At 36.3% G+C, this 132,411-nt stretch overlaps 6 protein-coding genes across 6 annotated transcripts; 3 read left to right on the top strand and 3 right to left on the bottom strand.

Annotated features, from left to right (window-relative positions):
- Positions 1-26,348: 26,348 nt before the first annotated feature.
- On the top strand, positions 26,349-48,581 carry LOC133317581 (protein ACCELERATED CELL DEATH 6-like). Its single transcript, XM_061519441.1, has 7 exons — positions 26,349-26,394; positions 28,330-29,207; positions 29,955-30,128; positions 30,357-30,892; positions 31,747-32,341; positions 46,941-47,046; positions 48,341-48,581. The coding sequence occupies exons 2-6, from the start codon at positions 28,358-28,360 to the stop codon at positions 46,991-46,993; spliced, it is 2,208 nt and encodes a 735-aa protein (XP_061375425.1). The 5' UTR covers positions 26,349-26,394; positions 28,330-28,357; the 3' UTR covers positions 46,994-47,046; positions 48,341-48,581.
- Positions 48,582-51,898: 3,317 nt separating this feature from the next.
- On the top strand, positions 51,899-63,265 carry LOC133317541 (protein ACCELERATED CELL DEATH 6-like). The gene is made up of 6 exons (XM_061519409.1): positions 51,899-51,904; positions 52,882-53,775; positions 54,736-54,909; positions 59,879-60,414; positions 60,754-61,381; positions 63,015-63,265. Exons 2-6 carry the CDS (start codon positions 52,929-52,931, stop codon positions 63,065-63,067), a joined length of 2,238 nt encoding a protein of 745 aa, XP_061375393.1. The 5' UTR covers positions 51,899-51,904; positions 52,882-52,928; the 3' UTR covers positions 63,068-63,265.
- Positions 63,266-67,804: 4,539 nt separating this feature from the next.
- Positions 67,805-69,349, bottom strand: LOC133317562 (MLP-like protein 43). Its single transcript, XM_061519427.1, has 3 exons — positions 69,248-69,349; positions 68,231-68,414; positions 67,805-68,079 (listed from the first exon to the last, which is right to left on the bottom strand). Exons 1-3 carry the CDS (start codon positions 69,347-69,349, stop codon positions 67,805-67,807), a joined length of 561 nt encoding a protein of 186 aa, XP_061375411.1.
- An 8,790-nt stretch (positions 69,350-78,139) lies between these two features.
- Positions 78,140-78,905, bottom strand: LOC133317600 (MLP-like protein 43). The gene is made up of 2 exons (XM_061519459.1): positions 78,719-78,905; positions 78,140-78,414 (listed from the first exon to the last, which is right to left on the bottom strand). Exons 1-2 carry the CDS (start codon positions 78,903-78,905, stop codon positions 78,140-78,142), a joined length of 462 nt encoding a protein of 153 aa, XP_061375443.1.
- Positions 78,906-87,296: 8,391 nt separating this feature from the next.
- On the bottom strand, positions 87,297-87,863 carry LOC133317549 (uncharacterized). The gene has a single exon (XM_061519415.1). It carries the CDS (start codon positions 87,861-87,863, stop codon positions 87,297-87,299), a length of 567 nt encoding a protein of 188 aa, XP_061375399.1.
- An 18,852-nt stretch (positions 87,864-106,715) lies between these two features.
- LOC133317571 (uncharacterized) lies at positions 106,716-108,159 on the top strand. The gene has a single exon (XM_061519434.1). The coding sequence runs from the start codon at positions 106,913-106,915 to the stop codon at positions 108,029-108,031; it is 1,119 nt and encodes a 372-aa protein (XP_061375418.1). The 5' UTR covers positions 106,716-106,912; the 3' UTR covers positions 108,032-108,159.
- The last annotated feature ends 24,252 nt before the right edge of the window (positions 108,160-132,411 follow it).

Genomic DNA, 132,411 nt, shown 5'->3' with positions numbered 1-132,411 from the left:
GGTACTGTTACTTGTTTATTTTACTTGGTTAGGTTGGTCTTGCTCCAATAAGCCCACAACCCATCTAATGACAACACAGAGCACTAGGAATGCTTATCTTGTGGGTCCGTTCAGTGCGAAGCTATACCCTTATAGGTCCACCCACGACTTTAGCTAAGACATCTCCATATCTGTAGTACATGAGGTCCATCCGGTATTCTTGAATCCTCATGATTGTGATCTCATCACAGATACTCAAGAGATACCTATTTTATTCCACGGGGTTTATCAAGTTATTCATAATATATTAACATTAATATCGAGACAGAATTATGAGACAAGATAAATAGTGCTTTTATTTATTTGCAACAATATTAAAAAGGTCTACATCTCTGTCCTTATTTAATCATAAGATTGTCTCTAGGACACCCAAATACTAACAAGCTCCCACTTGGCCTAGAGCCAATCAGACCTAAGTCGTATACCCAAAGCCTCATAATGACTATCATGTTTTCTCTGAGAAACAGCCTTTGTCAGAGAATCGGCCAGGTTATCATCTGTGGGAACATAATCCATCTTTACATCCATTCTATCAATGATTTCTCTAATCAGGTGATATCTGCGGAGCACGTGCTTAGATCTTTGATGAGACCTAGGTTCCTTTGACTGCGCAATGGCTCCAGTGTTGTCGCACAGCAACTGTATGGGCTCATCCACGCTTGGAACCACCCTAAGTTCAGATATGAACTTCTTGATCCACACGGCCTCCTTAGCCGCTTCTGAAGCAGCTATGTATTCAGCTTCTGTCGTTGAATCTGCTGTTGTCTCCTGCTTGGAACTCTTCCAAGATACTGCCCCACCATTTAAGGTGAATACGAACCCTGACTGTGACTTGCAGTCATCTTTGTCACTCTGAAAGCTGGCATCAGTGAACCCTTTCACTGTAAGCTCATTAACCCCACCATAGACCAAAAACGCATCCTTAGTTCTTCTCAAGTATTTAAGGATGGTCTTGACTGCCGTCCAGTGACCCTCTCCAGGGTCAGACTGGTATCTGCTCGTAATGCTTAAAGCATATGAGACATCTGGTCTCGTACATATCATGGCATACATGATGGACCCAATAGCCGAAGCGTATGGAATTCCACTCATGCGATCCTTCTCAGGCTGTGACTTAGGACACATAGCCTTTGAAAGATGTATCCCATGACTGACAGGTAGAAAACCCCTTTTCGACCCTTCCATGCTAAACCTTTTTAGCATCTTGTCAATATACGTGGATTGAGATAAACCCAGCAGCCTGTTTGATCTATCTCTATAGATCTTTATACCAAGTATAAAGGCCGCCTCTCCCAAATCCTTCATGGTGAAGCTTTCTGAAAGCCATTCTTTCGTTGTTTGTAATGTGGGGATGTCATTTCCTATAAGCAATATGTCATCTACATAAAGCACTAGGAAGACAACATTACTCCCACTAACCTTCCTATAAACACAAGGTTCATCCTCGTTCTTGATGAAACCGTTACTCCTAACGACCTCATCAAAACGAATATTCCAACTCCTTGATGCTTGCTTTAGCCCATATATCGACCTTTGAAGTTTGCATACCATATGCTCCTGATCTTTGATTACAAAGCCTTCAGGTTGTGTCATGTACACTTCCTCCTTCAAGAACCCATTCAAGAAGGCGGTCTTGACATCATTTGCCAAATTTCATAGTCGTGATATGTCGCTATTGCAAGCATGATCCTAATAGATTTGATCATGGCAACAGGTGAGAAAGTCTCATCATAGTCAACTCCTTGTCTTTGACGATACCCTTTCGCAACCAACCTAGCTTTGTAGGTCTGAACGTTGCCATTTGCATCGGTCTTTCTTTAAAGACCTATTTGTTACCAATAGGAACTATTCCTTGCGGTTTTGGAACCAAGGTCCATACCTTGTTTTGATACATCGAATCCATTTCAGATTCCATGGCTTCAAGCCATCTAGAAGAGTCAACATCATTGACTTCCTCTTCGTAGTTACTTGGTTCATCATCCTCGACGGTTTGCTGATTCTCAATCACAAATCCATACCTCTCAGGTGGATGGATGACCCTCGTAGACCTACGAAGTTGTGTGTTTACTTCTCCATTGGAGAACGTCGCCTGCTGAGCAGACTTGGGTTCCTCAATCTGTTCACGTGGTTCTTGAACTTCTTCAAGATCAATCTTACTCCCACTGGCTCCTTGAAAGATCAAATCCTTCTCAAGGAACTCAGCATTCTTGGATACAAACACTTTGTGTTCATCCATAGAGTAAAAGTAGTATCCTTTAGTACCTTTAGGATACCCCACAAAAAGACATTTAGTACTCTTAGCACTAAGCTTGTCTGATGCCAATGTCTTGACATAAGCAGGCGATCCCCAAACCCTGAGATAACTCAGGTTGGGTCTCTTACCATTCCATATCTCATATGGTGTGGTCTGAACAGATTTAGACGGTACCCTATTTGGAAGTTGAGTCTCACTCATCATAGACCTTACCATGTCTAACAAGGTCCTGTTTCTCCTTTCGGAGACACCATTTTGGTGTGGTGTGTAAGGAGCAGTAAACTGCGAGAGAATTCCATTCTCTCTCAGATAATCCTGAAATTCATGGCTCAAATATTCACCACCACGATCTGATCGTAATGTCTTAATTATCTTTCCATGCTGTTTCTCTACTTCACTCCTAAATTCTTTGAACTTTTCAAAAGCTTCGGATTTATATCTCATCAGGTACACATACCTAAATCTTGATTTGTCATCCGTAAAGGTAATGAAATAGGAGTATCCTCCTCTAGCCTCAATAGACATTGGGCCACATACATCAGAGTGAATGAGTTCTAATAACTCACTAGCCCTATGACTCTCAAGCCCTTTGGGCGTGTGACGAGTCATTTTTCCAGCTAGACAAGATTCACATTGTCTATAGGTTTCCAAATCCAAGGAATCTAGGTATCCATTTGCATGCATCCTAGACAATCTTGTTTCATTTATGTGCCCTAGTCTACAGTGCCAAAGGTATGATTGATTATCTATCCTAGGTCGTTTCACATCTATTTTGAGCACTTCAGTTCCCATTTCCAGAACATACAATCCATTTATTAAGGTAGCAATACCATAAATAATATCATTCATAATGATAGAAAATGTATCATTCTTAATACTGAAAATAAAACCATCTTGTTCCAAACAAGAAATTGAAATAATGTTTCTGGAAATACTTGGAACATAAAGACATTTATTCAAATGCAAAATAAGGCTCGTAGGCAAAATGAGGTCGGCTTCCCCAATAGAATGAGCAGCAACGCTTGCTCCATTTCCAACGCGGAGGTCCACCTCGTTCCTCTCCAATCTCCTGGGGCTCCTAAGTGCCTGCAACATATTGCAGACGTGAGAACCACAACCGGTATCCAATACCCATGAAGTAGGATTAGCACATGAATAATTTATCTCAATCATGAAAATACCTGAGGTAGAAGCATCACCATGCTTCTTGTCCTTTACACTCTTCAGGTAGTCTGGACAGTTCCTCTTCCAATGGTCTTTCTTGCTACAATGGAAGCACTCAGCATCGCCTTTGTCCTTGGATGCTTTCTTACCCTTCTTGTTGCCCTTCTTCTTCTTGGATTTTCCTTTGGGATTAAGGGAGTCACCTTTAGCAGGCCCCTTACCCTTACCCTTGGCCTTGCTAGGCCCACCAATCAGAAGAGCTTGTGTCTTATCCTTCTTGATAGACACTTCAGCAGTTGTTAACATACTTAACAACTCAGGCAAGCTCACTTGCATCCCATGCATGTGGTAATTCATGATGAATTGACTAAAGGATGGTGGAAGTGAGGTGAGGACTAAGTCATTACTTAGTTCGACATCCATGATAAAGCCTAGATTTCCTAGCTTCTCAATCAGATCGATCATCTTAAGAACATGACTGCCAACAGGCATGCTCTCAGACATCCTGCAAGAGAACAATTCTCTTGAGGCCTCATACCTCTTATGCCTGCCTTTAATGTCATACAACTCCTTGAGATGTAAGACAATAGAGGGAGCATCCATATGCTCATGCTGCTTTTGCAGTTCAGGCGACATGGATGCCAACATGATGCAGACAGCCAACACATTGTCATCCATGTGCTGTTTGTGGGCCTCGAAATCAAATTCCGCGAAACCATCTTCCCCTTCCCTAGGAGCTACGGGTAATTCAGCATCTAGGACGTAAGCAATCTTTTCGGCCCTTAGAACAATTCTTAGGTTCCGATACCAGTCCATAAAATTTGGACCGGTCAGCTTGTTCGTATCAAGTATAGAGCGCAGTGACAATGTATTAGTCATACTAATTAACTGAAAAATGTAAAGATAAAATTAATTAATATTTGGTCATGTAGTAAAAACAAATTATTAAAGACTTTAAATAATTTTTCACCTCCCACTATTTTATCTAAGTCAATGACTCTTCCTTTTGACTTAGGGTTATTCTACTTTTAGAATTTACCTTAGTGGGATTAAGAATGCGATTATTTATTTTAACCCTCGTCTGAGACCGCAAGATTAATTTAAATAATGGATTGATCTTTATTAATGGTATCTTATACCCTTTCTTAACATTAGGTTGACAACTCCTTGTCACTTAGTGGTGCATCTCATACAACCAACCTAGCATTATTACCCTAAGCACATAAGCCCGGCTGAGCCTGCAGCTCATGTCTCAGTTAAGCACTAACCAGAACCCCAAGTGTCTTACACTTATAATACTACTCTTACTCAACGAAACAGTGGGTCCCAACTGGGTTGTAGAGCACCACTATTTAGAGGAGGTTCGAGTAATATTGGTGGTGGGAGGTAATCATGCACTCAATAATTTTATTCCTTTTAAGGGTTCATTTTATTAAGGGTTTATTAAGTCTCATCAAACGCATTAATATATTATCATGTTAGTCGTAACCTATGTCATACATCTAACAGTTTAAACTAGTTGCAATTGGACTTGCATAATAATCATACAAACGCGATTTAGTCCAACTCATGTATACTAGACGTCATAAGCCATAAAGCATACATATCGCGATACTCTATCTCATGCATACTAGTCGTATATTAACATACATGCAAATAAAACAATTTTATTTTGAGATAGTCATGGTGCTCGCTCTTTTGTCCATCTTGCTTCTCAAGCCTCGGCTTCTTGTCGTCTATACACCACTAGCCTAATTTCTCTAATTACAATTAAAGAAACTCCAAAACATCTTAGAGGGACAAAATTTAAATTACAAAATTTAAATTACAAAAAATTTGAAATTTAAATTACATCTCTTGTAAAAGAGCCCAAAATTACAAATTAATTTAAAACTTCAAATTTCAAATTCCAGGCACCATGACCATCCCCTTCCTCTTTTGCACCTGAAATGTTAGACAACTCACAAGTACAAAATATTCTCACATAATATATATTTTTCACGTATGTCTTGATATTTAACAATTAATTATCAAAACATATTTAAAATTTAAAACTTTTCTTAATTTTTCAATTGGCCGAATTATATAACAATTAATATAATTCTAATTTTGTTGACTCTTTCTCAAAGAACACAAAATTAAATCATGCATATAGCCATCAACACTTAATGGCCGAACCATATACTCATGTATATGAGATTAATTTTCGAAAATTTTTATTGCATGCTCATGAAACAATTCATGGAGAAAAAATTAAGAAAACAATCAACGTGTTCAAAACACCTTTCATGGTCGAACTCCACCCTTCAAAAAGCTGCTTCCTTTTAAAACTTTTATAAAGAAAAAGACAACCATGAATATGAATGGATGCATGAACATGGCATTCGAAATAACATGTTCATAAAAACGAAAACTTTAACCGTTTAAAGTATTGTAAATTAGAATCCATTCATAAAAAATTGAATCTTTAACCTTTAAAGAGATTTTAACCGTGAAAATATGATCACAAACAAGGTACCATCACCCGTCGATGGTAAAGCAACCGGGCTCTGATACCACTTGAAAGTTCGAAATGGCCTTGAAGGCCGATGCATGCAAGAGGGAAAAACAAAATTTTTCTTTGCGGAATATACATGCACATCAAGATCATGCTTTAGGAAAGCATGATGTTACCTTGTTCGTGAAATCACCAGATGATCAAGGCAGGTCTGAAGTTCAAACCCTCTAATGTTGATCCACACCACCCACTCGTCTAGGTGCAAGAACTCCTTCTTGTGAAGCCACCGGATGATCACCACAAAGAGGCTTGCTAGGCGCTCTATGTGTGAAGATGGAGGCTAGGTGAAAGTGTTTGAAAGAGTGAAGCTCTCAATGTAAAAGCTTCACAAGTGGCGCAGGAGAAAAGAGAGAATAGGCTAGGCTTTTCAGAAAAACCCTTGGAGGAACAACTAACCACATAGGCGCATAAGAGGAGAGTATTTAAAATAAAATACCAATCAGATTTTTCTCCCAAAAATCTGATCATTAGGCGCCAGATTGGAGAGAGAGAAGTGGAGCTGTTTAATTTCAAAAATTGCTAACAGGCTCCTGGAATATTCTCTTGAGAATTGGTTCAAAACCTATTCAAAATTCTGATCAGAAATCTTCATAAGATCAGCTACATGGTGCGCCCCATATAGCCCAAAAAGGTGACCAGATACATCTGAGTAGTTGCATTCAAATTTGAATCAACTCACTCAGATTTTCTCCCAAATGACTGAATCTTCTGGAGCTGATTTTGATGAGCAAATCTTGCTCACCAACAGCCCAAATCAACGTCATATATAGCCTTGGATTATGTCCAAAAGATTCTCTCATGATACTAGTGATTTTTTCCAACAAGATCTCATCTTATCCTTTTGTTATGAAACAACCTTTCATAGGCAATTCAAATTCGAATTCAAATATTTGAATTCAAACATTCAAATATTCAAATTCAAATGTTCAAACATTCAAATTCAAATTTCAAATTTCAAATTTCAAAATTCCAATTTCAAAATTCGAATTCAAAATTCAAATTTCAAATTTCAAATTTCAAATTTCAAATTCAAAATTCGAATTTCGAAATTCAAATTCAAAATTTAAAATTTCAAAATTAAAATTTCGAATTCCAAAATTCAAAATTTAAATGTTTGATAATTAATTTAACTAATTAAATTAATTAGTAATGTCTTGGACTATCCAAGCCCATTACAATGATCCATGCGCCATCCACCCCTTTAGGTGGAGTTCCAAACAACTTCTTGGGCTAATAACTATTATTAGGCCCAATATCTTTAATGCTAGAGCATCTAGACAATTAGGTGTTTGTGTGTGACCCATTAGGTCCAACTTAGCCACTGACATAAATGGGCTTGGGCCCAATTAGCCCACAACCCATCTAATGACAACACAAAGCACTAGCAATGCTTTGTTGCCCAAGAACTAGTTAGATTAATTATTTGATCATCCTATTAAACATATTTGGTTGCCGTATGTTTGTCCCTTCGTCTCGGTTACCTTCCCATAAAACCTAGGGTAAGGAAACACATCAACCCTTGCGGTTTAGGGTTAGCTTTATATGAAATAAGGAGTCTTCAATTTACTGACTCTAAAGGCGGATCATCTTATGATCTCTTTTACTATGCATAGATTCCCGAGTCACTGTAAATGTCATCCTGATTTCTCCGGTTTAAGGATAACCTAATCTCTCACAGAGATTTGACGAATTCCTTCAGCTTATTACCCTAGCCCTGTGCCCTATCAGGACAAGCCTAAGAGCATACCTAGGAGTCTCCATGTTTCAGGAAGACGAGGTATACAGTCAAAGCATGCCTTCTAGAACACAGTCTAAGGAAAGACATACCCAAATATGAAGAGACTACTCTAATGATACTATCTGTGAGATTTCCTCATAGAGTCTCTTTGTGGGTCCGTTCAGTGCGAGCTATACCCTTATAGGTCCACCCACGACTTTAGCTAAGACATCTCCATATCTGTAGTACATGAGGTCTATACCTTGTATCCATATACAAGTAGATAAGTCGTGCTAGTCTTACCCGAGATTACTGATCCCATTCTCAGTATCTCTAGACTAGGAACATAAAATTAGGAATAAACATCCGGTATTCTTGAATCCTCATGATTGTGATCTCATCACAGATACTCAAGAGATACCTATTTTATTCCACGGGGTTTATCAAGTTATTCATAATATATTAACATTAATATCGAGACAGAATTATGAGACAAGATAAAGAGTGCTTTTATTTATTTGCAACAATATTAAAAAGGTTTACATCTCTGTCCTTATTTAATCATAAGATTGTCTCTAGGACACCCAAATACTAACAAGCTCCCACTTGGCCTAGAGCCAATCAGACCTAAGTCGTATACCCAAAGCCTCATAATGACTATCATGTTTTCTCTGAGAAACAGCCTTTGTCAGAGAATCGGCCAAGTTATCATATGTGGGAACATAATCCATCATTACATCCATTCTATCAATGATTTCTCTAATCAGGTGATATCTGCGAAGCACGTTCTTATATCTTTGATGAGACCTAGGTTCCTTTGACTGCGCAATGGCTCCAGTGTTGTCGCACAACAACTGTATGGGCTCATCCACGCTTGGAACCACCCTAAGTTCAGATATGAACTTGATCCACACGGCCTCCTTAGCCGCTTCTGAAGCAGCTATGTATTCAGCTTCTGTCGTTGAATCTGCTGTTGTCTCCTGCTTGGAACTCTTCCAAGATACTGCCCCACCATTTAAGGTGAATACGAACCCTGACTGTGACTTGCCGTCATCTTTGTCACTCTGAAAGCTGGCATCAGTGAACCCTTTCACTGTAAGCTCATTAACCCCACCATAGACCAAAAACGCATCCTTAGTTCTTTTCAAGTATTTAAGGATGGTCTTGACTGCCGTTCAGTGACCCTCTCCAGGGTCAGACTGGTATCTGCTCGTAATGCTTAAAGTATATGAGACATCTGGTCTCGTACATATCATGGCATACATGATGGACCCAATAGCCGAAGCGTATGGAATTCCACTCATGCGATCCTTCTCAGGCTGTGACTTAGGACACATAGCCTTTGAAAGATGTATCCCATGACTGACAGGTAGAAAACCCCTTTTCGACCCTTCCATGCTAAACCTTTTTAGCATCTTGTCAATATACGTGGATTGAGATAAACTCAGCAGCCTGTTTGATCTATCTCTATAGATCTTTATACCAAGTATAAAGGTCGCCCCTCCCAAATCCTTCATGGTGAAGCTTTCTGAAAGCCATTCTTTCGTTGTTTGTAATGTGGGGATGTCATTTTCTATAAGCAATATGTCATCTACATAAAGCACTAGGAAGACAACATTACTCCCACTAACCTTCCTATAAACACATGGTTCATCCTCATTCTTGATGAAACTGTTACTCCTAACGACCTCATCAAAACGAATATTCCAACTCCTTGATGCTTGCTTTAGCCCATATATCGACCTTTGAAGTTTGCATACCATATGCTCCTGATCTTTGATTACAAATCCTTCAGGTTGTGTCATGTACACTTCCTCCTTCAAGAACCCATTCAAGAAGGCGGTCTTGACATTCATTTGCCAAATTTCATAGTCGTGATATGTCGCTATTGCAAGCATGATCCTAATAGATTTGATCATGGCAACAGGTGAGAAAGTCTCATCATAGTCAACTCCTTGTCTTTGACGATACCCTTTCGCAACCAACCTAGCTTTGTAGGTCTGAACGTTGCCATCTGCATCGGTCTTTCTTTTAAAGACCTATTTGTTACCAATAGGAACTATTCCTTGCGGTTTTGGAACCAAGGTCCATACCTTGTTTTGATACATCGAATCCATTTCAGATTCCATGGCTTCAAGCCATCTAGAAGAGTCAACATCCTTGACTTCCTCTTCATAGTTACTTGATACATGAGGGCATAAATTGGCACCACATGGGAAGAAAAGCTTTAGCCAGAAAAGCACTAAGGGCAGGATACTACTCACCCACCATGGAAGCAGATGTGAAGGACCACGTCAAAAGGTGCGAACAATGTCAGAAGCACGCGCTGATCCTTCGCGCACCCCCGAAGAGCTGCAAACTATCACGGCACCATGGATATTTTTCAAATGGGGAATAGACCTACTAGGGCCTTTTACTGCGGCTGAAGGACAACTCAAGTGGTTGATAGTGGTCGTTGACTACTTCACTAAGTGGATCGAGGCTGAACCCCTCACCACTATTACCTCGGCAAGGATACGAAGATTCTTTGAAAGAAACCTAATTAGCCGATTTGGACTTCCTGCTGAGATCATCACGGATAACGAAACACAGTTTACTGATAAAAAGTTCCAAGAATTAATGACCGACTTAAAAATCACACATCGGTTTGCATCAGTTGAACACCCTTAGACTAACGGACAAGCCGAGTCTGCCAACAAGGTGATCATCAACGGGCTAAAGAAAAGGCTCTTTGAGGCTAAAGGAAATTGGGTGCAACAACTACACTTCGTCTTGTGGGGTTACAGGACGAGCGCCAAATCTGCCACAGAAGAAACCCCCTTCAAACTGATATATGGGTGCGAGGCCATGATCCCGGTTGAGATCGGCGAACCATTCTGGAGGAGGGTACAAAGATTACAAGGAACTGAAGCTCAAAACAAGGAGGCACTCCTTGTGGAACTCGACCTGCTGGATGAATGCAGGGAGAATGCCGGATACAAGAATATGATGGCGAAGCGTCTAGTAACTGCCAGATTCAATAAGAAGGTCAGACCTCGGTCATTCTAGGTCGGCGACTTACTCTTAAGGAGAGCAGACATCGGTAACAGGAATGCCAGAGATGGGAAGCTCGCCGTAAACTGGGAACGCCCCTATAAGATCAAGGATAATCTGGGAAAGGGAGCCTACACCTTGGAAACTATCTCCAAGAAACCAGTAAAGAGGACTTGGAACGCGGACCAGCTGAAGGTCTACTATAGTTAGGCTTCTAGTCCGAAGTTCGAGACAAAAAAGATGAGCTATTAAGCTCGGTTAATAGTTAGATTTACTTCTACGCAAATAAGACAAGCTATTAAGCCCAGTCAGTAGGTAGATTTATTTCAAAGCAAATAAAACGAGCTTCTAAGCTCGACCTTGTAAAGAGATTTCGTTTGAAATGCAAATAAAATGACCAGTCATTTAATTTCTGTCATCCGTGCATACCGATTTCCATTCAAGTAATTGAAGCCCCAAAGAGCTTCACGATCAATTAAAGGAATACAATTTTTGTTGACGAACAAAAGATAATCCTAGATCGGCAAGCAAAAACCTCGGCGAATCGCAAGTCGAATAAAATGAGATCGAAAGCGAATCTCGGACATCAAAAGTAAGCGAGAAATAAAGCAACAATCTCAAAGAAATGAAAGCATTAAAAGCATAAGTTGTAAAGCCGAACCAAGGCGGCAATTAAGTTTCGACAAAATAAAAAAGGGGCTCAAAGGCCCCGTAATCAAAATTACATCATAAGGTCAGCTCGAGGAGAAGTGACTGGAATATCGGCACTAGTCTCCTCTCCATCGGCACTGCCAGAATCAGGAGATCCGGGATCAATAATGCCGTCCTTTACGCTGTATACCACATCCATCCCATCAGTGATAAGACCGGGATTCAGAACCCGAGCTTGAGCTACAGCATTGTCGAAGGCTTTTGTTGCGGCATTTATGACCACGACCCTAGCCTCTTCAAAATTAGCTCGAAGTGTCTCAATCTGGGCATCCTTGTCAGCTATGGACTTTGAGAAGGACTCCTTTTCAGCACTCAAACCATCCGCCTTAGCGGTAGCCGATTCCAGATCTTTCTTGGCCTTCTCTAGCTCAGACGACAGCTCCTGAACCTTGACCTCCAGGTCGGACTTCAACTTGCTTAGCTCTTCCACCTTATTGGAAAGGGACGAATTGGAAGCAAGAGACATGTAAAGACTCTGGTTGAGATCCTGGAAGGTTTGAATCAACGAGGTGGTCTTTAGAGACTCCTCCTCCATTCGTGCCAGCATGCCCCTCACAGTAGAGGTCAAGCCCGAGTTGCCAATAAGTCCCAGAGGAGGCTTCAAGGCGGCCCTGAGTCGGTCAGTAACCCCGACCCTCCACAATTCTCCAGGCTCTAGAGTAATTAGGGTCCCTGGACGAGCGGTGGAGGGAGGAGGAAGAGGTGATCACAAAGGAGAATAGACATCAGTCATGATCACCTCGTCACCCACTGAACTGTCGCTGATCACGGCGTCAAACCGTTGTTTTTTGGATACCTCGGGAGACGAGGCTTCCTTGGCTTTTCCCTTGCCGAACTTCTTGGGCAGAAACTTCATATACTCGGCGCTTGTCATGCTAACTGCAAAAAGAGGTTCAAATATTAGAACTCAAATTATAGGACACGTCGGAAAGAAGCTATAAAAGAAAACGACATACCGAGCTCGCAGAGGAGATCCTCTCCAAATTTATTCACAATCCGGCTAAGATCGATAATGCCGAATTTCTTGGCATATCCAAGAAGAACGGACGTCGCCAATATTTCCGACTCGGAAAGAGCTACTCCCGGGGTAGCATAATCTTTGGGATGCCGTTGATAATGACTCTGCATCCAGTAAAGCTCAAACCGACTCGCCAGGTCTCCATCGTTTCCCCAAGACGAGGCAAACCACGGTAAGCAGTCCGAACGAGCTACTACTCTGAAGTAGGCGTCCTTAAAACCCTTGAAAGATTGGGAATAAGGGATAAAAATACCCCGTTTTGGAGCGCCTCGGAGAGTCACCCAACCCTTTCTCTCCTTAGCCTCAGCCCCAGTCCTGGCTGTATACACATTAAAAAAGTGTAAAAAAAGGTAAACTGTACAAGGAAGACAGAGGTAGGTGCAAACTTGTTCAAAACTCCAGATAAAAGCCCAGGAGTTGGGAAGGCGCAACCCGAAGTCTACGAATTACTGCCATCTGGAACTCGGTGAAGGGAAACCGAATCCCCAACTTGGTGATCAGATCTTTATAAAGAAAAAAGAAGTGGGGTTCGTCTAAAATAGGCCCTGCACACACCAGATAGTCACCTGCTGGGAGCATATCCACCCCACTGGGGTTTCCAACCAGAAGTTGGGCCACATCAGCAGGAGACATCGTTGACCGCAGGAGTAGGACCTCGTGAGTGACCCATTTCTGGACATCGGACTCCTCCATTGTTGTGGTCCTGGAACACGAAGGGTGAGGATCAGTACAAAAATCATCCAAATACGATCTAGGACTTCCGAGATCGGATGGCAATGAGCATGGACTCCACGAAAATGGAATGGAGCTTTCAGAACTACTGGCGAGGTCAACAAACGGTACCCGACTTGCAGCAGAGTCAGCAAAGCAAGAAGGGACGATTGATTCAGGAAAGCCTAGCTCGGTCGAAGAAAGACTGGAGGAGCTATCACTCAAACCAAGGGGAGGAATCCGATTCAGAACGGGCCTCAGACCCAGAACAACATGGGAGGACGACAATATGTAAGACAAAGGGGCAGGCTCAGGAGAGGAACTCAACCTAGGAATGGAAGGACTTGCTAAAGGAGGGCTGTTGATTCCAAAATTAAGTTGACCCTGACGACCCTCTCCTTTCCGACCTCTTTCTCTCCTACCAGGGCCACCCCGGGATCTCCGCCGACCTCCCCTATGACCACGAAGAAGCTGTTGAAGCTTCTCCTCCTCGGTGTATTCCCTACCAAAAAGCTAGTATTGAACTGATCGAGGTAATCGCCCCACTATTCCTTTACTCACTTCGTCCCCTCGGCCGGAAGATAGGCCAGAAGAGGAGCCAGGGGCACTCATTAGAAACCCCAAGAAAAAGTGTAATCGATGACAGAGAACCCCCAAACAAAACAAACAGCAAAACATGCACCAGACAAAAACTCGAAGTTTTAGAAGTAAACAAAGGAAGAAAGGTACCTGATCAAAGGGAAACGAAGAGGAAACAAATGATCTTAGAACCAGGAAACCTTCGGCAGTTCAGGCCAAAAACGACAGTAAGAAACCAGAAGTGCACCAAAAGAAAATGCGAAAGAAAAGCTTGAAACGGAGCAAAAGACTCTGGACACTCACCACACACGAAGCTGCGAGGAGTGAAAACTCTCTGGAGAAACCGAAGTTGCAAACTTAAAGGCAACCCAAAATAAACGTGAGGCGCGAAGTTGGAGAGGTTTCTAGACGGTTGAGTAGTGGGGGGCAAAGAGGGAATTTCACCCAAAGTGCATTAAAAGCACTCAATCATGACCTCTGCAATGCGCAATACGGCGCGCCCTGCACGAAGCACGAACCCCCAATAAGGGGAAGGCACATGGAAACTTACAACCGTCACAGCAGGCGTGAAACGAAAGGTCAGGGGAATACGATAAGACCAAAACCCCGACCTTCGAGCCCAAACGTCGTCTCAAATATGGCAAGTCAGGCATGAGCTTGATCATAAGGTCGTAAATGAAAACGGTAACCCGGCCAAGACCTTCAGCTCGATCGCAGACATGATGAAGTCGAAGATCGGATCAAATAATGCTTGAAGGTAGGAAACGAGCTCAGGAAAAATCCGATACGCTAAAGCTCGATTTCACATGCAGAAACCAAGGAAGATCAAGAAGCGTTACGCGAATGGTCTCGGCAAAGGTAATTCCGAGCTAAAACGCAGAATGGTCTTGTGCGCAGTGATTGGGACCTCGGCTATAAGCCTAGTATACAGTTGATATACATTATCTCTGAGCGCATACCATCCGGTATAGCAATACGGTCTATCCAGGACCTAACAGGTTCAAACGTACTTTTTATTGTCCTCTCTGCGGATATATTATCACTACCCATGCAGGTTGCTGCCAAAGAAAAATAATATGTAGGATAATCATCAAATATAAAAAATCAATCGCTCATTTCCACAGAATTTATATTTAACGAAAATATCCAAAACAATGAATATACAGTCATTTTAGAGAGAAAATATATTGTCAACGTTTTTATTTTTTATTTTTTATGGCGGTTTAAATTACTGCAGCTATATAGCCATAAAATGGCCTTTTGACCCCACTAGAGTACTTTGTAGAAACTATCACCGGAATAGTTTCACACTGAAATGAAATACCAGATCAATGCATAACGAGGCATGCAGTGAATCACGTTGAGAAATGATAGCAGGGCAGCCGCGTCCTTTAAATTTTTTAGAGCCAGTGACGGGTGACTGATGGAATGGAACGCGGCACACAGGGTGTCATATTAAGAGGAGATACCATAAATAAACAGTAGAAAGCAATCTATTATTGATGCTCCGTTTTATTCTTTGAAGCTTCCTATGTTGCATACTCAACCGCTTAATCTTTTAGAACAATTAATTACATGATATGCTATCATAGTATATCAACAAGTATTCTACCGTTCGATTCTTACTTTTCCATTCTTCTAATAAAATAAAAAATTAAGCAGAAAATAACCATAAAAAAAACCTGTGCATTATCTATACTTCAAAGTTCAAAAAAAAATTCACATAAGAGTTGTTATTAATAAATGGGAATACATTTCTCATATTATATGAGACAATTGTTTCATGCACAAATAAAAAAAATAACTGAGACTTATTTTATTTTTTTCTATTTTTTTTTCTCAGTGAATTTCACCTACTTTTTTGCGTGTGCATGGAATAATTTTGTCTCATATAATGAAATGTATTCCCCTTAATAAATATAATAAAATTATTTATGTGTTACATGAACCACCTTGACATGACTTGCATTATCAGCAAGGCAAAAGGTGAAAATATAAGTTCAAATAATATTGTAGCCTCAGCTTTTATAGAAAGATAATACGTTTACAGCCTAACTGTTGGTCCGTGTGTCCTTAACCCGAGTTGCTTTCTCTCAAGTGAAGGTTAGAATATCAGTTTTGTGATGTTCTCAAGGTCCGTGTGCCGCATTCCATTCCATCAGTCACCCGTCACTGGCTCTAAAAGATTTAAAGGACGCGGCTGCCCTGCTATCATTTCTCAACGTGATTGACTCTAAAAAATTTAAAGGACGCGGCTGCCCTGTTATCATTTCTCAACGTGATTCACTGCATGCCGCGTCGTTATGCATTGATCTGGTATTTCATTTCAGTGTGAAACTATTCTGGTGATAGTTTCTACAAATCACTCTACTGGGGTCAAAAGGCCCCATAAAATGCACAATCACGTTCAGTCAATTATGGATCAAAATATCGTGGTTTTTTTATCCATCTAATGCAAAACCAGGGATATATTACCCGTATAATTTTTTTGGAAAACTATTTACCAATCTAATGCAAGTGAAATGTGCATAGAGAGGATGAGTTCAAGTCATACAATACCCACAAACGCGACTTGTGAAAAAGCCTAAATTGTCAGCCATGTGTCGCGCTTTGCAAAACACGCATGGGGGACATGCGTGACTTGAACGCACATTATTAGAATGTGCATCTTGCATTGCGCTAACTTTTACATAAGTTGAGTATGAAGATGATACACGACTTAAACGTGCACATTTCTCATACGTGTTTCGATCGCATTAAATTGACAAATAGTATATTTAAAAAAATTACACTAATTAATTATTTATTTTTTGCATTTTATTGGTCAAAAGGCCTAATATCGTGAATTTCTTATTTTCAGTATTGTCTTGTTATATTTCTTGGTTTACAAGAAGGGACAATGATTTTGACAATTGAGAGGTTAAGATTTAATTAGTGATTTTGATCAAGTGTCATCAAGGGTTATATGAGAAAGATTACCTATTTACATCATCCTCTTTGGCGAATGTAACTGGGGAAAGAAAACCTCTATACTATTTTCACCCTAGAACCTATTTTTCCTTTGCAAATTATTTAAGTTTACACAACCCAATTTAAGAATTTAACTGAATGTATATATAATTTAAAATATGCAAATGTCCAATATATGTCGTTGGGACGAGGTCAGCGTGGAAGTGGTCAAGGTTCGTGAAGTCTAGCACTACAGCTCGGCACTTGGAGCCTGCCAAATTGCAGAAAACAAAAAAATGCATAAATAAGAGATGGAAAGAAAAACACAGCAAAATTTTAACGTGAAAAATCTCCCCTATTGCAGAGGAGTAAAAATCAATAGACCTAGTCCAAAAAATATTTCACTATGAAATAGTAGGATTACAAGAGTCAAGCTTCCTTAGTATTACTAGAGGTTTACAATCAAGCTTCACCAATAATAGAAGTTATAGGTTCTTATCTAAAGAGGTCTCAATCAAATTTCTCCTTAGAAGATTCTTACAAAAGTCCAAACTTGGATAACCCTTTCAAAGGGTTTTACATTTCTTTATCTAGAAAAGATGAAACCATTCACCTCCTTCTAGAATCTCCATCATAATGTGGTGTGTAGCATTCATTGAGGTGGTGATTCAGAAATTGAGCCATGAACCCATAAATATGGTGCATGCTTAGCTACCAAGCATTAGTGAAGTAACAGACCCCAACAATCTCTCCCTTTCGACTTTAATGTGTCTGGTACAATGCCCTGGCACCCATGCAATAGTCTCCAAATTTCCTTGCTGGTACTAGCTTGGTCATCATGTCAGATTAATTTAAGTCGGTGTGCACCTTGATGAGTTCGAACTATCTATCCTTTAGCACATCCTGGATCCAGTGATATCTCACATCAATGTGCTTACTGCAAGAATGATAGGTTGAGTTCTTCGCCAAATGAATTACACTTTGATTGTCACACTTTAGCTCGTACTTAACTTGCTTATGGTCGAGTTCAAGGAGGAATTTCTTCATCCGCATCATCTTCTTGCATGCTTTAGTTACGGCTATGTACTCGGCCTTGGTTGTTGAAATTGTAACACATTTTTTAGTTTCGATTTCCTAGAGACAACACCTACTACGAAAGTCATCAAATAGACCATCATTGACTTCTTTGAGTCAACATCTCTCCTTAAATCAGCTTAAGTAAAGTCATCTAGCTCAACCTTACCTTATCCAAAGCAGACTTGAAGTTTATTTAACATACTTGATGAACCATTTAACTACTTCCCCCCAATCCAATAGTTTATGCCAAGTCAGAACTCGTACACACCATTGCATACATCAAACTTTTGATAGCGGACTGATACGAGATCTTTAGCATATCATCATTTTCATCATCAGACATTGCCTCTGGCACAACTTTATATGTCTAGGTAAGGAGGTTCTTACTATTATGGCTTTGCCCACGTTGAATTTCTTCAAAATTTTCTTAATGTATTTTTCTTGACTTAGCAACTTTCTTTGACGGTCTCTTATTATCTTAATTTCAAGAATATGCTTTGCAAGGATGAGGTCCTTCATTTGCGAAGGACGAACTCAAAGCCTTCTTTAGGGGCATATCGTCAGCATATAAAAGCAAAATTAGAAAGTCTCTAGCCTCATACCTCTAAACGAATGTCTTCGTGAATTTGTACTAGGCCATGAAGGATTCAAACTTCTTATACCACTGTCGAGGCTCTTGTTTTAAGTCGTAGCTCTTCTTCAAATGGTAGACTAGTTCTTCTTTACCAGGAGCTCAGAACCCTTTAGGCTGCTCTATATATATCTCCTCTTCAAGGTCGCCATGAAAGAATGCAGTCTTAATATCCATTTTCTCAACTTCTAGGTCCATTGAGGCAGCCATGGCTAAAATAGTTCGGAAGAAGTCATTTTCACAATAGGATATTAAATTTCTTCAAAATCTACTCCCTTCTTTTGGTTACATCCTTTCGCCATAATTCTAGCCTTTGGTCATTTTCTTCTTTCTTAATCATATAAACCCACTTTTTCATAGCTTGTCTTCCTTTTGGAAGCTTGATCAACTCATAAGTCTGATTTTCATGCAAGGACTCCATCTCGTCCTACATTGCTTTCTCCCATTCTAAACTTATAACTAAGTTCTTTAATCTATAATAACAATACAAAAAAGCTTCTATAATTATGATCATCCATTTATACTTTTTAAAAAGTGAAAAGTATATAAATGTAGACAAAAAATCAAGTTAGAAAAAAGTAATTAAAAATTTCAACACCACTTGATTTATAGTAACAAAAAAATTGAAATGGTTATACAAAGTTTTGTTTTACTAATTTTTACTAAAAAAATAACCTATGAGGAGTAAAACAGATGGATAAATGAGAGATGGAGAGATATGCACATAGTGATTTTAACGTAGAAAACCTCCTCTGATGCAGAGGAGTAAATATCACAAGACCTAGTCCAGAAAATCATTCACTATGAATAGTAGGATTACAAATATTCAACCTTCTTTAGTCACACTAGAGAATACTCAAACTTCACCAATAATGATAGTTACAGGGTTCTTCTTTAAAGAGGTCTCACACTCAAGCTTCTCTTCAGAGGATTCTCACTTAAAAAACTATTTGAGCTTACACAAAGGGTTATCATATCTTTATATAGGTGAGGTGAAACCTTCTACCTTCTTCTAGAATCTTCATCATAATGAGGTAGATAACATTTATTGAGTTGGTTGTTCAGACATTGAGTCATGCACCAATAAATGTGGTGTATGCTTAACCACCAAGCATTTAATAGAGGAATGCACCCCAATAATTCTTCACCCATTTCTACTTTAATGTGATGGGTTCAGCAGCCTGGCACCAAGACAACAATCTTCATACTTCCTTCTTTGCACCTACTTTTTTGACATGTTGGATCAACTCAAGTCGGTGTGCTCCTTAATGAGTTCGAGCTATTTATCTTCTAACATATCCTGGATCCAATGATACCTCACGTCTATATGTTTTATACAGGAGTGATAGATCAAGCTCTTCGCCAAGTGAGTTGCACTGGGGTTGTCACATTTCAACTCATATTTGTCTTGTTCAAGGTCGAGTTCAAGGAAGAGATTCTTCATCCACATCATCTCCTTGTAAGCTTCGGTAGTAGCAATGTACTCAACCTTGGTCATTGAAAGTGCAACACTTTTTCGAAGTTTCAAGTGTTAGGAGACAACTCTTTCGATAAAATTCATCAAGTAGCCAGTCGTCGACTTCCTCAAGTTGGCATCTCCCCCTAAGTGTGCATCCATAAAGCCATCCAACATGACATTACTATCTCCAAATCATAGGCAAAGTTTCGTTTTTCCTCTGAGGTACTTAAAGATACATTTAATTGCTTTCTAATGCTCCTTGTCGGGGTTTGTTGATACCGACTCAACATTCCAACTGCATACGCCATGTCAGGATCTTCAACATCTCGTCCTTTTCTTTATTAGACCTCAAAAATTAACTTTGGCTTAATTTTTTGTGTTCGGATAAAGGGTTGTTCACTGTCTTAACTTGATCTATGCTAAATCTCTTTAAAATTTTCTCAATATATTTTTCTTGATATAGCGATAGAAGCTTTCTCTGATTGTGTTTGATGATTTTTATTCCAAACATTTTCTTTGCAGGGCCGAGATCTTTTATTGCGAAAGATGAGCTCAACACCTTCTTTAGTGTGTCTATCTTCGTTTTGTCTTGCCTCAAAATAAGCATGTCGCCAACATATAACAGCAAAATTAGAAAGTCTTCGACCTGATTTATTTACAAATATGTAGTGGTCGGCCTCTGTCTTCATAAATTTGTGCTAAATCATGTAGAAGTCAAATTTCTTGCACCACTGTCGAGGTGCTTACTTCAAGCCATGAAGGCTTTCCTTCAAATGGAAGACCAAATCTTCTTTTCTTGGAGCTCGAAACCTTTCAAGTTGCTCCATATAGATTTCTTCTTTTAGGTTACCGTAATGGAATGTGGTCTTCACATCCATATGCTCAACTTTTAAGTCCATTGAAGCTACCACAACTTATACAATTCGAACTGAAGTCATCTTTACTACAGGAAAGAAAATTTCTACAAATTTCACACCTTTTTTTTGGCTCTATCTAGTTAGGATTCACATTGACGTTCTTCTGGTTTTTCTTCCGAGTTCGGTAGTTTGGTTTCTTGTGTATGGGCTTCCCACAGTAGAAGCATGTCAGCTCATACTTCGGCCAAGACTGGCCTTTAGGCTTGTCATGACCCTAACTTTTACTTCGACCCTGAAAGTTGGACCTTCCTCTGCTCTCAGCAACATTTACATCGAACATGCTAGATACACCTCTTTCTCTTCTCCTGGATTCCTCGTTCAAGGGGCAGTCAGTCACAGTATCCATTGCCAGGCATCCCTCAAGGGCCTAGTTGCTCAACATCACCACAAGTATTCTGGCAGCGAACTGAGGAGTAACAGAGCCTGTAGCTCATAATTAATTTTTATTTCAACCTTTGATGGCTGATTCACAACACCTTTATATGTGTTTAAATGCTCAATCATACTCATGTCATCCTTATATTCAAGCTTCCCAAGTCAGCAAACCAGATACGCCTTGTTCCTGGGAGTTTTCTTTTGTATCATGGACTCCAGCTGTGTTCATAGTTCATGAGCATTGATGAACTGGGATATGTACTCAAAGAGGCTTTTGTCAATTTATTTTCTGATCATGGTCATGGCCTTTCTGTTCACGATCTCCTATTCTTTTTTGTTTCTGTCTTCTGGTATCTCAACAGTGGGGATGAGCTTGTAAAGGTCTATGTAAAATAGATGATCTTCCATCATTGGTCTTCAGTGTGTAAAGTTTTCTGCAGTCAGTTTGAACATGTCTCCGCATGTGAAATAATGTTGTTCTTCATCTTGTCTAGTCAGAACTCTTCAAACTCGGACTATGATACCACTGTTGGAACGGAGTCCCTCAATCAACTTGGAAGCAAGCCACAGGTCGGCCAAATCGCAAAAAAATAAATAAATAGAAAATGCAAAAATGAGAGGTGGAGAGAAAAACACGCAATAATTTTAACGCGAAAAATCTCTCCTGATGCAAAGGAGTAAAAACCATAAGACTTTGTTCATAAAATTTTTCACTATGAATATCAGGATTACAAAGAATCAAGCTTCCCTAGTCAAACTAGAGATATACTCAAATTTCACCAATAATTGTGGCTACAAGGTTCTTCTCTAAAGAGGTATCACACTCAAGAGGATTCTTGTAAGAACCCGCACCGTTAATTAAGGTATTTAATTAATAAATTACGAGAAAATAAGAAATGATTCCATAATTGACCCTAATAATTATTTATGAGGCTTAATAATCGTAATAAGTGATTAAGAATGCTGAAAGTCACTTTTCGGAAGAAAAGTGCAGATACCGGTTCTGCTAGTCGGTATAAATGCGTGCCGAAAAAGTATCCCGGAAAATTAATGTAAGTGCATGATAATTACTAGAATAATATGTAGGACTTGTAAAACGAGTTTCAAGTCCAGATAATGAGAACTGGTGCTGGAAACCGGTACTGGCTTGGAAAAGCGCGTACCGGAAAAGTGCTCAGAAAATTATAAGAAAAATATCATAAATCTTAGAAAATTATGTAGTTTCATAATCCAAAGTTTGGGATTAAAATGCTAAGCGTAGCAATTAAAGTTAATACTGTATGTTTAAGTGCGTTGGGCTATATATACTCCTTTTAAGGGCACAAAACCCTAGATACCAGACTTTGAGCGTGAGTTGTTGGTGGAGGCTGACCAGTTTCTGTTCCTTTGGCCTTCTCCCTCATTCTTGAGCCAAGTTGTGACCTTTATTGGTTTATTTCACCCTTTCTTCTTGTATACACTTGGGTGGTGACTTGTGAGTGTGGAGAGTGGGCTTGGGGGAGTGCTCAGCCACTGTTGGTGAGGGGTTTTGGGGCTGACTTGGTTGGATTGGTTGTGAGAAGCTTGGCTTTGGTTTTTGGAGGTCCAAGTGGGGAACTTTGCTATAAGGAACCAACCTTTATGGTGCTATTTTCGTGCACATCTTTGAGTCAGACTTGAGGGGCTGTGTTGAGCTCCAAGAGCATCTCCTTTCTCTGTTTTAAGCCTTTGGTATGTATACCAACCTTTGATCATGAGTTTAATGCTTAAAAATAAAAGCTTGATGCATGTTAAGGCGTAAAGATGATAACTTGTTGTGGGGTAATGTTGAACACACCTAGAAATGCATGTTTAGGTGTTTTAAATCGTTAAAAACCCAACCTTGGAAGGATATCTTCACGAAATGCATTTTCTGCATTCTGTCATGAAATATCCGGATATGTGCCCGATGAATATCCGGATATGTGATATCCGGATATGGGTTTTGTGTATCCGGATACTAGGTATCCGGATATGGGATTATGGATATCCGGATATTGCATATCCGAATACGTCCAGTGAGATATCCGGATATTGCATATCCGGATATGGTCCCGAGGAATATCCGGATATTCTGGGATTTCGTAGAACAGTAGCTGTGCTGTGTGTACAGTAGGCTATTGGGGGTTTGTGGACCCTAGATTGATGAAGTTGAACTTCTGTATTTAATGGATTAAGCCAGAATCATGGGATTAAGGGCTTGTGGCTTTGTTAGAAGCTTTAAGACTTGAAAACGTAATGAAAAGGCGTTGTCTTTAAGTTTTATGCTTGTGTTGCATTATTATTGATATAGTATTTGTCCATAACAGATTGTGAATCTGCTGTGTTTGGACTTTGAGCTGTGGACTCTTGGCTTTTGGAGTTAGCTTGCAAGGTAAGCTTTCGTGTCCTCGGTTTAGCCATGTTGTGGTTCCACCATGTCCCATGGGGGTATGGTTTATGCATGCTGTGTACATGCTTTTGGACATTTGATATGTTGATTGAACTTTACATGTAATGGCTTTTAATATGCATGTGTTGTTTCATCTTGATGGGAAGCCTGAGTATGTAGCGCCATACAAGATGGTGTACCGGGGTGAATGCAAGTGGTACCTGCACTGTCTCTGGCCAGTAGATTAGTATTGACACACATGACATGATTATCTGCTGCATTGCATTGTTTTTGAAATGATAAATGATAAACTGCTTTTGAACTTATATTGCACATGTAAGTGAGCTTGGGGTGGAAGATCCTTGAGGACTCACTGACTTACTGAGATTTCTAGATTAGAGATCTTACCCCACGTTTGGGGAATGCTTATTTTAGGATCAGGTAGTATGGGTACTGATGCCTCAGGCGGCGGGAGGCCGGAGCTTAGCTGATTTTGTTGTTTCTGCTTATTTGTTAGCATGACTGGATTTGGATGTTGTTTATGTTTTTCGCTATTTATGATATGATGTTGTTGAGACTGATGTTGGGCATGTTGCCTTATTTGAGTGAGCATGGGGATTGTCCATGACACTTTCTGTTAGTACTTGTAGTTTGGAGTTGTATAAACTGTTAGATGGTCCGGTCTACGTTGTTGTAGTTCCGTGACTAGAGCCACACTTATATTATCTATGTTATGAGGTATTTCAGTTAGCTGTTTTATTGCAATTACATACAGACGATGTTTTATTAATTGATTATTAAGCAAGTTGGTAATGTTAATGGCATCATAATTGAAAAGAAAAAGTAAATCCGCATTTTAATTAAGCGCAGCTTAATACAATATTATGATAACATTACCGGATATATACGGGGTGTTACAATTCTCGTTTAAAAAACTATCTGACCGTATACAAAGAGTTTCCATATCTTTGTATGGCCAGGTGAGGTGAAACCTTCCACATTCTTTTAGAATCTTCATCATAATGAAGTATATAGCTTTCATTGAAGTGGTTGTTCAGACATTAAGTCATGCACTAATAAATATAGTGCATGCTTAGCCACCAAACACTAATGAAGGAACACACCCTAACTTGAAACTTAATAATAGTTGAAGTAACAAAAATTGATAAAGAAGGACATAATATATATATATATATATATATATATATATATATATATATATATATATATATAGGGAAGAGTTATATTTACAAATTTTTTGTTTACAAATTTTTACAAACTATATTATGTACTCCCAGAAGTACACTAGGTTACACTATATACATCCAGGAGTACATAGTGTAATTTGTAAAAATTTATAATTTTTTTTTATAAATGAATCAATTCTTATATTTATATATATAATCATATAAATGCTCGAAGCTAACCTCGATGTGCTTAAAAGCCATGCCATAAAGGGCCAACCACAATTTCCCTTTAAATATATAATCATGTAAATGCTCGAAGCTAACCTCCATGTGCTTTAAAGCCATGCCACAAAGGGCCAACCACAATTTCCCTTTAAATATTCCATGACAGAGGCTTTATACTTAATAATAAGCCCATAGTGACAGAGGCTTTATACTTAATAATAAGCCCATAGTGACAGAGGCTTTATACAGAAGAACTGGAGCGGGCGAGAAGGAAAGGTTCACTTTAATTGTCAATACAAGTAGAAAGGATATATAATATTATTTTGCTCCTAGCGTTTTCGAGAAGTATGATAGCATCGTTACAAAGGAAAATTAGTTAATATAAATGATGATAGTTCAGTTGGAGGAAATTAAATAAGTGGAGGTGAGAATATGTGTTCAATTCTTTTTAGTACTGTTTTTGAGAAAGATTTGAAGTCTTAATCTCAAGACTCGCTCCGAATCAAACATTGAACCGATTATAATATTTCAAAAGACAAAAAATTAGTTCATGCTTCTCTCCTCAAGAATTAAATAACCCCGTTATCCCAAAAAAAAAATTAAATAACCCCGACTCTGTTTGCCCAAGGAAGAATCACAAAATTTGTAATCTAGGTTTCATTTTTATTATAAAAAAAGGTACTCCTTAATTAATTACATCAACCGACCTTTGTCATGTATGTGTTGATGTTACTATTTTACTCTGGTGATTAAATATTTGCCTTTGATGAAAGAAAATAAAGGAGAGTTCATATAGAGGAGATAATCTAGTTATTGAGTGTTGTGTTTGTTTTTTTGGTTATTGACCTCGTTTTCTATATAGGGATGTGCATGGGTCGAATCGAACCGGATTTTTTTGAAAAAAACCGAACCGAATTGGTTTAAATGGTTCGGTTCGGTTCGGTTCGGAAGTGGTTCGGAACCGGTTCGGAAGTGGTTCGGAAGTGGTTCGTGTCGACCTTCTTTTAAAAAAAAAATTAAAAATTTAAAAAATAAAATTATAAAAATTAATTTGGTTTGATTTGAAAATGGTTCGGTTCGGAACCGGTTCGGTTATTAAACCGGTTCTAAAAACCAGTTCGGTTCTTAAATTGGTTCTAAAAATCGGTTCGGTTCTTAAACCGGTTCTAAAAACCGGTTCAGTTCAAGAACCGATTCTTTAAAAACCGGTTCGGTTCATGAACTAATTTTTAAAAACTGATTATTTTATGGGGCGGTTCGGTTCGGTTCATGGTTCGACTCACTTTTTTGGTTATTTTGGACACCCCTGTTTCTATATAAGGGGAAAGGTGGGTCGTCCTTGAGCCATTGGTTCAGTCACAAAGTGGAAAACAGCTCCCCGGGGAATCTCAAAGCGTTCAAGGTACTCTCTTCTCTGATATATTATGCTTTATATTTCGATGTACTCTCCCCAAATCTCAGACTACTTCAATGGCTTTTCCGTCTCTGTTTCTGCCATAACTCGTAAGGCTATCTATGATCTACTCTTTATTGCATCTTTTAGATAGTTTTTTAATTTTATTATTATTATTATTCTGTGAATCTCACTTAATAACAGAAACTTCGAGTGTGTTAACGAAAACATGTAAAGAAATAGATCTTCTCATATTAAAAAAAAAAAACATAGTCACGTGGAAGATCACAACTATATAAAGATAAATTAACAGTTATAATTTCGTAATTATTTATTTTAACATTTTTTCTCTCTCCTCTTTTATTATCTTTAATTCACTTTTTGCATGATTATGATTTCTCACATGACATAATCACGTGAATTTTCACATGAGAAGATCCAGATCCAAACACTACAAGCATTTTTGCTCATAAAAAAGATAAACTTGCTTTTTAGTGCAAGTACAAGGAAGACTCATCAGTAAACAAGCCTCTAAAATTAAACTTATGTCAAAAGAATTAAAGACAAGTTAGGTTAAATTTAGTGTGTTTAGATTACTTTTTTTTTTTGGTATGCTAGATTACTTATTTTTTATTCATGATGAATTTGGATCATCTAATGTTTTTGAATAAGTAGATATGATTTTATTGGAAATAAAAAAAGACACATTTTTTTTTTTTTACAAGAATGGTAGAACACACTCATGTTATCTAGGATTTCCGGAAAACTGAATTTTCTCTAGATTCTCCTAAGCCGTTTGGTATGCAGTATTCTCCAGGATTTCTGGAAAACTAAATTTTTCTAAATTTTTAATTTTTGAATATTATCGTAAACTAAATGTAAAAATCATATTTCTGAAAATCGAGATTTTCGGATAAAAAAAAAATTCTCCTCTACCAAACGTTCCATATTGATAAAATATTTTTGATACGTTCTTTATCATTGGGTAAGTTTAAGATGGGTCTCACTAACCTGAGCCGACTTTCTATTTAGTAATATTCACCTGAAATTCACCTAAAAATAAAATGTTTATTAAAAAAGTGTGCAACCAATATAATGTGTGGTTAGAGTTTCTCTCTTTTAAATACAAGTAACGAACCGTACAACCAATTATATTTTATATTTTCATTATAAGAATTGTGTCTTTCCTTTTGCAATAATATAATGGAAAAAATAGTTTTCATGTTGTAAAAAATTCTTATATTATGAGCCTTTGATTTATGTGTAATTTTTTTTTTTTAATTAGTACGCAGCTTACCACTAATTTAGTCACAACATAAGAAAATAATTCTTATTCAACATGAGAAAATCAAAACTCTAATATCATATATTGTCTGATATTGAGAACAATGACCTAAATACCATGTATTTCTAAAAAAATTGTCAAAATGGCAAGGGAATAGTACTTTTTACTGGACTACCATGCGTCCAAGTTCATTACCAATCATAATGAACTTGGTTAGGCCGCGTAACATATTACCATGAGCATATCACTAGTAACGAATTTAGTCCGGTCACTTTTTTATTGTAAAATATGCACATGTCACGAAATCATAAGTAACTAAGTTAGCTACCACTAGTAACAAACTTTTTACACTAATGAAAATATGTCATGTGAACTAACCAAATTCGTTACGATTGACAGTGAATTTGAACGCGTGACAGTATGATATAAAGTATGACTGATGTGCTATTTGAGAAAAAAGTTTGGGAAACTGAAACACTTAGGTCAGTGTTCCCTAATATTGAATAATAAGAGAAGATTCAAATCTGTTTACAATTAAAATTTTATTGAGAGATCTGTTTGAAAAGAAAAACTCTCTTAAAAGTGACGGCAGATAGAGTCACCCTTTAAATATGAGCAATGAATTTGATGAATTTAAATGGCTAGCGATTTGGACGCAGGAAAAGCAGAGGATAAAGCCCAGCAAATATGATGATGCCCCCGATTCGGATCCCGAATCTGACAAGACCTAAACGACGTGAGGTTAAAGCACATGAAAAGGAAAATAATTTAGATTTGTTAAAAGCTGTGTATGATTCAGTGAAATATGATGCCCCAGCAACTGCAACCGCTTGGATAAAGAGTAAGAATGAGCTTTTAAAACAAAAGAGCCCAATGGGCAACACAGTGCTACATATAGCAGCCATGTATGGAAAAAATGACTGGGTGGAGATTGTAGCTAATGAAAAACCAGACCTTTTGGATGCCAAAAATGACAACGGTGATACAGCAATGCATGTTGCTGCAAGAGCAGGACAAATCTCAACTCTTGAGAGGTTGCTTAATTTATTCATTCCATTCCAATATTATCATCCTCTGAATGAATTCGTAGAAAAAACCAACGCATATACTTCCTTTCACGAGGCCTTATCAAACCTTTTGGCTGCCTTACCAGTTAGTCTTTATCAAATTCTGGATAAAGTTCTAGAAAAGAACAAGCAAGGAAACACTTTCCTTCACGAGGCTTTATTAAATGGTCACAGAGATGTAATGGGTGTTCTAAGTTCTCCGGAACATGATCAGTTTAAAGCTGTTTTGTTGGGATTGGTTGAGCGAGTTTGCTTCTTTATGACCAACAACGAAGGGAAATCAGTTGTGCACTTGGCGATTAAGAAAGGTTACGAGGATATTGTTGATCATGCTTTGACCAAATTTATCAGCCAAGACTCTCCATTGGGCAACTTTAGGATTGAGAACCACGATGAATTTGCCGAAATGATCGCGCACCACTTCTACTCTGTTCCAGATCGAAAACAACCGTTTGATGAACAGAGTCAATGTAGGTACATGTTGCTCTGTATAGCTTCAAATTTGGATTTGGATTCTCTCGTCTTTAAAAATATCAGATCACAACTATTTATTGATAATATAATAAAAAAGAAAATAATATGACCATATGATCACTTTACTACTTTTAAACATGAGAGGATCCAAATCTTTCAAATTTAATCTCATCTCTTGGAACATTCTTTTTCCTTATTTTGACAGGGACTCAGTAGCTAGGGAGAGTAAATAACATTCATTTTAAATCAATTCCATCTATTTACATTAAGCTATTCTTTTATCCCCTATATCTTTCATGTATCTTAAATGAAAACGTTGCGAAATTTTCGTAATTACATATACTAATACATGTGCAACCCAATTATCAGATGTTGGTTTTTTTAACTCGTATAGTGTTACAAGTTCTACATTGGTTTCCTATACAATTAATGTGGTTTATAAGACCTTGGACACTTCCTTCCTTTGAGCTAATTTTTGGAGTGGTGACTTCAAGGTCGGCGATCTATGGATTAAGGTGCAATACTTCTCAAAAGAGTTTTGTACTGAATATTAATAGATGAGTGAAGCAGCCAAAAGAAAAAGAGATGATAATGTTATAAGTTTTACATTGATTGCCTATACAACTAATTGACCTTCATAAGGCCTTAGATACACTCTCACTCTTTGTGCTAGTTTTTGGGGTATTGACCTCAATGTTTGGAGATTTTTTCTCCTAGCTCCTAATTATAAGTTCATATGTCAGGGGCAAATGATGATTCGGAAACGGAATCGTTCGATACGGAATTCAGCCGAGACTTTACGATAGAGGCGTCAATTGAGAAATACAAAGAACTGGTGGAATTGATTCTGTGCGGCTCCAGTTATGTACCACCTGGAGAATCACTGCTTATTGTGGCAATTTTAATAGAACATGAAGGTACTTTTTGTTGCCTAACTACAAATCTTCATTCATTTTTTACTACTCGCTTTATCAAGTTTAGAACAACATAAGGTCACTCTATTATTTATTTATGTTTGTCATGGCAACCTCGACTACTAATTAAATTCATTCTATTCCATTACTCATCAAGCAAGCCATTCGCAGCATTGTTGGTTAACTTTTTGTGTGAACATTAATATTTGCAATTATTTCTAATTATGGCAGGTATTTTGGAGACCATACTGACAAAAAAGAAAGAATGGATCCATTTAAGGGATGAAAAAGGAAGGACTGCTCTTCATTATGCAGCATCAATTGGTTACGTAGAAGGTGTTGAGTACTTGCTTAAAAATTGTATATCCTGCAGCATGGAAAGAGACAAGTTCGATGGTTCTTTTCCACTTCATATGGCTTCTGCAGGAGGGCATGCTGAAATCGTAAAGAAGTTGTTAGGACACTGTCCGGTTCCCAGAGAAATACTTGACAAGAATGGCCGTAATATTGCTCACGTAGCGGCTATAAGTGGACAGTTTAAGGTGGTACGGTACATCTTGGAAACTCGTGAACTTGCAAAGATGATAAATGTCAAGGATGCCAAAGGAAACACTCCCTTGCATTTGGCCGCTATGTTTTGCCATCCCAAAATTGTGTATGACTTAACATGGAACCCGAAAGTGAAACTCCAGTTGATTAACAGTATGAATCAAACAGCTCTTGATGCATTTCAGCAAAATCAACGAGGAAGACCCACCCTTCGGCAGGCAAGTATATATATCTAACTTCCCTAAAAGGTTAAATTAAATTAGAATTCTAGTTTCTATAATATGCATTAATTTTTAATTTAGTCATCATAAATTTTTCCCTTTCTTAATTAGTTTTCATTCTTAAAATTGTTTTTAAGCAAGCTTTATTACTAATTTCCATGTTAGCACCGTCAATTATGTTCCTATTAGATATTTTACGGATGAAAGAACACCTAACATACACCTAATATTACGTTAAAATTTATATGTGCAAAACAATGAATAACAAAAAAACTAGAAAACAAATATGAGTCTTTTTTTTCTCATGTTGTAGGAATTTCTACAATCGTTTTTTAATTATGTACTAAGAGTAGTACATAGGTAAAATATTAAAGTTATTTTTTTTCTTCAACTTTAATATTATAATTATGTAATGTCATTAGTACATAATTAAAAAAATAGTTGCAGAAATCTCTACTGATAAACCTTTTTGCCAACAAATATTTGTGGTAAACAACAACTTCTACACGTTGAGAAAATGAGTTAGTTATCTCCTGCTGAGTAACTTGTTCTCATACATAATACAAAAGTGATTATGTCACTGAGAATTTGAGTTTAGCACAAGCTTTTCTATAATTAACATAACTATTTTGGTTATAAAATATGTACTTTTATAATATGGTTATTTCTGTGTAATTTTTTCAAGACTGAAACTTCATTTAGTTCCTTTCGGTGATTTGGCCTTAATTTAGTTCATCAAAGATTAATTTTTGCAATGTAATGCCTCAGACATCAAAATCTACCTCAAATATATTGACCTCATGATTATACTAAGGGAAGGATTTTTAACACACATAAACATGTATTTGCAGCGGCTAACATTTATCGCATTAAGATCTGCTGGCGTACGACGTACTCAAAAAGGGTCATACCTTCTCTCTCCCTCAATGGATCCCTTCAAAGACAGAATCAACACTCTTATTCTGGTTTCGACCCTTATAACTACAATATCATTTGCCGCAGGTTTTACTTTGCCTGGTGGCCATAATGGCTCTGATTCAGGACAGGGCATGGCCCTCATGGTACATCGTATGTGGTTTCAGCTATTCATTTTGTGCATAACAGTATCAATGTACGGTTCCATTAGTGTCACTATCATACTCATTTGGGCTCAGTTGGGAGAATCACATTTGGCGCTTCTTGCCCGTGGTGTGGCTATGCCTCTTTTAGGGATCACTCTTACAACTCTATCTGTAGCATTCTTAGCTGGTGTTCACCTAGTTATAACTGATCTCAATTGGCTGGCCACTACAGTCATGGTCATGGGTGTGACTTTCATTGTCATGCTTTTGTTACCCTACACTCTTCTCTGGTTCCCCTCAGATTCAACCTTCCAAGTAATCCGACACATTTCTCACTATCCTTTTTTGTTTCTGACATGGTTTGCTGAACGCAATGAAACCAAAGGTACGTAACCGCACACATATATGATCTTTGCATCTTAATTGCGGTATTATATCATATTAGTTTGGTACTCATAATTGTGTTACCCGAAATATCTCGTTCATATGTGTTAGAATTGAATATCCACACAGATGCAAGAGACAACCACACAAGAGTATCTATAAAAAAGCTTTTCTTTTCTCTTCTTGCTTTCTTGCTCTTTCTCTCTTTCTCTTGATCTATTTGATCTACTTGATCTACTTGATCTCTTGATTTACATTTCATACAAACTATCAAAGGCTATTTATAAGCTCTGACATAACTGACTCATTAATATTCTAAGTGACATAACTGACTCATTAATATTCTAAGTGACATAACTTCAAACTCATTAATGTCCACTAACACAAACCTAAGGACATGACTCTTCACCAGAAAACTCTTCACATTTCTATTTTCTATTTTCTGTTTTATCTCATTAAAATTTAACCCAACAAAACTCCCCCTTAAATTTTAATTCTTCTTTTTTGAATTTTCCACCGGTTGATTTTTTTTCGCGCTGCTTCCATGTTGCACTCCTTTCTTCAATTTTTTTTTTGTCCGGCGGTTCCTTCATTGGTGGAAGATAGACAATCTTGAATTTTTCCCCGTCGACCTCATCCTCCGATATACTTCCACATCCATTCTTACACGTATGATCATCACACAAGTCATCATACTGATCAGTATCTGTATCACTATAACGTCCCATTAGTTTTACAACACCTATGCCAATTTTAATACTTTCATATTCAACATGTGCTACGTTAATAGCACGTTGGGTCTCTTTAACCACAGTAACCCCATCACTCATTGAGGACTGTTGATTAACATCATCAAGCAAATAACTCAACGCCTATGGTTTTTCAACGCATCATTTTCTGATTCCGCCCCACGATCTTCTTCTGGTTTACGCTTAAGCCAAAATGATTCCGCCATAAGAGTAACTCTAGGCTCCTCATCGCCGGGTTCCCTATCCACAATCACATCTTCCATTTTTCCGCTCTCAGTTTCTTCATCACCGGGTTCTTCTTCAACAAGTCCAGCTTCCACGCGCCTCATCGATAGAATCTCACACAACCGTCCTCCAGGGAAATGGTCTCTTTTCGGTGGAGTCGACATCTTCCACTTCCACCATGAATTCAATGCAGTCTCCGACTTCTGACTTTCAACCCAAACCGCGCCTATGTCGGTCTCCGACATCAACCTCATCACGCCGGGGTCGAGCTCTTCTCCAAAACATGAACTCGGTGATTTAGCCGGGATCTCCCCCATCCCGGTTATCAACACGGAACTCAGATTCGCAGTCTCCTCCAAGTCGGTCTCCATCAAGCATCTCGGATTCCACGCTTCTCGTTCCTTTGCTGGCTTCTCAAGCTCCTTCGACATCTCGTCTTCTTCCTTATCCTCTCTATCCGGCTTCTGAATTGACTCGCCGCTCTCAGCATCTTTGATCTCGGCTCCCATAGCCGCAGTCATCGTCTTTTTCTCTGATTCATCTCTCTCACGCTCCAACGAGTCGATCTTCTCCACGGATACGTTGCCGTTGGCAACCTCGGATTCCGCCATCTCGGTCTCTTCTTCATCCGCATCATTTTCCTCATCTTCATCATCATCATTGAAGATTTCATCTTCTTCATTAATCAGATCAAAACGTCCAGGCAAGTATTTTGTTACGAAGGCCATTAGAAAATCCTTCCACATATTATTAAAGTCGCGGCAGTTCCATGTACGGAACCATTTGATTGCGCTTCCTCTGAGTCTTCTCATGGCTACCTGCCATTTGTTCTCCGTCCAGATTTTTTCTTTCCGAAAATGTTGCTTCAAACAGAGAAGCCAATCTAATGCTTCATCCTTATCTCCATGGAAGAGTGACACTTCCATCTCGTTCTTTTCCTCCATAGCCCAAGCTCTGATACCAAATTGTTAGAATTGAATATCCACACAGATGCAAGAGACAACCACACAAGAGTATCTATAAAAAAGCTTTTCTTTTCTCTTCTTGCTTTCTTGCTCTTTCTCTCTTTCTCTTGATCTATTTGATCTACTTGATCTCTTGATCTACATTTCATACAAACTATCAAAGGCTATTTATAAGCTATAAAACTGACCAACATAACTCCACACATAACACCTCATTACTTTATAACTGACATAACTGACTCATTACTGACATAACTGACTCATTAATATTCTAACTGACATAACTTCAAACTCATTAATGTCCACTAACACAAACCTAAGGACATGACTCTTCACCAGAAAACTCTTCACATTTCTATTTTCTATTTTCTGTTTTATCTCATTAAAATTTAACCCAACAATATGCGTGTCAATTGCGATAATGTACTTCGTGCTAATTGCTATTACTCTTTCCTTTTAATAAATGACTTTAATTGATAAAAGCTATCAATGTAGAATAATTTTATAGTAAAATTATATTCCTTTTTAATTTATCATTAATTGTTAAATCACATTTTCTTAGTAAGTAAAACAAAGGCAACAAATCATATTATTGTGTTAAAATGTTTATGGCTCATGTTTCGTATATTGATGAGGGCCCTTATTGGCGGGGTCAACAGAAAGGTAACGGGTTCCGGGAAGCCGCCTTGGCAGGGTCCGGGGGGCAGCGCCCCAGGCCTATAGAGGCTAGATACTGTTGTGAGCCTCTGATTTATTGTAATTTTTCTTTTTCTTAATAGTTTGGGTTTGGACTCATAAATAGCTGTTGTTAGGATTTTTTAATCTTATTTATATTCTCCTAGTAAATCGAGTGACTTGTAACGAGTGGCGGTGAGAAGAATATAGTACAAACAAGATAGACGTAACCTAAATTGGGTGAACCAGGGTAAGTCGCCGTGACAAAATACTCTCTTCTCTTTCTCTTTTATTTTTCGATTTGTGTGTGATTGTCGATTTCTAACAATTGGTATCAAGAGCTTTGGTTTTGCAACCGGGGTTCTTGTGGCAGATTGGGGTTTCACGATTTAGGGTTTTTTTTTTCTTAGCGTAGAGAAAACTGCGAAATTGATCTGGAAAGGATGTCGATTAGCCAATCACGGGTCGAGGTTGAAAAGTTCTAAGAAAAGGGGTTCGAGTTATGAAAATTGAAGGTGGAGGCTTTGCTCGTTGACAGGAACATATGGTACGTGATCGGAGATGAAAAGCCATCGGTACCAACGAAAATTCTCGGTGACAGAACATCGAAGGAAGGCGAGTCAAAGGAGTTCATGGCGTGGACCAGAGACGATCAAAAGGCGCAAAGCCTGATCTGGTTATACCTGGCAGATAACGTTCTCGTGAACGAAACTTCTGAGAAGGCCACGAAGGATCTCTGGACAAAGTTAGGAAACCTCTATCAAAGCAAGTTGCTCGTGAATAAAGTTTTCTTGCGAAGGAAGATTTATAATTTGCGGATGAGCAAAGGTGATTCTTTCTCTGCTCATTTAAATAAATTTAACACAATTTGTGCACAACTTTCATCTATAGATATAAATATGGATGAGGAAGATAAATTTTGCACCTTGTTGTGTTCACTGCCCAACTCTTGGGAGCACATCATTGTGTCAATTGGTACTGGTGTTAATAAATTGTTTTTCAAGACGTTTTTTTCTGCCTTATTGTTTGAGGATATAAGAAGGGTAGGTTCTGAAGGTACCAACAATGAGGCTCTGGTTGTTAGAGGGAGGAGTGGTGACAAATCAAAGTTTGGTCACAGAGGAAGATCGAGGGGACGATCAAAGTCCCGTGATAAATCTGAAGTGAGGTGCTAGAGGTGCAAACTGATTAGACATCTGAGGAGGAATTGCTGAAATAAAAGCGTAGGTCCTCTTGAGAAGCGGGATGATACACCATATTTTGGTTTTGGTACAAAGAAGGATGATGGAGATAGTGCAGGGGATCTGCACATGGAATTCGACAGTCATAGTGACTGCAAGGACTGGATCATTGACACTGGAGCATCGTTCCATATGACACCTCATTGGGAGTGGTTATGCACTTGTGAATTAGATTCTGGCAGAATGGTCAAAATGAGAGATGATACAACTCATGCTATTGTGGGGCATGGAAAGGTAAAGGTGAAGATGAATGACGAAACAATCAAGAATCTGCCGGATGTGATGCATATTCTGAGGCTTACCAAAAATCTTATCTCCGTTGGAAGTATGGCAGATGCAGATATTAATTTCAGTAGTGATAAATATTCTTGCAAGCTGACTCAGGGAGCTTTGGTAATTTCAAAAGGATAGCGCCATGGTAAAATGTGAAAACTGTTGGGCAGCACAGTGTTCAGTTTTTTTTTGTACAAAAAATGAACACTAAAACAGAACAGAACTACATCTCACTGACCATTCTAGGCCAAGCAATGCCCTTGTAGTCCCTACTAAGCAAATATATACAACCAACAGGAGGGGACTCAAAAAAACTAGTCTCCCACCCCATACTACTAGCTATACCAGCAAGATAATCTGCTACACCGTTCCCTTCCCTGTACACATGAATTACCTTCACCTGCCAATCATATCTCAGCATCTGGTTAATCCTTTGAATAAAAAAAGCAAGGGGATGGCTTGGAAGACAGCCATCCTTCACAATCCTTTGTTCTATGCTAGTTGGAGTCCCACTAGCAGCCCCCACACTTCTGCCTTAAATGAGTTGCCTCTTCCCAGGTTCTTCGCAAACCCCATAACCCATCGGCCTGTATCTTATCGCATCACACCACCACACCCACTCTGGCCATTCTGTTGAGCCATCCACATTCACCTTAACCCATCCAGATAGAGGAGGATCCCAATGGACCAGAACTTCAATTTTAGGATTCTTCAAAATACCTACAGTCATATATAATGCATTAGCATCCATATAGTTAGAAAAATAAATGCAAGCATTTCTAGATAGCTCCTCCACACTTGATCTTTGATCTTCAAAAACAATTCTGTTCATGTTCTTCCACAATAGCCAGCAAGTGATGCCAAATAAGATGCATCCATTGTCACCATCTATAAAGCTGCCCTTTGGAGCCAGATTAGATTGCAACCAATCCACTAAGGTTAGATTAAAAAATCTATCCCAATTTCCCTGTCTAATAAAAGGTCTCCAAATAGCCTGAGCCCAACCACAATCCTTTAATACATGCAGGCAGCTTTCAGGTTTGAGATCACATCTTGGACAGATATCATCATCTGCCATATGTCTCTGTTTTCTCCTGAGATTGGTTAGAAGGTTCTCTCCAAGAGCAAGCCAAAGAAAATTTTTAATCCTTGGAGGACCCCCCCCAGTCCTATATTGTGCTCCATTGGACAGAATCTTGAATTACACCTTCTGGATTCAGACTGCCAAAAGCTGATCTAATGGAGAATCTTCCATCATGTGAAAAATCCCAAATAATCCTGTCCTCACCATTTAAAGGGCTAGGAGGACATATTCCTGCTATCAGGCTCAAAGCATCATCTGATAATAAACTCCCAAACCTCTGCCAGTTCCATTCCCCATCATCCTTCACCATGTCCACAATCTCAGCATCCAAAAGTTCACAAGGAATATCCTGAATTATGTGGTCTTTTAGAGGACCAGTGCCCACCCATTTATCATTCTATAACGAACTACCCCTTCCATTGCCCACCATAACTTTAGAACCATCCAGAATTTGGGGCCACACTCTAGTTACCCCTTGCCACAAATTGGAGGTCCCTGGTTTCTTCACAATGTTTGGGAGCAATTTCTCCTCCACCTTGTACTTGCTTCTCAAAACTCTAGCCCAGAGATCATCCTTATTAGTAAGCAGCCCGTGAGCAACCTTCATTATACAAGCTCTGTTTGTTTGTCTCAAGCCTCTAATACCCAAACCACCTCCACTCTTGGGTTTGCACACTGTGTTCCAAGGTAAAGCATGAACCTTCTTCACTTCCCTACTTGAGCCCCACACAAAACCCCTCATTTTCTGTTCAATGACATCACAGGTCCCCACTGGAATAATAGCAGTTTGCATGGAATAAGTAGGTAAGGCTGAAAGGACAACCTTGGTTAAAACTACTCTTCCAGCCAGAGACAAAGTTTTCTGTTTCCAAGCATTAAGCTTGCTGCTTGTTTTTTCTAGCACATGCCTGAAGGTTTTCCTATTTACTCATTTGTGCAGAATAGGCACCCATAGGTACTTGCCCAAATCAGCCGTAGGGGCAAATTTAAGGACTTGACAGAGCTCTTTTCTTCTAGTATGATTTACATTTTTAGAATAGAAAACTCTAGTCTTATTCTCACTCACCTTCTGGTCAGGGGCAAGGCAAAACTGGTTCAAAGTGCTGATAGCCAACTCTGCTTGACTGATAAAAGCTTCCATGAATAAAAGCAAGTCATCAACAAAAAAACAGATAAGAAATGGGGGGCCCTTTCCTACCCAGCTTCACTGATTTCCACACCTTCTGGTCCACAACTGAAGAAATAAGATGCCTCAGCCTCTCAATACATAGCATAAAAAGGTAAGAGAATAGGGGATCTCCTTGCCTAATCCCCCTTATGGGTTTAAAATCCTCAGTTTGAAACCCATTCCATAGCAGATTCATGGTTGAAGTAGAAACACAAGCCATAATCAAATTAATGAGGGTCCCAGGAAAACCAGCTAAAATGAGAGTTTCTTGAAGGAAAGCCCAACTTATTCTGTCATAGGCCTTCTCTAGGTCCACTTAATAGCCATCCATCCTTTAGAACCTTTCTTGGATCTCATGGAATGAATTACCTCTTGTGTAATAATGACATTATCCGAAGCATGCCTCCCTTTGATGAAACTACACTGATTATGCATGATAAGGTCACTAAGATGATTCCTTAACCTCCCAACAACAATCTTAGTGACCACCTTGTAAATAACATTGCACAGAGAAAATGGGCCTGAATTGGCTTAGGGTCTCAGGTTTGTCAATTTTTGGGATTAGACAAATTAGAGTCTGGTTTATCTCCTCCACCTTGCTAGGGTCTTCAAAAATACCCCTAATACACTTGACAGCGAATTCCCCTTCCTTCTCCCATTGTGATTGAAAGAATATAGCATGTAAGCCATCCAAACCAGGAGCTTTATAAGGCTTCATGTTCAGGAAAGTACTTTTCACTTCCACACCACTTGGTACAGCCCCCATATTCCTCCAGCTTTGACTATCAATAACTGGGAACCCATTCCCTAAGCTGCCTTCACTCTCAATAATAGGCTCCTCTATATAGAGTCCTTTAAAGAAATTCACAACCATGCACTTCAATTCCACAGGGTCTTCCACCCACCCCCCCCTCCTTTTTTAGAGTCAAAATCTTATTCTTCCTTGTTTTAGCCACTGTTGTGGAGTGAAAGAATTTAGTATTTTTATCCCCAAAGGCCAGCCATTTACATCTTGCCCGTTGGAATCAAGTCAGTTCCTCTTGGATAAAAATAGCATTCAGAACTCTTTATGCAATCTCTCCAAAGACTCACTAGGACCCCTGCTCAATTCGGTTTCCAGCCCTCTTAACCTTCCCTGTAATTTTTTTTTCCTTTTATGCATGGCTTTAAATGTACTCAGGTGCCAAAGAACAACTTCATGATGAAACTTATCCTTAGTAGCAACCCAATTCGAGTTCTGGTTCCAACAGGAGTCCACAACCTCACCAAACTCATCATTGGTCAACCAAGCAACAAGAAACATGAAAGGTTTAGGGCCACCATAGACTTCTTCAGCCTCATCCTTCAGCAGGATAGGTCTATGGTCAGATCCACTAAACAGAAGATGATGAACAGATCTGTTAGGATAATTCAGGAGCCAGGATTCATTAGCAGCAAACCTATCAATCCTTTCCTGAAGCCTTCCTCTCTTCCAAGTGAATTTGGGACAGCAAACCCCAAATTCGAAAGGCCACAGTCACTTAAGCAGCTGGAGAATTCTTGTACACTCCCCCAACAAACATCTCTCCTACCTTGCTTCTCATTCTTCTCCAAAATGGCATTAAAATCTCCCATGACAGCCCAATCAGACACAATCATCGAACCAATACTTCTAAGGTTCTCCCAAAGGTCTCTCATATCCACTCTTCTAGGACTCCCATAAACAAAAGTAAAGAATTCAACCTTTCCATTCACAATCCAGTGGATCTTCGAATGAACAAATTGATGATCATCCAGCTCAATGAACACATTTGAAACACTCTTATTCCAAAGAAGCCATATCCCACCAGAAAACCCAGAAGCTTCTCTTTTAAAATAGCTATCAAAGCCCAAGTTCCGAATTATTTTATCAGCTCTACTACCACTAATTTTAGTCTCCAGCAAAGCCAGAATCTGAATATTATTTTGATACACCATATCCTTTATGAGGGAGGAGAAACTTTTTTTTCCTGCTCCCCGACAATTCCAGGAACACACTATCATCAAAAACATTTTATTAAAAAACAGAAAACAGTCAAACTTCCTCAACTACTAGACCATTAACTTGGTCTTCTGAGCTTCACCCAAATTAGTGATATCATCCAAGATCATAACATCTTTGCTGATCAAAGCCATCTTTTTCGCCCCTCAAGAATATCTGGTGGTTTATCTTTAAGAATATGTAGCTTCCCAGCACCCTTTCCCTCATCCACAATATTCACTATATTTCCCTGGCCACTATTGCTACTACAAGAAGCCCTGTTAACACCAGCTTTCATGATGAGAATAGCTTTCCTCTGATTCGAACCAACCTGCTGATTGGTAGTTCCCTGCACCTGGACTCCTGGAGGTCCTCTTAAGGCACCCATCTTAATAGGTGACTCCTGGACACTCTTCTTGCCAATCTTCTCAGTACCTTTCTTCCTTTTAGATTCTGCTCCTTTACTACCTGACCCACTTCCCTTCAAAGAATCTAACTCATTGTTTAATAAGCCACCTGGTTGTACCACCAAATTGGAATTCTCCCCCTCACTTCCTTCCCCAAGCAAGGAGAATCTTGATCCTGAAGGTAAGCTCCTGTTAACAAGGCTAGGATTATTCAAACCTTGCTTTTCAAATCCTGAGCCAGAAGCTCTAGTTTTTTTTGCTGCGTGTTAGGTTTCCTATTTATGTTTCCTCTCTGGACTGTCATCCAATTTGCAAACCCATCCTCCTCCTGACTTCTCTCAACCTCTTTATTATTCTCCCTATTATTATTATCACCCTCAGAAGGCATTTGGCAATCCATCCTTTCACCCTCCACTGGTTTTTTCAGATTCACAGGATTAAACATACATTGGTCTTTCCTATGACTATACTGGCCACAACAAAAGCATATGAGGTGGAGGCCCTCATACCCTATAAATAATTGCCTCTGACCAATACAGAATTTAGACAGAAGACTTTTGCTAAGATCAAATTCAACACAAATACAAGAAAACTTACCTTTATCCGTGATCTCTTCCTGTTGTCCCTGTCCACTAAATCTCAAGGAGCTTCCATCAATCAGCAAGGTCCTGCCCACCATATTTCCCATCCTCCACAGGTCTTTGTAAGTATAGAACTCCCTAGGCACACCTGGGATCCTCATCCACACCGCAAACTTCTTCACACGATCATCATAAGGATCGAAGTTTGGCCTCCACCTCTGCACTACTAGGTAATGATCCGCTACAATCCAAGGCCCCTGTTGTTGAACAAACAGGTAGTCTTGTGATTTTTCAAATTCCACCAGATAATGATCGTTTTCTAGGTCCAGCACTCTGTATTCCCCTTCGAGATTCCACAGCTTGTGTAACCTATTCCACAGAAATTTAGCTCACAACCTCTTCCCCATCAGCTTCACGATCAAAGCCATCTTCAATCTCTTACATTGTTTTAATTTCTCCAGTATGTCGAATTGATAATAAGGGTTCAGGGGGTCATCCTCTTGCGTCTGATCATACGCTCTAATGGCCTCCTCTTCATCCAACTCGTCCCTCCTGCTCTGCGCCAACCAATCATCCTCTTCATCGCCCTGATAATCGTCCCACACACTATTAACCCAAAGAAGCTGGTCCTTATAAGAAACTAACCTCCTAGGTTCCTTGAGCAGCTCTTCTTCCTTCCCCGTACCCTCAGTAACCTCTGGGTTAAGTTCCATCGCCATTTCCTCTTCCTCCGTAGCGCATACTATCGGAGAAGAGTCCTGCATGACCAGATTTGCCATTCCCTCACCTTTCGCCTTCTTAGATTCCCTACCTCTGGATCCATCCCTCTCAGAATTAGGGGGTCTTCCCCCTTTCTCCACCATCGTCACCTAGAAACGAAGAAAATTCGAGCCAAACCCTAGCAGAGCTAATTTTTCCCCCTCACGTGCTCACGCGCCCCTCTTCCATCCACAATGTTCAGTTGTTAAAGCTACATAACGAAAAAGACTGAGGACACTGCTATGTTATGGCATAAGAGGCTGGCACATATTGGAGGAAAAAGTCTGGAAATTCTGCATCAAAGAAACTGGTGAATGGAATTTTGAGCTGCTCTATAGGGTTCGAATTTTATGAGCATTGCCTACAAGGGAAATAAAATCAGGTATCTTTTGATTCCTTAGGAGGAAAAGCTGAGGGGATTCTGGACCTGATACACAACAATGTGTTTGGCCCCACACCTATTGCATCACATGGAAAAATAAGGTATTATGTTTCTTTTACTGATGATTTTCCATACGTGTGGTTATATTTCTTGTGCAGCAAGGATGAATTGTTCGATAAATTTCGCGAGTTCAAGGCTTTGCTGGAAAATTAGTTTGACCAAAGAATCAAAGTGTTAAGAACTGATAATGGAGAGGAGTTTTGTACAACAAAATTTGATCAATTTTATGCTAGCAATGGGATTGCAAGGCAAAAGAATACACCCTACTCACCTCAACAGAATAGGGTGGCAAAGAGATTGAATCGATATCTCATGGAGAAAGCACGAAGTATGCTGAGCGGTGCTGAGCGGGGCAGGCTTGGCAGCTGAGTTTTGGGCGGAAGCAGTGGCTACTACTTATCATCTGAAGAACACATCTCCTACATCGACCATGAAGGAGAAGACTCTGTATGAAGGACTATTTTGGAAAAAGCCAAATGTATCTGATGTCAGAGTGTTCGGCTGTTAAGCATATCTGCATGTACCCAAGGAGAGAAGAAGCACGCTTGATAGTAAATATGAGAAGTGTATCTTTATTGGTACAAGGATGGAGACAAAGGGTACAAGTTTTGAAATCCTGACACTCGAAGTGTAACTTATAGCAGAAACGTTGTGTTCAGGGAATCTAACCCGAATGAGATTTTTTGGAAAGCTTCTGAAGAGTTACAGACAGTGGAGATGTAGGTTTGAAAGAGGATGCATTAAACTCACAAGTTGGAGTGAAAAGTTCAAATTTTGAAGCTGCTGAACATAATGGGGTTGAAAATGAAGATTCTGAAACTGAGGCTGAAGTTGAAGCACCAATGTTGAGAAGGTCCACAAGGGAAAAAAGATCATTTGAGAGGTATAAATCTGAAAACTATATTTCTGTGCTAGTGATAATGGTTATTCCCTGAATATTACAGGTGATGATCCAATCATTATAAGAAAAGTTAGGAACTCGGAGGATGCCAAACAGTGGGAGGAAGCAATGAAAGATGAGATGAAGTCTCTGATGAAAAATCAAACTTGGAGTTTGGAGAAACTACCTGCAGACCGAAAGGCGATTGGCCGCAAGTGGGTGTTCAAGAAAAGGTTTATACCAATTGGAGATTAAACACTACAAGGCTCAGTTGGTTGCAAAGGGATATTCACGGATAGAAGGGATTGATTATGGTGAGGTATTTTCACCTGTTGCAAAGTTAAATTTCATAAGGCTGGTTTTGTCTGTAGCAGCTGCATATGACCTAGAGGTGGAGCAGGTTGATGTGAAGATGGCTTTCCTTCATGGTGATTTGGAGGAGGTTATTTTCATAAAGCAACCAGAGGGATTCACCGTAAGAGGCAAAGAGGAGCTAGTCTGCAAGCTGAGTAAATCTCTGTATGGCCTGAAACAGTCCCCCAAGATGTGGTGCACGAAGTTCGACACTTATATAACAAAGCTTGGCTTTGACCATTGTGATGTTGATCATTGTGTTTATGTGAAAAGGTTAGAAGGTGACTTTGTTATTCTAACTTCGTATGTTGACGACATGTTACTCGTTGGAAACAGTTTGAAAATGATCAGTATTGTCAAAGGACTGCTGGCGAAGTAGTTTGAAATGAAATATCTAGACGCTGCAAATATGATATTGGGTATGCAGATTAAGAGGGAGTGTGACAAAGGAAGATTATGGTTAAGTCAACGGAAGTATATAGAGGATGTTCTGAAGAAATTTAAGATGACTTCCTGCAAGCCTGTGTTGACTCACATGTCTACTGGTTCTAAGTTATCGGTTGACTAGTGTCCCAAGACTGAAGAAGAAGAAGAAAAGATGACATCAGTTACTTATGCTAGTGCAGTTGGGAGTCTAATGTATGCCATGATTTGTACTCAGCATGATATTGCTCAAGCAGTGGGAGTATTGAGCAGGTATATGTCCAAGTCAGGAAATGAGCATTGGACGATAGTAAAGCATGTGTTCCGTTATCTTCGCAGTACGTCTGACCTCGGGTTATGCTATGAAGGCGTGAAGGGCTCAAAAGGACAGGCATTATTAGAGCTGAGATACTTTGTGGATGCTGATTGGGGAGGTGACATTGATAGTAGAAAGTCTACATGCGGATATGTTGTTTCCTCATTCGGTGAAGCTATCAGTTGGATGGGTAAGAGGCAAAGCACTGTCGCTTTATCTACTACAGAGGCTGAGTACATGGCCTTGACACATGCTGTCAAGGAAGCTATTTGGTTGCGGAGGTTGTGCAAAGAGCTTGACTTAGCACAAATAGAGATGATCGTTGGGTGTGACAATCAAAGCACTATTTTCTTGGCTAAGAATTCAGGTTTCCATGTGAGGACCAAACATATTGGCATACAGTACCATTTCATCAGAGAGAAGATTGAAGATAAGGTTGTATTGCTGGAGAAGGTTGATACAAAGGTCAACGGTGCTGATTTTTTGACAAAGGCAGTGACTTCAGAGAAGTTTGAATGGTGTACAACTGCATTGTGATTGAAGAAACATGCGAAACATTCACTAAGTGGGAGAATGTTGGGTATGACTCATACTTCGCATGCTGATGAGGGCCCTTATTGGCGGGGTCAGCAGAAAGGCAACAGAGGTCCGGGGAAGTCGCCACGGTAGGGTTCACAGGGCAGCACCCCCAGGCCCGTAGAGGCTAGGTACTGTTCTAGGCCTCTGATTTATTGTAATTTTTCTCTATTTTTTTAGTAGTTTGAGCTTGGGCCCATGAATAGTTGTTGTTAGGATTTGTTTTAATCCTATTTATATTCTCCTTATAAACCGAGTGACTTGTAATGAGTGACGATGAGATGAATATAGTGCTGACAAGCTAGACGTAGCCTAAATTGGGTGAACCAAGATAAATCGCCGTGTCAAAATTCTCTCTTCTCTTTCTCTTTTATTTTTCAATTTGTGTGTGATTGTCGATTTCCAACAAATTAAATATACAGGGGGATTGGGAACGTAATAGAGAGTGAAAAGGGGGAGTTGAAAAGAGGGAAATGGAAGAATTTGAAAAACTTGCAGTCAAATTTCTATCAAGCTAGTTTTATCCTATTCTAGATTCCCTAATTTATCGTATTAATGTCCGATCAGGATATTTGTGAATAAATCATGCAGATTATAACAAGTTTAAAATTATTTTTGTTGAACTTTATTATAATTACTATCATTTATATTCCTTAATTTGTTTTAGAATAGTGTTCAAATAATTTTTTAAAGATATTTCTATAAATAAATTCATTTAAATAAATTACTTTGATTTATTTTATTATTTATTTATTTCATTTAATGGACATAGTAATATAAATATATCACAGATCTAATCCAATGTTTAAGTTTTATGATTTTAGGATTCATAATGATATCGTAACTAGTTATTGAAAGTTTTATATTTGTTTTAGGGAAAAAGTTTGTTTAGAATACGGTAGTTAACAGAAATGAATGTTACAGTACTTAGTGTATCATGACTTTAAGCGATAAACATGTTATTATTTTTTCCAGGCGAGAAGACTATAATTATTATTATTGTACTTTTAGTTGGGGAACTTGTTATAATTCTATTTGATTATATCCAACTTAAATATTATTATTATTTGAGTAAATTATGAATTTCTACTTTATATACTTTATATTTGGTGTAACCCAGGATTTGACAATTACAGTTTCTACATTATATTATCGTGTATCCTTTGTTGTATTTTTTTATTGTCTGCTAACCGTTGTTGTTAAAAATGAGTGTAAAAACATAGAAACGTTACAAACTTAATGTAAAAACATCTCAAAATACAAATAAAAATGCTTTTAACTAAAAATGGGTAAAAATGCGGCATAAAAACAGTTGAAACACAAGTTTTTTTCACTTCAACCCAAAAATTGGATCGGGTTAACTTTGAACCCATGACCCAAATTTAATTTTAAAGAAAAATTATTTCTTATTTTCCCTAAATCAAAATGTGCATCGACTTCGAGTATCTTCTTTTAGTTACCTAACTCAAATAAAACTTTTCAGTGATTTCGCGTCCATCATCGTACTTGGTGCCGCCTCTCTCCTACCCCCTATGATGCTAGTGATGCGGCCACCAAACCCTTCTAATCAGCAACAACAGTAATGATAAGTATGTGACTATGGTATTTTGCTCATTTTCTATTTTCGAACTTGGTTGCAGGAGCTGTTGAACTTTTTTTGTGTTTTTGGGCTTATGTCTTAAATAGTTATGTGATTTTATATCTTTTAAATAAGAGGTCGTTCAATGAATTTTGAGCAGTGATTTATGTGATTATATATATATATATATATATATATATATATATATGAGGTAAATATTTCTACAGCCACTTTAGATAAAGTTATCTACAGCTACCAAAAAACTACGTCGTTTTGATTAATGAAGGGTGTTTATGTAATTTTAGGTAAATTAATGAATGATGTTTATGTAATTTTGTTTATTCTTTTATTATTTACATTTTACTGAAACACCCTTCGTTAATTCACCTAAAATTACAGAAATACCCTTTATTAATCAAAATGACATAGTTTTGGGATAGCTGTATATAACCTTATCTAAAGTGACTGTAGAAATATTTTTTTCCTATATATATATATATATGAGAAAAATATTTCTCAAACTGCTTGAGATATATTATCTCTGGCCATCTCAAAACTACGTTGTTTTATTTATTTATTTTCTTATATTAATTGATTCACCTTTGAATGGTTATGATTTTCTTTTTCTCTCTCTTCTTTTATCTCCATTGTTTCATCTTTGTACGGTTATGATTTAGTAGCCGAAGATAAAGTTATCTCAAGCAGAAATCATTTTAAATCATTTTGAATGATAAGCTCTATATATATATATATATATATATATATAGGATCAGGATCAGGATCATTTTAAACCAGTGTAAGTTACACTCTTAATCTTATCCGTTAATCCCATTTATATCTAAGGACTCAAATTTTTTAGTAATGTGAGCCATTGGATACAAGTGGATCAATGGTCAAGATTGAGTGTAAGACTTCTAACTCTTACACCGGTGTAAGAATATCCTACCCCATATATATATATATATATATATATATATATATATATATAGGTAGGATCCTTTGACACCGGTGTAAAATTTGAAATTTGACACCTTTTCTGAGAGTCGTTAGTTCAAAAAAGATCAATGGTGTCACATGCTCACAAATCACAGTCGTTGATTTTTTTTGATCTAACGGCTCTCAGATGAGGTGTCAAATTTCAAATTTGACACCGGTGTCAAAAGATCCTGCATTTATATATATATATATAATTTTATTTTGATCTTAAGGTGTCATTTCTTCAATTTTCGTTTCTACGTAGAAATTTGATTTTGACAACATTGCTCATTGAGTAGTAACTCGAATTATTCACTACTTTATTTTAGGTGGAAAAACGCGCAAAATTGAGATGCTCCTCTAGATCTCAACTCTAAGTCTTGGAGAGAGGCACCATTGGAGAGTTCTCAATACTTGTGCTTATATTTATTTTGGATTGTAATAAACACACCGTTGATGGAGAGCTGTCACCATTTATCATTAGATTTATTTTGGATTGTAATATATATATGTCTGTTTCAGTAGTTTTTGCTTGAACTTTGGTGCTTGATTTTGAGCTGTTTGACTTGTGTAAGTTCTTGGATCTACGTTACATATTGTTTTCTTCATTTTACATGTACCTTATCATATTTGGATGTTCGTGTTTCAAGGGAGTTTTTGTCTCAATTTCAGAAGAAATTTCTTTGATATCTAGGTTAATGTTTTTCTTTGGGATTAAGGGGGTTTTCCATTTGCTAGAATATGAAGAAAATCTCTTGTTACTCTTCATTTTTCTCTTTCTTTGCTCATATATGCTTAGTACTTCAATGTTTGTTTGTTGCATTTAATTTCTCTTTTCAAAGCTAACTGATCAATATCTCCAAAAACATGCTCATTTTCACCCTAAAAAATAACCCGGTTTCTATAAAAAAAAATGGGAATGGTTCACAACTCGAAGTTATGATATTTTTATATAATCTAATACACATCTTAAGATTTATAGCAAATTATAGATAATTGAGAATAGAGTTCTATAGCTCGAGATATGGTCAGATAAACTACCTTAGAAATAGAGGATTCAACAAAACAGTCACAACCATGAATTTACTTGAAACTGAGTACACATATGAAAAACTTGAAACTTTTCACCACTGAAATTCACCAAGTTATCTTTCTGATGCCATTGGCTCCATGTTAAGTGTAAGAACTCGCACCGTTAAATTAGGAATATAATCAATTAATTATGAGATTAATGAGATAATTTCATAATTGACCCTAATAATTATGAGAAGGCTTAAATAATTATGGTAAGTGATTAATAATGTTGAAAGTCGCTTTTCTGACAAAAAGTGCAGATACCTGTTCTGCCTCCCGGTATAAATGCATACCGATGAAGTATCCCGGAAAATTATGAAAAGTATGTATATGTCACTAGAATAATATATAGGACGAGCATAATAAATTTCAAGTCTAAATAATGAGAACTGGTGTCAGAACTGATATTGGCTTCGTAAAAGCGAGTACCGAAAAAGTGCTGCGAAAAATAATATAAAAACATGAAAAATTCTAGAAAAATGGCTAGGTCTAGAATTCCAAATTTGAGATTAAAAAGATAAGCGTAGCTATTAGTGCTAATACGGTGGATTAAACTTAAGAGGACTATAAATAGCCACTTGCACACAACCCTAGGCTGATACTCAGCCATTTCCTGCGTGGGTTTTGTGTACTGAACTGCTGCCTCCCTTCTTCTTCACAAAGGCATTGTCTTTCCTTCATAAAATCCCTCAAGACACCACTTTATGAGAGATTATTCACCTTTAACCTTGTAAACACTAAGTAGTTGGTCTTGTGAGGGTGTGTGATGCTTCATTTCTGAGTTGTACCATCTGTTTGTGGGGGGTAGTGTTGCTGACTTGGTGATTGTGAGTGGGAAGGACTAGTTTCATCCACTATAGTGCTTCAAGGAACCATTTTGATGGAGAAAGGTCCAAGCTTGAAGTGTATTTTCGTAGTCTTGAAGTGACAGAACCATAGTGCTGTGTAGAGGACTCCTTGTGTGTTTCATTTTCGGAGTTTTGAGCCTAGGAGGTATACCATGATCACCTCTTTTGTATTTTCATGATTTGAGCTTGTGTGAGTCCTTAAAGGGTTAAACTTTGATCTTTTAAGCTAAAAGTTGATGAACCATGCTTAAAATACATAAATGAACATCTGTTGATGGAGTTATTGGACTCCAGATCGAGTTTGAATCATTAAAATGGGACAGAGAATGCACGAATTTCTGCATTCTGTCTTATAAGTATTCGAATACTTTTCGTGTAGTATTCGAATACTCCTTGGAGGAGTATTAAGATACTTTTCTGAGAAGAAAAGTATTCGGATACCGTTGAGTAAGTATTCGAATACTGAGTAGTATTCGAATACTGTGGTATTTGTATTCGGATACCTGGTGGTATTGGGATACTGGGGGAAAAGTATTCGGATACCTTGAGGTATGCGAATACTTAAGTGAAAGTATTTAGATACTTTCTGGAGACATGGAGTATTCGAATACTCATCGAGGAGTATTCGAATACCTCCTGCAGATTTAGTCTTAAATCACTTAAAATGAGTTGAAAAGCCTTAATCACTTAATGAAACCTTAGGCAATGATTATTGATGATTAATTATTGTATAAACAGACTGTGATTGTGCTATTTGGTGACATTGAGCTTGTGTGGACTTGGCTTGGATTGATTGCTTAAGAGTTAAGCTTTCGTGTCATCGGTTTAGCCATTGTTGGTTCCACCATATATATATATATATATATATATATATATATATATATATATATATATATATATATATATATATATCGTTTTTCAACTTAGTGAAGGTATAGTTAAGAATCATAACCATACATGAGTTAGTAAAAACATTAAATACGAAAAATAAATGAGAATCAACGATCAGGATCACTAGCTGGACGTCCAACAACTTGATAATTAATTTCAATATATATATGAGTTTGATTTTCTCATGTTGCATGAGAATTGAGTTCTCATGTTATGACTCAACTAGTGGTGGGCCCCACATTTATTTAAAAGAGAAAAATAAAAGAAAAGCTTTGCACGCAAATCGAAGGATCACAACATGAGAATTGAATTCTCATGCAACATGAGAAAATATTTTTCCATATATATGTCCATCATATTCAAATCATAAATACAAAATAAAGGAGTAAAGTACTTTTTTGATCATCAACAAATATTACGGGACTTATTTTAATCCCTTAGGAAAAGAAGTAGTTTTTTTGTCTTTGTGAGATTCAAAATAGACCCAGTTAGTTAAATTTTGATCTTCTGAAATTTTAAGAAGACCCACGTTAGTTCTCAAAAGGATTAACATGGATATATTCTGAATTTCAGAGGAATCACAAGTCGACTTTTTTTTCTAAGGGATTAAATTAAGCCTCGTGATATTTGTTAAGAACCCAAAATGTACTTTACTCCAAAATAAAGACATGGGTACTTGGTTTATTTAAGAGTTTTTGGATTCCAGCAAATATCACAGGGCTCAGTTTAATCTCTTAGAAAAATAGTCAATCGGTGATCATCTGAAATTCAAAATAGATCTATGTTAATCATTTTGAAGAATTAATAGAGATCTTCTTTAAATTTCAAAGATCACAATTTTAAATAATTAGATCTATTTTAAATTTTAAAGATATCAAAATAAATTTTTTTTCTAAAAATTTAAAATAAGTCCCATCATATCTCTTGATGATCTTTACTCTTTAATTAATTTGTAAGAGTCCTTCAGTGTTGACTTATTGACCTCGTTTCCTGTAAAAGGGGAAAGGTAGGTCGTCCTTGAGCCATTGGTTCAGTCACAAAGTGGAAAACAGCTCCCCGTGGAATCTCAAAGCGTTCAAGGTACTCTCTTCTCTGATATGTTATGCTTTATATTTCGATGTACTCTCCCAAAATTTCAGACTACTTCAATGGCTTTTCCGTCTCTGTTTCTGCCATAACTCGTAAGGCTATCAATGATCTACTCTTTATTGCATCTTTTAGATAGTTTTTTAATTTTATTATTATTATTATTCTGTGAATCTCACTTAATAACAGAAACTTAAGAGTGTGTTAACGAAAGCATGTCAAAAACTACAAGCATTTTTGCTCATAAAAAAGATAAACTTGCTTTTTAGTGCAAGTACAAGGAAGACTCACCACTCACCACAAACAAGCCTCTAAAATTAAACTTATGTCAAAAGAATTAAAGACAAGTTAGGTTAAATTTAGCGTGTTTAGATTAACTAATTTTTTTATTCATAATGAATTTGGATCATCTAATGTTTTTGAATAAGTAGATATGATTTTTTTTTTTTTTTTTTTTTGATAAAATAGTAGATATGATTTTATTGGAGATAAAAGACACACATTTTTTTTTTTATAGGAAAGCTAGAACACACTCATTGATAAAATATTTTTAATACATTCTTTTTTTTTTGGTAAATATTTTTAATACATTCTTTATCATTGGGTAAGTTTAAGATGGGTCTCACTAACCTGAGCCTACTTTCTATTTAGTAATATTCACCTAAAAATAAAATGTTTACTGAAAAAATATGCAAATAATGTGTGGTTAATGTTTCTCTTTTTTAAATACATGTAATGAACCGTACAACCAATTATATTTTATATTTTCATTATAAGAATTGTGTCTTTCTTTTTGCAATAATATCATATACTGACTGATATTGAATAATAAGAGATGATTCAATGAATCAGTTTACAATTAAAAGTTTATTGAGAGATCTGTTTGAAAAAAAAAAAAAAACTCTCTTAAAAGTGACAGCAGAGTCACCCTTTAAATATTAGCAATGAATTTGATGAATTTACATGGCTAGCGATTTGGACGCAGGAAAAGCAAAGGATAAAAAGCCCAGAAGCAAATATGATACCCCCGAATCGGATCCAGAATCTGACAAGACTTAAGCGACGTGAGGTTCAAGCACATGAAAAGGAAAATAATTTAGATTTGTTAAAAGCTGTGTATGATTCAGTGAAATATGATGCCCCAGCAACAGCAACCGCTTGGAAAAAGAGTAAGAATGAGCTTTTACAACAAAAGAGCCCAATGGGCAACACAGTGCTACATATAGCAGCCATGTATGGAAAAAATGACTGGGTGGAGATTGTAGCTAATGAAAAACCAGATCTTTTGGATGCCAAAAATGCCAACGGTGATACAGCAATGCATGTTGCTGCAAGAGCAGGGCAAATCTCAACTCTTGAGAGGTTGCTTAATTTATTCATTCCATTCCAATATTATCATCCTCTGAATGAATTCGTAGAAAAAACCAACGCATATACTTCATTTCACGAGGCCTTATCAAACCTTTTGGCTGCCCTACCAGTTAGTTTTTATCAAATTCTGGATAAAGTTCTAGAAAAGAACAAGCAAGGAAACACTTTCCTTCACGAGGCTTTATTAAATGGTCACAGAGATGTAATGGGTGTTCTAAGTTCTCCGGAACATGATCAGTTTAAAGCTGTTTTGATGGGATTGGTTGAACGAACTGGCTTGTTTAGGACCAACAACGAAGGGAAATCAGCTATGCACTTGGCGATTAAGAAAGGTTACGAGGATATTGTGGATCATGCTTTGACCAAATTTATCAGCCAAGACTCTCCATTGGGCAACTTTAGGATTGAGAACCACGATGAATTTGCCGAAATGATCGCGCACCACTTCGACTATGTTCCAGAACCAAAACAACCTTTTGCTGAACAGGGTCAAGGTAGGTACATCATGTTGCTCTGTATAGCTTCAAATTTAGTGTCTGTTTTGTCTAGCCCAATAAACGAGTAATGTTACTATTGGATCTAGGTACCTTCTTCAAGGTATCTATGAGTTAGATATCCTTGATTCAATCAGATCACTATGCACAGACTTGAGTCAATCAGATCACTATGCACAGAGTAACAATGAACGGCTTTGCCAAAGGAGTGTGTATGCATGGTGACAACATAATATGAAACATCGGAAAAAGCTATCCGTTGAGTTATTTATACTAATAAAAAAGATTCTTTAAGTTATTAATAATAAGAACTCAACGGACCCCTCGAATTCGTCAAAGAAAGAGTGGATCCCTATTGAGTTCTTACACTCTGATTTCACAAACTCAATTCATCTGATTACTACAGGGATGAGCCCAATTCAAAATATGAACCATAAAAGAAAATACCAATTAAACCGATCACAGTAATACCTGCTACAGTGCCTGTTATCCAAAGAGGAACCCTAGGGAGATAGGTTTTTACCTCTTATTCATAGAGTTTATCCGTGGGTAGTAAAATTCTGGACTGATGTCGTATTAGGATTGAAATCTTTGATGGATCATAATTATATTTGATTAATATCTTGAATTGCTTTTTGTTGGGCTTACCAATCAATGGGCCTCATGTATAAGTGTATAACAATCTCATTTCTTCGAACATTCTTTTTCCTTATTTTGACAGTAGGGAGAGTAAATAACATTTACTTTAAATCAATATAAAAATAAAAAAAATTTGCCTAAGAATCTATTTTACATTAAACTATTTATCTTTAATGAAAACGTTGCGAAATTTTCTTAATTTTATATAGATATGCAACCCAATTATCAGTTGTTGGATTTTTTTGTTAAATAGCATAGTCACATATATAAGAAATGGAGATTTTTTCTACTCGCTACTAATTATAAGTTCATATATCTCAGGGGCATATGATGATTCGGAAACGGAATCGTGGGAATCGGAATTCAGCAGAGACTTTACGTTAGAAGAGTCAATTAAGAAATACCAAGAATTGGTAGAATTGATTCTGTGCGGCTCCAGTTATGTACCACCCGGAAAATCACTGCTTATTGTGGCAATTTTTGAAAAACATAAAGGTACGTGCTTCCTTGTTGCATAATTAACTACAAATCTTCATTCATTTTGACTACTCGCTTTATCAAGTTTAGAGCAACATAAAGTCACTCTTATTATTTATTTATATATGTTTGTCAAGGCAACCTTTGTTATTTCACAGGGCCCTACATAAATACACAGACAATTCTCTGAGTATACCTCTATTTTATTACTGATTCTGTCAAGCTGCTATTTTACTACAGTGTGCTATTTATAAGCAATAGCAAATGATTAAGGGTGATAATGACTAACATAGGAAATCTAAACATATTAATTGTCCACTAACAGATACCTAGGGACACACCTCTTCACCATAAACCTTTCATTTTCTATTTTCTTTTATTTAATTTAAAAACTTATCCGAACAAAACTCCCCCATAAGCTTTAAATTCTCCGAACATCCTTCATCCCAATCTTCTTCTTGAAATTTTTTAACAGCAACGTTGGCAACGGCTTCGTAAATATGTCACCCACTTGATCTCGGCTTGCAACATGAGTGAGCTCCACCTTTTCTTCCTTGACTTTATCCCGGATGAAATGAAACCTGACATCAATATGCTTACTCCTCTCATGGTTGACCGGGTTCTTTGCTAACTCGATTGCAGGCTTGTTGTAAACTTGGATCTCGGTTGGGCCGACTTGTTCTTGCTCCAATTTACTCAATAGATTCCTTAGCCACATTACGTGACAAATGCACCAGGATGCAACAACGTACTCGGCTTCGCATGTAGATAGTCACAATGGGTTCCTTCTTTGACACCCACGTGAATGCCGTGTTTCTCATGAAAAACACATAGCCAGCCGTGCTCTTCCTGTCATCAACATCTCCACACCAGTCGCTATCTGAATATCCCACCAGCTTGTACTTGTCTGACTTCGAATAATGAAGTCCTTGCGAGATTGTTCCTTGAACATATCTCAATATCCTCTTTGCTGCCTTCCAATGTGTGTAGCCCAGATCTTCCATGAGCCGGCTTATAATCCCAACACTTAGACACAAGTCTAACCTCGTACAAGTTAAATACCTCAAACATCCTACTAGACTCCGATAATTACTCGGATAAACTCTTTCTCCTCCATCATACTTCGAAAGTTCTAAGCCGGGTTCAATAGGAGTTTAAACCGGATTGCAATCTATCATTTTGAACCTCTTTAGGATATCTTTTGCATAAGCTTCTTGAGATACGAAGATCCCGGATTTGTCTTGTCTGACTTCCAGACCAAGGAAGTATCTCGTCAGGCCGAGATCTGTCATCTCGAATTCTTTTGTCATTTTCTTCTTGAAATCTTGTATTATCCCTTCATCATTTCCCAAGAGGATTAGATCATCAACATATAAAGCAACCAGTAAAATATTACCTTCTTTTTTCTTCACATACAGGGCATGTTCATATGGACATTGCTCAAATCCGTCCTTCTTGAAATAAGAGTCAATACGAGTATTCCAAGCCCGCGGTGCCTGCTTCAGCCCATACAAAGCCTTCTTCAGCCTTAACACTTTTCTTTCTTGTCCGACTTTCATGAAACCCGGAGGTTGTTCGAGATATACCTCCTCCTCAAGTACACCGTTTAAGAACGCCGATTTCACACCCATCTGATAGATCAGCCATCCAAGCTGGGCTGCATGTGAGATCAACAACTTGATTGTCTCCAACCTCACTACGGGTGCAAACACCTCGTCATAGTCTACTCCAGCTTTTTGCTTGTACCCCTTTGCTACTAGCCGGGCTTTGAATCGCTCAATCTCCCCTTTAGCATTCATCTTCTTCTTATATACCCACTTCACACCGATGGGCCGACTTCCTTCTGGTAGCTCGGCTAACTCCCATGTCTTATTCCGCTCAATAGCTTTTATCTCTTCTTCCATGGCAGATTGCCATTTTTCATTTCGGACAGCTTCCTCAAAGCTCAAATCCTCAGAATCTGCTAACAAGCAAACGAGATGTGCTTCGTTAGTTGAGTCATACAAGTCTTGCAAGCTTCTCCTTCTCGGTTGTCTCTGCTTTTCTTCATCATCAGAGACTTTAGGATTTGTCGGGATATGGGTCGAAGGTTGTCTGACCTCAATTGATATATTTTCGGGTTCCACATTGACCCCGAATGTACTATTCCAGTCCCATTCATCTTCTTCATTCACTTGCACATCTCGGCTTACCAACACCCTTTTATTGACGGGATTCAACAACTTCTATCCCTTCGTCTTCTCATCATATCCAATAAACACAAACTTCTTACTCTTATCTTCAAGCTTCGTTCTGAGCTGGTCTGGTATGTGTGCATACGCAATACTACCAAAAATCTTGAAATGAGCCACTGATGGCTTTAGACAACTCCATGCTTCCTGTGGGGTTTTATCATTCACAATTGAATGCGGACATCTATTCTGCATGTACACAGCACATTGTACGGCTTCTCCCCAAAATTCCTTAGGCATATTCTTAGTCTTTAACATAGAACGCACCATATCCAAGATAGTTCGGTTCTTTCTTTCAGCAATTCCGTTTTGTTGTGGTGTGTACGGCGCGGTCAGGAACCGTATTATCCCGTGTTCTTCACAATACCTTTTAAAGGCAGTTGAAACATACTCGCCACCTCGGTCAGAAAGGACCGACTTGATGTATCTCCCGGTTGCATTTTCTATCATCACTTTAAACCTCCTAAAGACCTCTAGCACCTCGGACTTCTCCTTCAGAAAATATACCCAAGTCTTACGACTGAGATCATCAATAAACGAAACAAACTATCTCTTTCCACTGAAGGACCCCGGAGTTATGGGTCCACATAGGTCGGTATGTATCAACTCCAGAGGCTGCTTAGCCCGGTATATAGCCATCCTTTGGAACGGGCTTCTTGCGTGCTTACCCAGCACACAGTCTTCACAGAACTTTCTTTCAGAATTTATCTTTGGCAGTCCCACTACCATGTTCTTCTTCATCAGCTCGGCTAGACCACCGTAATGAAGGTGTCCAAACCATTGATGCCACAGAGACATCTTATCCTCCACCTCGGCTTGCAGACAGCTGACCTCCACGCTCCTCAAACTCAGCTTGTACATTATGTTCTTTTTCATTTAAACTCGGGCTATCAGACGCCCTTGTTTATCTTTAAATAGTAGAACTCGGTCTGTCATTAGAACCGAGTAACCTTTCTCCATCAACTGTCCAATGCTCAAAATGTTACTTTTGAGCTCGGGCAAATAGTACACATCCCGAATTGTTCCAACTCGTCCATCCTTTTGTAGAAAGCAGACCGTACCACGGCCTTTAACATCAATTTTGGATGCGTCTCCAAAAGAGACATGTCCGGCTTCCACCTTTGTCAACTCTTTGAACAAATGTTTGTAACCACACATGTGATTACTGGCACCAGTATCCAAGTACCACTCTGTTTCACTCTTCGAGCTAGTTTCACCATGTGCTAACATCAGAACTCCTCCATCTCTTATTTCTCCTTCTGCAGCGAAGTTTGAAGTCTCATCAACTCTTCTTTCATCTCGACAATCTTTAGCAAAATGCCCGACTCGGCCACAGTTGTAGCATTTGTCCGAGTTGCAATCTTTTGCGTAGTGACCATACTTGCCACACTTATAACATTCTATATTACTTTGATTCGACCACCGGCCTCTTCCACCTCGACCAAGTCCTCTACCTCTCCAGTTTTGCTGACTCGTCTCATCTCTTTCTTCATGTTTCACCTCTTGACCTCGGCCACGACCACCTCGGCCATTTCCTCGTCCACGACCTCTACCTCGGACATTCTGAGAGTACAACACCTTTTCATCCTTAATTGTTGCTTTTGTCTGGAGTGCTTGCTCAAGAGGTTCCTCCTTCTTTTTCTTCTTGCGCTGCTCATGCGCTACAAGAGAACCAGCTAGCTCTTCAACAGAAAGCGTAGCCAAGTCCTTAGACTCCTCAATTGCACATACCACGTTTTCGAAGTCGTCTGTCAACAACTCTGGAGTCGGTCAACACCTCTCCATTCCGTTTCAACTGGTTCACCACGGTCTGAACCCTGGTGATGAAGTCCGACACTCCTTCGGTTTCCTTCATCTTCATCCCCTCCAACTCTCCTCGAAGAGTTTGAAGTCTAACCTGCTTCACATGGTCCGCGCCTTTGTAGACTGTCTCCAATATATCCCAGGCCTCCTTTGCCGTCGTTGCGCCTCTAATCTTTTCAAGACCACCGCTTTCTTCAACAGCTTGAAACATCATAAAGAGTGCCGCTGCATCCTTTGTTCTCAACGCACTCAATTGCTTGAGTTGATTTGTTGAATATCCTTCCGTTGATTCAGGTTCTACGAACTCATTTTGCACCAACCCCCAACTGTCATAGGCTCTTAGAAGAGCCTTCATTTGGATGCTCCAATTTTCATAGTTCACCTTTGTCAGGCGAGGCACTGACAGCTATTACTCGTATTCTCCATTGGCTCAAGCTCCGATACCAATTTGTTATTTCACAGGCCCTATAACTAGTGCTCACACATAAATACATAGACAATTCTCTGAATATACCTCTATTTTATTACTGATTCTGCCAAGCTATTTTACAAGAGTTACAGTGTGCTATTTATAAGCAATAGCAAATGATTAAGGGTGATAATGACTAACATAGGAAATCTAAACATATTAATTGTCCACTAACAGATACCTAGAGACACCTCTTCACCATAAATATTTCATTTTCTATTTTCTTTTATTTAATTTAAAACTTATCCCAACAACCTTGACTAATTAAATTCATTCTATTCCACATTACTCATCAATCAAGCCATTCATTCTATTCCACATTACTCATCAAGAAAGCCATTCGCTGCATTGTTGGTTAACTTTTTGTGTGAACATCAATATGTACAATTCTTTCTAATTGTTGGATTGTCCTCCTATAATTACTTTGGCTCTTAAGTGAAAATATGCTCTCGTAATATTGGTTATTGTTATATAAATATGGCAGGTATTTTAGAGACCATAGTGACAAGAAAGAAAGAATGGATCCATTTAAGGGATGAAAAAGGAAGGACTGCTCTTCATTATGCAGCATCAATTGGTTACGTAGAAGGTGTTGAGTACTTGCTTAAAAACTGTATATCATGCAGCATGGAAAGAGACAAGTTAGATGGTTCTTTTCCACTTCATATGGCTTCTGCAGGAGGGCATGCTGAAATCGTAAAGAAGTTGTTAGAACACTGTCCGGATCCCAGAGAAATACTCGACAAGTATGGCCGCAATATTGCTCACATAGCGGCTATAAGTGGACAGTTTAAGGTGGTACGGTACATCTTGGAAACTCGTGAACTTGCGGAGATGATAAATGTTAAGGATGCCAACGGAAACACTCCCTTGCATTTGGCCGCCATGTATTGCCATCCCAAAATTGTGTATGACTTAACATGGAACCCAAAAGTGAAACTCCAGTTGATTAACTATAAGAATCAAACAGCTCTTGATGCATTTCAGCAAAATCAACGAGGAAAACCCACCCTTCGGCAGGCAAGTATATCTAACTTCCCTAAAAGGTTAAATTAAATTAGAATTCTATCTTCTATAATATATATGCATTATTTTTTAATTTAATCTTCATAAATTTTTCCTTTTTCTAACTAGTTTTCATTCTTAATTTTTTTTTTTTTTAAATAAACTTTATTACTAATTTCCATATTAGCACCGTCAATTATGTTCGTATTAGATATTTTACAGATAAAAGAACACCTAACATGCACCTAATATTACTGTTAGAGATAATCACAGATCAAAATCTACCTCAAATGTATTGACCTCATGATTATATTAAGGGAAGGATTTTTAACACACATAAACATGTATTTGCAGCGGCTAACCTTTGTCGCATTAAGATCTGGGGGCGTACAACGTACTGAAAAAGGGTCATTCCCATACCCTCCTCCACCGTTCCCTCTCCCTCCCCCAATGGATCCCTACAAAGACAGAATCAACACTCTTATTCTGGTTTCGACCCTTATAACTACAATATCATTTGCCGCAGGTTTTACTTTGCCTGGTGGCCATAATGGCTCTGATTATTCAGGACAAGGCATGTCCCTCATCATGCTACATCGTATGTGGTTTCAGCTATTCATTTTGTGCATAACAGTATCAATGTACGGTTCCATTAGTGTTACTATCTTACTCATTTGGGCTCAGTTGGGAGATATTCATGATCATTTGGCGCTTCTTGCCCTTGATGTGGCTAAGCCTCTTTTAGGGATCACCCTTACAACTCTATCTGTGGCATTCTTAGCTGGTGTTCACCTAGTTATAACTGATCTCAATTGGCTGGCCACTACTGTCATGGTCATGGGTGTGACTTTCATTGTCATGCTCTTGTTACCCTACACTCTTCTCTGGTTCCCCTCAGATTCAACCTTCCAAGTAATCCGACACATTTCTCACTATCCTTTTTTGTTTCTGACATGGTTTGCTGAACGAAATGAAACCAAAGGTACGTAACCGCATGTATATATATATATGTTCTGTGCATCTTAATTGGGGTATTATATCATATTAGTCTGGTACTCATAATTGTGTTACCCGAAATATCTCGTTCATATGCGTGTGTCAATTGTGATAATGTACTTCGTGCTAATTGCTATTACTCTTTCCTTTTTAATTTATCATTAATTGTTACACCACATTTTCTTAGTAACTAAAACAAAGGCAACAAGTCATATAATTGTGTTAAAATATTGTAAGTTGATAACATAAAATTCTTTTATAGTGATATTGCATACTAATTAAATTCTTAACATCATTTGATAATATCTTATTGCATACTAATTAGATCGATATACAGGGAGACTGGGAACGAAAAAGAGAGGGAAAAGGGGGAGTTGAAAAGAGGGAAATTAAATGGAAGAATTTGAAAAACTTGCAGTCAAATTTCTATCAAGCTAGTTTTACCCTATTCTAGATTCCCTAATTTATCGTATTAATGTCCGTTCAGGATATTTGTGAATAAATAATGCAGATTATAACAAGTATAAAATTATTTTTGTTGAACTTTTTTTTTTTTTTTTTTAGGTTACAAGGAATTGAAATTGTTGAACTTTATTATAATTACTATCATTTATATTCTTTAATTTGTTTTAGAATAGTGTTCAAATAATTTTTTAAGATATTTCTATAAATTAATTCATTTAAATAAATTACTTTGAATTATTTTATTATTTATTTATTTCATTTAATGGACACAGTAATATAAATAGAGAAAGATTATATTTACAAACTTTTTGTTTATAAATTATATTATGTACTACAGGTAGTACATATTACTTGAGTATGTATTATTTGTAGTACATAGTATAATTTGTAAGAGTTTGTAAATATAACCTATCCCATATAAATATGTCGTAGATCAAATCCAATGTTTAAGTTTTATGATTTTAGGATTCGAATGATATCGTAACTAGTTATTGAAGGTTTTTATATTTTGTTTAATGGATTGTGACTTATGTTACAAATTGTTTTAGGGAAAATGTTTGTTTAGAATACGGTAGTTAACAGAAATGGATGTTACAGTTAGTGTATCATGACTTTAAGCTAGTGATGAACATGTTATTATTTTTCCAGGCGAGAAGTCTATAATTATTATTGTTGTACTTTTAGTTGGGGAGCTTGTTATAATTGTATTTTCTTTTTTTGTAATATTGTTATAATTCTATTTGATTATATTCAACTTAAACATGATAACAATATTACAAAAAAAGAAAATACAATTATAAGTAAATTATGAATTTCTACTTTGTATACAATATATTGGGTGTAACCCCAGGATTTGACAATTACAGTTTGTACATTATAATATCGTGCATCCCTTGTTATATTCTTTATTGTTTGCTCACCGTTGTTAAAAATTTGTCTAAAAACATAGAAACATTAAAAATAATAAAAATGTTTTTTTAGTAAAAACGGTAGAAACACAAGTTTTTACTTTTTTACTTAAATTTGAACCCATGACCCGGTTTTAATTTATATTTTTTTTTAAAAAAAACATATTTCCCATTTTTCCTAAATTAGAATGTGCATTGACTTCAAATATCTTTTTCTAACTATCTAACTCAAATCAAATTCTTTAGTGATCTCGCATCCATTGCCGCTCAAGATGCCGCCTTTCTCCTACCCGCTATGACGCTAGTGATGCAGCCATCAAACCCTTCTAATCAGCAACAACAACAACAACAATAATGGTAAGCGTGTGACTAAGCTATTTTGCTCATTTTCTGATTTAGAACTTGGTTGTTAATTTTTTTTTGTATTTTTGGACTTATGTATTATATAGTTATGTGACTTATATCTTTTAAATATGAAGTCGTTTATTGAATTTTGTGTAGTGACTTCTGTGATTTTTTTTTATATTCATATATATGTTATTTTTTTATCTTGACCTTAAGTAGTAGAAACTTTACGTTTCATGTCATTTCTACGATTTACGTTTCTACCATCCCTTTTGCTTGAACTTTGGTGCTTGATTTTGAGCTGTATGACTTGCGTAAGTTCTTGGTTCTTCACTACATATTGTTTTCTTCATTTCACATGTACCTTATCATATTTGGATGTTCGTGTTTCAAAAAGGAGTTTTTGTCTCAATTTCAGAAGAAATTTCTTTGATATTGGGTTAATGTTTTTCTTTGGGATTAAGGGAGTTTTCCATTTGCTAGAATATGAAGAAAGTCTCTTTTGTTACTCTTCATTTTTCTCTTTGTTTGTTCATATATGCTTTGTACTTCAATATTTGTTTGTTGCATTTAATTTCCCTTTGCAAAGATCTCCAAAAACATGCTCATTTTCACCCTATAAAATAACCTAGTTTCTATACAAAAATGGGAATGATTTTTAACTCCAGAAATTCTGATATTAATCTAATACACATCTTAAGATTTGCAGCAAGTTATAGATAATTGAAAATAGAGTTCTATAGCTCGAGATATGATCAAATAAACTACCTTAGAAATAGAGCATTCAACAAAACAGTCACAACCAAGAATTTACTTGGAACTGACTGGTGAGTACACATCTGAAAAACTTAAAGCTTTTCACCATTGAAATTCATCAAGTTATCTTTCCGATGTCATTGGCTCTATGCTAAGAGGATTTATATAGCTCAAGCTATGGTAATTCAAATTACACTAAATCATATAAGGTTTTTTTTTTTTTTTTTTTTTTTTGCAGAATATTCATATTTATGTGATTGTTTGGAGTAGTGTGCTTATAAAAAAATTATGAAAATTTTTGGATTTAAATTTTATCAATTATGCTTTCAATAGGAACTAGTTTCACTCAAATAAGATTTCTATAGCTCAAGTTATGAGTAAAATAGTTCAGCTATATTAGAAAACAAATTAATGAACAAGCATTAAGGTAATCATGTGCTAAACATAATTTTCAAGATTTTATCAAGCACACACGATATATCTATTACCTAAGGCTTATAAGTAATATTCCTTACTTTCATTTGCTTTACAAGTGAATAAGAGGTAAAAACATTTAAAACCTTGGCCTTGGGTAACCAAAGCAAAACTTCATCTTACCCATTGCTTCTCATTTTGGATTGGGCATTAGACACAATATAAAATTAGAATAAGAATGTCATGATCTGGATTGCTTCTTACCCATCAGTTGGATAGTGTCAAGATAATACACACAGTTGCTTTGACCTCCCCACCTACCTGGTTTCCTCATTGCAGAATTCCATGCTCTCCCTAAGAAGAAAGCTTGATCACCCAAGTGATCCAGCTTAACCCACTCCATTGCATCAAAGTCCATCTTGTGAATGTTCAAATGTTTCTCAGGAACAAAATCAACCATCAAAAGTTAATCATTTGAAACAACCAACTTAAGATAAAAGTAATTCACATTAGGGGGTATTTCTCACAGTGAGCCAATTAAACACTATACTTCTGGAGTCTATTGCTTTTATCCTCAATTCTCCTAATTCAGCATTTTTTGTAACAACATAAACATGATCCTTAAAAATTGCCATGTACACCCATTAGATCTTGCCTAAGAAATAGCCATGTAAACCAATGACTGTTCCTAAAATGAAAGACCTCCAACTTACGCATAGTATTAAAGATGGCTAGGATGACACAACTTTTAGGGGACGAAGTTGATGCGACAATGATGCGGTCATGAAGGGATTTGCTTACAAGGCTAAAGTGTGGTGCATGACATTTCAGTTCATGTCCAGTTAAAGCAAAACTTCATCTTACCCACGCTCACCTCTTTGCTCTCCTACTTTTTGTTCTTGCGATGGGCCTGTATTAGAATAATTTTGTTAAATATCCATAAAAACATTAGACACAATATAGAATTTTTTTTTTTTTTGGAATATAGAAATTTTTTTTAATTGGCCATATAAATAACCGTATTTTTATATTTTTAAGTTTAGCAATTTCATCATTGATGAAAATGTCTTGAAGCATATAAAGAATTTTTAATTTTTATGGGATATTTCATGTAATGTTTACAAATAGGGAAATGTAAGTATCGTGTTGAGGATATAAGTTTTATCTTGTCACTCTTGAATACATTGTTATAATATTAAATTTTTTTTTCTTTCTCTTCATACACTTTAGAATTTATCGACTGATGTGGAGAGACAAATTTTTTTTTTAATATTATAATTATGTAAATCTTACATCATGTAACTTGACATTCAATGAATCCTTACAAATAATTAGTTTTCAACCTGTTGATGAAGGATCAACTGCATACTAGCTGCCTTAAACCAAAAATATTGAAAATGAATCATCTCATGTATTAAATAACATGACCATGTCATATGAGAGAGTTTTAACAATCAATAATCAAATCAACAATGTTGATTTTGTAAAATTTCATATTCTTATGTTTTTTCTATCTCTTTCCTTATGACTATTGATCCACTTTTGTAGAATTAGGATTCCTCTGTATGACATGGTCGTGTTAACTAACTCATGAAATAAATTTGGCTCCTCGTCATTTACAACAAACAGTTATGAAGATGAGATAAAGAAATATATTTTAACTAGGGATGGCAAAAATGAGCCAACCCGTCGGGTTGGCTCGTAACCCGCACAAAACGAGCCGGGTTGGGTTGGCAAAAATGAGCTGCCAGCTCGATTTAGCCCGACCCGAGCCAACCCGAGCTCAAACGAGCCAGCTCGCGGGTTGAACGAGCCAGCTCGCGGGTTACTCTTTTTTTTTTTTTTTTTTTTTTTTACAATGGACTTTACTGATGGATTCTCCACTGATGGACTTCTTTTATTTTTTATTTTTTGGCTTTACATACGTTTTATGGTTATCGTGAGTTAGAGTAATTCAAAAAATCATGATAAATGACTCTTGTGATTCGTGGAGTGGTTTGTGTTTCATTTAATGTTTTTGGATTTTGTAAACTACTCTACTTGTAGTTGGACTGCAAAATACAATAATTTTATACAGGAAAACAAACCACAAAAATTAAATTTTTTGAGCTAACCCGCTAGCCAATATTTTGAGCTAACTAACCCGCGAGCCAACCCACTAGCATCATTTCGAGCTAACTCGCGAGCTTTTTTTGAGCCAACTCGTGAGCTTTTTTACGAGCCAACCCGCGAGCCAATCCTAACCCGGCTCGGGTCGAGCCGGGTTGGATTTTCTGGCTCGTTTTTTTTTTCGAGCCAACCCGACCCGACCCATTTTTTTCGGGCTGAATGCGGGTTGGGCCGGGTCGAGCCGGGTTGGCCCGTTTTGCCAACCCTAATTTTAACCAGTGTTTTGAGAATCAAAAATAGATTTAACTCCATCGTGGTTCGGGAATATTGATTGTATTTATGCGGGTGTTGGTTGCAGTGGTTAAAAATAGTTGTTTGAACCATAAGGTCGAAAGTTTTCTATATATATATATATATATATATATATATATATAATATGGGATACGATATTGTGACATCTAAATAATGTTACTACCAATGTTATGATCACATCTTAACCGTTGATTTTTGCCAATCAACTGTTATCATTTGTCAAATCAAACTCATTAATTAATTATTAATTCGCAATAAATGATAACCGTTGATTGACGGAAATCAACGGTTAAGATGTGGTCGTAATATTGGTAGTAACATTATTTGGTTGTCACAATATCCTATCCCATAAAATATATCTCGGAAAATAAATTATGTTTTTACAATTGAATGAAGGATATTGTGACAACCAAGTTGTGTTACTACCAAGCGACTACCAATCAATCTCACTGTTAGATCGATTATATTGATCCAACGGTTATATTTATTTCCATCTTTGTATGGTCATGATTCCCATATTTAAAGTGAAAGCATTAAATATGGAAAATCATAACCATATAAAGGTGAAAATAAATATAAAGTATTAAATTTGGGAAATCATGACCATACAAAGATGGAAATAAATATAACCGTTGGATCAATATAATCGATCTAACGGTAAGATTGATTGGTAGTCACTTGGTAGTAACACAACTTAGTTGTCACAATATCCTTCCCCTTACCATTGTTACAGAAAAATGAAAAATTATGTCCAAATCGAAAATAACGAGTTTCAAGACTATACTGAAAAAAATTCAAAGACAATAATCAGTATCCACATTTATTAATTCTCATATTTATATTTATATAGCAGACATTTTACAAGCACCACGAATGAGTTATTCAAGCATTCAGTCGAGGCATGCATGTAGTGCCATGACTACACCGAGCAAGCATCCATTATATATTACAGACATGCATGGATGACTGAGAAGCGTAAACCATTATTACAGACAACATGTACAGCAAAGTTTATTACATGATGCTTTATTTACTCACTAAACTTAAGCCAAACCCGTTTCATAACGACCTTCTTCTTCTTCTTCATTGACATGTTGGAGCTATGCTTTGACAAGATGAGCATCAATATCTTTTGTGACCTTAGCAGCAAAGTTCAAGTAAGAATCAGGAGATGCAGCTACAATATTCTCTTTAATCTTTTCATATTGTAAGGTCCATTTCACAAGCCCCGCATTTTCCTTATCAATCACTTGTAGTGTGAACTTTAAACTCTTGTCACTCTCACTGATTTCCCCATCAGAGAGGCTATAAGTGATCGACTTGTTAGCATCATCTATGGCTTCAATTTTCTCCTTTAGACTTGTCTTTTTCCCTTCTGCAGGGTTTCACAAGTATTAAAGATAAGTTAAATAACATAAGCCAGGACAACTAAATATGAATTTTGATTTACCTTTGCATAATTAATAGAAACAGCTTTCAATTAATTTGAGTAATAAATAATTATCAAACGTACGTAGCAACCTTACCAATGGTATAATCCCAGTGTGTGACAGAACCAACATTTTCCCAGTCACCTTGATGCACTTTAGCACCATGTATTCTCTCTGTAGAGATATTAGGATTATGATGAAGTTGCTTTCTGAAGAGGTTGTAGAACTTAGCAGCAGGTGCTTGAATCTCTATCTCAGTCTCTAATTTCCCACTAAGAGCCTTGTTTTTGTTAGAAAGAATATCTTTAAAAAGAATATCTTGAGGATATCTTTATTATTTGTAAAGATATATTTCCTTATTTCATTAGAATTTAAGTTAGGTATGGACTAAGCCCATTAGTATTTCTTTATATATTGTACTCTTCTGAATATCAATTCAATATATAGTTTTATTTCAATGTTCCTCTCGTCTTTTGTTATTTTACATGGTATCAGAGCCTTGGTGTACCGAGTTCGATCGTCACCACCTCTCACTTTCTTTCTAGTGGAATTTCTTTATTCGCACAAGTAGGAGGGTTTGTGCATTGTCCACCCTCCAAGCCCAGTGGGCTCTCGTGTGAGGGGGCGTGTTGAGATATTAAAACCATTAATGTAGCATCTCCCAACAACTTAAGCTTTTGAGTTGAATTGGTTCTTTACATGGTATCAGATCAACCAAGTCAAGTCATTGTTCTGGCCGCGTCTCTTTCCTCCGACCGCATAATCGTTTCTTCTCCGGCCGAATCTTGTTTCTTCCGGCTATGTTTTCTTCTTTTTCGTTGACTTATTATTTTTATTTTTATTTTCTTTTGTGGCTTGTATTTGGTCAACTTTATTTTATTCCCACATATGCTTGTGGTGTTATTCAAATCTGATTTGGCTTGTATTTGATTTATTTTTGCCATTGTTTGGCTTTATTTTGGCCTCTCATCCAAGGGGAGCATTTATCTCTGTTGTTGCCTGGTCCGCGGATTATTCTAGTTACGCTGGTTCTGTCGGCTTGTATTCCAGTTGCAACAATGTCTTTTTCCCATTATCTCTATTGTTGCCTGGTCAGCGGATTATTCCTGTTACACTTGGCTCCGTCGGCTTGTATTCCAGTTGCAACAATGTATTTTTCCCATTATCTCTGTTGTTGCCTGGTCCGCGGATTATTCCAGTTACACTTGACTCCATCGGCTTGTATTCCAGTTGCAACAATGTCTTTCATAGCCCTTTAGGCTGATGTCTTTACCAGCTCTTCAAACTGATGGTCATTCCAGTTGATTTGCTGTCAATTTCTTCGATTTATATTCCGTGAAGCATCCTTTTAGTTTTCTTTCTTCCCAAGATGAAGTGTCCCTCCATCTTGAGAGGGAGTATTTGAGATATTGATAATATTTTATTTTAGTTTATTATGTTTGTTATTTTACTTTAGGGTGAGTTGTAGAGTTGTTGCAACCCCACTCGTTTATTTTCATGTTATGTTTCTTAGTCTTTCTTATTCAAGTTTGTTGCTTATGATCATATGCTGCAGCTTGAGGGGGAGTGTTAAAAATAATATTTTTAGAAAGAATATCTTCAGGATATCTTTAGGATATCTTTATTATTTGTAAAGATTTTTTTTATTCATTAAGATTTAGGTTAGGTATGGGCTAAGCCCATTAATATTTCTTTATATATTATACTCTCCTGAATCAATTCAATATACAGTTTTATTTCAATGTTCCTTTCGTCTCTTGTTATTTTACATCTTTACTCTCTAAAATGCACAGATATAAGAAGGCAATTTTGATGACTTGTAAAAGGAAATGCATTCCTTTATATAGTCTCTAATTATAGAGGATTGTACTTGACTAAATCATTATTTCGAATGCTCTATTTCAGATTTCGTGCAATCTATGACAAAAATAAAATAAAATTATTGATTGAAACATTTATAAAATAATCCATTGATTGGATGTCACCAGACAGCTGTGAAGCTTGAAAATTTTGAATTGGTGTTAAAATATGAAAAATGGTGCTGAACCGAGTATTAACTTACATTACATAGTATTTGATTAGACAATGTTTCTCATGGTTCACGAGGTATAGAATTTTCCTAATTGAAAAGTTTTCGATGATCTCACCGAGATCTTTGTATCATTATTATCTCCTGTTTTTAAAGGGGGAGGAGCAACATGAGGAAAGATCAAAACTTGATGCATGTTTTGTAATTGTATGATATAATATCGAAATTCTCTTAAAATTTTATATAATTTGGTTACGTAAAAATTCTATATTATTTGGACCCATTAGATAATTTGCTGTGTAATTTATCTTTTGCTTTTATGGAGAGGAGCCACCTATGAATAGAGGTGATAATTTGGGTTGATATAATATGACACGATATAAATTTGACACAAACACAAATACATTCAACACGAAATTGAAAATGAGTCAAAACCTTTGATACGAACACCACCCATTTATTTTATGACACAACACAAAAACCCCCTAATCTCAAAGTGTTTTGTTTATTGTGCGGATTGACGCGACACGACATGAATACTCTGTCAACCCTAATATGTGTTGCTTATTATGCGGGTTAACACGACACAATATGACACGACACCAAACAACATGAATAACCTGTAAAAAGTAACGTAGGTCAATTTTGTATTTGCAGGTTACCAACACAAACACAACACAATTTGAAAATGGTTCAACCCGAATACAAATTTTTTGTGTCGTATTGAAAATTGACACCCCTGCCTATACGAGCAGATAAAAGAAATTGTTAGGGGCCAATAACCCCAACAATGCCCCTCATAAATTGCTTAATGGACTGCTTGAACCTGTGAGCTCCCTCTAGGATCAAACGTTTACCACTAGACCAAAAATTATAGTTGGACGCAACTTTATTTATTTATACATTTAGCTCTTATAAATACATATACAGAGCCCCACACTAAGCAATGGACGAACATGAAAAGGTTGCATGATGGTACCAATGAGTTGGAATATTAAATCTAATGCAATTAATCCTGCAAGTGCATAGAATAAAGAGTAAATATCATTTTTGGTCCTCAGCAAATTTCACGATGCCCGTTTTAGTTCCTAGCAAATAAAAAGGTCCATCGTGATCCCTAAGAAATTTAAAATGGACCCATTTAGTTAAAATTGTGGTCTCTCACAAATTCAAAAAAGACCCATATTAGTCCCTAAAAGGACTAAAATGAGTCCATTTTGAATTTTTTAGGGACCACGATGAGCCTTTTTATTTGCTAGGGACCAAAGCGGGTATCGTAAAATTTGTTGAGGATCAAAAAGGGTATTTACTCTAGAATAAATTATTGGGACAGGATCCCTCAAATAGTCCACGCGAAAGTAGTTTTTCCCATCGATAATACGAACTTATATTGGTCGGCACTACACGCTTACCGATCGGCCACCACAAGCACACGGTCTGAAGTCACTAGGTCAGACAAATCTCAGAAATCAAAGAAATGCATAAAGGTGAGGGATGGAGAGAAAAACACAACAAATTTTAACGAAGAAAACCTTCTCTAAAGCAGAGAAGTAAAAAATATTTCACTAAGAATAGTAAGATTAAAAAAGGATTCAAACTTCTCTAATCACACTAGAGGTATACTCAAACATTACCAATAATGGTGGTTACAAGATTCTTCTCTAAAAATGTTTCACTCTAAAACTTCTCTTCAAAGGATTCTCCCAAATCTTTCTTCGCTCACCTATTACAAAGGTTTTCATGCTTATAAAGGTGAGGAAAAATCCTACACCTTCTAGAGTCTTCATCAATAATGAGGTGGGTAACATTCATTGAGGTGGTTGTCAAGATATTAAGTCATACACCTATAAATATGGTACATGCCTAGCCACCAAGCATTAAACGAAGGAACACACCCCAATAAATCTCCCTCTTCCGACTTTAATGCGTCGACCTGTTCAGCAATCCAGCACCTTGATAGCAGTCAGCAAATTTTCTTGCACCAACTAACTTCGTCATCATGTCAGCCCAATTTTGGTCGGTGAGCACCTTGGCATGTTCAAGTTGTTTGTCTTCTATCATCGCCTGATCCAGTGATATCTTACATCAATATGTTTAGTGGTGAGCGATAATTCGAGTTCTTTGCCAAGTGAATTGCACTCTGATTATCACACTTCAGCTCGTACTTATCCTACTTATGGTCGATTTCAAGGAAGAACTTCTTCATCCACATCATCTCTTGCAAGCTTCAGTTGCTGCTATATACTCAACTTCGATTGTTGATAGTGCAACATATTTTTGCAAATTTGATTGCTAGGAGACAACACCTCTTGCAAATGTCATTAAGAAACCCTTTATTGGCTTTCTAGAGTTTGCTTGTCACCCTAAATCAGCATATGTAAAGCCTTCCAACTCGGCCTTACTTTCTCCAAAGCGGAGGTGTAACACCCCGTATATATCCGGTTTGTTATCATATCATCGTATTAAGCCACGCTTAATATAAAAATATGGAATATCTTTTTCTATTCAATTATGACGTCATTATCATTAGCCAAGTTGAATTACTTAATTCATTTCATAAAACATCGCCTGTATGTAAATTACAAAAGACAACTAACTGAAATACCTCATAACATAGATGTGAGTATCTAAGTCACGGATCTACAACACGTAGTCCGGACAATATCCTGATACATTATTAATTACAACTAGAAACAACTAAGCATAAAGTCAAGTCAAAGTGACATGGACAATCCCCATGCTCTCCAAATAAGGCACAAGCCCCACAACAGTCTCAACAATAACATCATGAAACTAAAAATATAAAAGGCAACAGTCAATATCCAACATCCAACATAAGCAGCATAACAGCATATAATCAACTAAACACCAGCCTCCTGCCGCTGGAGGTCTCAACCCCTGCATTACCTGAACCTGAAATATGTGCCCCAAACGTGGGGTGAGATCTCTAAAAAGAAATCTCAGTAAGACAAGGGGTCCTCAAGGATTTTCCACCCCAAGCTCACTTACACGAGCAATATAAGTTCAAAAACATTTAACAGTATAAGTTCCAAAACTATGCAGTGCAACAGATATTCATGCCATGTGTGTTTTAACTATTCTACTGGCCAGAGAAATGCAGGATGTACGTCTACAACCCCATAATAAGTACAAGGAACATCGCTTGCACCTCACCCACAGCCTCACCCTCTTGTATGTACCACATACTCAGGCTTACCGTATAGGTGGAACACCACATGTATATCATAAAGGCACTCGCATATAACAGCTCAACAACATTTCACAAATCAATATATCGTGAAAACAACATCATGCATATAACCATACCCCCATGGGACATGGTGGAACCAACAATGGCTAAACTGAGGACACGAAAGCTTACCTTGCAAGCTAACTATCCACTGCCAAGAGTCACCACTAGCTTAAAGCCCAAACATAGCAGAATCACAATCTGTTTCGGACCAACAATATATCAATATTCATGCTTAACAAGCATAAGACACAAAGACAACGCCTTTCTTTTACGTTTTACGTCTTTAAGCTTCTCACAAAGCCACAAGCCCTTAATCACTTAGATTCTGACTTACATTAATCATTACAGAAGTCCACAGAAGCCAATTATGGGTCCACAAACCCAAAATAACATTCTGTATGAACAACACCTTCACTGTTCATGAAAACCCAGAATATCCGGATATATATCGGGGGCATATCCGGATATCAATATCCGGATATCTGTATGCCGATATCCGGATATCAATATCCGGATATTCAGATCCCTATATCCGGATATCATATCCGGATATTTCGCGACAGAATGCAGTTCTGCATTTCGCGAGATATCCTTCCAAAGGTTGGGTTTTTAACCCATTCCAACGTCCACACATGCATTTTTACACTTCTTTAGGTTCATATACTGGGTGGTTACTTGTTTAATTCATTAAACATGCCAGGACATCTCTTTTAATCATCAAAACTCATGATCAAAGGTTGGTAACACTTACCCAAGCTCAAAACAGAGCAACAATGGTTCTTGGAGCTCTCCAAACTGTCTCAAAGGTTCTGACTTTGAAGGTGCATGAAAATGGCACACCACAATGGTTCTCTCTTCACAAAGGTTGCTCCTTGAAGCTTCCACAACCAAGGAAAATGGCTCCCAAAACCCAAGCAAGGAACTCAGCCCAAGGAACCTCCCAAAACAGCAACCCCAACTCAAAATGGAGCTCACCACACACTCCCCATGATAGTTCCCACTCACCCAAGGTGTATAAGTGAAGAAGCAATCAAGAAAATGATCACTTGGTTGAGTTTTTGGTCAAGAACAATGGAAGAGAGCAATGGAACAGTAGCAAACTGATCAGCCACCTCAACAAGTCACGTAGGAATGCAAGGTGCCTAGGATTTTGGGCCAAGTTATGTATTTATAGAGGTTTAAGTCATTAAACACACAATATTAGCATTAATTGCTACGCTTAGCATTTTAATCCAAAACTTAGGATTCTGAACCTACTTGTTTTTCTAAGATTTGAAATATTTTTATTTTATTTTTTGCAGCACCTTTCCGGTACGTGTTTTTCCATAGCTACTATCAGTTCTGGCACCAGTTCTCATTATTTTGACTTGAAAATTGTTTTACAAGTCCTATATATTATTCTAGTGACATATACACATTTTTTATAATTTTCCGGGATACTTCATCGGTACTCAATTATACCGAGTAGCAGAACCGGTATCTGAACTTTTCGTCCGAAAAGCGACTTTCAGCATTCTTAATCACTTTCTATATTTATTTAAGCCTTCTTATAATTATTAAGGTCAATTATAGAATTATTTCCTAATTTCACACATTTAATTAATTATTTTCCTTAATTAACGATGCAGGTTCTTACAGGAGGCACAAGTTCTTCATTCCTCTGAGATATTTGAAGATCCAGTTGATGGCTTTCCAGTGTTTTCGGCCAGGATTAGACAAATACCGACTCACCATTCAATTAGCATACGCCAGATCGAGTTTTGCACATACAATTGCGTACATCAAACTTCCGACCTTGGACTGGTACGAGATCTTCAACATCTTATCTTTTTTTTCATCAGACCTTGAACACTAGAAGGGTGTTCACTGTCTTGGCTTTATCCACGTTGAATCTACTCAAGATCTTCTCGATATAATTTTTTGACTTAGCCAATGTAGTTTTCTTTGACAGTCTCTAATAATCTTGGTTTCAAGAATTTGCTTTGCAGGGTCAAGGTCCTTCATTGCAAAGGACGAAGACAATTGAGAATATTTTGAAGAATATGACTCATCTAAAATATTCAAACTAAAAATAGAATAAACTTTTTTTAAATATCCATAAAAACAATAAGTACAATATAAAATTACTGGTTTAATTGAGCATACAAATTACCAACTTTTTATATTTGTTTAATTAGAAATTTCATCATTGATGAAAGTGTCTTGAATATTTTGAATTCTTGTGGAATGGTATATGTAACAATATACAAATAATTAGTTTTCAACTGGTTCATGAAGGATAAACTGCATGCTAGCCGCCATGTCCGAAATAATTAATTCGCTAATAAATTTGGCTCCTCGTGATTCATTACCAACAGTGTGGATGAGATAAAAAATAAACTTTAAATTATTGGTTTAATATTTCTTATGTTGTAGAAGATAAAATTATCTCCTACACCTACATAAAAGTATGTGGGACTAATAGATAATGAATATCAATTTGTATTAGAAAGTTTGAACAATAAAAGTTACACCACCAACGGCAATTAGAGGTTGCCATCAACTCCAAAAATAAGGATGAAGAAGTTATTATGCTACGGGAAAAATTACTCTTATGTTACATGTGATAACTTTCTCTCCTACATACCCTTCTATAACTGTGTCACATTTTTCTTTTCTTTTATTTTTATTTTTCAGATGGTGGAGCCCACAAATTTGTCTCTATGATATGAGATAATTTATCTCTTTTAACATGAGATTAATAAAAGTGTTATACAGTATTTGGCTAAATGAAAATGCTCCTCTCGTGCAGGTTAAAAGGAAAGACGCAAAACTGAAAAAAGGAAAAAGAAAAAAGAAAAAAAGAACAGGGCTACACACATTAATGGCCCAAAACAACACAAGGAATTAACCTAATAAGCTGTGCTTTTAATTGTTTAATGGCCCAACAACACAAGACTCCAGTAATCCACTTCATGCCACCTACCCTCCACGTTGCAGAACCAGGTAGTCTTTCATCCATCTTGGTTTGGCCTTCTTTCTCTCTCCCCGTCTACCATATATATCTCTTCCCCTCTGTTGTGTGTGATCTTCATCTGCTACTTCATGGTTATGACTTCCCATGTGCCCAAAATATTTTTATGTGTATATGAAATATTTTATCTTATATAACATGAAACTCAAATTATTCTTATACAAATATAAGAATAAGAAGTCTTATACTCATTCTTTATTATTGACTCACTTGTATTCAATAACGTAACATAACTAGAAAATTAAAACCGCTAAATATAAGTGGGAACGATGACCAATATTGATAATATAACATACACTAGTGTAAAATGATTTTATGTATATATATGTACATGGATACAATTAACTTACATCAATATAAGAATAATGTGTCTTATACCCAATCTCAACCTTTGTTCTACTTGCATTTAACTACTCTTTTTTTTTTTTTTGTATATCAAAGGAAATTAAAAAGAAGCAAGCTACAAAGCAACAAATATGGGTAACATTGTAATTTATACGGATACATTTGCCTCATATATATGGGTTTATTATTTCTGCTATCACATAAGATAAAGTTATCTCATGCAATCCTAAAACTACATCGTTTTTAGGGTTGAGGAAATTATTGAAGGATGTTTTTGTTATATGAATTTTACCATAATACCCTTCATTGATTCCCTTAATCCTCAAAAGTCAAAATGATGTAATTTTGATGTCGTAGAAGATAATTTTATATTCTATAATAGAAAAAACGATAAACTGTATACATGTACGTGTCAGACTGAAATAGTTTAAGGCACTAAGTTTTCTGTTACGAGACTAATTTAATATCAAGTGCTTGATTTAAGTATTAAAAGAAGGTTTTTAGAGTTTAAGGCACTAAGTTTTCTGTTACGAGACTAAATTAATATCAAGTGCTTGTTTTAAGTATTAAAAGAAGGTTTTAGCTCTTTATATTTATGACTCTCATTAAATTTGGCTATTGTGATAAATGCCATCGTGGGTTGGGAATATTGATTCGGATTAAGTAATTTAGATATTTTCATGGTTCCTGAAAGACTATGTTTATTACTACTAGAAAATACTTGTATAGCGACAGAATTATTATGGAAATTTTGTTGCTAATTTTATTCTTGCTACTACTTTCCGTCACAAATTTTCTCACAAAATCGTTTTGCAAGAGAATTTGCGACGGAAAGTAGTAGCGAGGATGAAATTAGCGACAGAATTTTCATAGCAATTCCGTCCCTATACAAGTTTTTTCTAGTAGCTGGACATAGTCTTTCAGGAACCATGTAAATACCTAAAATAACTGAAGGAGGTTGAATGGAGATACCCTCCAGGTTATACTAAGAATAAAATAAAGAGTCTCAAGACAAATAAAATAATAAATTCCCTAACTGCATTAATTCAAAGGCAATATCCAGTACCCACATTAATTAATTCTCATATTTATGTTTATATAGCAAACATTTTACAAGCACCCTTATATCAATACCCAAAAGTACCACGAATGAGTATACAAGCATTCAGTCGAGGCATGCATGTAGTGCAATGACTACTGAGCAAGCATCCATTATATATTACAGACAAGCATGGATGACTTAGAAGCATACCATTATTACAAACAACACAGCAAAGTTTATTACATGATGCTTTATTTACTCCCTAAACTTAAGCCAAACCCGTTTCATCACGATCATCTTCTTCTTCTTGTGTCATTTTGGTGCTATGCCTTGACAAGATGAGCATCAATATCTTTTGTGACCTTAGCAACGAAGTCCATGTAAGAATCAGGAGATGCAGCTACAATATTCTGTTTAAGCTTTTCATATTGTAAGGTCCATTTCACAAGCCCCCCATTTGCCTTTTCAATCACTTGTAGTGTGAACTTTAAACTCTTGTAACTCCCACTGATTTCCCCATCAGAGAGGCTATAAGTGATCAACTTGTTAGCATCATCTATGGCTTCAATTTTCTCCTTAAGACTTGTTTTTTTCCCTTCTGCAGGGTTTCACAAGTATTAAAGATAAGTTAAATTAAATAACATAAGCCGGGACAACATTTTGAGTGATAAATAAAGGGGAATGCAACCCTAAACACACGTTGTTATGTGGTTTAGAAAAATCAATATAGGTATTTTAAAATTTTTACTTTCTAGTTATATAGTGATTTTTCACTAAAATACCTTGCATTTTTTCTAAATTCTAAAATGATGTCATTTTAGAGAAAATATTAATCACATAAATAAAATTAGCTTTCAAATAATTTGAGTAATATAATTATCAAACGTACGTAGCAACCTTACCTATGGTATAATCCCAGTGTTTGACAGAACCAACATTTTCCCAGTCACCTTGATGCACTTTAGCACCATGTATTTTATCTGTTGAGATATTAGGAATATGATGAAGTTGCTTTCTGAAGAGGTTGTAAAACTTAGCAGCAGGTGCTTGAATCTCTATCTCAGTCTCTAATTTCCCACTGAGAGCCATGTCTTTGCTACGTAAAATGCACAAATATGAGAAGGGGAATTCAGAGATGACTTATAGAATGAAATGCATTCCCTTATATAGAGAATTGTGCTTGACTAAATTATTGGTTCGATCGCTCTATTCACTAGCGTTTTCAGATTTTGTGCAATCTAGCTATGACAAAAATAAAATAAAATTATTGATTCAAACATTTATAATATAATATATTGATTGGACGTCACTAGACAGCTGTGAAGCTTGTAAATTTTAAATTGGTATTAAAATATGAAAAATGGTGCTGGACCGATTATTAGCTTACATAATATTTGATTAGACAACGTTTTTCATTGTTCCGAGGACTTTGTATCATAATTATCTCGTGTTTTTAATGGGGGAGGAGCAATGTGAGGAAAAACTAAGACAGGCTGCATGGATGTTTTGTAATTGTATGATAGTAATATCCAAATTTTCTTAAAATTTTATATAATTTAGTTAGGGGTGTGCATGGATCGCATTAAACTGAATTTTTTGATGAACTGAACAGAATTGATTTAAAAGGTTCGATTCACTTTGAAACTGGTTCGATTCGGTTTGAAAACGGTTCGATTTGGTTCGGGTCGAATCTATTCTGAAAAAAAAAGAGAAAAAATAAACAAAAAATTAAAGAAATAAAATTATAAAAATAAAGATAAAAATTAAAGAAACCACTAAATAAAAAAAGAGAAAAGAGAAAAAAAAATAATTCGATCCTTGAACTGATTTTCAAAAATAGTTCGATTCATGAATTGGTTCTTTAAAAATCAGTTCGTTCATGAACTAGTTTTTAAAAATCAATTATTTTAAGTGCAGTTTAGTTCACAATTCAATTCAATTTTTTGATTCTTTTGCACCCCCTAAATTTGGTTACGTCAAAATTTTATATGATTTGGACACATTAGAATTCGTCGTGTAATTATCTCTTGCTTTTATAGAGTGAGAGCCACCTATCAATACAGGTGGTAATTCGGGTTGATACAATATGACAATATAAATTTGATACAAACACAAATAGACTCAATATGAAATTGAAAATGAGTTAAAACTTTAACATAACTCGAATAACTCAATAACCTTAAAGTGTTTTATTTATTGTGCGGGTTGACACAACATGACACAACACAAATAATCTATCAATATCATAGTGTGTCACTTATTATACTAGTTAACACGACACAGCTTGACACGAGATGACACAACATAACACAAATAGTTTGTAAAAAATAAATAATGTGAGTCAATTTTGTTTTAGCGAGTTGATATGCAACACGAAATGAATTTTTTCCTATCAGTTTTTGTCAACAGAAACACAAAATAAATTTGAAAATAGTTCAAACCAAACACAAATTTTTTGTGTCGTATCAGCAGGTCGTATTGAAAATTGGCATTCCTACCTATGAGCACATAGAAGAAATTGTTGGGGACCAATAACCCCTGTAATGCACCTCATAAATTGCTTCATGGACTGCTCGAACCTGGGTGCTCGCGTTGATACCAATTAATAGGATTAAACGTTTATCACTAGACTAAGAGCTCGTTTGTTTGAACTTCTAGAAAAAATAACTTTTATGTCTTTTTATTTTAAAAGTGTTTTTTTATAAAAGTTAAAGCTATTTATATTTTTATAAAAATATTTAATTTTTGAAAAAAAATATTTGACTTTTGACTTCTGCTTTTTTTAGACGCTAAAATTTTTAGTTTATGAAAAAAGCAAATTTTTTGTGACTTCTGCTTTTTTTATAAGTAGATATCCAAACGAACTTGAGAACGTTTTTTTTTTCCTGAAAAAAAAAAGTTCTTTCAAACGGGCAACTTTATTTATTTATCCATTTAGCTCTTATAATTACTTATACAGAACTCCGCACTAAGCGATGGGCGAACATGAAACACATTGCTACTTGGTGCCAATAAGTTGGAATGTTAAGTCTCATGTAATTAGTTCAGCGAGCGCATAGAAGAAATAACTTATGTTTATAACTTATAAGAAGAATAAGAGGCTATTGGTTGGCGAAGGTGAAGGAGATGTCAACGTTAACGAGATATGTTTAACAAAAGCAATATAAGATATGTACTAAATATGAAAAAATAAATAATTTGTAATGCATTATTCTTAGTTGATTCATGTGTGCAGCTGGAGAAAGAAAATGCGGAGTAGGTAATAAACCTGAAGGTTGTCAGATATGATGATGACCTAAGAAAGATCTTTGACAAAGATACTTGTGGTGGGAACCCTAATTGTTTGATATGGATTTGTTTGTTTACGAAAATTGGTAGATGACGTTTGTGAAATTCATTAGTTAGATACGAATTATATGAACTATGAATGGTAAATTGACATAAAATCTTAGTAAATTATGAGGATATGGACATTTACTTGTTTATGAAGCTAACTTTGATGCCCTAAGGTGAAGGATCTTCTATATGCTAAAGGTTGAAGGATTTTGATGTTGTCAATAAGCTTGGTGAAGATTATCTCAAATTGAAACTATATGAAGATCCAAGTATTGAAGCAAAGTATATGGGTTAGATTTGTAGATTTGTGTAACACATTTTTTACATCATAAAGTATCATCCTAAGATCCAAAGCATAACATGCATGTTATACTCATTTCATTTGCATTTCGTATTAAAAATTAGAATATGTAAAAATTGGATTTAAATGTTGAAAATTCGAAATTTGATGATGCTCGATGTAATCTTCGCTTCAACGAGATAGAGGTTTCCTCGCAGTGGAGCTCACAATCAGCAAACATGTTTAGCGAGATGCAGGCGAGCTAAGGCGTGACTTATTTAAAACACATTTCCTCTGTTTCGTTTATAATTTTTAAGATCAACTTTCATATAGCTATCTCTCTCTCTCTCTACAAAAAAGCTCCTCTCTCTATCATTTTCCATAAATCAAAACCCTCCTTCAACAACGAAAATCATCTTCCAAATTGAAGTTCCTTGTGTGTAAAATCTAATGGTTTGTGAGAGTGTTTCACTTTGTTGATCAAAATCCTCTCTTCGTCTTCCTCCCAAGAAAACGCCAAACCCTTGTTAGTAATTCGTTGTTCGAGCTCCTGAATTCGTCTACCTTGTTCTGCCAGCCATTGTAGCGACCATTGCTGCCATTATGGCGTCTCGTGCGTTGATGTATGGTTGTTCGCCGTCGCCATAAAGGGTGTTACCACGCCCTCTATCGCTGCCGTCGCCTCGACCCCGTCGTCCACAACCTCGACCTCGACCGCCATTGTTCTGTTCAGCCATTTAAGTGACAACCAGAGCTCTGATACCAAATAATGTCGAAGCAGTAACCAATTGGTTAAACAGAAAGAAGAACGAAACAAGGATGGTGAGAAAATACTATTTCTTTTTTCTTAATTTTATTTAACCAAAACACAACTGAATAACAATAGGGTTCTCCAAGCCTTAAATAGGCAAAATAAAATAACAAAAAAAGTAAATAACTATAATCATGCGCAATCAAAGGAGATAACGCACAATCAACGCACAGTCGAACATAATCTAAAATAACAAAAGAAAATAACTAATAATTATTAAAAATCCCTAAATAAAGAAATAACTTATGGAAAAGCCCAATCCAAGCGAGTCAGCTTGGGTGCATCATCCTCCCCTGCCAAAAGAAGATTCGTCCTCGAATCTAACGAATCTTCATTGTTTCTCTCGAACACCAGGTCCTCATCTTCATTTTGATAAGGGGACAAGTCTACAACATTGAAAGTTCCAGAAACATTGTACTTCCCAGGGAGTGCAATCTTGTAAGCATTGTCGTTGATCTTCTCGAGCACTTTGAAGGGGCCATCAGCTCTAGGTTGAAGTTTGCCAAACCTGTTAGCCAAAAAAGGTTCCTTCCTAAGGTGGATCCACACCAAATCACCTTCCTTCAAAACAACTCGCTTCCTATGCTTTCCATCTTGTTGCTTGTATTTCATGTTCTGCTTTTGAATATGATCATGGACCCGCAAATGTAACTCCTTAATACGTTTGGCGTGATCCTCAGTATCTTCACTGAAATAGTTATGTACTGGTAATGGAGCTAAGTCCATAGGGGTAGTTGGATTAAGCCCATAAACAACTTCAAAGGGGCTCTTGCCTGTAGTGCGACTCTGTGATCTATTGTAAGCAAATTCTGCTTGCGATAACACCAAGTCCCACTGCTTGAGATTCTCTCCAATCAAGCTCCGCAGCAAATTGCCTAAGCTTCTGTTCACAACTTCGGTCTGACCATCAGTTTGGGGTGGTGAGATGAACTGAATTGTAGCTTTGTCCCCATCAGCCTCCAAAGAGTGCACCAGAAATGGCTTACAAACTTCACATCACGATAAGAAGTGATGGTCTTAGGTACACCATGGAGTTTCACAACTTCCTGCAAAAACAAACGAGCTACCTGCGAAGCATCAAAAGTCTTGTTACATGGGATAAAATGAGCCATCTTTGAGAACCTATCCACTACTACCATGATAATATCCTTATTGCGCTGGGTTCTTGGAAGGCCTAACACAAAGTCAAGGCTGATATCTTCCCATGGTGCAGTCGGAACAGGTAGGGGTAAGTATAATCCAGCATTAGTGCCCTTGGTTTTAGCAATGTGATAAACTCTGCACCTCTCCACAAGTCTAGCAATATCACTGTAAGAACCCACACTGTTAATTAAAGAAGTTAATTAATTAATTATTGTGAAATTAGGAAATGATTCCATAATTGACCCTAATAATTATTATGAGGCTTAAATAAATATAGTAAGTGATTAATAAAAATGAAAGTCTCTTTTCTGACGACGAAAAGTGCAGATACCGGTTCTGCTACTCGGTTTAAATGCGTACCGATGAAGTACCCCAAAAAATTATAATAAGTGTGGGAATATTCCTAGAATAATATCTAAGACTGTGATTTCAAGTTTCAAGTTAAAATAATGAGAACTGGTGCCAGAACTGATATTGGCTATGGAAAAGCGCGTACCAGAAAGGTGCTGCGAAAAATAAAATAAAAACATGATAAATCTTAGAAAAATGAGTAGGTTTAGAATCCTAAATTTGGAATTAAAATGCTAAGCGTAGCTATTAGTGCTAATACAATGTGTTTAAAACTTTAGTGGCCTATATAAGGCCTTGGCACATGATCCTAGGGCCATCCCTTGTGCCTTATGCGTGAGTTTCTGACTTCTCCAGCAGCTGAGTGTCTCTCTTCTTGTCACCTTCACCTTCCCTCACTCCCTTGAGCCAAAGGTGCCATTTTTACTCTTGGTTTCTGAGAGCCTTGTCTTGCCTTGTCGATGCTCCAAGAAGCAACCTTTGTGAAGAAAGGAGCTATCTTGAAGCTCATTTTTCGTACACTTGGTAGTCAGCCCTCTGGGAGCTGCATAGTGAGCTCCAAGAGCCTTCCTTGTTCTGTTTTGAGAGCCTTGGGTAAGTTCATCAACTTTGATCATGAGTTTTAATGGGTAAAAGTGGGGTCTTGGTATGTTTAATGAGTTAAACAAGTAACCAACCTGTATATGAACCTAAATGGACTTAAAAATGCATGCTTGGACGTTGGAATGGGTTAAAAACCCAACCTTTGGAGTGATATCTCGCGGAATGCAGAAACTGCATTCTGTCGCGAAATATCCTGATATGATATCCGGATATGGGCTTTGAGATATCCGAATATGAATATCCGGATATGATATCCGGATATGTCCCCGACATATATCCGGATATTCTGAGAACTTCGAGACAGTGTCTGTACTGTTCATACAGAACTGTGTTGGGGTTTGTGGACCCTAGATTGGTTAAGTTGAACTTCTGTAATAATTGAACTAAGCCAAAATCAAGTGATTAAGGGCTTGTGGCTTTGTGAGAAGCCTGAAGACATGAAATGTAAAGGAAAAACGTTGTCCTTGTGTCTTATACTTGTTGAGTATGTTTTGATATGATTGTTGGCCCAAAACAGATTGTGATTCTGCTGTGTTTGGGCTTTGAGATTGGTTGGACTCTTGGCTTGGATTGTTAGCCTGCAAGGTAATCTTTCGTGTCCTCGGTTTAGCCATTGTGTGGTTCCACCATACCCCATAGGGGAATGGTTTATATGCATGTTGTGTTTACATGCTTTGATAATTGAAATGTTGTTGAGCTTTATGTGCAATTGCTTATAATATGTATGTCTTGTTCCACTTGGACGGTTAGCCTGAGTATGTGGCGTCATACAAGACGGTGACACTGTGGGTGGGTGCAAGTGACGTCTTGCACTAGTGTGGGTAATAGACGTATTCCTGCATTTCTCTGGCCAGTAGATTAGTATTGACACACATGACATGATTATCTGCTGCATTGCACTATTTTAAAACTTATACTGTTGAACTGTTTTTGGAACTTATATTGCACATGTAAGTGAGCTTAGGGTGGAAGATCTTTGAAGACCCCTTGTCTTACTGAGATTTCTGTTCAGAGATCTCACCCAACGTTTGGGGCGCTTATTTCAGGTTCAGGTAATGCGGGGGTTGAGATCTCTAGCGGCAGGAGGCCGAAACTTAGTTGATTGATATTTATCTGTATGCTCATTGTGCCGAGATGCTGGATATGCTTGTTGCTATTATGTCTTTAGCTTTATTATTATGTTGCTGTTGTTGAGACTTGCTGGGCTTGTTGCCTTATTTGGTGAGCATGGGGATTGTCCATGCCACATTGATTGACTTTGTCTTATCTTAGTTTTGAGTTGTTTTAATGTATCAGGATATTGTCCGGACTACGTGTTGTAGATCCGTGACTTAGATACTCACTTTATATTTATGAGGTATTTCAATTAGTTGTCTTTTGCAATTTACATACATGCGATGTTTTATGAGATTGATTAAGTAATCAACTTGGCTAAGTTTAATGACGTCATAATTGAAAAGAAAAAGATATTCCGCATTTTTAATTAAGCGTGACTTAATACGATGACATGTTAACAAATCGGGTATACACGGGGTGTTACAATCACACTCTATTCGGGGCCAATAGAAGTGTTCGCAGATTAAATTTGTTGTCTTGTTAACACCAAAGTGCCCTGCTAACCCTCCTGAATGTCCCTCGAGGATGATCGCTTCCCGTAGTGAACAATAAGAAATATAAAGTCTGTTGTCCTTAAAAAGAAACCCATCAACTATCAAAAACTGCAGATAAGGCCCTGCCTTGCATTTCTCCCAAATATCCCTAAACTCAATATCATCAACATATAGCTCCTTGAAGTAATCGAAACCAACAACCTTCACCTGCATAGTGGATAATAATGAGTGTTTCCTGCTAAGTGCATCTGCAACCTTGTTCAGTGCTCCTGCCTTATGTTGGATAACAAAGTTGAAAGCTTGAAGGAACTCCACCCATTTAGCGTGCCTGGTAATCAATTTGTGCTGACCATTGATATATTTCAAGGCTTCTTGATCAAAAAACAAGATAAACTCCTTAGAGATTAGATAGTGTCTCCAATGCTCCAAGCTCCGAACTATTGCATAAAATTCCTTGTCATAAGTAGAATATTTCCCTTTGGCTTCATTCAACTTCTCACTAAAGAATGCTACCGGTTTATTCTTTTGACTGACACCCCCTATGCCAACTCCAGAAGCATCACAATGCACTTCAAAAACATCAGAAAAATCAGGTAGCACCAGAACAGGGGCTTCAGTTACCTTCCATTTTAGTAATTGGAATGTCGTTTCTGCCTCCTTAGTCCACTCAAACTTGATTCCTTTCAGACAATCTGTAACAGGTGCTATAATAGTGCTAAAATTTTGAATGAACCTCCTATAGAAAGAAGCTAGACCATGAAAGCTTCGGATGTCATGAATGCTCTTAGGCGTCTCTCATCTGGTAATATCATCAACCTTTGTTGGATCCATCCTAATACCATCAATAGAAATAATATACCCCAAAAATGTCACAGAATTGGTGAAGAAATGACATTTCTTCAGATTGGCATACAATTTTTGTTCCCTTAAGGCCTCAAACACTTTCCTCAGATGTAGTAAGTGATGCTCAATAGAGGAGCTACATATCAAGATATCTTCAACCGCATTAATGTGCTTGGCGCGTTAGATAAACCAAATGGCATAACCATCCACTCATATAACTCATCCCTTGTCTTGAAGGCGGTCTTCCACTCATCACCAGGTCGCATTCTGATTTGATGATAACTGCTTCGCAAGTCTATCTTTGAGAAGACCATTGCCCCATAAAGTTGATCAATTAAGTCATCAAAGCGAGGTATGGGAAAACGATACTTGATAGTGATTCGATTGACAGCCCTACTATCGACGCACATCCTCCAGGTTCTGTCTTTCTTAGGGACCAACAAGGCGGGTACTGCACAGGGACTCATGCTCTCCCTTACTACACCCTTCTTCAATAGCTCATGCACCTATTTGTGTAACTCCTCATGCTCCTTAGGGCTCATCCTATATGCTGCTTTATTGGGAATAACAGCTCCTGGCACAAAATCAATGCAATGATGGATGTCTCTCATAGGTGGCAATCCCGGTGGCATTTTCTCAGGAACCACATCAGCAAAGTCTTCTAACAATGGCTTAACCTGCAAAGGAATGCCAAAAACATTACAATTCTCTTCCATCAACACACAAGCAAATACCTCAACGGCATTAGCAACTTCTTCTTGGAAATCTTCTCTGGATAGCATTGTATTCTTTGCCTCATTCCTCAAATCAGAAGGCCCCAAAGTAATTGTCAACTTGTCCTTCTTGAAATTATAAGTGTTTTTGAAGCCAGCATGTCGCGTCTTCCTATCAAATTGCCACGGCCTCCCTAACAAGATATGACATGCATCCATCGGAATGACATCGCACCACGTCTCATCAGTATATTTCTTACCAATAGAAAACTGCACGAGGCACTTTTTGTTCACCTTCACCTCACTTCCTTTCTTCAGCCAAGAAAGCTTGTAGGGTTGTGGGTGTTCCTCAGTTTTCATTCATAACTTCTCGACCATGGTATTAAAGATAACATTCTCGCAGCTTCCCCCATCAATGATCATACTACACACCTTGCCATCATTGGTGCACTTTGTGTGAAATATATTGTGTCGGAGCCATAACTCATCATCAGCTACGTCAACACTCAGAACCCTCCGAACAACCAAGGATTCTCCAACATCACCATAAATAATCTCACCTTCTTCAGACCCTCCATCCACCTAATCTTCTTCATACTCATCATAGGTGGGCCTATATCATCAGTTGTTGTATCGACAAGAGTAACATACTGCTGGTTTGGACAATCAGCAGCGAAGTGTCCTAAACCTTGGCATTTGAAGCACCTCTTTGCCATAGTTCTTGTCTTGCTAGCTCCACTATTGGTCGTTACCCCTTTGCTTACTAGTTTCGGGTTAGAAGGATCCTTCCCCACACTAGTGTTGGTTGTTGAGCTTGATGACTTTTCTTTATCAGAAAATCTGGGTTGGAATTTTGAAGTACTTCTTTTTCTCTTACACTGATCCTTTACCTTCAAAGCCAGTGGATATACGTCCTCATATGACCAATATTGTTGCAGGTATACAACATCTGAGATCTCAGTCCACAGTCCTCCTAGGTAACGAGCGACCAATTGCTCATCCTCCTCTACGATATCACAACGCATCTGCAGACGATCAAACTTTGTTGTATATTGTTCAACTAATAGGTCTCTCTGCTTGAGATTATGGTATTCAACAAATGCCTCCTGCCGGTAGTGAATTGGTAAGAATTTTTGTTGCAACAGTTTCTTCATCTTATCCAAACTCCTGATCTTTGACTTCCTTTCTTTGTTTCGCTGCTTCTTAATATGTTCCCACCAAATTGAGGCATGCTTCCTCAGTTTGATAGCGACCAGTTTGACCTTTTGGTCTTCTGTCAAGTCTCTAATATCAAAGACTCTTTCGACGGTGTGCAACTAGTCGATGAACTCATCTGGATGCGTGGTGCCCTCGAGTTCTGGGATCTCAATCTTCACCCCAATATTGAAAAAAACGGATTGATTTCCAGGTTGACTTCATCCTCGTCGCTCCTGGTTCCAATCCCAGAAAGGGTTTTCGCTCCTTTCCTCCTCATGAGATGATCTTTCAGATTCCCTTCCTTCATCTAACTCGTCCAAATGTGTTTGGGCAATTCGTTGTTTGAGCTCCTGAATTTGTCTACCTTGTTCTGCCATTGTAGCGGCCATTGCTGCCATTGTGGCGTCTCGCGCGTCGATGTATGGTTGTTCGTCGACGCCATAAAGGGTGTTACCATGCCTTCTACCGTCATCGTCGCCTCGACCCCGTCGTCCACGACCTCGACCGCCATTGTTCTGTTCAGCCATTTAAGTGACAACCAGAGCTCTGATACCAAATAATGCCGAAGCAGTAACCAATTGGCTAAACAGAAAGAAGAACCAAACTAGGATTGTGAGAAAATACTATTTCTCTTTTCTTAATTTTATTTAACCAAAAAATAACTGAATAACAATAGGGTTCTCCAAGCCTTAAATAGAAAAAATAAAATAACAAAAAAAGTAAATAACTATAATCATGCGCAATCAAAGGAGATAACGCACAATCAACGCACACCCAAACATAATATAAAATAACAAAAGGAAATAACTAGTAATTATTAAAAATCCCTAAATAAAAAAATAACTTATGGAAAAGCCCAATCCAAGCGAGTCAGCTTGGGTGCATCAGATTTGATAGGTTATATGCTTATCTCTTAACTTTCGCAACCTTCTTATACCTTATCCAGTGTTGTAGCACCTATCTTTGTATTTGAATTTGAATTCAAATGTTTTCTTCTTATCCATTATGTTAAAGTTTTGAACGCATCGTTTCATTAAACGCATGATTTCTATAGCATCGCCATGACTCTAAGTTGCAATAAAATTTCCAAAGACGATGAATATGCACTCAAAATAACTTTAAATATAAAGACTTAGCCTATTTCTCATTCAAAACATGAAACGACAAGATTAATGCAATTATCATATGAGTATAAAAGAATTATATATAATATTAGGCACAAAATCATTAATATTATGCCCAAAATTAACTTTTTATGGGAGAGTTAACATATACCAATTTATAAGGCCTTACACTCTCTCTGATCATGCATCTTCATTTAGCATTATAGGATAGTCATGAGTTCTTTGCCTACCCATGTGACTATTGAAAAACTTCTCGGTGGCATCTGGCATAGGGTAATTAAACTATTAAAGTAAGATTAATTAATTTGCAAAATAGAAAAATACGAAGGAAAGTGTAAGAGAGATATAATATAAAACCATTGAAGATCCATTACTTTTTAGCTTGAACTTTTAGGATTAGTGGTTGCTTATTATGGAATTAGAGCCAATTACCACAAGGTCACAAATTTGATCCTCACCGTTCTCATTCTATAGTGGAATTAAGTCAGTACAAAGTAGAATGACAAAATGAGTTAGTACAATATCTACGCTTAAAGTGCAAAGGGCTCTTGCGTGAGAGGATGTGTTAGAGAGATATAATATAGAAACTATTGATGGCTTTCACTTCTAAGCTTGAACTATTATGTGACATGGTTGTTGACACAAAGACAATAACAAAATTGGTTAGTATTTCAATTTTCCAATTATGTATTAAAAGTGTTTATGGATTAAATAGGATACAGGACATGATACTCCGATACGTTAATTCTAAAAATTGCTAGATTTTGACACGTTAGGACACATTTTGATATTAAATAAATTTTTAATTTATGTAGTATATAGTATATTTTATATTCAATAATTTAATAAAAAAAATTAAGCTAAACTTATAACACCCATCAATTTTGCAAAGAAACATAAGATATCCCAAATATTTATGTTAAACTCAATAAAATGGTAATCGTAATCCAACAAATCTAATAGTTGAAAATCAAAATGCAATGCAACATTGGAACCTTTTTTTGAGTCTCTGCAACGCGTGTTGGAGTGTCGAAATATCGGGGAGTGTCGAGAAGTGTCTGACACAACGCGTCAGAGTTTTTGAAGTATCGATACATCATAGGATGAAATTATTACGAGTGGTAGTAGATCTCTGTATATATAGGCAGGGAGTCAAAGAAGGTGTGTGCATAAAGTGACAACTATTATTTATTTATATAGAAATTTACTCGATGATGGATCATTACTAAAAAATGCTATTTTTTCGATGAAAAAATTCCGTCGAAAATGGTTAAAATTTTGTCAAAAATGAAGTTTTCGACGGTTTATCGACGAAAATGAAGTCGGCGAGTATCTCTTCGTTGGTAACGATTTTTTCGACGGAATTAGCAATTCCGTCGTAAATTTTCAACGGAAATTATTGAAGACCTCCTATGCATTATGGAATATATATTTTGATGATGACAAAAGATTTACAAGAAGTCTCAAATTGAAGATAGAATTTGAAGATACAAGTGGTTAGGTATTTTTAGATATTTTGTTACACACTATATTATATCATATAGTATCTACCTAAGCTCCATTGCATGCCAATACATATTATTGCATATCAAGCTAAATTGTATACTAACACTGTCACGTTGGTTTACTCCTTGGTTTATATATAATGTTAAGTAATAAAAATAATAATAATATGCTTTGTTGTGGTTCAATCACGTGGGTTGGTATCAATATATAAAAAGCTATACGAAAAGTTCACATAGGTTCTCTTAAGAATATAGTAATAAATATAAAAAAAAAGGGAATTCACTTTACCAATGCATTTTTCGTCTTCGTCAGTAACGCTGAGCACACTTTCTTGTTAACAACCATCTTGAAAGAAAAAGAAAAAAAGAGAGGAAAAACGTAACGCTCATTTTCTCTAGCTAATCGAGTCTTCATCATTCAAGAAACACTGGTTCTAATTTTCATAAATGCTGAAACGCTGATTTTTTCACATCTCTGTTTTAATCATCTTTTTGGAGAAAGATCTAGTTCCTCGTTTGTTTGTGGTGGCTGCATAATTTTCTTGGAGAAGAATTTGAGGATCTTTGATAAAGAATTTAGGGCTTCGTTGTGGTATTTTCTAACCAACTCAAATATTTTATGAATCTTTGATTTAAAGCATTTAATCTTAAATTTCCAGATCTATTATTTCATATGCTTTAGGGATTTTGAGTTGTTTAATCTGAATATTAAATCTCTTGAGTTGTTTATTGGTATAAAGATTTACTGTTGAAATTTGGAATCTGATTTTTATATTTACATTGTGATATTTTCTTTTAAATCAGATTTCTTGGTGTCAATTGATTAGAAAATTAATTGTGTAATATCCAAGCTCCTTGGTGCATTGATTTTAGAGATTTTGATACATAGGTCATTGGCTTAAGTTTCTGCATATAGCATAAAATTTGTGGAGTTTAGATTGATATTACTGTGATATATTTGGTGTGATAGGACACTGTATTTTTTGGGTTATTTCACTTGTTACAGTTCTGAAAAATTCTATATTGGTTGTTAAAGTGGAGTAGTTGCGTGCTGTAAATCTGTCCTAGGTGTGTGGGTGCAACCTTGTGGGTTGAAAATCTTGTGCTTGGCTTGAGAGTGTTTCTCAAGGCCTGGAGCTTCAAGAATTCACTAGGGAGAGTGGAGGTCTTGTGTGAGAAGAGTTGGTGAACTCCGTAAGTTCGGCTTGAGTGTATTCTCAGAGCTTGGAGCAGTGTAGGCACTAGGAAGGTTTTTGATATTTTCTTTGATTGCTTGTGTGACGCGTATTTGTAAAACAGGTACACTTGTGATAAATCTGCAGCTACTTCAGTCTGGACGTAGCACCCTACTTAGGCTCAGTGGGTGTGAACTAGGATATATCGTGTGTCTCTTGTCTCTCAGATTTAATTTCTGAATATTCTATTTTTGAGACAAAAAGTAACACTGCTTCTGGTTTGTTATTGTTTTTGCTGTAGCAATTTTCTGTTATATTATTAGAGTGTTGTAGCACCTTACTGGTTCTGATATATTTACTGTAGAACTTAAACTGTTTTCTGTATTTGGAAATTAATTATTTTCTATTTTGAATAAGAAAGCTTGTTGTTGCGTTTGCTCTGTAAACAGGTACATTTTCTATTGATATACATCATATAGAAATCATTTTGGGCATATAGGGACCTAAGGTAAAATTAGTAAAATTGTTATAGCAGTGTGACTGTTATCTGAACTGAACTTGCAAAATAATTTGATAACTGTCAATCTTGTTGAGTTGGTGTGGTGATTGAGCTTAATTGTTCAACTTTGTCTAGACTTTACAGATTTAAGGATCTACTAAGAAAAAGTTTTTTAAAAAGTTTAGAACATCTATTCACCCCCTTTAGGTGTTCCGTAAGCGTCCTATGTAAGAAGCCACTTGCCCAACAATTATTTCCCTAGAAAACTTTCGACGGAATTTAAATTCCGTCGAAAAGCCCACAAATATATTTTTATTTTCATTTATTTTTTTCAAAAGTTTTCGACGGAATCTAAATTCCGTCGAAAAGTCAAAAAAATATTTTCTTTTTCATTTAACTTGTTTAAAAGTTTTCGACAGAATCTAAAATCTGTCAAAAAGTCCACAAATATTATTTCTTTTTCATTTATTTTTTTCAAAAGTTTTCGACGGAATTAATTTTTCATCGAAAATTTTCGATGGAATCTGATTTCCATCGAAAACTTTTGACGAAATCGGTTTTCCATCAAAAAATTTGACGAAAAACAGATTTCATCGAAAATTCAATCAGTAATTTCAACAGAATTTTTTTCGTTGAAAAATTATGTCGATAATAAAGTCTTTTCTAGTAGTGGATAACTCTCATTCTTTAAGGTTGGTTGGGCCATAATATAGGTCAAGAACATCAATATTCATTTATTTATAATTTTATTTCAATTTGATTCTCTTGAATATATTGAACAATAGAATTCAACTAATTTAGTTAAGACTCAATTCTCGTGATACCTTAATATTTTTGCAAATAATAATAATAGTAATAATAAATTTCAAAAGATTGCACAAGGTAATGTCTATCCTTGGATAAAAACAATTATAGTAATGTTATCTAGTTCCTGTTCATATTCTAAATTTCCAAGTACACATACAACCTTTAGATCAATCTATGAGGGATGAAGTCACAAAATCACTAAATAAGCACATTATAAATTAATCAATATGGAAAAAGAAAAAAATAGAATTAAAAATGAACTTATTTCATAATAAAATTTGGGTTGATTCTATATGTTGCTTTTTGTTTGTGAAATATAGAAAATGGTTCATTTTTTCTGCAGTGAATGCATATAAGTTATCTTTATTGAGCCCAAAATGACATTATTTTAAGGCAAAAATCAAGGTATTTTTGTAATTATAATTTATTCCAAGGTTATAAAATTTTGGGCAAGGTACAGCCTTATTGGCTGAACTTTGGGGCTATTTTACAGGTCTTGAATGAGCTTGGCACCATGACCTTAGGTAGATTATCTTGGAAGGTGACTCCATTATGGCTAATCAACTAATTACTGAAGAGGGGGATCCACCCACTGATAATCCCTTCTGTCATTTGATTAAGGAGTTTAGAAATTTGATTAGGAGACCCTGGAGAGTGGAAGTGTCTCATGTCCACAGAGAGGGCAACAAAGTGACAGATTAGATGGCTTCTCATGTCAAGTTCACCGGCTGGGAGACTGGTTGGTTTGAGACTCCCCCTGCTGAATGCAAAGATGTGCTACTAGAGGACCTGTAGGGCTTTTCTAAGCCCAGGATCATTCGTGGTTAATTGTTTTTCTGCTGTTTTTTTCATCTGTAATCCAAATTTTTTTTATAAAATTCAAAGTATTATCAAACTCTTCCAAACTAGTCCTTGTCTATCCTCAAGCAAATAAAATCAAAAGAATGAAAGAGATGTATAAAAAGTCTAAGATTAGTCAAGAAGAAACATCAAGTATGGATATATCCTAACACAACAATATAATTAAATATGTCAATTAATGTTAACAAAATTCAAAGGTGGGTATATATATCATTAAAAATTTGCAACAGCCTCTACTAATCTCTAGAGCAACAAAAAATGAAATTTTCGAAAGAGAATACAAAATTTTCGAAAGAGAGTATATGAGTGAAACCAAAGAAAAGAGAATATCTTACACAATAGTTTGAATATCTTACTTAATTTTTTATTCTCCAAAAAAAAAAAAGGAAAAGAGAAGCTCCATCGATGCATAGAGAGTGATAGAGGAGACATGATAATTTCCCCTATTGTGTAGACAGCGTAAAGGCAAAGTATTATTCATTCATTCAGATAATATCTTTAATGTTATAAAAATATAATATAAAATTATTAATACAAGCTTACTTAATAGTTTGAACAAATGATTCTTTTTATGATATAAAAGCCACCACGATCAAAATCTAACACCGTCGAAAGGCTCACTTTATTTATTGTGGTACTTTCTAAGTTCAACTACTTGTTAGGACGTGATTGGATCCATATCATGGCAATCACGTCCCTAATAGAGGACACAAGGTGGGCAAATTGATATAGTACAGCGCATATTATTTGCTAAGGTGGTATCCTGAATTGGTGAATACAATCCAACTCTAAATTCTAATGCTAATTGAACCCTTGCAAGCTAATTTCCATCCCATTAATTGAAGTGGTTCAAAATCTGATTAGCTGAAACATAAAATCAAGTCTAACAGGAGGATTGTTGAATAACTTGCATTTTGAGGTTACCTTCATGTTTAACCAAATTATATGTGATGCAAAATTCCTTTTAATGCAAAATAATTCAAAGTAGAAAAAAGGAAAAAGAACAAAAAAAGATACATCAAATTCAAAAAAGAAAAAGATAATAATTTTCATCTCTTAATTTTACAATCCATTTCTTGTCTCATAATTACTTTGCTTCAATTTTATTCTAAATCTTTTTATAATTTGTCAACGAAACATAATAAAAGATGTCAATGATGTCATATCAGCAAGTTTGGTTAATTTTTTTTAACAATAAATTTGATAAGTTTTAGAAGGGAGGGTTATATTTGAAGGAAATCTTAGATTTATGCGGAAGCGGTTTAGGACCTAGTACATTGGTATGCTTACCGAATCATCCTTGTTTCACAATTACCTCTCGGTGCGCAGGTCTCGTGTAGAATCTTCCCTTGTAGGATTCCTCTTCACGAACAGCTCACCTCAGTGCCGCAGCACGAACAACCTCCTTGAAGCTGGACTGTGGCAGATCTTCCAAACTATCTCTCGAGGAGGAAGGGGAAGTGTGTGGGCACTGATTAGATTATGAGCTTGCCTCTTTCTCACAAAGAAGACCTTAGAGGCTGATGACTTAAGAGGTACTATTTATATGGGTTCCAAGAAACCCTAGCTCATTGGGCTCTAGGTTCCTTGGGCTCTTCTCATACTAATAACCCATTTGGGCTTTAGTAAAAGAGCAAACCCTACAATCTCCCACTTGCTCTTTTGGATACAAACTTGAGTCGTAAAACCCAAGATCATGTAACCCATAAGTCATCATCTATCCGAAAAATACCCCATCCCTTGTCTCAAGCTAGCTTGGGGATCTACCATCTGTTATTAATCAAGGCTCCTGATAATCAACAAATGATTATATAATTCGGTGCTACTCCACTAAAAGCCCGAACTTGAACTCCAAGATTAACAACACTTATAACATGAATATGCATCGCCCCTTTGTAAAATGTCTATAATGGATTGACAAGTTTTCTGTAACTCAATCAATTATTTATTCCATTGACTATGATAGTTTCTCTAATGGATTACATGCACTGGCCAGTGTCTTTAATATCCAAGTACTGAAACATATCAAGGGGACATATCCTACAAATTCCATGTTGTTTATCTCATAAATACCGATAATCAAATAATCTCACTCCCAAAATACCGAGTTATTGGCCGTCAATAGATCGAACCTCACTCGTTGGTAAATCAAAGAATGAAAACTATTTGATTACCTATTTATAATAAACTCAGGATTAAGAGCAATTACATAACTATAGTTAACTAGAGATTTGATACCTTATGACAGAAAAACAACCTTAATCAAATCTCTCCTTGATCCTTTCAATGTGAATGTTAACTCACACCAATATTTTACAATGATTCAGACAAAACCATTTCATAAAATATTGCAGCCTAAATAAAGTGCCCAACTTTATTTAACAGCTGTGAATCCATTCATCAATTGTGAGAACCTATGATCATGTCCTCTATGAACGTATCCATATGATCATATACTCTACAATTTGATCCGGACCTTTATGTTTGTAAGTAGTGCGCAAAATAAATAAATAAAACCTTATTTATGAAATTCAGAAAATTATTTTATTGTTTCATTGTCTTACTCCAAGAGCACAATGAAACCAATAACTCCCACTTGCTTAATGCAAGTCTGGGATCCTCCTAAGACCCAAAGAAGTAACATGCCTCTCGAACACAAGTTCAGGCAAACTCTTAGTAACTGGGTCTGCAAGATCCACCTCTAATGCTATCTGAGTTTAGTGAAAAACTCATAGCTCGAGGTTGATTTTCTTGAGTCAATATCCACTTGAAATAACTGAATTTTTGAAAACTCAGCTTTTCAAGACTCCCAACCAGCATATAATCTCTCGTTCTCCAAAGATACTTGAGTACATGCTTAACAATAATCTAGTATTCCTCTAGGTTCAAAATGGTACTATCTCACTACTCCCACTGCGTGACAGATGTTTGGTTTAACGCCCAACATGATATGTGTGAGTCTACCTTTGCCAAAGCATAAGATATCTTGCTCATGCATTCTTCCTTCTTAGAAGTCTTGGTCACTCCTTAGGAAGATGAATTTCACATCTGAGAATTATAATTCTTCTCTTAGAATTCTCATGTTGAATTTTGGGTTTTGTCAATGTAAGTAGCCTGAGGTGATGCCAACAACTTATTCTTCCGGTCTCATAAGAGTTTTATACCAAGAATATAATTGGCTTCCCCAGTACTTCCATACCAAAACACTAACTTAGCCAACTCTTTATGCTTGATATTACCTCCACATTGTTTCCAATAAGGAGCATATCATCTACATAAAGTACCAGAAAAGCTATTGTCTTCCGTTGTATCCTTTACATACAAATACACATCATTCATCAAGGTTCTCTCAAAATCAAAATTTTGATAACCTGATCAAAAATGATGTTTCAAGACCTGGATGCTTGCTTAAGTCTATGAAATAGACTTTCACAACTTGCATACCGTGTGTTCCTGCTCATTTGCTATAAACCCTTTTGGTTGTTGTATGTAGATATCCTGACATCCAACTCCCAAAATGAAATCTCATAATTGAGACTTATAGCAATTAAGAGAATCTGGATAGACTCAAGCATGGCGTCTGGCAAAAAATGCCTCCAAGCTAGCTTTGAAGGTTTTCACCTTTCTGTCCATCCTCTCTTTGCCTTTTATGTCCACATGCACCTTGTGGGTTTTACCCCTCTTGGTGTATTTACTAGGACCGAACGGAGTTGAAATACAAGTATTTCATCTCATTGTTCATAGCGTGAGCAACACTTGATCAACAACATCTTCTAGTGTATTATCGTAACTAGTAGGATCAATATCACTCAACAAGAGACAACTTGAGAGTTAACAAGGTTCTCTCCTACTACGAATGTACTGCACTAGACCTTGTGTATTTATAGGTAAAACAAATAGTGGGTCAAATGATGGATCTTCAATTTCTTGAGGATCCGATTATCCTTGATATTGTTCCTTTACATGTGATACTAATATTTCTACTAGTTTCACTTATATATTATCATGTTGAATTTCCAATCATGGTTCTCTTGTTTGTTCACTTAGAGATATATCTATCCCCTCTTGAACAATCAAGGGAACAATGGATGAAGCTTCTAGAGATTCTGGAAATTCTTGATCTGAGATAAATCTCATCGAGAATAACCTAACTTAAGAGCTTGTAATTTCTTATCTAGTCCTCCTTTAAGAAAATCATGTGAGTGCTCACTTAGATTATCTTGTCCTTAAGACTAAATAAGAAATCATCCCTAGTTCTCTTAGGGTAGCCAAAAGATATGCACACTTCCATACAAGATTCCATCTCATTTGACTGCTGTTGTAGGACGTGTGTCGTAGCACCCTAAATTCGAATATGGTTAGATCTGGGCTTGCACCCCTTCCATAATTCTTTAGGTGTCTTTACAACAAACGTTGACGGAACCAAGTTAAGAAGGTACATTTCCTTCTCTTAGGCATCTCCCTTGAACAACATTGACAAAGATGAATAACTGAACATGATCTTCACCAAGTCTAGAAATGTTTGATTTTTGCATACTGCAACTTCATTCAACTAATGCGTTCTTAGAGTTGACAGTTACGAAAACTATCCCCTCTTAAATCAGGTAAGACCTGAAATTACCAGACAGGTAGCCAAACACTTTAGTAGACCAAAGTGGTTTTTGATTTGAACACCTACATGCTTTTCTGCCTCAGACTAAACCTCTTGGAATTTCCAAAAGCTTTAGACTTATGGCGCACTTGGTTCATCTGTCCAAATCCAGAGTAAACATTCATATAATGAAGTACTCATCACCTCTTCTGGTCTGAACGCTAATTGGTCCACATACATTAGTATGTACCAGTTCCAGTTGAATAGTTGCGCAAACCTTTTTGGCCCTTGTAGGATTGCTTGGCCACTTTACCTTCAAAATAGGACTAACATGTAGCTGTTAGTTAAAAGATTCTTGAACTTTCAGTATCTCTTTTAACTAAAACATATTTTCTACTTGAGATAATGTGACTCAATCACAAAGGCCAAAGTTATGTTTCATTTGAAACTTTTATTTCTTTGGTGAAAATCCTTGTTCATCATCCTTTCCATTCAACATAACAAATTTAAAAAAGGTTATAGGACATAGGTAATAAAGACTATTTAAACAATGTACCAGAACAAACAAGACGAAGATGAACTTCGAAATGTAACTGAGGAATCAATTGCATTGTCAACCCATGTTTTAACCAAAACAACTAACAAAAATTGAATTCCTCTTGAAATCTGGAACAAATAAACAGTCACCCAAAACCATAGTCTTATAAATAACTTGTCTTACTGCAAATGCAGACACAAGTTCCCATTTTCAAGCTTAAAATATCTATGTCCATTGCTGACAGGTATGCCATGTTTGAACTACTACAAAGAGTAACAAACATAATCAGTGATTCCTGAATCAATAATTCATTCACTGATCAGGCCTTGATATGCCCATGTCTGGTTCTTTTCATCACCTCTGGGCAATTTTTCTTTCAGTGTCCCTTTAGTTTGTACTTGAAGAACTTGCCTTGCGGCTTCTTCATAGCAACTGGTTTGACAACTGATAACCAAGTCATTTTGTTCTTGTTACCACCCTTGGGTTTCCCTTTGGATTTAACAAGACTCTTAGCAAAACCTGCACCGACTGCATTCTGTCTAGCAGAGCTGCTAGATGCAGCAAACATGTCATTAAGAGTCTGAAGCATTTTTACTCCACTCTTAATCATGTACACTTGCTTTTGCAAGTATTTGGAAAGACTGACAATAATATAGCAACGAACTACCATATCTGCCCTTTCTCAATCTGAGAAATGCATCTTAGTTTCCTTAAACGCTTTCTCTGCAGGTTGCTATGGCCCTCACATTGTCAGGACAAATTTTAGCTTCCATGTTTTAGAACAATATCAAAGATTTGCTTTTCACTTATTCATAGTTGGTACCATCTAGAGGTTTTCGACTCAAAATCATTTCTAAGATATTTTCTGAAAAACATATAAAGCACACAATTACAAACAAATAATGCAATAAACAAACGAAGTGCAAGTAGATTCTCATAACTACTCTTGTTTATTGTTAACAATCCTTCAGTTTATCTTTACAAGGCTTACGATGGGCAAGTCACTTGTAAAAACCAAAATTGTTATTTGGGCCTTCAGTGCCATTGCCAGAGCCTCGATGGGAGGGTTAACAATTTTACCAAAGTTGAATGTAATTAACCATTGTTTAATTTCAAAATTATCCTTAGTGTCTAAGCATTGCCGACGATGGGCCGTACAATACTTTACTAAAATTTTGAAATTAATAAGATTTAATCTAGTGAAATCTGATTATCCTTATCCGATGGGGCTTCAGCGATAACCATTTCACTAATAAACCCACAAATGGAGCCCGCAGGTTTTAAAATTATTTAATTTTTAAAACCTTCACTCATTCAACATTTTTGCTTGAGAATTTTCATAAGCCCTGTCGAATTCATTGTTTAATTTCAAAATTATCTTTAATAACTTAGTATTATCGACGATGGGCCATACAATACTTTATTAAAATTTTGAAATTATTAAGGCCTAATAAAATCCAATCATGCTAATCTGTTGGGGCCTCACATGATTATTTTATTGATAGGCCCTCAATGCGCCTGGAGGTTAAATTAATTTCTTAATTTAAATCTCCTCCCATAATTATTTAGGTCCAATCTAATAAAATTCAATCATGCTTATTCGATGAGACTTCACATGATTATTTTATTAATGGTCCTTATAATGCGCTTGAAGGTTAAATTAATTTCTTAATTTAAATCTCCTTCCATTCAACATAAGCAACATTTTCTAATTTCCAAGAATTATTTAATTGAGAGTATCCTTTGTTTGATTTCAAAAACTATATAAGTAAGAGCACCGATAAACGTGCACTAAGCTTAACATAATTTTGAAAGCATTAAGGTCCTGAAATCCGGTCACTTTACGTCAGCGTGTGCTCCAAACAATCATGATACATGAATGTTGTATGCAGCGTGTGTTATTCCATGACCATTTCAGAAAACCCACAAATTACTCGCAAAATAAAAGAATTCTCTTAGGAAATTTTCTCTAATTATTTTTCTAGATTTAAATCATCCAAATAGCTGATTTAATTATTAATCTAGATTGCAACAATCATAATAATTATCATTTATGAGGATAATTTGAAATCAAAATAATTTCCATAACGATTATTTGTCTTGATGTTAATTATCCAAAATTAATTAATTCAATTATTAATCTAGATTTTTAATAAAAATCATAATAATTATTAATTAATTTCTTAGGATGATTTAAAATCAAAATAATCCCATAATAACTATCATACTAGTCGCTGAAGACATAATAGCTATTATGCTCATGCAATCATACAAGTTATGCAACAATATGGCACCACCTATTCTATATGGCATGTTATCGCAATAAAGCATGTTATCAATCATATAATTTATACCAATCAATAAAAGCATTAAATAATAAAATCTAATTACTTTAATCCATGGCCTTCCTATTTTAAAGAAAATAAAATAAAATAAAATAATACAACTTTGGAATTCGAAATTCGTCTAGCCCATAGTATCTGTCTCAAGCCCCTTTAGGGTTTCATGGGCCCAAAAGCCCAAAGACCCAATCCTTTGGCGAGAAACCCTAGGACGCGAAAGAGAAACCCTAGCCGTCAGGTCTGCCGCGCCGTCACCCGAAGTCAAATCAAGCTTAAACTCCAGGGGAAGGACCACCACGTAGAGACGAGTGCACCGCCGCCGGAATCACCCAAAAAGGTGGCCGGACGCTCCCTCACTCTCCCATTCTTTGCCGGAGAGTGGCGGCCACTCTCAGAATCTTGTGAAGGCGCGTGGTGGCGCGTGTAAACTCAGATGGCGGTAAGCCACCCACCGTTGCGTTCGTCTTTCCGTCCTCTTTCCAACCATATATAGATCGCCTCATTCCGAGATCTGGAAGACCTCGAAAAGTCTCCGACAGTTCTGACTGCGCATCTTACTCGCGGTTTCTCGATCTTGAACTTTTACAAAATATTTGAAAAATACACAGAAATTCCAAAAATAAACAAAAACAGCAAGGAGGAAACCTAATCATATGGGATTAGCCTCCTTGTTACAAATCGAGAAATACACGAGAGATCCTAACCATGGATTAAAGCATTTTTACCGATTAAAATTTAAACTTTTATGAAAATGAATTATAAAATACACATGCTAGATTCATACCATAATCCTAGAACCCTAGGTGCCACATTTCAAGAAGCAAAACTAATTACATGAATAGTGAAACTAGATTCACATACCAATGTACAGCCAAGGCTCTGATACCAATTGAAGGAAATCTTAGATTTATGCGGAAGCGGTTTAGGACCTAGTACATTGGTATGCTTACCGAATCATCCTTGTTTCACAATTACCTCTCGGTGCGCAGGTCTCGTGTAGAATCTTCCCTTGTAGGATTCCTCTTCACGAACAGCTCACCTCAGTGCCGCAGCACGAACAACCTCCTTGAAGCTGGACTGTGGCAGATCTTCCAAACTATCTCTCGAGGAGGAAGGGGAAGTGTGTGGGCACTGATTAGATTATGAGCTTGCCTCTTTCTCACAAAGAAGACCTTAGAGGCTGATGACTTAAGAGGTACTATTTATATGGGTTCCAAGAAACCCTAGCTCATTGGGCTCTAGGTTCCTTGGGCTCTTCTCATACTAATAACCCATTTGGGCTTTAGTAAAAGAGCAAACCCAACAATATTTACTAGCAAGTAAATTTATCACCTATTACAACCTTTCTTAAAATAATATCTACAAAAAATAAAATGTAATATAACTGTTTTTTTTTTTCGGGGTATCCAGTGTAATATAACCGTTTGACAAAAAGAAAAATAATATGTACTAAAAAAGAAAGAAAAATAAACACTTACATGGCCTTAATTTAATATGCTTGCTCTAGCAATGAATAAGCTTGGCCTTTTGGCCTCGTGTTTCCAACTCTCTCTCACACAATATATAAGACTTTTGATGGGATTTAAAAGAAATTACACTTATTTATTTTGCATTTAAATTGTGGAAAATGATATTGTAACAACTCAGTTGTGTTACTATCATGTTACTACCAATCAATCTCACCGTTAGATCGATTATGTTGATCCAACGGTTATATTTATTTCCATCTTTGTATGGTTATGATTCCCCATATTTAAAGTGAAAACATTAAATATGAAAAATCATAACCATCCAAAGGTAAAAATAAATATAAAATATTAAATTTGGGAAATCATGACCATACAAAGATGGAAATAAATATAACCGTCGGATTAACATAATGAATCTAACGGTAAGATTAATTGGTAGTAATATGGTAGTAACACAACTTGATTGTTACAATATCATTCTCCTTAAATTTTTACCAAAAAAAAATTTAAATAAAAAGAATTATTATTATTTTCAAAAATAAGGCAAATTACAAAGACCACCTAATTAGGACAGAACCTGAGGCTACTACGAACTCCACTGAAATTCATTTCTAACAAGTCCCCCCAAATACTATCCAATTTGCCACTATATTCCCTTCGCGAAAGGTTTGAGTGACAGATGTCCAAGGTTTCTCCAATATATAGCCTATGGATTTTGTCAACAATGGGGGCCACGGGGTGATTTTTTGGGCAGCCTTTGTTGATGAAATCAACAGCCACGAGGGAGTTACCTTCTATCCAAACTCGACGATAACCAACATTCCACCCAACTTCAAGCCCGCAAAGAAAGCCCCAAAGTTCAGTAGCTACAGACGAACCAAAGCCCAGATATTTATAGAATCCCAAAATCCAGAGACCTCTGTCATTCTTGAGCACACCTCCGCAACTGGATTTTGTTCCATCGTTTGAGCTGGACCCATCCATATTAACTTTGGTTCATCCCTGTGGGGGAAAAGTCCAACTGATATATGGGGCGCTGCTAGACCAACAGAACATAGGTTATTTTGTGCATACATAAAATTATAAACGAGACCTTCTATAGATGAACCAATTCCAAATCTTGGGCAATTTTCCCATAAAAAACTATCGACTCCTCAAGCTGTTGGTTTTGTAAAAAAAACTCACGGATTTAAATATTTTCATTCCTGACCCGCCCCGCACTCTTTTAGAACTTTTATACATAAAGGAAGAGTTCCTTTTAGAACCAAGATATGAGAAAGTAGATTGATACCGAAAGCGCATAGAAAAGTGGCTAAACAGAAAGTTGAGATTTTTTTCAAAAGAGTAACCATTCGGTTCTCAATTTCTATATTCTCAAATAACAAAATTCAACTCCTAGAATAAGGATCATAAGCACCCTTTTACTTTTATAGACTAATTACAAATTGATTCAAAATTCTAAATCTAGAATTCTAAAAGTAATAAAACTTCCTAAAATAAAATAACAGTAATTAAAATCTAAAAAATAAATAAAAAATTACAAATAAATAATTCAAAATACATCCCAAATCTTTAATCTCAAATCACGTCAAATATGTTGCTTTCCTTTTCTTCCAAAACAAATCACAATCACATCTGCTGCTTTATTGAGATTTGGATTTGATTGTAATTTGTTATATTTTAAATCACTGTCTTTTCAACAATTGGGCTATATTTATTAGGCCACAACTCTAGTTGACTACGAGCTTCTTCAATCAATGGTTGGGCATATACAATAGGCCAAGTGTAAGTGCATCATAGATCATCACCTATGTTATATTATTCCTTATGACCTTAACCCAAAGTGAATCACGCTTGGTAAGGATGCCATGACCAACTGTTTCCTTTTGCACACCTTGTCCCAAGCCATTGCATGGATCTTTCTCTTCTCAATTGATGATCACAAAATAAAATTACAAATTGTTTTCTCTTAGGGAGGAGGCAAGTTTGCATCGAATATGAAAGGATTCTATACAAAACAGATTGGGCTAAGGTAGCAAGCCCAGCTAGGGATAGGGATATTCTCTTCCACGAGCTCAGATTGGTGTCTATTTGTTGTGGAATATGGGCAAAGGTGGTTGGCCTCACTCTACCATAGTAGTGCCATTCCACAACACATTTATTGTGCAAGTGTGGTCACACAGTCCATAATGAGGCGAGTAGCTCTTGCGGGTAAGCCAACATCTTGGAGAGCATAGGTTTTTTCTAATCCACTTTGATGGCCATTCAACCCTTGTTATATTTCTTTACTCTCATGGAGTGCATAACTTCATGTGCAATGATAATGTTATGAATTATGAGGACTCTGTCTCCCTTTACAGCCTTAGGATTATTGACTTAAAAAATAAAACATCACTTTAAGGCCCATCTAGATGACCTTTAAGAAAATGGCTTTTATGCATGATTTTTATAAAAATATAAATACAAAAGTCAGAACTATTTTATGTTTGCATTAATATTTAAGAAGCACTTTTAAGTAAAAAGTATTTTTATTTTTTTTAAAAATCCAAAAATTATCTTCTTAAAAAAGCATCATTTTTTAAAAATAAAAAAGTATTATTTTTAGATTTACTTCTAAAGTTCCATCTAAAACATGAGATATGTTATTTTACCTATCTTTTTCTTATTATTCTTTAACACCGTTAGATCAGAATCTCAAGAAAAGAGAGAAAGATAAAGATTAGTTAAGATTATGATCTAATTGTATTTTAAAGTGGTAGATAAAGATAAGTAGAAAATGAGGTGGGTACCAACAAAGTCCAGCACAGTTGATAGATAGCTGGGTTCCTTGAGCATGCCGACAGGGTGTTCGATTCCTGACCGTGTGTATGAAGAAGGCTTTGTTGAGAGATGTTCATAAAAAAAAAAGAGACGGGTCGAATAATTTATCCCCCAAACATATGTAAATTGAAAAAAACTTTTATTTTGAAATTTTTTTAACTTTTTAACGGGGAGAAAAAGTTGATCGAAACAAACGCTAATTTATTTATTTATTTATTTATTTAAGATGACATCTAAATACATATTAAATTGAGAAGAGACTTGTTAGATTAAAAACCCTATAACGAACATGGAACAGCAAAACACCAATTTTGAAAACTCGTATTTACCCAATAAAGAAAAGTGGTTGAAGACCCTTGACCTTTCTCATTTGACAGAAACCACAAAGAAACCCCCTATACAAGAAATTGAACTCAATCATAGTACATAAATAACCTTGGAACCAAACACCCTACTACATTCACAGGGTCGAAACTTCACTATGCCAATATTCTCATCCAAACACCACTTTACCGCCGTCCCAACCGTCCTCCTCTTCTTCCTCGTCGCCGTCGAAAATTCACCATCGATCACAGTTTTAGCCGGAAACAACCACGTCATCAATTTCCGATCACCGAACCTCTACCCTGAAGGCCTCGCGTGGGACCCAACAGGGCAGCACTTTCTTGTCGGATCCCTCCGCCGCCGCACCATCTCTGCAGTCTCAGACGCCGGCGTCGTCGAAACCCTAATCTCCGACCCCTCCCTCCCCGAAAACGTCACCGTTTTGGGCCTTGCCGTTGATTCCCGCAACAACCGCGTCCTCGCCGTGCTCCACGCCATGAAACCCCTCCCACCCTTCAACGCCCTCGCCGCCTACGACCTCCGCTCCGGCCACCGCCTCTTCCTCTCCCTTCTCCCCTCTTCCGATGACGACGCCATCGCAAACGACGTCGCAGTGGACTTCAAGGGAAACGCTTACGTCACCAACTCCTTCAACAACTACATCTGGAAGGTCAACGATAGAGGGGAAGCTTCGATCTTCTCGAATTCGCCGAGGTTCACAGAACATCCCGTGCTCCCCGACACACCGTATAGTTACTGCGGCCTAAACGGCATCGTTTACGTCAGCAACGGTTACCTCCTGGTGGTGCAATACAATACGGGGAAGATGTTCAAGGTTGATGCGGACGACGGTACGGCCAGGCACGTGCTTCTGAACGAGGATCTGATGTCGGCTGACGGCGCCGTTATGAGGAGTGACGGCGTCGTTTTGGTGGTGTCGCCTGTGAACAACAAGGTGTGGTTCCTCAAGAGCAATGATGGGTGGGGCCAGGGTGTGGTATTTGACAAAATTGACCTCGACGTGGAGGGGTTCCCAACTTCGGTTGTTGTGGGGGAGAGTGATAGGACCTATGTGTTGTACGGGCGAATGGATGAGGGTATTTCGGGAAATTCAGAGAGGGATAGTTTTAGAATTGAGGAGGTGAAGTCCCCAAAGGAGAGTGAGGATGAGAATGTTTGGATGTATGTGATGATTGGAGTGGGCTTAGCTTATTTCTTGTATTGGAGGTTTCAAATGGGTCAGCTTGTCAAGAACATGGATAAGAAGATCAATTGATTCTTTGCACTTTAAAGTTTTTTTTTTTTTTTTTAAGGGTTTAATATTTTTCATGAAATAAATTATCTTCATGTATATTTAAAATTGGGTCCATATAAGAAGAAGAAAGAGAAAACATAGATTTCATATGGGAGATATCTACTGAGATATATTAAACCTTGTTTTTATGAACAAGTTTTAGTTTAATTCTTGTTTTTCTGTATTTTTTTATTGGGTTTTATTAATCTCCTTTTACATAAGATAGGTATCTTATGTTGTAGAGAGAAACTAGGTGGGTCCCACCATTACAAGAAAAAAGAAAAAGAAAAAAAAAAGTGAGGTGCGAAAATCGAAGTGAGAGAAAATGAGATAAACTACCTCATGTAAAAGGAGACTAATATTTCCCTTTTTTATTTTTCAATAGAACTGAAAGTTGTTTCATTTGAAACATGAGATATACTGCAAATTCATTAAGAGCTTAATCAGGTGCTATGTTTTGTGGTATACGAAAGTTGTTTTATTTGGGAAACAAAAAAAAAGAAAAGCAAGAAAAAGTTTTTTTTTTGTTAGGTTAAAATATATGCTTAGTTTTTATAGTTTTCATTAATTGGAATTTTGGTCCTGTATATAATTTTTTTCCAATAATTACGCACATATAAACGGAAATTACAAACACAATGGGATGACCATCCCTCACAACACGTTAACGATTAACAAACAAGAAAAGGAGGTCTTTAAAATTAAATCGGATGCTCTTGGCTAGCCGATTCTAAGGGCCGTTTGGATTTTATTTATTTTTTTGGGTCAAAAGCTGTTTTTTTTTTCAAAAAAAATATATTTCTATTTAAAAGTCTGTTTAGACGTCTGTTTAAAAAAAAAAACAGAAGCTACAAAAATAATCAAAAATTTATTCTTTTTTTTTAAACTACAAATTTTAGTTTCTAAAAAAAAACAAGAGTCATAATCCAAGTATTTTTTTCAAAATCCAAATACTTTTTAAAACATATAAATAGCTATAACTTTTGGAATAAGTACTTTTAAAATAAACAAGCATAAAAATCACTTTTTTCAAAGGCGTCCTAATTGCACTACTCTAGTACCTGTCCAAGTAGAGCGGCTTCGGTGAAGCGTCTTGGGCCTGGATCTACCCTCTTCAGTTGTTAAAGCAGGCTTGGTAGTGTCTTGACCCGTTACAATAGCCATCTTACCCATCTATCTACCCATGAGGAAGAAAATATCAAATTCTGTATTAAAAAAACAAAACCCAAATTCATAATTTCACCTTTTTAGCTTATTAAATCATTCCATTAGTTTTAATTACATTTTTAAAGGTATTTAAGTTTTTAAAATGTTGATGTATTTTAGATTAAATTAATACCTTGTCGATGCATCCTATAGGAAACTCTATATAAGGAGCTGGTATATAGTATTCTTGAAATTTTGAAGGTGCATTCTTTAATTTGACGGGCATTATATTCCATTTCATTGCATTCGAAATGTTTAAATGGTACCGTACATGCTATTTTATACTTACCTTTTTAATAAAATTTCATCTGATAGAATCATGGTTTCATATCTTTTGAATATAAGATATTTGTATAATACAATCTTCTGATTTAATTTTTTTAAATTTTAATCCTTTTAGGGTTTATAATTAATTATTATCTAGGTTCACCTCTTTTTATTTCTCATACATTCTAAAAACAAAACAAGACACTCCTCCAAAAAGATTACTTTTTTTTTTTTTTTGGAAATACAATGAAAACTAAAGCAACATCAAAAAAAACTCTATACTGGGCACAATCTTGGGAGACTAACTCCCTTCAAGTCATTACGAAGCAATTCCAAACAAGCTGTTGGGGGGACATCTAGCACAATCAGTTGTCCATCCTGATGAGGTGCATGAGTAGCAAGCCAATCAGCAACAAAATTGCCTTCTCTATAAGTATGACTAAGCTGAATAATCCAGTCTCTTTGAAGCATGCTACGAGCTCGGATGATTAAAGCAGAAAGAGGATGACTTACGTCACACCCTTTTCTTATAAATTCCAAAGCCACCTTGGAGTCACCCTCCACAAAGACTCTCTTAAATCCCTTATGCCAAGCCAGATCCATACCTGTCAAGAACCCCCAAATTTCCGCTGAAGTAGAAGTACCACTCCTAAGGAATTTTGTAAAACCAGTTAACCAGTTCCCAGCAGCATCCCTTATGACTCCACCACATGCAGTCCTTTGCCCACTGTCTATACTGGAACCATCCACATTAAGTTTAACATAACCCTCAGAGGGAAAATTCCAGTGAATAAGACGTTCCTCTCTTCTAAGCTCCTGATGACCAATCTTAATAAGGGTTTCATTAGCCAATTGAATATTACCACAAGTATAGGTAATGCGCCTAATGAGATCATACTTCGAGGTGATAGTTTGATCAAAGATCGCCTTATTTCTTTCCCCCCACAAACACCAAGCTATCACCCCAAAATACAAAGGCCAAGTTCGATCAGTTTGAAACGGACCTTTTAATCTTAGATTTGTCTGAATCCATAGGTGAAGATCCATGGAGAAAAAGTCACTACGGTTATCAGAAAGAACCCAATGCTCCCATAATTCCCTGGCACCAGGACAATCTCTAATGGCATGTAAACTATCCTCAAGATTATAATGACATCTCAGACACCCTGCATCTGTAGCCATGTGACGATGCACTCTATGAACATTAGTTAAAAGAGAACCTCTGTAGAGAAGCCATAAGAATTGTCTAATACGTTCAGGACCAGGCCAAACCCAAATTACCTTCCAAATCCTATCGTGATGATAATGCGAGGTACCCATGAGATAGTTATAAGCTGATTTCACTGAAAAAACCCCATCTTGGCTACCTTCCCAAATAACACGGTCCGGAGAAGGATCCACTATAGGAGGGAGCACACTACGAATCTTGTCTAATACTGAAGTAGGAAGAAGGTGCTGAAATAAAGGCCAGTCCCAATTACCATAACAAGTTACAAATTGAGACGTAGACCAATGAGTCATAATAGGAGAAATAGGTTGAACGGCCAGAGAAACAAGTTGAGGACATCCTGGCACCCACGAATCCATCCAAAAAGACGTATGAACCCCATCCCCTAAAATGATACGAGAATTCTCTAGAGTTTGAGGCCAATACTTAACAATAGCCTTCCATAAACCAGAATCATTTGCGGAAGCCGAGATACTTGGAATGAGCCTTTCCTCCACCTTATACTTGCTACGAAGGACCCGAACCCATAACGAATTACGACCAGTCATGATTCGGTGACCTAGCTTCATGATAAAAGCCATATTATTCTCTTTAATTTTACGAAAACTAAGCCCCCCTGCATTCTTCGGCAAACAGACCGTCTCCCAAGAAACCAGGTGAGCTTTCCTTCGTTCAGAAGTTGATCCCCAAATGAAATTCCTAGTTACACTCTCAATACGATCACACGTACCACTAGGAATAATACAAGTTTGCATAGGATATTGAGGAATTGCAGTAAGAACTGACCTAGCCAAAGTTGATCTTCCTGCCAATGAAAGAGTACGTTGATTCCAGGCATTTAAACGAGCTTGCATCCGATTTAAGATATAGCCAAACGTACTCTTTGTAACACGGCTATGACGAAGAGGAATACCCAAGTATTTACCCAAGTCATTTGTAGGAGAGTAGCCCATCAACTGGCTTAGATTTTGCACTCGGGTATGATTAACGTTTCTGGAGAAGAAGACTTTTGTTTTTTCCTTGCTAACCTTCTCACCAGAGCACCTGCAAAAACAATCAAGAATCTTATTAATAATAACAGCTTGCCCTTCTGTGGCTTCTGTAAAGAGCAGAAGATCATCTGCAAAAAATAGATGAGAAAGCAGTGGTTCCCTTCTATTCAATCTGATAGGCTTCCAAATGTCCTCTTGAACTGCTACATTAATCAAATGAGCAAGTCTTTCCATGGAAAGGATGAAAAGATAAGGAGACAAAGGATCTCCCTGACGAAGACCTTGATTAGGAGAAAATTTTGTCGTAGTTGATCTATTCCATAACAAATTCATTGTACATGACGAGACACAACACATGATCAGAGAAATAATATTCTCAGGCAAACCAACATCCACAAGCGTGTCTTTCAGAAACTCCCAAGAAATCTTGTCATAAGCCTTTTCTAAATCAACTTTGACAGTCATCCAACCCTTATCTCCTCTCTTTTTATTCATGGAATGGATGATTTCCTGAGCCACAATGATATTATCCGCTCCTTGTCTACCCTTAATAAAACCACATTGATTAGGCATAACCAAGTGAGCCATATGAAATTTCAGCCTATTAGCCACAATCTTAGTTACAGTCTTGTAAATAACATTACAAAGGCTAATAGGTCTGAAATCTTTAAGTAATTCAGGCACATCAATCTTAGGAATCAGACAAATCAAAGTTTGGTTAACCTCTTTGATATTATCCGGATGAAGGAACACACCTTTCACAAAAGAGATAACTGACTCACCCACCTTATCCCACTGAGATTGAAAGAAAAGAGCATTAAGCCCATCCTTCCCAGGCGACTTGTATGGACCAAAAGAGAAGACTACATCTCTGATCTCCTTACTGTTTGGCATAATACTCATCGTGTCTAAAGCATGCGCTTCAATAACTGGAATAAAGCCACGAACTGGAAAAGCCGGTTTAGGTAATGGATCTTTTGTGTACAGATTTTCAAAGAAAGAAACAGCCATTTCCATTAAAACCTGTTGATCACCAATCCAAACTCCCTCAGAGTTTTTCAACGTATCTATGCGATTCCTCCTACGTCTGGCAACCGTCACAGAATGAAAGAAACGCGAGTTCCTATCTCCAAGAGCAAACCAATTCAATTTCGATCTTTGAAACCAAGTAATTTCCTCTTGAAGATAAATCTTGTCTAGTTCTCTCCATAGATCCTTTTGCAACATCTCAAGGCTATGATTGTACTGATAACTAAGACATCTATCAATACCTCTAATCCTTGCATGCAAATCATTCTTTCTTTTCAGAGCAATCCTATAAACATTTCTATGCCATTCCGAAGCATTAATCCGAAATGTCTCCATAGCATGCAACCAGTTTACATTGTTTAACCAACATCCATTAACCACCTCATGAAAAGTGCTCTCTGTTAACCAGGACGCTAGAAAACGGAAAGGACGCTCCCCTCTCGGATAAATAGCAGGTTGACCTTCCCATAATAACACTGGTCGATGATCTGAGCCAAAGAAAGGCAAGTTGAAAGCCACACGGTTAGGGAAAACAAAGTTCCAATTATCATTAGCGCAAACCCTATCAAGACGTTCCTGAAGATTTCTTCTTTGCCAAGTGAAAATAGGACCTTGATTGCCAATGTCAGACAAGCTACATTCATCTAAGCAATCACGAAATTCCCTCATGCTATTCCAGTTATGCCCATTACCACCTAGCTTCTCATACTCATACAAATAAGTGTTAAAATCACCTGTTATCCCCCAAGCTGCATTCCTCATGGACTGATCAAACAGTGAAGACAGAATTTCCCACAGCTGAATACGTTCCTGTCTTCGCGGACTTGCATAAATAAAAGTCATGAACTCCTCTCTATTTTCTTTTACCCAACAAATTTTAGTATGGACAAGTTGGTGATGAGAAAAAAGAACATCCACTGAAACTTCATCAGTGTTCCAAAGCACCCAAATACCGCCAGAAAAACCAACAGCATCACGATGAAAGTGACCAGAAAAACCAAGACGCCGAATAGCTCACTCCAAAAAGATTACTTGGTCTGATTAATATTTTAGGAATTTAATCAAATCAAATACCAATTTTCTATCTTTTATTTTACTACTTATTCCTCTCTCTCTTTTTCGTAAACACTTATTCCTGTTTTTAAAAAGAATATATTTGGGGTTACAAGAGAAGTTTCTAACACCATTTCTTCATCAATTCCCTGAGTAAATATAAGTGCATTTCTAAAACGTATTCCTTTATTACAAAGACTAACTTACAATATTCTATAATTTACTTTTATTTTTTATTTATGCTAAAATTTGTATTACTTTCCATCAAGTTGACTAAGAATTAATATTTCTCTTATACAATTTGAGTTTCCTCCAAACTTTATTAAGTATAGGTGGTAATTTTCAATGTGATACGCCAACACAATCCAAACATGACACATGATTTTTGTATTTGTGTCAACTAAAGACTGACACAAAAAGGATCATGTCGTGTTCATATTGAGAATATTCATGTTTGTGGTATTGCACAATTGACTTATTAAATTAAATAGTTATATAATTACATATTACCCCTACTTATCCCATATTTATTTATGTATTTTTTTATTCAAAAAGTAAAATTAATAGGTCATTTGTATTGTGTAAATACGCATTATAAATGGATCATGTTAATATTGAGGATTTTGAAACAAATAAATATTTGCGTAATGTTTATGCCGATGCAAACACAACTTGGCAACCTGAATCAGAGTGAACCGACTACATAGACACTGCACTAACTTCATTAGTAGTTGTTTCAGCATGATCACTTACTTTTAATCTTATTATCTTGCATTAAAGGTCTATCTAGACAAAAATTATTTTTCAAGAAATGTTCTTATTTTTTCTCCTCCTAAATAGTACCTAGTAAGATTTTTCTCTGTTGAAATCTTTTCATGCTCATAATTGAATACGGTTTCCATTCACCCTTTTTTAAAGATATTAAATATTCTTCTTGCATAGAGCTCATCAGCTATTGCTTCAATTTGATGATTAGTCTCCAAAAAATTGCTTTTGTATTTCTAGTTTTAAAATCTTCATCTTCTCTGGCATCTCTCTTACACTTGATTGCTTTGTCACATTAGATAGCAAAGTCAGATGACATTGCGTTAAAGTTAATGTATCCATTAAAAAATATATTGATGCTCTCACTTTGGCCACTTGTGGTCGTTCCGATTTAAAAAGTATATTTCAAATATGTCTTTGTCCAATGATTACATAAAGCATACATGTTAGCCAGCCAAATACCCGATTTAATATCACATCTAATACCTAATGATTCATTTTGACTTTTATACCACGCAAGAAAATCAAAATCGAAACTCTCCTTACATTGTGTGCATAGTGCTTGAGTATGTTCCATAACATATTTTTTGATATGCCATGCACAAAAACAATTTCATGCTCCTGGAAATATTTTGGTAATTGCTTTCAATAGCTTTGTCTTGATAGACAATAATAGCGACAAGAGACTTGTGGAACATACATGCCTGAAACTATTCAAACTACCATGTAAATGTTGCCTCCGTTTCATCTACTAAGAAACTAGAAGGAAATGAAATAGATTTCTCATGGTGATTAACCCCAACAAAAGGGGCGAAATGAAACTTGAAGTTGTTTGTTTGGTAAGTCACATCAAACACAAGAACATCATTAAATTGAGCATATGCATCTCTTGACCTACTATCTCCCCAAAAATGCTTCTATATGTTCCATCGTCTGCCAAATCCATATCAACTATTGTGGAGTATAATATCAAATACATTTTGCTGTAAAAAACCTGTAATTCAAAATACGCAAACCAGGTTTAAGGCATTGATAGAAAAATGGTACAAACTCATCCCAAGAATTTCAATCACCAAAAAAATACATAAAACCAAATAAAAAAGGGGGAATTTTTGGATCAGAGGCCTCTACACTGTTCATATGAATATACATTTGATTTACATATAAGAAAAATAAAATCTTGCAAAAAAAAATAGAGTTGAGAAATGAAACCTATTTGCGTAGGGAAACCCATGAAATAGAGACTTTGCAGATTGTTGAATACTATATATGAATGATAGTGGGATGGTTGTTTGGCGATCAGGATAGGCCTGATTGCTCCCACACCACATATCACACAACCTCCAATTTTCTATCTTGTCAATGAAATAGAGGCACACACAAACAATAGAGAAGAGTACTACCTTTAGTGCCAAGTGAAAATGAGCATGAGTGAAGAGGGATGAAAATGATCGTGGATATTTAGAAATCTTAGGAATCTTGAAAAGTTTCATTTCTCAATTATGATCTTACAGCAGTGCTTCCACCAATTTATATCGATTGTGAAAAGCAAAGAAAGAAAAAACTATACACCAGTAAAAGAGTACACGTCAACAAATAAAATAATAGACTAACTAACATTTGGAACTGACTAACTAACATCTGGAACTAACTTAACAGAAAGACTGTTAGAACTTTTATCCTTGTGCTTGTGACTATCATTAGTAGCATTGCTATCAGTATTAATTCTAGAGTATGGTAACATCCCCCCGTAAGTAGGTCTATGGATATTTATAAGTCCCAACTTGGAAATAAAAACCTGAAATTCAGTGACATACAAAGCTTTGGTGAAGTCATCAGCTATCTGATTTAAGGAAGATATGGGTAGTAGATGAATGAGTCCACTGGTTACTTTTTCATGAACCACATAACAATCCAGCTCTTCATGTTTAGTATGTTCATGAAAAGAAGGATTATGTGCAAGATATCTAGCAGATGCATTATCACAATAGACAGATATAGGCTGATATATAGGAAAGCATAGATCATTAAGTAAATATGAGAGCCACATAAGCTCACAAGAAATGCTTTCCAATTGCCAAAGCTCTATACTCGGTCTCACAAGATGATTTGGAAATTGTTGTTTGCTTCTTTGACTTCCATGAAACAAGAGCAGACCCAAAGAAAACACAATTCCCAGTTATGGATCTATAAGTGTCTGGACAACAAGCCCTGTCCGAATTAGAAAAGCCAAAAAGTTTCAAGTTGTTTGTCGAGGGAAAAAAGAGACCAACACCAGGTGAGTTTTTGATAAAACGAAGGACTCGTAAAGCTGCAGTTTGATGCACATCTGTAGGAGTAGCCACGAACTGACTTAGTTGTTGAACTGAGTATGAAATGTCAGGTCTCGCTGTTGTAAGGTATAGAAGCATCCCCACAAGACGATGATATGAAGAAGGGTCAGGCAAAGGAGTCCCTATAGAACACCCAAGTTTAGAAGAGGCATCCATTGGTGTAGAAATTGGTTTTGCAGCAAGTAAACCACTATCACTTAGAAGCTCTAAAGCATACTTTCGCAGATTAAGTATAATTCCCTTTGTTGAACGAGAGATTTCAAAGCCAAGGAAAAATCTGAGTGACCCGAGGTCCTTAATGCGAAACTGCTGATTAAGTAAAGCCTTAACTCGTTTGATTTCAGCAATGTCATTTCCTGCTACAACATCATCTACATATACTAGAAGTGCAGTGAAAAGAGAACCACATTTAACAATAAATAGAGAGTGATCAGCTGAGGATTAAACATAGCCGAGGGAAGAAAAGGCTGAGGTTAATTTTGAATGCCATTGCCTACTAGCTTGTTTGAGACAATAAAGAGATTTCAACAACTTGCAAACTTGATTTGGCTTCTCACTGATAACACCAGGTGGTAAGATCATATACACATCCTCATGGAGGTCCCCATACAAAAAAGCATTATTAAAATCCAATTGCTCAAGGTGCCAATCATTGGCAGCAACTAAAGCTAGAAAGATCCTCACTGTTGTCAACTTAGCCACTGGAGAAAACGTCTCAAGGTAATCAATGCCTTCGACTTAAGTATAGCCCTTGGCAACTAGCCTTGCCTTGTGCCTTATAATAGTTCCATCCGCATTATACTTTGTTTTATAGACCCATTTGCATCCAATGGGCATTTTGCCCTCTAGAAGATCTGCTAACTTCCAAGTGTGATTCAAAGCTAGAGCTTTCAATTCTATATCCATGGCATCTTTCCAGTAATGATGTTTGACTACTTGACTGCAGGAATTTGGATCCACTTGCAATGAAAAATTAAGACATAATTGTTGAAATTTGGTAGAACAATGGTTATAAGTGAGGACATCATGTAATGGATATCGGGTGGAGCAAGAGGATGCATGGAAAATATTACAATGAAAGTCATAGAGATAAGTGGATAGATGTTTAGGTCGTGAAGATCGTCTGAGTTGATAACCTTAAGGTTGGGAAGGTATAGACACATAATTACAGGAAATTGGATTATCAATTATTGGATGGTGAGGTACTGGTTGAGGGGGAACAGTAGAGGCAGATTCATATATGATGTTGGAAGGTTGAGGTAGTATGGAAAATTGTGAATAGTCTGGACCAGGTTGAGTATGTTGATTGGAAAGAGGGAAGATGGACTCATAGAATACAGTGTTTCGGGATATGAATATTTGTTTGGATGAGATATCATATAAAATGTATCCCTTAGTATTTTTTGGCTAGCCTAGATAAACACATTTGCGTGCCCTGGCTGATAGCTTGTGCCTTTGGGATGACAAAGTGGAAGCATAAGAAATATTTTATATTTGATTATGTTACCATATTTGAAATAACATGAATCAATAATGTGATTCATTTTCTTGCAAAGAGTACAAAACTTAGATCCAGAACCTTGTCCTCATCCTCCATTGAACCTTCATCTTCCTCTATATGAAGAACCACGACCACTAAAGCTCTCTGAAGAACTTGCAAAGACTTTTGTCTCAATTGCATTTCCACCATGAACATCTAATTGAAGTTGTCTCTCTTGTTGCACAATCAGAGAAAATGCTTTGTTGATGGTTGGAAGAGGAGTGATCAACATTATCTGAGATCTAACATGAGCAAACTGCTCATTAAGACCTCTCAAAAACCTTATTACTTTATCTCCATCTCTATACTCACGAATCTTGGTCAAACTTCCACAAGTGCAAGAGTGAAGTGGCCTAAGATTATTCAATTCGTCCCATAGAGTTTTCAAGCTTGTGAAATAATCCGACACAGATCTATCACCTTGATTCATTTGGTATAAATCTTCTTGCAGATCTGAAATGCGAAACATATCAGACTGCGAAAAATGATCTTTTAAATCGTCCCACACCTCATTGGCCTTATCTATCCATATTATAGATTGAACAATGGATTCATCTATCGAACGATGGAGCCAAGACAACACCATTGTGTTACTTCTCTCCCAAGCTACATATTTTGCATTGTCTTCTAAAGGAGCAGTTATGGAACCATTTACAAATACAAGCTTGTTCATTGAAGTCAGAGCCACCTTCATCGCTCGTGACCAGGATTGGCAATTCTTTCCATTCTTTGATGGAGAAACTAGAACTAAAGACAGAGACTCATTAGGATGAAGATAATAGGGATCTGAAATCTAGTTTTGTTCTGCCATTGTAACAGTAGAATAATGAAGAAGAAAGAAGTGTAGAAAGAAAGTGTTTGCGGAAGATGATGGATGGTCCAGAGCTTTTTCAGAGCTTTGATACCATCTTAGAAATCTTGAAAAGTTTCATTTCTCAATTATGATCTTACAAGAGTGCTTCCACCAATTTATATCGATGGTGCAATGCAAAGAAAGTAAAAACTATGGGAAAAATATTTGTCCTTTTAAATGACATAACTTATGTCATTTCACTCTCACAAAGATATGAGACCCACACCTTTATTTTTTTAGTCCACTCTCTCTCCCTATGATCTATCTCTTTCTTTCACTTAAAATGACACAAATTTACATCCTTTAAAATGACACACACTTTTTCCAAAACCTATACAACAATAAAATAGTACACGTCAGCAAATAAAATAACAAACTAACTAACATCTGAAACTGACTAACTAACATCTGGAACTAACTTAACAGAAAGACTGTTAGAACTCATTGTGGTTGTGACTATCATCAGTAGCATTGCTATCAGTATTAATTCCAGAGTATGGTAACAAGAGATGAGAAAGGGGTAGGAAATTGTCTTTTTAAAGTGAAAAACTATAGTTTCACTTAAAATAACATAGTATTTTATCCTCTTAAAATGACAAATATTCTTTCTGTAAAGAACCTTGGGATACACCACCCCAAAAGCTAGCTCAAATGGTGGGAGTGCCAAGGCCTTATAAAGGCCACATTAGTCGCCCACACAATCAATGTGGGACTATATATCTCTACACGCCCCCTCACACGAGAGCCCTTGGGCTTGAAGTGTAGATGTTGCACAGGCCCAATTTTTGGTTTACCTTTTTGTTCTTTTTATTTTTAATTCCACTAGTGGGGGACAGAGAGAATCGAACTTGTGACCTTGTAGTCACTCAGGCTCTGATACCATGTAAAGAACCTTGGGATACACCACCCCAAAAGTGTAGTCACTCAGGCTCTGATACCATGTAAAGAACCTTGGGATACACTACCCCAAAAGCTAGCTCAAAGGGTGAGAGTGCCCAAGGCCTTATAAACTCCACATTAGTTGGCTCATACAACCAATGTGAGACTATATATCTCAACACGCCCCCTCACACGAGAGCCCTTGGGCTTGAAGTGTGGATGTTGCACAGGCCCAATTTTTGGTTTACCTTTTTGTGCTTTTTATTTTTAATTCCACTAGTGAGGGACGGAGAGAATCGAACTTGTGACCTTGTAGTCACTCAGGCTCTGATACCATGTAAAGAACCTTAGGATACACCGCCCCAAAAGTGTAGTCACTCAGGCTCTGATACCATGTAAAGAACCTTGGGATACACCACCCCAAAAGCTAGCTCAAAGGGTGGGAGTGCCCAAGACCTTATAAAGTCCACATTAGTTGGCTCATACAACCAATGTGGGACTATATATCTCAACACGCCCCCTCACACGAGAGCCCATTGGGCTTGAAGAGTGGATGATGCAACAGGCCCAGCCTACCTGTGCTAAGAAATTCCACAAGAGAAAGTGGGGGGCGACGAGACTCTGATACCATGTAAAGAACCTTGGGATACACCACCCCAAAAGCTAGCTCAAAGGGTGGGAGTGTCCAAGGCCTTATAAAGGTCACATTAGTTGCCCACACAATCAATGTGAAACTATATAACTCTACACTTTCTTTTTATTTATGTGAAGATTTTCTTATTCCGCGGTCATTTCTTTCTTTTGGTTAACACCGAATTTTTTAATTTAGATAATCTAATCTTTCACTTTCTTATATAAAGATATTTATATCTACGTGTTCTGCAATTAAGATTCTAGAGATCAAAGCTCACTACTCTTTATGTTTATTTTTTTTTTCTTAACTTCTATTACCTTTTATGCAGTTTTACTTATAAATTCTGATTGCAATATTTTACTAAATTGAGTTATTATATATTGTTGATATATCTGATTAGGGTAATTTCCAATTTCTTATTTTATTTTTAAGATCTGGTATAATTAATTCACAATGGTTAATTGCATAGCTATATGAATATACACACACACACTCTCTTCTCAACCTCCAAAAATGGAAGAAATGAACAACAGTTAAAACAAATGAAGACTAAACATTAGAAGAAAAGAATCAAACAAACTTAATAGACCAAAGAAAACGAAAAAAAAAACAAAAAAACAAAACGTTGACTCGTTGAGGAAAGATGAAATAGAAATAAATGCGTAGATTGATCATGTAAGATTGTGAAAAATCATTGAGCAAAGGAAATAACTTATTGCAACTCAAATCAACATATATGTGTAAGCTGATTTTGCTCTCTTACAACAGCACTATCTGTGGATATACCGAAAAGGAAAAGAATGAAACTTTACAAGCTATGGACAAATAACATAGTAATCATCTGGTAATGAAACTTTGCTGTCTTTGTAAGGACTGAGCTTATTATGGCATTTGGAAGGTCCAGATGGTGGCACTGGCCCTTTTGTTAATTGGCTTTCCAATGTTCTTTTGAAGTCCCTTATGCACTCACCTCTTGAAACCATTCCCAGGACCACCATAACTACTACAACGAAGAGAATCAAATTGCCTCTCCCAAAACACACCATTGTTGGCTGCTTTCTTTCACTTCTTCTACATAGGATTACAGCCAACTCTGTCAAATATCTAATTATATACGCAGTTAGTCAACAACGATAGAAGTGGGACATTGAATTTTTGTTCCATCTATGAAAAAGAAATGTTTTTTTTTTGCAGGTTTTCAACGCCCATGACGCGAGTTATACAACATCAAAAGTCTGCTTTCTGCAGTGGAATTATTTTCATTTGAACAACAGTTTGAAAACGTTGTTGTGAGTTGAATGTACTAATAGCAGCAGCCCATTTAGAAAAACATAGTGGCAACTGACAAAATGGGACTTTTGAAACTAATGTCTATCGAATTAGAATATATATATATATATATATATATATATATATATATATATATATATATATGGGAAAAGAGTTAAATCACACAACTTATATCTTTTCACTCTCACAAACAAATAGGTGGGAACCAAACTTTTTTTTTTTTTTTTTTTGTCAACTACTCTCCTCCTTTATCTATCTCCTTTTTTCTCTTAAAATCACACACACTTCTCTCTCTCTCTCTCTCTCTCTATATATATATATATATATATATATATATATATATATATATATATATATATATGTTATATTTACAAATTTTTTGATTATAAATTCCTACAAACTACACTAAGTATAACCGGTCATACTTCAATCAAGAGTGTATGTTGATCATACTTAGTGTAATTTGTAAAAAAATATTTGTAAACGGATCCTCATATATATATATATCAACTTATCCATGTATGGATTACCAAAAAAAAAAAATTATCCATGTATGATAATAAATTTAATATTTAATCTTAATCGTTAATTTTACTTGCATCTACACATATAAATGGATCCTGTATTATATAAGTGGAATTAATAATTAAGATTTGATATAACTTAATTATAAAATAATAATTCTTAATATATATATATATATATATATATATATATATATATATGATATTGAATTTAGCATTATACATGAGAAGAATAAATCTTTATCTTTTTTTTTCATGAGAGATATTTATGTCATCAAAATCAGATGTAATTAAATTTTATATTAACTCTATATATATATATATATATATATATATATATATATATATATAAATGTTATATTTACAAATTTTTTGTTTATAAATTCCTACAAACTACACTAAGTATAACCGGTCATACTTCAATCAAGAGTGTATGTTGGTCATACTTAGTGTAATTTGTAAAAAAATATTTGTAAACGGATCCTCATATATATATCAACTTATCCATGTATGGATTACCAAAAAAAATAAAATTATCCATGTATGATAATAAATTTAATATTTAATCTTAATTGTTAATTTTACTTGCATCTACACATATAAATTGATCCTGTATTATATAAGTGGAATTAATAATTAAGATATGATATAACTTAATTATAAAATAATAATTCTTAATATATATATATATATATATATATACATGATATTGAATTTAGCATTATACATGAGAAGAATAAATCTTTATCTTTTTTTTTCATGAGAGATATTTATGTCATCAAAATCAGATGTAATTATATTTTATATCAATTCTATATACCAAATAATTAAATGAATTGAAGAGGCATTATTTCTAAAACTATTAAATTGTAGAATACTTTAATATATTCCAGTACATTCTATTCTATTTCTATAAATCATCATTTCTTCAACCAAGCATGGCATATATGTGAACAAGATAACTATAATTTGGGGACAACACGACTCTTACTGTAAATTTATAAACTCTAAGTAGATGTTTCCATTTTTTTTTTTTTTTTTATAAGATTTAATTTAAAAAAGAGTAGACCATTTCAAAGTGATCATTTCTTATTTCCTTTTACATTGGAGGCAGAGTATTCGTTATTTTTTGCCAGGAGGTATCTTCATTCAAGGCACCATGCCCTCGGGGTACGGCCTGTTTGGGCTAGCCCCTCATTGTAAAAGTGGGTGCACTAAGCTTCGCAACCGGAGAAAGGACGAGACTAATCCCCCAACCGAAACTGCGCTTGAGTAGACCATTTCAAAGTGATCATTTCTTATTTCCTTTTACATTGGAGGCAGAGTATACCGAAACTGCGCTTGAGTAGACCATTTCAAAGTGATCATTTCTTATTTCCTTTTACATTGGAGGCAGAGTATTCGTTATTTTTTGCCAGGAGGTATCTTCATTCAAGGCACCATGCCCTCGGGGTACGGCCTGTTTGGGCTAGCCCTTCATTGTAAAAGTAGGTGCACTAAGCTTCGCAACCGGAGAAAGGACGAGACTAATCCCCCAACCGAAACTGCGCTTGAGGTAGGGTTTGATCTCTGCACCAAGCAATCTCTTGGGAACTCAGCTGCCAACTGAGCTACCCTTGGGAGTTAGAGTATTCGTTATTATGTACATATGATGTGTGAAAGACGAGATAGTTCGAAACGGCGAATGTCAAATTGTCAAGTCGCTATTTCTCACTTTCAATTTCAACGCTTCATTGTTAATTTGGGAAATGGCACAAGTCTTATTTGTTTTATTATTTAAGTATTATTTCAATACACTATACAGCAAGATTTTATTGTAAAATAATAAAATCTACTCTCGTTACACTTACGCGCATATTATGTTATATTTGTGTAATTTTATTATTTAATTGTAATTAGTTTTACCTTATGTTTTTATTCAACTTCATTTTAATTTTTCTACATATATACCACAATTAAATAAAGTAATGTGTTACATATTTACCAAAAAAAAAAAAAAAAGTAATGTGTTACATGCATAAAGATTGACAGAAGAGAGGTGTGCCAGACTGCCAGAAAGCACCGATGGTTTGACACCGATAACAATTGACGAAATGTTTGGAGTCTGGATTTGCTGAGTGAGAGACGCATTGGTGCGAGAGACAACTACCCATTTGTCAAGTCGAGATAATAATTTTTAGGATCTGTTGTCAGCAAAAGCGGATCATTTTTGTCACGTAACGCTGAAGGTGTCTGCTATTAGAAAAAACGTGGAATATCTAGGAACCTTTCGATAGGAGCAACAGGTCCTTTGCTCAATATTTTTTTTTTTTTTTTAAATAACTATCTCTCATTTTTTATTTTTTTTAAATATTTCAATCAAACATTATTTCGCGATCAATTTAATTTGGAGTGACATTGAGAAACAAGAGACGGAGAAACATAGAATAAATTTGTATATTAAATTAATTCAGGAGAGTACAATATATAAAGAAATACTTAGTCCAGACCTAACCTAAATCCTAATGAAATAAGGAAATAGATCTTTACAAATAATAAAGATATTCTTTCCAATACTCTCCCTCAAGCTGGAGTGTATAGATTATAAGCAACAAGCTTAAATAAGAAAGATTAAAAAACACAACATCAGGTATTCAAAAAAAAATGGTATTAAAAAAAGAAGAAACACAACATCAAAATAAACGAGTGCGGGTTGTAACAACTCTACAATTCAACCCTAAAGAAAAATAACAAACATAATAAATTAAAAAAAATATTTTTTATATCTCGAATACTCCCCCCTCAAGATGGAGGGACACTTCATCTTGGGAAGAAAGAAAATAAAACGAAGCTTTATGGAATATAAGTCGCAGAAATCGATAACAAATCAACTGGAATGACCATCAGTTTGAAGAGCTGGTAAAGAGACGGTGCTAGAATGGACATCACCAAAGAAAGAAAAAGACATCATCCAAGGAAGGGATGGAAAAAGACAATGTTGCAATTGGAATACAAGCCGACGGAGCCAGTGTAACTGGAATATTCCGCGGACTAGGCAACAACGGAGATAAATGCTGCAACTGGAATACAAGCCGCAGAAGTCAGTGTAATTGGAATAATCTGTGGACTAAGCAACAATGGAGATTAATGCTCTCCCTGAATGAGAGGCCAAAATAAAGCCAAACAATGACAAAAATAAATCAAATACAACCCAAATCAGACTTGAATACCACCACAAACATATGTGGGAATAAAATAAATTTGGCCAAATACAAGTCATAAAAGAAAATCAGAATAAAAACAATAAATCACCAAAGAAGAAGAAAACGCAGCTGAAAGAAACAAGATTCAGCCGGAGAAGAAAAGATGATGCGGCCGGAGGAAAGAAACGCGACTTGAATGACGGTGAGCGCACGGGGAAGACGATCCGAACGGTGGTGGTTGGCGGCCGAAAAGTCGTTGGACAAAATTCTGGCAGTGGACTGTGGCCGTGACTGGATGAATAAGGACGGAGAGAACGACTGCTGAGCATAGGCAGAGATAGTTCTGGCCGATGCTAGTTGTTTATGGTGGTTGGGTCTTCGATGGAAGACAAGAATGAGAAGAAGAAATTAAGAGAACCAGAGAGAGAAAGAGAGAAGGGGAATTGATGGGAAAGCCAATCCGTCACGGAAGGTGATATATCTCTCTACTACCATATTAAAATTATGAAAAAGAGTAAGGAAAGACATATAAGGATTCCTCTCATTAGGCTCTAGATACCATGTAAAATAATAAGAGACGAAAGGAATATTGAAATAAATCTGTATATTCTTGAATTGATTCACGATAGTACAATATATAAAGAAATACTAATGGACTTAGCCCAGACCTAACCTAAATCCTAATGAAATAAGGAAATAAATCTTTACAAATAATAAAGATAGAGGAATGATCTGTTTACAAATTTTTTTGACAAATTATACTATCTTCTCTCGGGAGAACATAGTGAAACTAGTGTTCTCCCGGAAGAAGATAGTGTAGTTTGTAAACAAAAAAGTTTGTAAATATAACCTGCCCCGTAAAGATATCCTAAAGATGTTTCATATGAATTATTTTTTATTAGATTATTTATTGTGTTATCAAACACAATTCTCATTCTCGGAATAAAAATATAACATATTATCAAACACATTTTTTTTCCTCAGAAATTGTTCTAACGCACAGAAATAGAAAATAATTATTTCTTTTCAAAAATAGTACAATTAACAGAATGGTTGTCATGCACACTCAAAATGAACAGGAATAACAACTGTGGAGGTAGAATTAACCAAAACACGTCTGGTAAATCTCAATGCCAAGTCTGTGGAAAATACGACAATATAGCATGTCAGTGTTATCACAGGTTCACTCAAACATATCCAAATCCATTTAATCAATCCAATGGTACTGCACCTCCTTCTTCCTCAACAAGGCTTCAAGCCAATAGATTATCTCTTGGTATTTGATCTAACCTGGTACCCTGATTCAGGAGCCTCAAATCATTTCACACCAGATGCATCCAACCTATTGAGAAGGCAAACCACAAAGGGCAAGACTCAATCCAAAGAGGTAATGGTACTGGTATGAAAATAAAGCATATAGGTCAATATTGTCTTCATTCCTCAGCTAATTCTCTGAATTTTACCTTATCCAATTTTTTACATGTTCCTGGTTTGTCAAAGTGTATCTCAATTTGCTAAAAAACACAATGCATTCTTTGAATTCCACTATAATATGTGTTTTGTTAAATCTCAGGCTACCAAGGAGATTCTTCTCCAAAGCAAGTTTAAGAATAGGCTATATGCTTTAGAAGGAGTCCAAATTCCTAAACTTCATTATGCTCTCAATGTACAGACACATTTGAGCTCAGCAAATACTTCCACTACTCATTGTAATTCCATTTTAGATATCTGACATGCTAGACTAGGTCATGCTTCCATGAAAATTGTAGAGTCTATCCTTGATTATTGTAAGATACCATACCTTTCAAGAATAAAACTAAGTTCTTTGTTCAACTTGTTGTACGGGAAAAATGCACCAACTTCCCTTTAGTCCTCCCACCATAGTTTACAAAAGGTCATTTGAGCGAATTTTTTATGAAATTTGGGGACCAACCTTGTTGATAGTACATATGGTTCATACTATTATATCTGCATTATTGGTGCTTTTAACATATACACATGGATTTATCCATTGAAAAACATGTCACAAGTCTTATCTGTCTTCTTTCAATTTAAGGCTATGGTTGAATTACAACTTGATACTAAAATAAAGAGCCTACAAACTGACAATGCAAAGTAATAGCTACGTCTCACTTCCTTTTTACAAAATTATAGCATTGTCCATAGACTATCATGTCCTTATATTCATCAGCAAAATGGAACCTCAGAATGCAAACATAAACACATTGTAGAGACAGGTCTAGCTCTAATGGCAAGATCCTTCTTTACCATTAACCAATTCCCCTATCCCTATCTCAATAACAAGTCTCCCTTTGAAACTTTTCCACAAGTCACCAAACTATTCATTTATCAAAATTTTCGGATGTGCTTCCTTATCTTCGACCTTACAATTCTCATAAGCTTGATTAGAGGTCCATTCAATGTACCTTTTTAGGCTACTGCACTTCTCATAAAAGGCTACAAATTCCTTACACCTTCTGGTCATGTCATAATATCTAGTCATGTTTTGTTTATCAATTTCCTTCAAAACTACAACCTCAACTTAAACATATACTTCACCTCCCCTGCCAGTTACTTTTACCCCAGTTATTTTTCTAGTTCCATGTTGTCTGGTTCCTTATTCTTCGAACTCAACTTCACATATTTTGAGTAACTCTAATGCAATAATTTCTACCAATATCACTAATGACATATTACCTACTACTCTACTTGTTGAGTCTTCTTCTTGCAAGATTGTTGAATCATTGGGTACTACACCTCCTAGTCATCCTATGATCACAAGAGCTAAAGCTGGCATTTTCAAACTAAAAGTCTTCACTGTTTCTCTTGAACCAATCTCTGTTGTCAAAGCCTTATAGCAACCACACTGGCTTTCAGCTATGAAAGATGAATATCATTGAATGCAATCAACCACATATTCTCTTTTCTCAGCATAGAGTAACTTTCTCTTATACTTTCGTCTTTCTCTTTCACCTTTTCCTTTTCTGAATGTTTATGAGAAAACTTCACAAATTTATGAAATAGAATTCAAAATAAAAATGACATTTCATTATTTTTACAATAAATATTCTATCATTACAATATGGAATATATAATTTTATGATTAGTAATAAGAAATTCTACTTTGAATTGCAAGAATGGACTTACAGGTAAATTAGTAAGAAAAAAAAGATTAAATAGCAAAATCTAGCCGTGATTGATCTTTTTACTGGTATAAATTTTTTCTAATGATTTAGAAATTAGAACTCTCCTGATTGACGAGCTGACCGTGAGATTTATGTAAAGGTTTATTAATGTAAAGATATTATAGAAGTTTATAGAGATAAGATATTGTGTCTAGCTTTTTTTCAGCTTATTTTATTTACTTATTTCCAATATCATTGTATAAAAATTTAAACTATCTAATCTAATGGTGTCAAAAAAAAAGTAGAGTAGGTATGAAAAAAGATAGGCATGTTAGGAGTGAAACTGGGCCGAGGCGGCCTACAGGGGCCTATGGTTCGGCCTACGTCAGGACAGACCTGACCTAGTATATTTCGTAAAATAAGCCAGATAAAAAGGTCATAGGCCCACTTTCGTAAGGCATGGCCTATAAGTCTACAGGCTAGCCTATATTGTACTCTTTATTTTGGATAAAATAAAATAGAATGCCCTGAAGAAAAAACAAAAGATATAAATTTAATCAATTGCAATTATTTGTAACTTAATTATATTTGATTATTTTAATAGAAATCTGACTTTATTTCTTATTTAGGAGGAACCAATATCTCAGCATGTTAGATTGTGTATATGAATATATTAAAAGATTTTTGGGAGAGGTTATACTTACTACAAACATCATGGTGTGTTTGTTGGATTCATGTAATTATTTTAATTTACATAGTATGGATTTGTTTGTTGGATCTGATGAAATATGTGTCATAGTTTGAGCATTTTGCTTTTGAAAGTGACTTATATACAGATTGTATGAGTTTTGTTATAATTCATGATTATGATTGGACATTGAAATTATGATTTTTGGTTTAGCAGCAGAATTTGAGTATTTTGTAAAGAGTATTCAGAATTCTGTTTGGAAGTTAAAAATTAACAAGGTAATGAGCTAGGCCAGGCCATTTGTTTTTTTATAAACGGGTCAAGCCAGGCTAACAGTTAGACTCGTACTAGGCTTGGGTCAGGCTAAATTGAAATTTTTTGGTGTAGACTTGGGCTTTTCGGGGCAAAGTTTGGCCCAACCCAACCCACTTTCACCCCTAGGCATGATATCCTATCCTATTTTAAAAAGCATTAAAATTAGGAACTTGATATATGATATTATGCATACCTTTTTTTTATGCCTACTTTACCTATTCTATTATATCTGTTTTAAAATTTAAAACTTTAATTACAAAATATCTTTTAATTAATAATTGAAATTTTGTGAATAGTCTACAATTTTGACACTTTTTTACTTTTTCGGATTTATATTTAGGGGTGTAGTGGATTAGGATTTTAAAAGACTTTTTCAAGATAAAGATCTTATAAATTTTAAAAGACATTTTAGAATTGGTAGGACTTTAAAGACTTTTTTAAAAACATTTTTTACAATCAAGATTTCATAAGATTGGATTTTAAAGGATTTTAATAGAATTTATAATATTTGAAAGAACAATGTGGATTTATAAGATTTTAAAAAAAGCATATAAATTTGTAATAAACATTCAAAATTATAAGAGTCAATAAAAAAATAACAAAGAGTTTACTAAAAAAAAAACAAAGAAATGCAATGATATTAACAAAAAAGAGAGTAAAACCTAATATAACTTTCTTAATCAGTACAACATAATATAATTTCTAACAAATATTCAAAATTACTAAGAGAAACAACTCTCCACATATCTGAAGTTTTATTAGTATTTACGTATTAGCATTTTCTCATTTATGCTCTTGGGTTTCACCAATGGGTTGAAAATCATCTTCTTCATTTGGTATTAGAGCTATGCATATATGATCATAAGACAAATTTTTTATTAATTTATTCAAATAATTCTAAATTTGCATATAGAACCAAAAATTCATGATAAAATTTCGTTTGGAACATTTTCCAATTGATCTTGGAAACCTTGGGATTTTTGTTCTGCGTGATGAGAGTTTTCTAACCATATATCATATGCATGTTTTTATTGAGTATTCTAAGAAAATCTCGAATCTGAATTTCTGGCTTTACTTGAAAGTTTAGAAAATTTCTCAAATTATTTTTTATCGATACATTGAAACCTTAAATTGTTTTACGACTTTTGAAAATTAAGTTTTTAGTTATCTATTGACACAAAAATTGTTTGAAATCATTTCCTATAGTAAAGGAATTTAGTTTATGAATGTATTGTTACGGAATATAGGATTGATATATTATGAAAGTTTCAATCTTTTTTAAATTAATATTATAAAAAGAAAATTGGTTTGAGGGTTTTAGTTTCTCTGTTGTTTTCCAACTGTTTTATATTATTTTTAATACAAAAATCACATATTTTTGTGTCAACAAAAATAGTGACTCATAGCTTGAAAAAATATTTTTTAATTATCTAAAAGCTCTCAAAAATCACTTAAAATCTGGTGTTTTTGAGATTGATTATATTAGAATCTTGTTGGTTTGTTGTTTCTGAGTTGTTTTGTAATGAAAATCGCTAAACAATTTGCTCTTTTTGAGCTTTGACGAAGCTCCGATTAGGGGTGTTCATCAACCGATCCAAACCGATTCAAACTGCGGTGATCGAACCGAAAAATCGATAACCGAATAAACCGAAAATCGAAAAATCAAAAATAAAAAAAAAGACCGCAAATTTTAATTGGATTGGATCGGTTTTTGGATGGGTTGATGAAAACCGATCCAATTCAAACTGATCCAATCCAATATATTAATTCCCCTCTACCTACTTGGGTCTTTCCCTAATCATAGCCTAAAAATTTCTAAACTTAAGACCCATTAACCCATCATCTAAACCCAAGAAAAAATCTAATCACATATCATCAACAAAATTTTATCTATGTAGAACTTTATATCTCTTTGCAAAAAAAAAACTATATTATAGTTTACTAATGCTTTTTTATTTCAATTTTTTTTACAAAGCCAATATATACGAAAGATGTTATTTGCACAATAATCATAAAATAAATTTTAGGATTTTCAAAAAACCAAAAACCGATCCAATCTAATTAAAAATTGGATTAAATCGGATCGGATTTGGAAAAAAATCCAAACCGAAGGGATTGGATTGGATGATTTTTGCTTCCAAAATCGATCCAATCTAGACCGCAAACACCCCTAGCTCCAATAGCAGAATCAGATTTCTAGCTGGTCAATCTGGTAAATGAAGAAGAAGACATTGCAGTAGAGAAATTTCAAGAAATCCTAGGAATTATGGTGAGATTGTAAGAGAGATATTATATTTATATTTCTCACTAAAAAGTTTCATGAAATTCACACCAATAAAAAATCTATTAAAATCGTTAGATTTTTGAATACCACAATATTATGTTTCCTTTGTTTAAAATCCTGATTTAATACCAAAAGATTTAGACGTACTCTAAAATAATCTTTTAAAATCTAATCG

This window comes from Gastrolobium bilobum, unplaced genomic scaffold (genome assembly GCF_033153095.1).
Source record: "Gastrolobium bilobum isolate Gb01-03AN ecotype WA unplaced genomic scaffold, APGP_CSIRO_Gbil_v1 utg21772, whole genome shotgun sequence".
NCBI classification, from domain to species: Eukaryota; Viridiplantae; Streptophyta; class Magnoliopsida; order Fabales; family Fabaceae; genus Gastrolobium; species Gastrolobium bilobum.
This window is presented reverse-complemented; position numbering and strand designations above follow the sequence as displayed.

What these genes read in the sequence shown, in the direction of transcription:
- LOC133317581 (XM_061519441.1), top strand. Translation starts at nt 28,358, where the DNA reads ATGATGATGCCCCCGATTCGGATCCCGAATCTGACAAGACCTAAACGA. An exon ending in AATTTTAATAGAACATGAAG is followed by an intron (nt 30,129 to 30,356) that starts GTACTTTTTGTT and finishes TAATTATGGCAG; the next exon opens with GTATTTTGGAGACCATACTG. An exon ending in TGAACGCAATGAAACCAAAG is followed by an intron (nt 32,342 to 46,940) that starts GTACGTAACCGC and finishes AAAACTTTTCAG; the next exon opens with TGATTTCGCGTCCATCATCG.
- LOC133317541 (XM_061519409.1), top strand. Translation starts at nt 52,929, where the DNA reads ATGATACCCCCGAATCGGATCCAGAATCTGACAAGACTTAAGCGACGT. An exon ending in GAAAACCCACCCTTCGGCAG is followed by an intron (nt 60,415 to 60,753) that starts GCAAGTATATCT and finishes ATGTATTTGCAG; the next exon opens with CGGCTAACCTTTGTCGCATT. An exon ending in TGAACGAAATGAAACCAAAG is followed by an intron (nt 61,382 to 63,014) that starts GTACGTAACCGC and finishes CAAATTCTTTAG; the next exon opens with TGATCTCGCATCCATTGCCG.
- LOC133317562 (XM_061519427.1), bottom strand. Translation starts at nt 69,349, where the DNA reads ATGGAGTCAAGTGTAACTGGAATAATCCGCGGACCAGGCAACAACAGA. An exon ending in ACAAGCCGACGGAGCCAAGT is followed by an intron (nt 68,415 to 69,247) that starts GTAACAGGAATA and finishes AACAAAAACAAG; the next exon opens with GCTCTTAGTGGGAAATTAGA. An exon ending in ACACTGGGATTATACCATTG is followed by an intron (nt 68,080 to 68,230) that starts GTAAGGTTGCTA and finishes GAAACCCTGCAG; the next exon opens with AAGGGAAAAAGACAAGTCTA.
- LOC133317600 (XM_061519459.1), bottom strand. Translation starts at nt 78,905, where the DNA reads ATGGCTCTCAGTGGGAAATTAGAGACTGAGATAGAGATTCAAGCACCT. An exon ending in ACACTGGGATTATACCATAG is followed by an intron (nt 78,415 to 78,718) that starts GTAAGGTTGCTA and finishes GAAACCCTGCAG; the next exon opens with AAGGGAAAAAAACAAGTCTT.
- LOC133317549 (XM_061519415.1), bottom strand. Translation starts at nt 87,863, where the DNA reads ATGAAAACTGAGGAACACCCACAACCCTACAAGCTTTCTTGGCTGAAG.
- LOC133317571 (XM_061519434.1), top strand. Translation starts at nt 106,913, where the DNA reads ATGCCAATATTCTCATCCAAACACCACTTTACCGCCGTCCCAACCGTC.